Raw genomic sequence first — 144,179 nt, 5'->3', positions numbered from 1 at the left:
AGTGGAGACTAACCCACTTAGGTCACTTCCAATATTTCACAGCAAAATAAATTCAAAAAATGGATGGAGACTGGGCACACGCGTGCACACGTATGAGTAAAAGCTAACACAGGCCTGCCATAGGCAGGGATGTAGAGTAAGGATGGATGTGAGTGATGCAGAGAACTCTGCCACTGACCAGTTCAGAACTTTAGAAATTAACCAGCCATACGAAGAAGAAAAAAAATTGTCTATCCAGGAGAAACTACTAAATCTTGGCAAGACAGAGAGTTATACCGGATTTTAACTTGGCCTTTTTCCAGCCTGACCCGCCCCTGGCTCGTTGGCACCAAAAGCCAGGAGCCCTGCAGCAAACGGACAGGAATGGCCATTTCTGTGGCCCTGGTAAAAGCCCCATCCCAAGAGCACAATACATTTTTTATTTCTAACTTCCAGTCCTCGGGAAAATTGTTGTTCCCAGGGTGCTGTGGCCATTTGATTAGACTCAGAGTTCAACTCGGCAGAGAGAAAAAGTCTGCCCCCTCTCCCTACCCCGCCTCCCTCCCCCCTCCCCCCACCACAGGGACTAACTAAAACAATAACCATTTTCTGGCAACATCATAGGCACTCAGGCTGTGGTTTCAGTGGGGGCAAACAAAAGCTTGGCTGGTAATTTAAAAGTCAGTCCCAGAGAATTAGAACCCGTTAAAAAAAAACCAAAACTTTCACAGCCAAAAGCTTTTTAGAAGAAAGGGTTTCCTGAGCCCCAGGCTGGCCAGAAAGAGGACCAGGTGCTGGGGCCTCTGCAGTCCAAACCGCCCGCAGCAGGGCTGGTGGGCCAGAGGGCATGTGCACAGTTGTTGCAGTGGAGAATTAGAAAAGTTACCATGTATTCCTGAGGACCTAAGGCTACGCAAGCACAAGGCTTTGTGCATGCCTAAGAGAGAACCAGGGAAGGAGAAGGTTCCAGGGACTGACTTCCAGCTGAATTCAAAGGCCTGGGCAGACAGGTAGTAAAAGGCTGTCTTACAAACTGCCGGACGCCCGAAGGTGAGCCTTCTCACACTCACCCCCTTAGCAAGGGGTGAGAGACACAGAGGCAAGGCATTTAAGGGGACTGGGGAGGCTAACCTGAGGCAGGCTTCTTCTTGACCTTCATCCATTAAACTCGCATCCCTCTATGTATGACAAGACAACAGCAACAATGTGGAAAATGATCCTTGCTGCAAGGGACTGAGCACACTTACTCGTATGTGGGTCTGGCCTGGGACCACCCGTACAGGCTGTGCACGTCGTAGTGCCGCACCCGGGAGCCGTCGGGCAGGACCTGCTCGCTCTCCATGCACAGGGTCTTGCTGCTCAGACCACCGTCCCTGGACTCCAAATCTGAGGGGAGATGCCGAGTTATGTTCTGAACAACCTGAGCTGCCCATTCACTGGAAACGCCAATCACCCTGGCATTGCTCTATTTCAATCAATGACTCTGTTAACGGTAACAGCTCCAATTTCAAGAATTGCTTTAGTCTTAAAAAAAAAAAAATCAATGTTCTGTGACCTTATAACTAATGAAGGGTAAGGACAGGGGATGGAGCTGGTAAAGGCACACTCCTTTGGTGTCATGACTGTGTCTCCCACTAGATGGCAATGTTCTCAAGGGAATAGATCTGGTTTCAATCGAGTTTGTATTGGTGTTGCTAAATCGTTCTGGTTTGCCTGATACACAAATATTAAATCAAGGGAGGAAGGAGGAAAACGAGGAAGGAGGGAGGGAGGGAGGAAAGGAAGCATAGCCGTGACCTAGACATTAAAAAACTTGATTTCCAGATTTCATCTCACAAATTACTGGCACAGTGCTTTTAGGAAGGCGAATGACTTCCTCCCCCATGTCTCTGTAAGGCGAGAGAGCTCAGCTTTCTGAGATGCCTTAGACCTTCAAGGCCTAGGAGTCTGTGTTTCTGTTCGTACCATAAGACAACCAGGGTGCCCACATGTATGTACGGGGGTTATTTACAGTTGTAGCCATCGGTTCATAGTTACCAATGTCATCAGATGTACCCTACATCGCTCAGTTTCTTCCACGCCACATCGAGTCGTTATTTCTACGCTTGATTAGTAATTCACTTGCACTTTATTCAAGGTTATTCTATGTGGGATTTTAGCTCGTGTTGGAGAATGTTTTTCTCACCCCAAAATGAGGCTTCACTTTGACAACAAGGGGAAAGCGTTCAAGGGATTTTGAGCGGGGAGGTCACTTAATGAGGTCATCATTGTACATACATGGCATATAAGGCGGTTTATTAAGAATTTCATCGCGGCAGCCCCCGACAGATCCATCCACAAAGTTCGATGGCTCGTTCATATCCTGAAATGAATCAGCAAGAAAGGTTCTGTGATGTCAGAGCCCGTGTGGCCTTAGCTTGGGGGCACGCTGACCTCCTGGAGACAAAAGTGTCTTATTTAAGCCCTCACACAGCTGCTTGACTCCCTGACCCGGTTTAATCTCAGGCACGGGCCCGAATGGACCCTAAGAATGCATGTTGGTTTAAGCAGCACGTTCAATTCCCAGTTGAGGTTACAGTTTTCAGCTTCTGAGGATTGTTTCCTAGTGGCAGAAAGACCGAGATGAAGCTGGATCTAAGGCCTAAGGAAATCTCCTCTTGATTCAACTCCCCCATCTGTGCTTGGCCCGCTTGGGTGGGCCCGTGCCCTTTTGCACGTGTCTCCTTGGTGCCCATCTGTCCTAAAGCAAGTGACCGGGAAGTCCCTGCGCTGCCGCCGGTGGGCTTGGACTTCTGTCTCTGCATGAGTCACAGGCAGCCCGGGCCAGACCTGAGGGGCTCTGCAGAGCTGGCCTAGACCCCACGCAGGGTTTTGGGTCCCTGAGCAGTGGGGAAGGAAACTGGGATGGAAGTGTAGCGACACTTCCCATCTCTAGAAATGCACAAACAGAAGAGCCTTTGCACATCCGTCCCAGGAAGAGACATCCTGGGAAGCCCTGCTCTTCCGCCCAGCTGACACGTGTAACAAATATCGGAGGCGTCTCCACGAGCACTGTGATAAACGTCTATTTTGTCTAAGATCCGGGCCTTCCTTGCCTGGAGCCCTGCCCCGTGTCACAGGGTGGCTCCCAGGCTCACACATCGCTGCCTTCCGGGTGGGAAGGGCCAATGGGAGGCAGCGGCAAGAGATTGGAGGATGGGAGATTAGAGAAGCCAGGGTATCCGCTGCCTTTTTCTCTGGCAGCCTTGCCAGTGGTGGCACGCCCCTCCACGGTCTCTGACTTCCTCCAGATAATATGTCCCTGCGACTCCCTCCACTTGTTCTGGTGGTCCTGGCAATGAATTCTGTGCTAGCACCCTCTCTTTCATTCCTAGCTCCCTGCTTCGCTAGTCTCGGAATTGCCTCTCCGGGTTTGGAGTGCTGGCGTTTCCAAAGACAAACCACTAAGGATGCACTTACGATCCACAGTCCATCGAACTTCAAGCTCTTTGTCGGCTCCCGGGGGTTGGTGTAGAGCTCTCCTATTTCCCTCTTCCACCAGGCGGCTGTGCTGTTCCGCAGGAAGTCAGGAAAGGCCACGTGGGCTCGGAACCGCTGTAAGAGCAACACAGGCCCTCACACTGGGTCTCAGCCTGTTCAGGGACAGGGGTGCGGGGATGCGAAGGGGCCCAAGCCAGTGCGGTGCGAGGCACGGTGCTGTCCCCAGCAGGGGGAGCCCTAAGCCAGGCCTGCAGCTTCCCCTGCACAGAGTTCACTGCAGGTACTGAGACCAGGGACGGCTGAATTATTTTCCCAGGTTAGACAGTCTTGAGTCCTTTTTAAACATGGGATTCCTTTTATGAATGGACGTTTTCATCGTAAGAACTGGAAAATTAACTGTCTGTGTCTAAACTATGAGACTTCAGAGATTCCAGTACTGCCTTCTTCACGGGTCAAATGAAGGAGACCAGCTGCCCAGCGGAACCACGGGAAGTGAGCCGTGGAGTGGGAGGGTGCTGGATGGCCGAGCCGAAGGGACAGCCGTGCTGGGATAGGAGACGTTGCTCCTTCCGACTGGATTCCACGCTGACAATTCACTGCCCCGCAGTGTGTGCACGCCCTCCCCAGTGAAAATACTCTCGGCTTGGGTTCAGTACTTTTCAAGCAACATTAGATTCAAACAAAACAGCCCATTAAAAGCACGCCTGTGAAGGTATTTCACTTATGATTTCCTCCTATGCATTTCCAGTTTACTTGCTTGTTGAGTATTCCATTTGGCGATATTTTTTTCGGCCAAGAAATTACCAGACGACAAACATACTCACCTTAAAGCTACTTAACCAAACGTCAGCATAAAACTTGTGAGTATTTAAATATTTAGGGCAATGGAGACAAAAAAAAATCTGTTTGTAACAATACCTTAACCTGCGTTTCATGGTCAAGGGACGTATCCACCTGCACATTGGGCAGATCCGGCCAAACCTAGAGAAAAACAGGAAAAACTAACACCTTTCCAAGGCATTACATACAGGCAGAGAAATGTTTCACATGTTACACTCTACTGACATGCATCTCCATAAAAATCCCAGGGATCTTGGCCATTAACTGAATTCTAAGGTTTGGAAGAACAAAGTTCCATTAGGTGAAAATAAGCTGGGTCTCTTGACTCATTCCGTAAGCTACCAAAATTTTACTTTTGAACTTAATGATTGACTAAATCCATTTTAAATAAGTCCTCTGAACAAATCACCTTTCAAACGATTACTCAGTTCTCTGATAAGTTTATCACGGACCTATAACAAAATTCCCTTTTTAAATAACAAATGTAACTAAAGAAACAAGATCGATTTCTATTTACAACCCATGAACTAAGCCTCAATACTTTTAAGCAGCATCATGACTTATTGGGAAACCCAAGTATATGTAGCATTAAAAAAATCCATATTATTGCCCTGGCTGGTGTAGCTCAGTGGACTGAGTGCTACCCTGTGAACCAAAGGGTTGCCAATTCAATTCCCAGTCAGGGCACATGCTTGGGTTGTGGGCCAGGTCCCCAGTAGGGGGTGCATGAGCAGCAACCCCACACTGATGTTTCTCTCCCTCTCTTTCTCCCTTCCCTTCTCTCTAAAAATAAATAAAATCTTTTAAAAAACAAAAATCCACATTATCAATCCATGTCATCTGTAATTAGGGGGACATTAACTATATACATGAATTAATTCATTCAAGAAACATTTATTAAGCACTTCTCTGTGCCAGGCACTGTTCTATGGTCTGTATCTACTTGGATCTAAGTAAGAAACAGTCCTTATTTTTTAAGAGTTCAAAGACAGAACATAAGTACTGTGTTGTATGCTGTACTCTCTGCGGGCAACAACAGAGAAAAGGGAGAAACAGGAAACTAGGCACTGAATGCATCCTAAAGAGGAATGTTTCAGTCGCTCTTGAGTGCACGTACTACTTGGGTATGCTGGGAGAAGGCCACACACAAAAAGGCACAGCGGGCATGGCACACACCAGAGCAAGACAAAGTGTACAATGTCACTACAGAGCGGAATGTGAATCTTGGCTAAGGACCACTATCACCTGGAATCAGGGAGTTCACCTAAAACCCTGTTGCTCTACACCAGGCAATAAGGATGAGGACCAGGGCCCTGAAAATGAAATTAAAGGAGGTGAAAGAAGGAGGATAATACACAAGAGTTAGTGATTTACTTAAATATGAAGGCTGATAAGCATCATAGGTCAAAGGTGAGTACAAGTCTTGAGTGCACGGGTGACTGGGACACAGAGTTCAGGACCGCTCCCAAAGAGATCCTTTATGTGTGTTAAATGACCCACTGACCTACGTGAGAGGTGGGATACCATAATATTTCCAGGCAACAAAATAAAACTCACTGATATGTTAGAGACGGGACCTATGACCTTGGTCTTATTAATGTCTATTAAGCTAATCAGCATTGGACAGATTTCTACTCACTCAATTTATAAGTCACCCAATATACTTTACCAGGATTTATTAAGAGCATCTTTTCATTAGGACATTGTGATGCTGATTAATTATGGGCATCTCCTGCCAGTCCTCACCTTCCCCCAGACAATGTCACTGCTGTTTGGCCACTTGATGAACACATTGCCTTCCTGGCCTCTGGTGAATGGGAGATACTGGGTCTCGTTGCCAGAAATGGCTGGGTCCTGCAATAAAGGGGTTAAACACAGAAAACATGAGAAAGGATTTCCAAGGAAAACGCTCTCCAAAACTTTAACAATTCACAGTACAGAGAGAGATGGTGTACTTCAATACAAACAAACAAACAACTCAGCCCATGGATAATATGCTTTATGTCTACTGGGTGGCTGAGAAGTAAAAGAATACATTGATGTTTCGCTATAAAATTCCCAGGGGAAAAAGGATGCCAGTGTTCGTAAACAAGTCCTAGAGATAAGCCAGGTGAAGAAGACAGTATCTTCAAACAGAGAAAGGCAACATGCTGTGTTGCGACAGTGTCCCAGTGTCACAGCAACGCTCCTTACGACAATGGAACTTCTTTCTTCTATCCTGCATCAGACTTGCGCATCTTCCCCTTTAACCCCATCCCTCCCCTGCCCAGTTCCTTTCTATAAGTATCCTGTTTCACGATGGTCCCATAAATCATCACGACCCAAAATTAGATCATTAATGTTTATTTATTGGCTGTATCCCACCAATAAAGTATAATCCCTCTAAGAAAAAGGACATGGTCTTCTTCATTCATTTAGATCACACACACACACATACTCCTTTTAGAACAATGATTTTCAAAGACCCTGTGCTTAATAAACACTTGAATGGATGAATGAATGAATGAATGAATGAACGAACAGAAGTCGTCAACTAATGCTCTAATGTATGGAAGCTAGAAGGGAGGACCATTTGTGGGTAACTACTTCTGTGTTTGACTTCCAATGTAAACTATTAAGTTGGTCTTCTGGATCTCTACTAGGTTGTTTGTGAGTTTCATTAAGGAGACATAAGTCCCCTGCACTTCACCACGTCTGGGTGATAATGACAGTTAGGTTTTTGAAACCCCTCCAGTAAAGATGAGACTAAGATTCAGTTATTCCAAGGCACAGCCTGAAACAGTGAGACTTTTTTTTTTTTTTTGCTATATTTGGTGTTTTAGCCCACAGTTCTAGCTCTACCAAGAGTAAGGAGAACTCAGTCACGAAAAATAAAGATTGTAAGTATTATTTTCTTAAAAGCCCTCTTTGTTCTTTTCTCCTTTGTTTATTTGCTCTTTTCAAACTTAAGAAAAGAATTATAGATCCACAGGAAGTTGTCCTAGACTCTTCACCTCGTCTCCCCCAATGGAACTATTTTCAAACCACGGACACAGGAGCAGAAATGAGGCCTCATCTTCGCAAGCACCTACCAGAATGAGGATGAACCTCATGCCGTTTTGCTTCATTCGCTCCATCAGGGGACCAAGGTTTTGAAAGCTGCTGCTGAGGGTGAAGTCCAGCTTCCGGTCCATGTAATCTATGTCTGCATGTTGAACATCCTACAGGAAGGGGCGAGCAGGGTGTTTGGGGTCCCGCAGTAGTATCCCTCAGGGCAGCCAACTGCTCCACCAGGCTCCCGCTCTGCTGCTTGTGGACCCCAGCCCAGGGCCCCCCGAATGCATCTCCTGCCTCCACCAGAGGGGCGTTCAGTTCAGCTGGTTACAATGGCTGCCTGATTCCCGCGTACAGATCGCCTGTCCCCATTCCTCCTCCTCCTTCTGCCCCTCTTCCCCGAGCGGAACTCTCTCCCCTTTCCTTCCCTCAATTTGTCTTTTCCGTTCTTCAAATCTCAAACTTAGTGAGCCTTCCAAAAAAAAAGATGCTAGTTAAATGTCCAAAGAAAGCAGGACTCTGCTGAAATACAGATAAGGTTGTATATCTGTTTTCTCTTTCCCCTCCACTGCGTCTGACTGAATTTATTCACATTTAAGAACTATGTGACTTTATAGCACCCTAAAGTAGACCGATAGTATACTCTTCCTACCATCCCCATTTGTCTGCATGGTCTTTGAGAGGAGAACCTTGTCTTCCCTTTTCTCAACCCAGCACGAACCAACCTAGGTTTCTGCAAATGAAATGTACCCGGTTCAGGATTGTCAAATGATGGCTAAAGTGGTTAACACCATATTTTGCTGTGTATAATGCACACTTTTTGCCCAAATTTTTGAGGGAAAAATGAGGATGCACATTATACATGGGCATAATAACCCCGTGTACAATGTGCACAAAAACACGGGGATGCATTAATGCATTATACACAGCAACATATGGTACTGGTTGAAGAAAGAGATATGCCTTTTCTTTCGCCTGAAGGTTATAATCATCTGTATGGTCTTATGACTCTAAGTGAAACTTGTCTGAGGGAACAGAGACTTGGGCATAAGCCAAAGCTTAGAAAAGAATGAACCAATATATATTATTAACATTGGTTGCCTTGGTGAGAGAGACCTATGGATTTCTTTCATCTTCTAATTTGCCTATCTTTTCCAATTGATGTTTAATAAGTATCTTATATAGTAGTATATAAAAAGGAAAAAAAATAAGCTTGGGTGAATGTTTCCAGCTACCCTTGATGGGAACACTGGAACACTTTATGTTCATCTTCTAATCATTGACTGTCCTCCAGATCTCAGGAGGAGAGTTAAGAGCAGAGAAAGAGAATGTGGGGTGTGAACTCGATCATTACAAGAGAGGAAAGAACGTGCTGTTTCTGCAATTCTGCTTGTCGGCAGCGACTGACTGCACTTCTCGGGGATTCCCTAGTGGCCAGGTTGTCACTACAGGATTCACATACGTGAGTATTTGCGTTTAAGTCAGAGGGAAGGCTTGATTTTAACTACTTTCTTTCATATTGTCACTTTGTACCCATCCTCTCCAAAAATAGTCACAGTATAGTCTAAAATTGTCATAATCTTGACATGATTCCCACTTAGAAGTCCCCAGAGTCATGGCTTAAGACCACCTATGGCTTCTGTAGGATATTTCTGGCAAGAGGCAGTAAGTAACAATATCCTCCACTAACTTCTGGAGGACTCCTGCCCTTCAGTTTTGAAACCTTGGTTTAAAAGGGTGGCATGAAATAACTTTAAAAAGCAATGTTTCCACAGAGGATGAGCTCCACGGCTACATTTCCCCTGTACTGAGGTAGTCATCAGGGATTTCTATGAAGATATTTTCAATCCATAGTAAGCCACAGGTTCCCATAACTAATTAAACCACAGGCTGGCGGGGTGGGGGGGGTGCTTCATACATAGGGGATCTGGGCCTCCACCATCGCGTCATACAAACTGGAGATTTCAGCATCACTCTGGTATCCATAGCGACTCAGCTGGAATCCCAAGGCCCAGTACGGAATCATTGCCGGCCGACCAATCAACTAGAAGAAAAAAGAAAAATGGATCTAGGTAGGTTTCTCAGGGAAGGAAAGATGGTTGGCTTATGCTTGAAGGAACTTGAGCACGTCTGCTGAGTATTGTCTGATTTAAGCGACCCATTCAAGGAAAATAAGAAAGTCAAATAAATGGGGCACAACCACGGGGAAGCAGGACGATGGGAAGCCTCCCTATATGTTAGAGCTGCTGCTCTAGGTAACCTGAGACTTCAGTGCTAATTGCTGATTTGTAGCAAAGAATTAAGAGACGTATAGGATATAAATGAGCTTTTATGGGCCCTTAACACTAAAACCCTACTCTCAGAAAAGACAGTAATGATGTACTAGCGACACCCAAAATTGGCCTTTCCCAGTGCTACGAACGTGGCAATACCCGATAAGCATCGGATGGTGTGTTAATGAATAGGATGACTTCTGACCTCCGTGTATTGCTGGGTGACGAGCTCAGGGGTTGGCCCCAAAACCACATAAAAATCCAAAATCCCTCCCGTGGTGCGGTACGTCAGGGCAGGCGTGGGCTGGACTGTCACATCTGTTAAAAAAAAAAAAAAACAAAAACAGGTGAGGTGCATCGTTGGAACTATAAATGACCCAGACAGGAAACCTGCCCTAATATTTGCTATTTTCACTCTCCACCTTTCACGCCCAGCTCCTCTAGAAAGTCTTCTCCCATGCAGTGGGATCCGAGAAGGATTTTCAGGTGCCCCAAATATAATCTCAGTCTCAACATTTTATAACCCTCCACGAAAGGGAATTAACGTGTCACAGTAAAATAAGGTCATACACAACTAGGGACCCTGTGTAGTCAGAAGTTTACTTCTAATACTGGGGCTAGAGATCTTAATAAATCTCTTTCATTCATGAAGAAATGAATGAATGAATGAATGAAAGGTCAGGTAATGTGTCCCATTTCCTTCCTTGGCCCCAGATGTCCTTATTTCTATTGATATCCCAGATCCCAATGAAGTGGACACGGGAAGGAGCCTCTGGCTTACCCATGGCGTTGCTGTTGAGCAGAAGCACTCCGTGGGCACTGCCGCTGTTCTCCAGGACCATGTAGTAAGGGTGGACGCCATAGGAATTCTTCTTGTACTGGGAGAATCATGGGGAAAGTAGATGAGAAACAACAAGGGAAAAGCCAAAAAAACTCATTCCATCTTATAACCCAAACAGCCAGCCCCTCTACCCAACACTGAAGATTTAGAACAATGTCAGACCCTTCATGAAGCCTTCCTTGACCCTCCCTTCCACCCCAAGCAACAGGCCAAGTGCCATCCCCCCCACGCCCTCCTTGTTCATTCTCACACAGTTCTATTATCACACTGACTACATGGCCACCGCTACTTCTGCGTCTTACTCATGAGCCTATAAGCCCTTGGAGAACAAAGACACTGTTTTGTGACATAAGACGGTGACTTATGAAACAAGACTGTCTTATTCTGTGTGTGCCTGGCACATAGAGCATAGTAACTAAAAGTTTATAAAGTAAAATTCGTAGTACACATAAAATACATGTGTGTATATATCACACATATATATGTGTATATATATATTCTAAAAGACTAAATGGCATTTATGAACAGAAGAGCATTATATAACATGTGGCCTATTTCATTTGACAGCACAAGTTATCGACATAAGCTGAAGTTGGTGAATAGGGTACCGTGTATGAAGTAAAATAGATTGGCAGAGTGCCCTGGTCAGGTGGCTCAGTTGGTTGGCAGTTTGTCCCATACACTAAAAGGTTGTGGGTTCAATTCCTGGTCACGGTCCATGCCTAGGTTATAGGTTCAGTCCCCAGCTGGGGTGCATACGGGAGGCAACTGATTGATGTTCTCTCTCACATCGATGTTTCTCTCTCTCCCTCCCTCTCTCTAAAATCAGTAAACATATTCTCGGGTGTGGATTAGTAATAATAATAAATAAATGTACACAGGGAGAAACTGATCGATAATCTCCCTCTTCTGTGCTTACCCCTGGTGGCTTGTCTCGAGCGAACATCCCCCACGTGTTCCAGCTAATGTTTCTTCTGAAAGCTGTGTGCTCAGTCTCTCCAAAGCCATAGATGTTCTCAGAGGGGAGGCGAGTAGAAATGGAAAGGAACTTGTCGTTGAAGGTGAAGCCGGGGAGCTGGGAGTCCCAACTGCAACACAAAGGCGCACCTTCGAGCTGAGCTGCTCACAGGCCAGAGCCAACGGGGAACACGATCGGGATGTCTGGCTGATCCCGAAGCTCACTGAATGACTGCACACCTGGACCCAGGTTCAAACACTGTGAGCGGACCCAGGCCTTATGAATGGCCATGGCTCCCTACCAAAGTTCTGTGTTTGCATTTTTATTCTGTGGTTTGCAAGACTGACAACTCGTTTTCTGATTTATGGACTCTTGAGAGTCTCCCTCAGCTCTGTATTTCTAGTTCTCATTGCCTGGCATAGCAGCTCGAATCAGTGAATAATGTCCAAGCAAATGTTCCAATAGAAAAGTGGGAAACACAGGCTGTTTGGGATTGGCCAAAGCGCTTCTTACCAAAGACATCAACAGACAGAAAGTCAGACACATGGTCAAAGAGAGCCGGAGGCTGTCCACACGTCCCCATACAGGGGACAGTTTCTATTGGGGTGGAGAGCTTCGGCCCCAGGCAAAACCTAGACCTTGGGTTCATGCCATTCAGCAGCAGGACTGGGGTGAGAGGTGACAATTCCTTTCACACTCAATGTTGTGAAAAAGCTGTAAGTCTACATTGTCAATAGAAGCAAAGACCATAAGACACCATTTCTCTCTCCTCACTGACCCTTGCCCTTCTCTCCTGACTCTTCTGTTAGTATTTCTTTATGGGGCAAACAAAATGTTGTGTTCTACTTAACAAGAACAATGAGTAGGATGTGTATTTTTCTTTTTCTGAAATCAAGCATCGCTTAGTACTTTTAAACCTATGATTGATTAATTTTTCTTGTTGAATTAAGGACTAAGAGAAAATGAAATCCCCGTCAAAGTAGGGGGAAACAAAGCCCCGGCTGTTGGCGTAGCTCAGTGGATTGAGCACGGGCTGTGAACCAAAGTGTCACAGGTTCGATTCCCAGTCAGGGTACATGCCTGGGTTGCAGGCCATGGCCCCCAGCAACCGCACATTGATGTCTCTCTCTCTCTCTCTCTCTCCCTCCCTCCCTTCCTTAAAAATAAGTATATAAAATCTTTTTTAAAAAGTAGGGGGAAATAGATATTCTCTCTGTAGAAAACCAAACACACACATAGTCTCGAAGGTCAACATTTCACTTGCATTAATTAGAACCACCATAATTAGATCTGGAATCACTCGAATTAGAACCAAATAAACAGTGCTTACATCACAGTTCCGGAGCCTTTTCGTCGAATCTGGATCCCGAAAGGATTGGTTTGAATCTCGACGTCATACAGACGGTTCTCGGGGGAGCCAACAGGAGAGGAAGGGATGTTCAGAGGCACTGGGACCTCGTACCTTTTATTAGTGGGGTCATAGATCTGACGAGGAGAGAGGAGGACACTTGCTGATGGAATCTCACCCCCAAGGGCCCTCACGCCCGCTCAGACAATTCAGTTCCCCTCGGGAGGCCCCAACTGCCCCAAAGCGAACAGACAGACGTGGGGCCTGCCCACCCACTGTCCCCAGCGCAGAGCCTGAACTGCAAAAATGTCTCAGTGGCATGTGTTCAGAGCCAGGTGGGGCACATCCTTTAAAGAGTTTGTCATTTAAGGGTACAGAATCTCACAGACAGGATGGTGTGTGTTTATGAGTGCGACCTGTGGACAGGTATGTGCATGGAACTGTGTGTGTGAGCACATGTGTGTATGGCAGAAATCAGAGGACTGAGCTGTCATATAAATGCTGAGCTATTCTTACTAGTTGAGCTTCCAGATGTGGCTCAGCTTTTCCCTTCTGAAGACTGCTCCTCTGTACCTACCACTCACTTCTACCCACCTCACAGGACTGCCGTGCGGGCCAAGTGAGAGAGGGCCACGTGTTATACAAGGTCGGGTAGTGTCACCGTCACGCCATCATGAGCGATCACCCTTTTTCTCAAACCAGTATTAGCCCACCTGTTACACCTAGGACACATTTTGTTGGAAGCCTTGCTTCTCCAAATTCTGGTTCTCAGACCAAAAGCAGCAACACTATCTGGGAGCCTGTTAGCAATGCAGAAACTAGGGCCCCGCCCCCAGACTTTCTGAGTCAGAATTTCCATTTTCACAAGATCCCTACGGTGATTCCTCCCACGTTAAAATGTGAAAAGCAGCGTCTAGAGCAAGCTGTCCGGGGCGGTATCCACTACCCACGTGGGGCCCTTAAGCCCTTGAAATGTGCTAGTCTGAACGGAGACTCACTGTTAATGCAAAATCCACACCAGATTGTGAAGACTTACTATGTTTATAAGATTCAAAAGTATCTTAATAATTGCATTTGGATTCCATGATGAAAACATTTTAGCACATTGGTTGAATCAAATGCTATTACAATCAATTTCACCTGAATTTTTTCAAATATGTGCTTAAATACACGGTTATTGGAAAACACACGTGCCTCCCACTGAATTTCCACTTGAGCAGAGCGGTGCCTCTCCACGTGTGGTTCCTTAACGTGCGTGCAGCATCTGCCTCACTTGGGAACTTGTCAGAAATGCAAATTCATGGGCAGGAAACCCTGGGCAGGAGGCCTAGCAATCCACGTTTGAACAGGACCTGTGGGTGATTCTGATGCATGTTAAGCCAAAGCATCAGCTGCAGGAGAGGCAACTGTAACGTGGGAAGTGTGTTGATGCCACTCGTATGAGTTTATCACAAAGCAGGCACATTTTTCTCTGGGCTGAGGAGGGATTCTTGGGGGATCTTTCTGATGTAGAGGACCCATCGCTGCAGGAAACTGACAACCCTAGTGGCGCCAAGGCCACACACAGCCTGGCCCTACTACCTCCTACCATCCTGACCTTTCTTGACCTTTCTTGACCTTTATTGACCTCTCCGGGCCTCGGTGATCTCTAAAATGAGGGATCTGGACAAAAAGATGTTTCAATGACTTCCACCCATAGGAGCACCCTGTGGAGGACCAGAATGTGCAACACGGGGAGTTACCTTGAACTGCAGCATGCTTTCTGTGTGGTAGGTCACGCTGAGCTTAAGGAAGCTGATCTTTGCAGAGAGAGGGTCAGAGGTCGCGGCTGCTGCGGGCAGAGGGAGCGCGCCCCGTGGTGATGGTGGCGGTGCTGCTGCTCGTGGGGACTCAGAGGCCGTCAGATGCGTAAGGTCCATGCCGATGCCGGTGGGCAAATACTGAATGTTACTGGCAGCATAATTAGGGATAGTGTCATAGAAACAGGTGGGCACGCCAGGAACGGTGGTGGGCTGGAACGAGAGGAGGGGTCTCCCAGTTGGCCTTGAACACCACACTCTGGGGCTCTAATTACTGAAGAAGTTAGGTAGCCCAGACTAAGTCCATGCCGCCACGCCATTGTTATGGGTTGAACTGCATTCCCCCCACAAGATGTTAAGTCCTGACACCTTGTGCCTTATGCGGATGTCTACAGGGTCTTTGCAGATGGCCTAGTTCAACGAGATCACTAGGGGGGGCCTACTCGGGTATAACTAGTGTCCGTATTAAGTAGGGAGATTCGGACACAGAGACAAACATGCACCCGGGGAAAGGACACCACGTAAAGATGAAGGCAGAGATTGCGGTGAAGTTTTTATGAACCAAGGAACACCTCAGATCGCCAGGAAACCTTGAGAACCTAGGAGAGAGGCCTGGAACAGACTGTCCCTCACAGCCCTCGAAAGCAGCCAACCCTGCCAACCCCCTGACTTTGAACTCGTAGCTCTCAACACACTGATGTGATATATTTCTGTAGTTTTCAGTCACCCAGTTTATGGAACCTCGTTATGGCAACTCTAGCAAATGAATGCATCCATTTAACACACACACACGCGTGCACACACACACACCCCTCCTGTAACACATGAGCAGTGAAGGGTCAGCAGGAAGCCTGCCCTGGAGTCTGGGGTCCTACGGCAGGTTCTGCCCCCAGCCTCCCAAAGCGACCCTGCTTTGCTGTGGGATGGTTGCCCCCACCGTGACCTTGAGGAAGTCATTTATTTCCTCTGGCTTTCATTCCCTCCATTTTTCAAGTGGAGAGGAAGGCTCATACCTTACCTTACCTTCCTGCTCGGACTCTAATGGATGGAAAAAAATCACTCCAAATACTCAATGCACGGTGTGTTATTCTTATTCTTATTATGTTAAAAATAAAAGTGGGGGTTAAAATAAGTCAGCTGGAGGAAAGAGAGAGCCAACTCTCTGAGGCAAACACTGACTGCCTCTCGCTCAGAGTTCACCGAGAAGGCACCCGTCGGCACAGTGTTGAAGGATGACTCCCGTTCTACCCAACAATGCTTGGAAGTGTTTTCTAGCTGCCCGACTACTCGTGTGGCAGTTCCGACAAACTTCCCCCCCACCGCTGGGGTGATCTGCCCTCACCCTTACCTCCCAAAGGCACCCCCGCTGGCTGCACTTCTCCTCAGAGGCGGCGGGCTCCTCGGGGTAGCAGTTGAACTTCTCCAGGTCGCTGACCGGAAGCCTCCACTGAATGGAGAACTCCTGTCCCAGCACCAGTCCCTTGAGATCAGTGATCTTCACCACCTGTGGAGGGAGAAAGGAGGCCATGGTGACACATGAGGAGAGGGAGAGACACCTGGATGACGTCCTTCCCTGATGGCCTGGACGTCAGGATGGGGTGGGGGAGCTAGCTGTTCCTGCAATACTACTTCCCCACGGGAGAGTTGGCATATTACTGTTTCTCCTCTGGGGCTTTTCACATCGCTGCAGGGAAAGGCACTCGGCTCATTGGCTCATTCCGATGGTTCTCACCTCCTGGAGCAGCCAATGGGAAGGCCTTCGACTTCATTAACGGGTACAGATTGTGGGCAGGGCCATCATTGTTAGGCAATGGCCTTCTAGGAGTGGTGCACACACCTTTTTATCATGATGGCAGTTACGGCAATAGCTAAACTAAGTTTTATCGAGCATGCGTATGGGCCAGACATGGCGATGACTACTTCGCATGCATTCTCTCCATTAGTGCTGCAGCAATCCCGTACTTCAAATTGGCTAGCTGCAATTTGGCTATCTCCATACGGCTCTCTCTGATTTGTAAAACAGAAAGCTGAGGTTTGCAGAGGGTTAATGCTTTGCCCAAGATCTCACAGCTCAAGGATGGCAGAGCTTAGATTGGAATCCCATTCAGCCTAACTGTAGAAGCCCGGCGCCTATCCTTTGCCACAGGTGTTGTCTAAATGGAAGGGGCTGCCCTAAGAAATGGTGCATTTCCCACACTTGATGTACTCAGCTAACAATGGGAATCTTTTGTCCGAGATTATCATGTAAGAGGATCATTCAATAGGGACAAAACCGGACTACCCCTTGTGTTTTATTTAACTCCCCTTTTCTTCAATGATACAATTACTGCTTAAAACACTAAGGAAAACTATCAGCTGTGTCTCAAAGAGGGCCTTTAATTGAAATGAGAGGGCAGATGGGTAAATACCCTCTAGAACTGGGCTGATGCATTGTATCATGCAGTTTGAGCCTTGGCTGGGTAGCTTAGTAGGTTAGAGCATTGTCCCGATACATCAAGGTTGCGGGTTCAATCCTTGGTCAGGGCACAGACAAGAATCAACCAACAAATGCAGAGATAATTGGAACAACAAATTGGTGGAACACCAAACCAATGTCTCTTTCTCTCTCCTTACTCTCTCTCAAATCAATAAAAAATAAAGTAAAAATTAATATAGTCTGAATACTGTATCACACTGTATGACAGGTGGGGTCCGCAGCCCAGCTTTAAATTGGCCCAGAGAAGAACTGCCTTCTTTCGGGGTCCCACTGACACAGAGTGCAGGGGCCCTGCTCAGCAGGCACACGTTTCTCCCTCTGCGTCCTGCCTGTGTGCGGTAGATTTCCCAGCATGCTAGTCGACTCTGTGCCCGCCCGACCTCCACAGAGCAAGGGAGAGCTGCCTGTCAGAATCTGAGTCCAGGGCCTTCTGCAAGGGCCCCACAGGATGGGGGGACGGGACAATCACCCACCTTCGTTGATGTGTTGTAGCTGACATTTGCAATGGGGGTGGAAGCGCCCATAAGGAGAGTAAAGTCAGCAGGTTGCTTGTCCATTCCCAAGATGGTGATATCTGTAAACATGAGGTTGTCGGTGTCCTTATATTTATTAGTCGTGATCTTTGCCTGTAGACGGTTCTGAAAAAAAAAAGTCAGTTTAGAAAACAAGGGACTCTAACTGTGCCCAAATGCCACTTCATATCTTTCTTCCTGAGACTGAAGTCACGCCCTTTATCGCTGAGGTTCTACACGGTGCCATGGGGTCATCCCAGGGAGCTAACTCGTTAACCCAGACTCCTGGTGGTCCTCAGTCTTTTAGTAACAGTTTGTGCTTGCCCTGCCTCACTGGTTATTTATTGATTCTCCTCTTCAGAAAACAGGTTCCTGACATCGTGGGATTTTCAAGCAGATAAGATGGATACTAGCAAAGCAAACAAAAACACTCGAGCACGTGGGAAACCCACGGCACACGAAGGTATGGACATGCACATACACACGAAATAGTGCCCAAATAATTTCTCTTTTTATTTCAATGATAAGGTGGATAAGAAGTAACTATATAAATGCGTACGATGTGCCAGGCACTGGGTGAAGCATTTGACATGTGTTACCCCATTCAATTCTCACGGCAAACTATGAGGTTAGAGCTATATTGATCTCTATTTTTCAGATGAGGAGACTGAGGCCCAGAGAAATTAGATAACTTATTCAGAGAACCATAGTTCAAACATGAGCAAGTTGAGCCATGATGAAGAAGGTATAGCTGAAGACGAAAGAAAAGAAAGGGGGTCACTTTGATGTTTAACAAGACTAGGCATGCCCTGACTAGCCTGCCTCAGTTGGTTGAGCGTCACCCCACAAAATGAAAGGTCGCCAGTTCAAGTCCCAGTCAGGGTGCATGGCTGGGTTGTGGGCCAGGTCCCTGACTGGGGCGTGTGCGAGAGACAACTGATGTTCCTCTCTCACAGCGATGATTCTCTTCCTCTTTTCCCCCCTCCCTTCACCTCTCTCCAAAATAAATAAATAAATATAAAATCTTTTAAAAATAAAATAAAAAATAAAAAGACTTGGCATCCCACAACTGGTTTCTGCAAAGGTGCAAAAGCAATGGAGCGGAGAAAGAAGAGCCTTTTAACAGATGGGATGGGGCAGCCGGATGAACATAGGGAAGAACTTAAACCTCAACCTAAATTTCACACCTCATATAAAAATTACATGTAGAATTACACATGTTGTGTAATTACATAACTCAAAATAGATCGTGGACTTAAGTGTGAAAAGGTCAAACTATGCACTTTTTAGGTAAAAATAAGAGAAAATATTCAAGCTCTAGGGGTAGGAGGAGTTCTTATTCTGGACACCAAAAAGTTTGATCCACACACACACACAAAAAGGATAAATCAGGCCCATTAAATTTAAAAATGTTTGCTCTATGAAAAACTTCATTACAATGATGAAAAGAGACATTTACAGACTGAAAGAAAATATTTACAAACCGTAAACCCAACAAAGGACCGGTTTCTAAAATATTAAAAAACACTCTCAAAACTAAAACAGAAAAATAAGGCAGATAATCCAGTTAGAAAATGGGCAAAAGAGCGGGATAGACAGTTTGCCTAGGAGAACATACGAATGGCAAGTGGGCACCTGAAGAGATGGCCAACACCCTCAGGCAACAGAGAAGGAGAAACTGGGACCCCGGTGAGCTGTCGGCACACCCTTACAAGAAGGGCTAAAATAACCTTTGAAAATCATGACGTCAGATGCTGGTTAGGATGCGTGGAAACTGCATCACTCATACATTGGTGGTGTGAATGGACAACGGTCCCGCCACTCTGGAAAAGTTTGTCACTGTCTTATAAAACTAAACATGCCCTGACTATAGAACCCAGTGTTGGCACTCCCGGACTTTTACACCAGAGAAATGAAAACCTATGTTCGCACAAAAACCTGTCCACAACATTCGCAGCGGCTTCTTCGGAACAGGCCCTGAGAGAAACAGCCCAGATGCTCTCTCTACCGAGTGAGCTGGCTCAACCAAAGCTGGGCAGCTATGACTCGGACGCTACTCACCATGGAAAGGACCCTGTAGACACAACAACGTGGATGACTATTGAGGGAATTACACTGAATGAAAAAAGCCCATCCCCAAGACTATGTGCTGTATGATTCCATTTCGAGAACGTTCTTGAAAGGACAAAATTATAGAAATGACAGACAGAACAGTGGTTGCCAGGGGCTAAGGAGGGGGGAGGGGAGGAGGCAATAGGTGTGGCTTCGGAAGGGTGGCTGAGGGACCCCTGGGGTGATGGAAATGCCCTCCATCCTGGGAGCATCCTTGTTCTGAAACTAAACAGTAGCTTTCTAAGATGCTACCGTTGGGGAGACTGGGAGAGGAGTAAAAGAGATCTGTCTGTATTGCTTCTTACAACAACACGGGGCTCTACAGGCATCTCAAAATAAAAAGTAAAATAGGAAAAAAATACAATATAAATTTAAAAGAAAAGAAATAAGGGAGAGATCCCCATCAAAGAAATCTCTGCCCTCGAACAATCAGACTTCCGAGAAACCCACACGAGAATGCTCCCGTCCTCTGGTGGGCTGACTGCCTTTCTTCCTCTTAGTCCCCCCCGGGAAACAGACGATGCAAATGATGTTCTCCCAGCCTCTCAAAACCGCCACGTCATACCTGTGCCCAAGGCCAAGTTTAGGGGCGGGAAAGGAAGGTCGTCATGGAAGGACCTCAAACAGGCACTGCACGGCTCCCCACTCCCACCCACACCCCCCCCACCACACACACTTGCAGCCCCACCCCCTGCCGAATAAGGGCACATCTTGGAAGCCACGACTCATCATATACAACTCAGAGTCAAGGAAATTTTTCCAGGAAAAAAAAAACACACTTCTTCACCAAAGTCACACTGAATTCTTACAGACACATCTCCAACACAGATTAAAAACTCCCATTTGAACCTTCACCCTTTCCGGGGCCGTTGGAATCAGACACTGTCCCTGTGCCCCATGGCTAAGCTTCTGTAGCAAACCCAGAACTCAAAAGCAGTCACAGAAAAGAAGGTACCCTGCATGTTCCTCAAAAGCAGTACTTACGGAGGTGACAGAAAACTCGTAGAGAGTGTAATTATTTCCAGTTACAGCATCTGAAAGAGAGAGAGCGGGGGAGACCCTGTTACAGGGGAAGAAGAGGCGTTTCTCTTCTGCGGGAGTGCCTTTGCCACGGATCGCTCTTAGCCACCGTTACCCGTTTTTGTCAAACCTCCACAAAGGCTTCCCAGCGCCTTCAGCCACAGCAAGTGCTCCACCTCCGAGCTCCCGTGGCACTATGAGGGACTATCTCGCTGGCATTGAAAACATTTGACTCACATTGTAGTTAGTCTCATGCAGGGTGTATCTATCCTGCTGCAGCAGGAGATCCCCAAGTGCAATGTCTATGTTTTATTGACCTCTATATCCCCTGCATACAGTGCAATGATAAACAGTCAATAAATATTAATAAATGCTAATTTTGTGCAGGGTTGGATTTTCATATAATCATAGACCATAGGCTTATGTGAGGTGCTCACGTGGAAATCCTACCGTGGAAAAACATACTACACAAATGAGATCCTTCCTCTTAATAGTAACCAAAGAAGTAGTTTGCAAAACTACTAGCAAAATGTATTATTAGGTATTAATAATGGTACCCAGAGGAGAGACTAATTAAATCCAATAATGTCTGTTGCTTGGATAGAGTCAATCACATGCATGTGGACCACCTGACGTCTACTTTAATGCATTGCGCTTGGCCAACCAGGCCTCAGCATGAACTGGCTGTGAGCTGCAGAAGTAAGCAGCGATGACAACAGCGTCGGCGCCGCACTGGGCAGCCTGCAGTGACTGCTCTCACGGAGCACCGCAGCGACGGCGTGCAGGGAAGTCTACCTGCAGATTCCCCGTCATCCCAGTACAGCTGTCCCTTTGCTTCTCGCTTGTGGTCCAAGGCGATAATGAGCCCCAGGGAATTCTTCCGACTGGAAAAGAGCAGGTCTCAGTTTCAGAGAAGGAAGATGAGATAAGAAGTGGGGTCAACCAGCCCCCTTCGTGCCCCACAGGCAGGTCATCCCAGAGTCTCTCCCAGACACTGTGTGGTCACTGACCTTGTATGGAGACAAGGGGGTGGGGCGTGGGCGGACAGCAGAGGTTAGCAGGGAATGAGCATAAGAAGCAGAGTTGAAGGGGAGGGCTCCCGTTGAAAACTGGATTTGCAATAACACTAACCACCAAGGGAGCTCCATTAGGGGCTTGCCATGTGTCAGGAACTCCTCTAACTGTCTTATACACATTAAACTATGTGTGTTATTCCATTTGATCCTTATAATTACTCTAAAAGTAAAACTATCATCATCCCCAGTTTACGAGTGATAAGCGGAAATACAGAGAGTAAGTGGCCATCGTAACACATCTGGTATGTTGTAGAATTGGGGCTTAAACCCCCAAAATTTCGGACTTTTGACCTTGAAGCGATGTTGACTTTGGCTCCTATTTAACTTGCATTCTCTCATGTCTAAGGGAATCTCTTTGAGGGCAATTTTCGACCATAAAGAAATCCTCCTGAGCGATCATTTGACTCTTCTTGTAATCCGATTCAATCCATAAGGGAAAGACTACGGACGTGCAAAGGAACAGAGGCTACGTTTACCGCCACTGAGTGAATTCTAAGAAGCTAATGTTGGGTCAACCCTGAAAGGAGGGGAGGAGGATCCCTGACTGGGGATGTCCTCCCTGGGTTCATCCATACTTAGTCCCGGTATTCACCTTTCCCACAATGCCCTGTGTCTTGGAGCTTGAGAGCAGTCCCGCCTTGGAAGAGTGAGGAGCTTACCTGGCCTCGGTGGTTGTGCTTGGCTGCTGGGTGGGGAATATGCAGCCCCCTCGAAGGTGAAGTCCTATCTTCTCAGCGGGCAGCAGCATCTGCACCCATTGCTTCCTCCACTGGGTGGCCACTCCCTAGCCAGCAAAGGAAAACTGGGCCGATCATTGGCTGTTTGGGCTAGAAGGCACCTTGGAGAGCTTATTGCTTAGCTGCCTCATTTTAAATAAGAGAAAACCAGACACCGCCCACCCCTCTGCCCCCGCCAAAGGGAAGTGACTTGTCCAAGGCATACAGGTGGGAAGTAGACAGCAAAGCTGAGACTCCCACCCACCTCACTTCTTTGTGTGACCCCACGCTGTGATTCTACCAGGGCTTTCGTTCCGTGAGCTATCCCCGCCTACGTCCAAATGGCTAGTCCTGACAGCTGCACAGTGGCCAGGTGGACATAATGAAAATTCCCATCAACCTACCCCAGTTGTGCAAATTATTTCACCGTACCCTTGGAAAGGCCTTCCACAGGGAAGAGTACCCACAACCAACTACATGTAAAACCTTGTAGTATCATCCTTCCCCAAGCCCCAAACACAGATGCTGCCTTAACACGGTCCTCTGCTAGAGCCGGGTCTCTGGGCCAAGTGCGCCACCTCACTTACTGTCTCATAGTCGTACCAGATGGCATCTGGTATGTATGCTTTCACCTGGTCCACACCCTAGGGAAACAACAGTGATGAGCGACATTAGCGTGCCCCTTTACAGTTGACACACACCTCCCCGTGTGGCTCCACGTGCCCCTCTGAACAGCCCTCCCACTCGACCAGTAAAAGTGCAGACGCCCAGTGAGGCTGGGCCGTACCAGCAATTAGGTTTGTTTTGCTTCCTGGCTCCTGAACTTCCTAAGAGATGCAGGGGAAGCCCATTCACTGAGTTACTTGTGTAATCTGACAGGTGGGAGGAGACTGGACTAGTCGGGCACCCAGGAGAGCCTTCCAGCAGGACCACTCACTGGCCAACTGGGCCGGCTATGAGACGGTGTGGCGAAGGCACCAGCTCCTAGGGCCTTTGGCACGGGAAACTTGGTGATCTTTCATGGCACAAACTGATCGGCAGACTACTGATCCCGCCCCTCTCTCCCCCACTTCCCCCACCCACAGCTGCCCCGGATCACACCATGAAGTCCACAGGAACTCCTTCCTGACCCCAATATCACATCCTCTCTGGTCAAAGGGAAACACAGGCAGATGGCCATCCCAAGGCATTTGAGGGCCCTGTCGGCATCAGTATGCTTAAAGACATGGGCTTGAATGCAATCTCGCAAAAATGGAAATTGTTTTTCTTGGTCAGGCAGTAGGAACAAGAGTTACTATTTTTCTAATTTCCAAACTTCCAGAATCTTTCTCTCCTTTATATTCATATTTATGTTTAAATGCAGCCAAAGACACTCAGGCTCCAGCTTACTCAGCTACAGAGAGCCATGAGGACAAGTGTGAGGTGCCACCCCACTGTTCAGATTACAGACATACTTCATGTAAAACCGGTGTGATGAGGAGTCCGGGCCCCCATAAGAACTGCTCGTGCACCTCCCACGTAGCTGGGTCCTGGTAGAACCTGGAACACAGAGAAGGCAGGTGAAGTCCCCAGTCCTGGCGGGCAGCTCCTTGTAGGGCAATGAGGTTCTCATGAACCTTATTAGCACCAGCGAGGGAAGGAGAATTACGATCTGAAAGGATGTCTTCTTGGGTCAGGAAACTCACTCGTGGACCAGGGGCCTGGCTACAGTCTCGCCCAGGGTGTGCGCGCGGTAGAAGAGGGTGTAGAGATAGGGCAGCAGGGTGTAGCGGACATTCAGATAGTGCCTGGAGGATTTCAACAGCAGGGAGTCTTCTCCAAAGGCCGCCGGATCCTGGTCCTAGAAGGAACCGTAAGCAGTTACTAGACATCTCCACCATATTGTAGAAGTCCCCTTTGATGAGAAGCTTTCTCATATGAAAGGAGTTACGTTGTCGAACTTGAAGATGTCAAAGCATTTCCAGAACTGAAAGGAGCTGGGTCCTGCCCCTTCGTTTTATAGATGAGAAAAGCACATCAGAGGTTAAACTGCGAGTTAAGTGGCAGGGTTTACACTGGACGGAGGTCTTCCGACACTGGTCTGTGGGGGCTTCAGGGCGACAGAGGAGCCTACGGAGGTTGCCAAGGAGATAAAGGGCCTAGCGTGGGCTCTGCCCCTCGGGGCTGCTCCCATGGGTCTCAGATATCGAGGTTTCTCATCCTACGTCATTTGGCAAATAATGAGAATACAGTCATCCTACTACTAAGAGAGAATTTGAAACCCGTTGCCTTAAGCCACATATTGCCTAACCACCACGATCTGGAATCCATCTCTTCTTTCCCTGCTCTTTTATGAATCTGAAACTTTGTTTATTGATCTTTTAAACTTTATTTTCATTAAAGTTGATAAAGAATCTATTAGTTTCAGGTGTATAATGTAGTGGTTCAACATTTATGTACCTCACAAAGTGACCACCAAAGTTAGTCTAGGAGCCGTCCGTCATCACATAGTTATTTTCTTATGGGTTCTATTCCCTATACTGTACATTATATGCCATAACTTATTTCATTTATTTTATTTGTTATTGTTGATAGTGTTACAGATGTCTCCCCTTCCCCACCCCACCCCCACCAGGCCTTCACCATGTTGTCGTCTGTGTCCGTGGGCTATGCATCTATGATCTTTATAATTTATGTCTGGTTTTTCCAGCAAAATTTGTTTTACTTCCTCTGTCCCAAAGATAGTGACCTCTATTTGTTCTTCAACACACAAAGTGCAGAGCAATCATGAAGAGAGTTTTTGGCAGATTTCAACTAGGAGGAATGAAACAACCCTTCACAAAGGAAATCTAATTGTCTCAGGACCCAGAAACATAAATTTCCCCTCATGTTGTTCACTTTCCTTGTACTTTGAAAGTTGTGCATATGTTTCGACCTGTCATCCTGTACTGCGGAATGGGGACTGAATTTTAGAAACAATTATCTGAATTTATCCCCTTCTTTTGTTTCTTAAGTTGCCCATTTCCCTCTCCAAATAGAACTACTCCATGAGACCACTCAACGCCCCAGTGTAGGGTTCAGTGAAAACCCTGAGGCCAAACGCCGAAGGAAATACCACTCCACATCACCCTACCTCACCCTGGCCTCCAACTGGGAAAGCCTAGAGCCACACTGTGCCCCAGGGCAACCGCAAGCCACGTGGGGCTGCCGAACACCTGAGCTGTTGTTAGTAAGATTGAGGAACTGGACTTTTAATTAGATTTCATTGTACTTATTTTAAATATAAACCTAAAAACTGAATCAATGTAAAAAATTTTTTTCCAGTGAAATGCAACTTTATTGTGCTGGTGGGATTACCTTTCCCTCCACCTGCTGAAAGTACAGCACCCAAACTGAGATGTATTACAAGTGCAAAATGCACACTGACTTTTGAAGGCTTAGTATACAAGGAAAAGGATATAAAATGGCTCATTATTAATATTTTGTATAAAACAGGCATTGAAATGATGTTCAGGATGGATTGAGTTATATAAAATAAATTAAAAATAATTGCTCCTGCTTCTAAACTTCCATGTGTGGTTCCCGTCGGCACTGTGTGGTCAGCACTAGTTGAGGGGGACGAAAACCCGCCCTGCGCCCGGGCAGCATGAGTGACCACTCGCTCTTACCGACGGAAGTCCTTCAGGCCACCTCTTCAGGAAGAGCACCTGCCCTCCCTGCTCCCAGCCACCTGCTTAGAAGTCAGGAAGAGTCCATCTCTCTCTAGACCACAAGTGGCTGGGAACAGCCCAGGGGGAAAATCCTTTGAAGATCTGATACAAATTTCTCCCAGGTCAGAGATAAAGTCAAGAACTGCAGCTAAAATGATTATCAGTGAGTTACTCCAGTGAGCCTATTAGGAGCTAAACTACTCAATGAGAAGATTTCTACATTAAAAGAAAGGGCCTCCCACCCAACTTGCTCCTACCATCACCATAAACATCTCCTTAAGAGGGACCTTGAACCCATTTCTATACGCTTACCAAAATCATAAAAAAAAATGTCATTTGGGGTAGAAAAGGAGAAAGGTGGGATATGTCATGAGAAGTAGTGGGAAGTGGTCTCTCACACCATTCACAGAAAGACAAAATGTTGCAACAAGGGAAAAAAATGTTCAGATCACAGGCCTGCCCCTTTCGAAATCCTTTCTCCTTGCTCCCCTGTATCTAGGAGTGGCTTGCCTTGTGCTGACTGAAGTATCAGCGAACTCCGATTGACCCACCGTATACAGGAGGTAATACAAGTGTGACAGCAGCACTGTAGGAACTCCAGCCACCCTCCTCACCTTTGTTGGTGAGTTTCCAGCAATAACGCATACATACCGTCACCCCCATACCATGATTTTTAGGTCTATCACTCCAAATTTATCTATTTTGCTGCTGCAATTAGGGCCAACCCAGAGGATATTCTTCAACCTCTCTTTGACGACAAATAGATTAGATAACCCAAGAAGTGTCCGTCACTTCTCGTGGGGACCTTACCTTGAAGCCAGGCCCGTTGTGATTCCTCGAGAGTGGATAAAATGCTCCAAGCTGCATCCATCTTCTGCAGAGCTCCTCCGTGACATTTTTTGTATAACCACAGATATTGGCGCCTACCTGGAGAATGAGCACACACACATGAGCACAGTGGTCAGAGAGAAAGGAGAAAGCATTGATTGTACACCTGCGAGATAAGGAAAAAGGGAATCTCTTATTCCCATCATGCCGTGTGTCAAGGGGTCTCAGGCTTTCAGGGCTAATCCCCCAGCCCAAAGGGAAATAAAACAAGAGTGCCACCGTGGACCAGCTGAAGAGAGGAAGACGGACTGTTGAACCAAGGGCTCATCCCCAATATTCGGTTCCCAATTTCACTAATGCTCTGATAATAGAATTTTCCTGTGATACTAACACATTTCACTCATGGAGGTGTCTTCCTAATTTCAGAGATTCCATGGACAACAACCCAGTGGTAAAACGCTACTATCCAATCCTCAGAAAGCGACTCACACCATAGAACACAAATGGACTTTTGCAATGCATCTCACGGGGAGACATATGCTCCCTGGTTTTCAGACACTTCGAAGATGGGTACTGGGAAGAATGTCCAAGGATAAAGGGTGAAAGCTCCAAGGTGACACTCACCAGGGGGATGCCAAACAGGTTGAACTCAAGGATACTAGGGATGGACCATCGGAGATCATCCCAGGTGGCTGCATTGTCCCCCAACCAATGAGCAGCAAACTTGCCAGATCCGGCAAAAGTAGAGCGGGATAAGATGAAGTTCCTCTTTTGAGGGGAGACATTATTCAGGGCCCTGAAAAAGAGCACAGCCGACTGAATGAATGGGAGGCGAGCTGTGAGTGTCTGGGGCTTACCCGTTGCCGAAGAACGGCAGCAGAGGTTTCCGATCACACTGAGAAAAGACGGCAGGGCATCATGAAGGCGAGCAGATGAAAGTAGCCTCTCTAAGAGCTTCTATCTCACTCCTAGATCAGGGTTCAGACCTCAGATGAGGGAGTACAAGCACCCCCAAGGGCTCTCTCTGGGCTCGCGTCCCCCTGATTATGTTTTCTGCATCTTGGATCTGTTGTGATCTTGCCCTGTTGGTCCACAATACATTGGAACCATGGGTTCTTGACCCTCACGTTCTCCGCTAGAAAAAAATTTCCCAGCGTCACTGGGTTCCGTGCCTTGCTGCCCGTTCATAATCCCGTTCAGCTCAGCACCAGCTAAGGTCAGAACCCTGTACCTGCCGCTTGCCCGAGAGGAGATTTTGTGTGCCCCCTGGCATCCTCAGAAGCTTCAGAACTCATTATTAGCAATTCCCCACATCAGGAGATCTTAATCTGCACAAACTAATATCCATTCAAACACGTAAGTCTCAGAAGATGGCATATGATCCTCTTAATGAAGTTAAAAGCAACTAAACTATAAACTATTTTCACTGTATTACATATAAAAGATTACCCATCCAATAAAACTCTATAGAAAGTGGAGCAAAGGAATTAAAGGTGAGGAACTCAGAAAGGATGGGGTGGGGCTGGGATAACACAGTGACATGTAGGCGGTTTTCTAGCTTTTATTTGGAATGCTTTTTCAAAGAGGCCTCTCCTTGCCCTCTCCTTTCCTAAACGGTCCACACTTTCTTTTAATGTTTTGAAATGGAGCGGTATTACAACTAGAGGAGAGTGATGGCTGAGCCACAGTCACGTCTAGCTCTTCGCAGGCAGGCTCTTCTGTCTTTCCTTCCAGCACACGGTCTGAGACCAGGGCACCGGCGGGCCCTGGGCCGTTCCTGGCGGTACTCTCCCAGCCACCAAGGCTTTCCGTCTTTGCATCCCTGAGGATGCTGTGGGGAGTCATACACGCAGGACAAGGGATCGTGGGGAAAGGGGGGTAATTCGGAAGTAGAAGACTCATTTAAGAAAATGAAGTGCCCCGTCCTGACATTTTAATGAGCAAACTATCAGGGCACAATGGAGAGGGCTCGCTCTCCCACTTCCGTCCTCATTTCTCCTTCATTGGGACTAACGATGCTTTGCCTTTATCGCCGCTGGCGAGGGGGTTTATGGCACCCTGCAAACCACCCATCATAAAGGGAACACATTCAGGTGGCGTAAAGTGAAACTGAAACAGGAATGAAGCTATCTGAGTTTAGGGTTGATTTGGTCAGGCCATGTTGGTAACACGCATTAGATGACGGCCTGCTTTTTATTTTGGCTTAGAGGGAAACTTCTGCCCAGACATCCCCAAGCCTCTGTTTTGCATCCCTCAGGGTTGGTCTAGTTATGCTCAGGCCTTGATCTCTGAGAGGAACTGGGTTCCTTCTGCTTTTAGGCCACAGGACAGTGCATTTCATTGTCACGGTAGGCCAGTAGCCACTGTCCCCAAGCTTTACTTCCCACTAAGGCAGAGCCACATCTTCATCAGATTTATGATTTAAAGTCTCCTGGTGGCCAGGCCCCACTGAATGAGACTCTTGTCTGCTTTTTCACCAGCTCTACCTGATGCCCAGGTGCCAAGTGCCATTTACCTCCACTGTTCTCTGGGAACTTCGACCTTTTAACCATTAACCAAAGCTATTAGGACTTATTAACCAGCCCCATTATGATTTTATAGCACTTTTATCACATGGAGGCTCTAGCAATAAAGCACTTTGAATCTTCCCTTCCTGCCACGCACCCTCCCTTACCCCTTCCTTCGCACCCTGGCCATTTACCCACTCTCTGCCCACCTTCCCATCTCAGGGAGAAGCATCTGTGAGTCTACATAGGTCAGAACAAGAAGGGATGTGGGGACCATCAACCCAACACTCTCACTCCGAAGATGAGGGAACTGTCTGATCCATCAGGAAAGGTCAAATGAGGGGAAAAAAAGTCAGAAAAGAGAAGATGAAATCAGATATGTGTCTCTCTTCATGGAGCAGTTCGTGTATTGAAATAAAAACATCTGCATTTACTGGGCAAGGATGCTCTCTCACCTGGACGAGCCAGCAACATAGTTAAGTCCCGAGGACAAGATGGTGCAGGAAAACAAAAGAGGCCCAGTCTCTGCTTCTAAGTCACCCGGTCCCGCTGGGCCTGTCCTGCCCTTCTTCCCTTTCTCAGGCCAGGCCTTTATTCAATGGCCGTGCCTGTAGGACACACCCAATTCCTCAGGCTAAGCACACACGGGGTGACTGCGCCCTCAAAGAATTTACAGTGCAGCAAGGAAGAAAAGTGAATAAAAATTATAATACAGATGTTTGGACTTTAGGCATAGTGCAATATGAACAAAGGTAGCCCAAGATAAAGGCAGAGGGAGGAGATAATCTTTCCCTAGGACTGTCAGGTAGGTTTGCAGAATTAACACTCGAGGTGAGGCTTTAAAGATAAGTGCGTGTTTGCAAAATGGATGGGGCGGGGAAGGGCATCCCGTGCAGACAGAGCACACAGGCAAAGACATGGCAGAACAAAATAGTTTTCTATTCAGGAGCAGTAAGCAGTTATGTTTACCACAGCATAAAATATGAGGAGGAGCAGAGATGGAAGAAAAATACTAAGAAAGCGTTTTTTTATGAAGTACCTTACAGGTTTGGCTAGGGTGGCTGCCTTTTATTGTATGGAAGATACCAAGGCTAAGGTGATTTTTCAGTGGGGAGAGAAGTGAGCAGATTTTCATTGGGGAGAGTGATGGGCAGACGTGTGATTCCGAAAGACCACCTGAGCAGTGGGAGAGAGTGGTGCTTAGGAAACTTTCACACACATTCAATGCCCCTGGAGATCCTGCTAAAACTCAGATTCTCATTTCCACGGTCTAAGGTGAGGGCCAAGATGCTGCATTCCTGATATGTTTCCAGGTGATGCCAGTGTGGTCCTGGACCGCACTTTGAATAGCAACAGAAGAGGACAGATGAGTAGGAGATAAAGCTAAAGTCAGGGAAGGAAGACTAGTAGTCGTGGAGCTCATGTGAGCTTCGTGTGAGTGTTGACGATGGAAAGAAGTGTAGGGGAGAGGAGACAGTTATAGAAATGTTTTATACTCAAAAGGATTGAAGACTGATTGTAAAAGAGGGTGTGATGGAAAGAAATAGCTCAAGGATGACACCAAGTTTCTCTCTTGGGGGTCTGGGAGGTAGGGATGGTGTAGCCACCAACCAAGATGGGTAGTTTAATCGTTTCAAAAATGATTAGCCAGTCTGTGGAGGTTGGGCAGAAACAGGTACCAGGGGAAGGTGCACGGCATGGGAGGGACAAGACAACAACCAAGTAGAGAAGATCAGAAGGCTGCTGTGGGTATCTGGGTCTGGAAGGCAGGGAGAGACCTACGCTATAATGTTACGGAATCATAGACTTTAAAATTATCAAAATAAATTCCAGTAAAAACTGAAAAGAAATAAATTACCTTTGCATTGACAGAGAATGAAAAAAAAGAGTCTAGGGGTGGACCCCTACAGCTTATCGACAGTGAGAGAGAAGATAAAAAAGACCCAGAGGTTGAAGAGGAACAGAGGTCCTGAGGGATGCTGGGAGCAGGGCCAGTGAGTCAAGCGAGAGCGGTGTGCCGGAACCAAGGGAACCGAGTTTCAAAGGAGTGGTCAGTGACGCCGTGTGCCCTAGAGAAGTCAAGTGAAAGGACTGAGAAAAGTTCTAGAAGGACATCAAAGTCTCCCTGTCCCTATTCCCCACCACAGAGTTCTAGAAACACCAAAAGGAAATAAGAAGAGAAAAACCAAGACGTTCTTTCCTAAGTCACTCCATCTGTTTTGCACATTCAAATTAAAATCTTCTTAAGCTTGGCCCTGAATTTCTTCTCTCCTCGGTGTAATGCTTATATTTTACCACCTTCCAAGGAAGGCACTTGGTGGGGGTTTTGCAGGGAGCTAGTCCTCCATTTACAAAGTCATTAGCAAAAAGTTCATGTGACAAGGTCTGAAAAGGACTGAATCCTTTGCAGGAAGCATCTGTCCCTTTGTTCGACTTTCATACTGAGTGGTGGTGCTGGTGGTGGTGGTGGTGTTGGTGCTGGTGATGGTGCTGGTGGTACTGGTGGTAGTAGTGATGGTGGTGCTGGTGGTGGTGCTGGTGGTGGTGATGGTGGTACTGGTGGTAGTAGTGATGGTGGTGGTGGTTATAGTGATGATGGTGGTAGCGGTGGTGCTGGTGATGGTGTTAGTGGTACTGGTGGTAGTAGTGATGGTGGTGCTGGTGGTGCTGCTGGTGGTGGTGATGGTAGTGCTGGGGTGGTGGTGATGTGTGCGTGTTGGGGCTGAGGGGAAAATCAAGAGGGAGTCTGGAGCAGGCAGCAGGGAAGGAAGCCAGGAGGGTGTGGTATAACATTGCTGTATAAATATAGGCCACTCAGGTAAACTTGAATTTCATGTAAACAATGAATAGTCTTTATGTCCATTGCAAGCTTAACTGGGTGTGCTATATTTTCATTTGCTAAATCAGGAAACCCTAGTGTGATGACCACAGCATGTGCAGTAATAGAACCCAAGCAAGCGCTGGCTTCCAGGTAGGGGTTCTAAATACCTCGCACATAGTTGCCTGCTAGTATCAAGTCCTCAGTCACAAGCCAATCAAAAATAATCCTGTGCAGAAACCAAGGGAATATATGAGAAGCCCTCTTAAGCAGCCTGTAAGATCTGAGTTTCTAGATTCTTATAACCCCAGAATATATTTGAAAGATATGCTTCAAGATGACAAGAGAAACCCTCCACCTCCCAGCTCCCCACGTCTGGACCGAGGCGGGAACCGAGTGCTTACGCGTCGGTGGCTCTCGCCATGGAGTAGCCGTACAAGCTGTGGACGTCATAGTGGAGGCCCCAGTGAAACTCAGCATCCATGCAGAGGGTCCTTGCGAACAGCAAGCGGTCCAGCACTCCTGTGGGGAAATATCCGTCAGCCAGCCCCCTCCCCGTCAGCAAACTCGCACAAAGTAACCGCCCTGCGTGCTTCCTGGCGCCTGTACCTTCCCCACCAACCTCCACCTGACAAAACCCTTTCCAGATCTTAAATCCTATCCTAAATGCCCTTCCTACCTGGGGCATACACTGAGCCCCTTGGGGAGATAGATCATTAAAATCAATTTGCATTCTCTTCAGCTCACAGAGAGTGGTGCTGAGTGGCGGCGACCCAGAACAAGCTCAGAGCAACGGAACGTTGATTTGAGATAAAACATAAATGAAGCGCACACATCCAACTACACCGACTTAATCAAGGAGAGCTGAGTGCACAAAGAACAGATATGAGGGCAGTGAAAAGGGAGCATATTCATCCCAATGTTTCAAGCATTCTCACCTCAGCCACACTTTTTAAAAAAATCTGAGATATGACACTAGGGTGGTTTCATGAATAAGAACTTAGATGCCACCTTTGGAAACAGCATTGTTACAGCATTTTCCCTTTCTCATGCCTAAAACGCCCAACATTTTCTGTCCCGAGGCCTGCAGTCTCATTCTTCTCCTTCTCCTTCCAGACCAATACCTGGGGGGGCCCGCACCTCCCCTCCTTCAGGAAGCCTTCCTGTTCGTAGAACCTCAGCCTGGGCACAGTGCCAGTGGGAGGTGGAGCCAGGAATGACCGGGGTTGAGTTTTCCCGCCAGCCCAACAGAATCAGGGTTTGAAGTGACGAATCACGTTTAACGATAAGTTATAAAGGCAGTTACATTTCTGGCATGGCAAAATTCGTGGCTTGAGTTTCACAGTCACTTCCATTATAAGACGGGGCACTAAAACTGTCCCAGGGGCAAAGGTCACACATCTAAATCGTTTTCAAGCTAAAGCGAACGTTCTCTTCCTGAAAGGTTAAAAGCAGACCAGAGGCAGAGCAGCTCGTCCCGTGCAGGCAGACAGAAGGCTGGGAGGCAGGGAGCGGGTGCTTCCCAGGAGCAGACAGAAGGTGGGTGAGATTGCTGTGTTCTGCAGGGAAACCATGACAAGAACAACTTAGTTTGGGCTAAGTGGAAGATTCAGAGGCTAAAGGAGAAACATGATAAACTAATCCACGGTGAAAAAAAAAATCAGGGAACAAAGAATGAACAGAGAGGAATAAAGAATGAGCAGGGGAAGGAAACAGCAGACTTTGCAAGAAGTTCAACGGTTTGAAGTCAAGATTCTCCAAAAAAAGTTCTTCACCCCTTCAGTGCCCTAACGGGGCAAAGGGACAGCTAAACTTTGCTCCGAGGGTACGGGTGGAGAAACCAGAACAAACTGGAACAAACTGACCAGATGCTCCCCAAGCCTGTGTCTTCTTCCTGGGAGTATAACATTATATCCACATTTTTGCTTGAAGTTTAGTAGAGACTATCTGATTGGATTCCGATTGGATTCCAAGGGCAAGCGTGAGCAAAAAAATGTGAGCAAATTGAACTCACCGCACTTCCAGGCCTTTCCATAAAGTTCCCACTACCCTTCTCTTTCTCCTTTCCCCAGGACGCTGCAAACAAAAGGCTCCAGGAAAGGAGAAGCGGGCAATGGAAGTGAACTAGATTGCTGAGTCACTGCGTGGATGGGAGTACCTCCCACAGTGGAGTATTATACGGGCAAAAAATAAACTTGTAGTGTGTACTCCACTGAGATGTTGGAGTGCATTTGTTTCCACAAAGAATATATTATTGCACGCATGCACACACACACACACATTCTTTCAAAATCAGGGCCTGGAAAATGGACTTGGACTAGAAATGAGACTCAAAATAAGAACTAGCAGGAACCCTTGACAAGGCTGTTGGTAATGAGCTAAACAAATACACACACAAATTACAGATTTACTCCAATGGAAGGTGATGTGTGCTCCCAGTATTCTGACACTGTCATGAAGTTTAAGCTTGAACCACATTTTAAAGGGGTTTAGAGGCAGTGAACAGGGTGGGAGCATGTAGAACTCGAGACAGGAGGCACCGCCACGGGAGATACGACCTCCACCACACTCCTGCCCTTGGACTATGACTGTGAAAAGGCAAGCAGAGAACAAACAAGGCAGCAAGGTCCCCAGGAAGGGGTGCTCAGGGGGCTTCGGTGGGGGCAGTCCCTTAAACTGAGAAGGAAAACTGCTCCCGGCCACACTGAGTTCCACCGAGGTGGTTTTAGACGTCTCGTGCCTGCATCGTAGCCAACGGGCAAAAACTTACGAGGAGTGAAGGGAGGGAAGTTCAACTGGTTGTCTTCACAGCTACGGTCAGAAGCTGGGAGCAAGTTAGAGACTTCGTCCAGTTCCTTCAAAGACACAAAACACACAGAGGGGAAGGGTCACCGATAAACAGGCAGTTGTTCGGGAATGTTTACTGAACTAGAAGCTGGATAGCTGGGGTCTCTTAGTAACAGATTTGGGGATCGTAAGTAATCTTCTGACATTTTTTTGACCTCTGTTTCATCTTTTGTAAAAGGCAAGTAATATGATCAGAAGAGAAACCAGAGTATATCATCCTTTGGATTAGGTTATATCTAAGGTATCTTTCCACTCTAAATGATACCAGGTACATTTAACCTTTACACATTGATTGCAGTCGGTTAATGAAGAAATACTATCTCACAGGCTAATTCTTACAGGCTATGATTTTATAGTTACTGATATGGCTTCAGCATTGTTTTAAAGAACCTAAGATAGGGTAGTATTCTATTTTATAATTTTCCCTTTTATTCTGCTTAATGCAGTGCAAGAAGAAGATACAATTGAGATCAAATCCATTTCTTTAAAGAAGGTTAAAAGTAGCCGATGCATAAACCTGCTAACAGAGAAATTTTTCAAATTTCAGACTCTTCCTCACTCCCTGTTTGCTAAAAATTAAAAGGTACCCACTAAATTCTTCTCTAATGATTTAATTTAAATTTTAATGAACCATTGCTACTAATAATAGTAGTTGTAATTTCTAGTAAAATAGTATTTTTTTAAAGCTAAAAGAGTCAATGAAGCAAAAAGCTGCAGCCATGAGAAAGCAAAAGACTTTCTCCAAAAGAACTTAACCAGCTGGTAGCAGACTGAGAATTAAAATCCAGAGTTTTGAGGATCTAATTTATTGCATATAAACCCAGCATTAAGTAAAAGGATTTTAATATCACTATGAGAAGTAAATGATTTTATTATAGATTATACTCAAAGTTCATCTCAAAATTTGAAAGATCCGTCTCCAAAATAAGTTTAATCCTGGAATAGCGACTTACAATCCACACTCCATCAAACTTCAGAGATGTATGAAATTTTCTGAACTCTTCTATCCACCACGGAGGACAAGCTGGATTCGTATAATCAGGAAAGACTGTCCATCCGGGATATCCCTGAAGGGCAAAGAAGGCCGGGCAGTTTGTTGGACGGGTCACTCATGCATGCGCTGCTGGCTACTGACTCCTCTGCTGGAAGCCCCATGTAGCTCACCATCACAGATCACAACGGGTGACCCTCCTCCCTAAGCTAAATGTTACAATAGATGCAAGGAACCAAAGCAAGAAAAGAAAAAAGGAAAAACAACTTATTATATAGATGAGAAGCCATCAAATGTCTTTTTTCTATGACTAAAAAAAAAAAAAGCAAAATTTCATCATGTCAGGCCAATTGAGAGAACTGTTTAAAATACTAGAAAGTCTAACTAGGTAATATTTTAGAAAAGAATGATTGAATTTGTTTAATATGTTGCTAACTGAAGATCATCTAAAACTCGCTTTGAATAATGCTGTTTATAAATAATATGTTGGTTTGAGGCATATAAACAATGTTTTTTTTAAATGTTTAAATGAATCTTGTGCTTCTTAGGTTAAATACTTCATATTCTAACTTCTCATCCTAACTGTTTCTATCAAAGATTGGTTTTTAACATTTTCCACAAATGGCACAAAGATATGATCATAGCCAAATTGCTGAAAATTCTGAATTAACAGGATACAAGCTTTTGTGCATACATTGTTACTTATTTTCCCAACCAATTTGTAGGTTGTCATTGAGGGACAACATAATGTTCAGACGGTATAATGAGTATCTATCTATCTATCTATCTCCTGGTTCTTTGTTTTAGGCGATGGGGCACCATGTAATAGACACAGGTAACTTTGAACCTCAGGGAACAGGGGGTGTGACAAAGTAATCACCTACAGCAACACGGTACCTGGAGCAGGCCCTGGAGCGTTCATTTTCACCAAATTCCTTTATCATTAACCCACATCACCTCTGGCACTACTACCTGTGCCAACATCTTAGATCAAATGATTCCTGTTATGTGTTCATAATTGGAGGTAGCTATCTATTATAATTAAATTATTTTAATTATATGCGAATTTCTAATGATATGCCATTCAAATAAGAATATGACTGAAAAGACTCACAGGTCTGGATAATCTACTTTTCAGATAAACAAAACAATTTTTACATGACCATGGCCTGACTTTGTACTTGCATGTGAAATCAGTCTACCTGGGACTTTAGAAATTCACATCAAACAAAACAGTAAAAGCAAATAATTGGTTTGGAGAAGGAAGGAAAGTTCTCTACTATTTCATGAAAAGCTAAAACCAATGAGAAAGAAACTCAACAGAAATAAGTATATTGCATACAAAGTCGATGGTAAGAACTAAGTGGGCAGTTAGGTAAGGGGTCACTGATAACCCTGAAAAGACAAGTTTTGCCAAGTTAACTGCCCAGGAGCAACAAGAAGTACAGCCACGTGAACTTCTAGGTGAAGTACCGGTGTTAGTAAATCTCCCATCATCCAGTCCTCGAGGGCTGACCCCACACGTAACTGGCAGAGAAGGCTGACTACATGATTTGATTTAAAATATTTTCAAAAGCTCAACTGCCCCTGAAAATCGGTTCCGAAGCAGCCAACTTAAATGCCTACATCACTACCTCAGAATGAAAGCTCCGTAAGTCTCATGTAAACTAAAAATACATGCGCTAAGATAGGTTTCACATGAGCCTCTCAGCATCTTGCTCCATTACCACAGTTGAATTTATTGTCATGGGAAAGAAATAGAAATTGTGAGGCAAGAGGACTTTAAGAATAAATAACACTTTCTTCTAATCACATATTGCTTCTCAGCTCTCAGTATTATTAGAAGGTCAGGGGCAAGCATTCTAGAGACTAGATCTTAATCATTCTAGGAAGGAAGAAGGAAGGAAGGAAGGAAGGAAGGAAGAGAGAGAGGGAGAAGGAGGAAGGGAGGGAGAAGGAGGAAGGGAGGGAGAAGGAGGAAGGGAGGGAGAAGGAAGGAAGGAAGGAAGGGAGGGAGGGAGGGGGAGGGAAAGAAAGAGAGGGAGAAGGGAGGGAGAGAGAAAGAAAGAAAAAAGAAAAGGAAGGGAAGACAGAGGAAGGAAGGAAGGAAGGGAGGGAGGGAGGGAGGAAAATCTGTGATGTGATAGAAGGGCCATGGTGATGAGGGCAATCATATTGCAATAGTGAAATGTATCTAATCAACATGGTGGGCACGTTCAATGTACACAATGTTGTATGTCAAATATATTTCAATTAAAAAATAAATAAATCCTTAAGAATTTTAATCATTCTACTATTACATCAACTGGTTAAAAATAATAATAACAGAAACCTCTACAGCCATGACAGGTAACTGGCCTTCCTTCCACCCCTTGTCCTACCAAAAGCACAAACTTCCCCAAATGACTGTCATTTACTCTGATTTTTTTTGAGAAATTACCTGCCCAAGGACAAAGCCGTTGTCCCCCAAGACCCACACTCTCTTTTTGGTTCCGTTTATAAAGGTAGAGTAGTCAGAATCATTCGAGATGCCAGGATTCTAGAAAACAAACAATAAAATATTGTTTTTATCACTTTTTTGCATTTTAAAGGAAAAACTAGACCACCAAATAGGTGTTTCAACATACCATGATAATGACATATTTCAGTCCAAGTTTGTGTAGGTTCTCGGCAAAACCTGGGAGACCAGGGAAAGTCTTGTCATCGACAGTGAAGTCCTTCTTTCCGTCCATGTAGTCTATGTCCGAGTACTGGACGTCCTGGAAGACAGTGCTGGCCAGTTAGCACCCCGGCAACAAGACCACACTGATATTGCCACTCGGGTTCTTGGCCATTAAAATGGAAGCCCTATTTCCTCCATGATCCTGGAACTTGCAGGACTTGGCTACTTCCTAGGGGTCCATAAGCCCTCCTTGAAGGACACAGATGCTCTTAAGTTGTCTCTGGGCCTTGACAGATGCCTGTCATAAGGTATTGGGAGGAACATGATAGTGGGACTGCGGGTTGCTTGCCCCTGTGATTTGAGGGCTTAGATGCTCATAATAAAACAGGTGCTCTTTCAATGTTTGCTTGAGTGAGCCCACAAGTAATGTTATAACCATGCACTAACTTAGACCCTAGACGTCGTCAAGCTAGACTATAACGTCAGAGGAGGAAACAGGCTTCTGTTATAAAACTCCTAGGGTAATAATTAACAAAGACAAATGACCAAGGGATAGAGCTTTAATGAACCACACTCTCGTACACACATTATTTTTGTGTTCATGTACCAAGCTGTGGGGAGCAGATGTTATTCTCAGTGAGAAGTTTGAAATGCGAAGGGGTTAAGTGACATCTCCCAAGGTCACATGCCGGAGTGGGTAGGGGTTCAGTTGGGACTTTGGTGATAGACCCTCTGATTCCATGTCCTCTTTAGTTCCAATGAGACACTACTTCAAAGACTTACGAACGTCTTTGAAGTAAGCGTTCCTTCTGCAGTCGTGCCTTAGAGACTCTAGCTTACAAGCCTGAGGGAAAATGTGGCCTGTGGCCTGTTGCTAATGCAGCACCATCTGTCCTAATACTGGGCAGTCATGTAGGACCCAGGGGCCCCCCACAGCCATATGGTGCGAAAGATCCAATCTGTGGAAGAAAAGCTCATTTGTTTCGGAATCAGCAAGACCTCAGGCAAGCTGTCCCCATCAGAGGTCTGAGGGGAGGCTGACTCCACCCCCACATGTAGCTGCAGGACTTTTGGTGGATCCTGGTTGTGCCATTTGACTAGCCTCAGTGACCCCAGGGAAGCTATTTCCCATGCACCATCTCCATTTTTCCATTTACAAAATGCCAGTCAGGGCAGGTCAACCACGAAGGCGAGAGCATTTTAGAAAACAGTGAAGATGTGGCAAGATCTTGCCTGATTCCTCCTGGAATTGGGGGTTTGCAGATAGCAGACCCGGGAGAAGTAAAACAAAATACATAATCATTCTTCCTTAACAACAAAACAGCACAGTGAGCAGGTTTTCTCATGGGGAAAATTTCACCTCATTGCTGCTCCGAAAGGGGACTGAACACCCCTGAGACCAGGCCAAAGTCATTGCCAGCTGCTGCATCTTCCTTGAGATACCAGCCAAACGTCTGTCTGCCTCCCAGTTCCCAAGGTCAAGCCCCACAGAGATTGCTTTGGTAACTTCATTAACCATATGTTATGCATCTCCAGGGGGGAGCTTTGCAAATATTATACACTTAATAATGATCTTTTTTTTTTTATTTACTAGTGGACATTGGACATCATAAATACTTTACAACCACAGAGCTTTCAAAATTAGTCTGCCGGACCCGGAAGGAGCACCCAAGGTCGCTATGAGAAACTCGCTTGCCGTCATCATCATCATAATCAGCAATCATTAACCATGTCACCCAGGAGCTGCTTTCTCTTCTAGAACAGCTGCTCCCTCTGACGGGGGTCATCCTCTGTGCTGCACGCTTCATGTGCACAGAACAAGGCACTCCTCACAACCCGCCCACCAGAGGAAGTGTTAGATTTTCACTTTATAAAGAGGGAAACTAAGACCCAGAGGCGGTCATTAACTGGCCCAACACTGCACAGAACTAGAAGAGGAAAAGCTGCAATTCAAAATCGTATCCATCTGACTCCATAACTGTGTTCTTTCCATGATGACGTAGGTTTAGTTTGCAAATTTATGAGAGGAGGTCTATCTATCTATCTATCCCTCCATCTACCCATGCATCCATCTACCCATCTATCTAGTATATTTTAACTAATAAATTGAATTAGGTACAAAAAAAATAAGAGATACAAAATGCATAAGAGAAGTTCCAACTTACATATGGGATCCCAGCTTTCCAAGTTCGGTTTACAACTTCTTCCAAACCCTGGATGTTACCATAACCCCTGCGACTAAGCTGGAACCCAAGATTCCAATAGGAAGGCAAGAATGGTCGTCCAACAAGCTAGAAAGGTAAAGGAGCGTCTAAGCATTTGGAATAAACACTGTTTGTAGCACCATGTCTGACACAGACAGCCCTCACTCCATTTCACTTTCTGTTAAGCTCCCAGATCTAAAATAGCAGAGCCCAGAGTAATCGCTGAGGATAACCAGCAAAATTCCATAGCTCCCATCTTTCTTTATGAAGTACTATGTGCACTCCCAGAGCCAGCTGCTACATCGGTGAACGATGGGGTTTGCATCACATGCTTGAATAACAGTATCAGCTGAGGCAGGAAGAAGAGACATTTATTCACACAATAAATATTTTCTCATTGTTGGTGATTCGACAGGAATCACCAAGGAGGGTGATTCCTCCCTGAGGGAGGGACCTCCAAGGAGGCCCTTGGGATACGGTGGCATAAAGCTAACACTTCTGCTCACACAGAGCTTCAAGGAAAGAAACACACATCCAAGAGGATTTCAGGTAGTCATGTGTGCCAACGAATAAGGACGGATAGGACTCGGCATGGGATGGTGAAAGAATGCTGCGGTATGTTTGCAACCCAAGTCCGCAGGTCGCTCAAGCCCACGTTCTGAGAAGATCCCAGACAGAGTCCTGTCCTGTACTGTTCCGTGAGCACCCCTCTCCCCCCACAGGACCGTCCCCTCAGCGCTGTGCTTTCTTTCATGCCTCTGCATTCCCGTAGTTTCCTTGTGCCTCATTAATGGCATCTCTTATAAGGTGTTGCCAGTGATAATTATCTCAGGCTGCCATATTTCTCCTAATGGACTAGAAATTGGCTGGCACCTGGACTATATTTCATATACCTTTATGCATCATCTTGAACAAATCACTACCTTTTTTGGTACGTGAGTTTTTCCGTCTGCAAAGTAGAAAGTTTGGCCAAATGATGTCTCAAGTTCCTTCCTGTCTCACAGTTTGAGTCCAAAAGAAATAGCACAGTTCCTTTTACATAGTTTCTTTTCACCAAATTTTTATTAATTGAGTGAGTGGATCAACTTTGCTGAGGTGTGGCCTCAGATCTTTGGAATGACCGATCATATAATGGATGGATTGTGTGTTTCTGGAAAACAGCATAGCATCTGCCTGGTTTTGCATTTCTCAAGCCTTTTTGCACAGTGACTCCTTTGTATGCAGAAGGCACTCAATAAATGTGCATCAGAATAAACATACAATGAATGAAAGATTCACAACCCCAACATTTGTAATCCATGATTTACCCCCAAATTTTATTTATCTTGGGCTGTAACAGCAACCAGTAATGACTGTCTAACTGCAAAGCCTCACCTCCAGGTACTCCTGCACCACTTGCTCCGGGGTGTCTCCCAGGAACACATAGAAGTCCAGAATGCCCCCAATGGTGCGGTAGGTGACTGCGGGAGCAGGCTGGAGGGTGACCTCTGAAAGGGGTAAAATAAGAGCTATTAGTATTTCATGGTTGCACATATGTTCTTCTCCAGAATTTAAATACCTGAGCTACCCCCAACAGTCTCGGCCTTATTTTGAAAATCACAGCTGTTCCTTTATATGATTGCTGAAGTTTATCAAAATATTAAATGAACACAACACCAACGAGGAATTAATTGACGTTTTTAAGAAAAAGAACAAATTTCCTGGCTGGTGTAGCTCAGTGGGTTGAGTGCGGGCTGTGAACCAAAGCATCACAGGTTTGATTCCCAGTCAGGGCATATACCTGGGTTGCAGGCCATGGCCCTGAGCAACCGCACATTGATGTTTCTCTCTCTCTTTTTCTCCCTCCCTTCCCTCTCTAAAAATAAATAAATAAAATCTTTTAAAAAAGAACATATTAAAAAAAGAGAAAAAGAACAAATTCAATGAATAATTTGGCCATATTAAAAATACAAATGTCTGGGAGGTGCTAGTGATGTAATCTAACAATGTTTTAAAACCTTCCTGGATGATTTTACCTATAATTAAAAAGAAAAATACAACCTTGTTAGAGCACCGTTAGCCCAGAAGCTGGAGGGGGGAGGTTCTGGAGTGGGGAAGGGCTGGGCTACGTGGAGAACAGCATGGTTTGCACGTTGAGCTCTACAGGCACCTCTGGAACATTTTTATCAATGAACCCTACCTACAATCTACAAAGTACCACGGGAAGCATCACAGGAAAGGAGAGCCCTGAAGCAGTTTTCAATAAAAGTAGCTTTCAGCATGAGCTGGGTTTGCAGGCAGATTAACCACTTTCTGTTTCTAGTTTCCTTAGGACAACAGTGGGTCCAATACGCTTTCCGGTAAACACTGATCTCACCGTGCAAATCAGTTTCATAGAGGCAGCTCCCCAAACCCCCAAACATATTCCTGCCAAGATAAAGAGATGCTCCCTACCCATGGCATTACTGTTCATCAGAAACACCCCAAAAGAGGAGCCGCTGGTGTCTTCAAGGCACAAGAAGAACGTGTGAGCGCCATACAGGTTAATCAAGCCCTGTCAACAAAAACGGGAAGAAATAATAGCATCGGTCTCAAATGTTTTTATTCACCCCAGAGCCACACGGAAAGCCACACACAGCACACACTGGGTGGACACTGGATGTAGTTAGCATCGTACAAAGAAGGTGTGAAAATGGCGGCATCAGTGTGTGCACGATCCAATGGGATAGTGACAGGAAACGAAATGCTGATACGTGCGACACCCTGAGTGCATTTCACGAGCGCTGTGTGCAGTGGCAGAAACAGACACGAAGGATCCTCCTATACGGCCTCGCTTCCCTTACATACAATGACCAGAGGAGTCAGATGGACAGACACAGAGAGCAGGTTAGTGACTGTCCGAGGCCGGAGTCGGCACGGGGTTGAACACAGCGGTTCAGTGTCAGAGGGTAGAGGGATCCCGCTGGGGAGACGAACGCCTTCTAAACCTGGGTTATGGTGATGACCGCACAGCTCAGAGAGGCGCTGAAATCATCACACTGTGTGCCTAAGTGAGTTTATGGTACGTGTTATACCTCAATCAAGTTATTGTGGAAAAATTGGAGAACATTTGCAATGACATGGAATAAAATGTTAGTAGAAGGCCATGGTATTATGAGAAATGTTGTGTTTCTTCTTTATGCCTAACTGTATTTTCTACTTTTTCTATAATAAATATATGGTGCCTAGATAGTTATAAAGTTTAAAATTTTAAAAAATGAAGACAAAAGCCCTGGCTGGTGTAGCTCAGTGGATTGAGCGCGGGCTGCGAACCAAAGCATCACAGGTTCGATTCCCAGTCAGGGCACATGCCTGGGTTGCAGGCCATGACCCCCAGCAACCGCACATTGATGTTTCTCTCTCTCTCTCTCTCCCTCCCTTCCCTCTCTAAAAATAAATAAATAAATAAAATCTTTAAAAAAAAATGAAGACAACACAGTGAACCTGTCACAGGGCCCTGATGAGGGCCCTGATATAAAAGGAGATAGTGTGCATAATTGTAAGTGATGTGAGAATAGAAGATATGAGATTATAACATACAGAAAGCTTTTTGGAAGCTCCCTGTGGGATGTCGCAAAATCAGTCCTTGGTATACAGGGCAGTAGTACCGATTATGCTAAATTGCAGGAGAGGTGAAAAAGAATCAGCGTGATATGTAAAGTAGAGAAGATCAGAAGAACTATGCAAAATTAGGCCAGATTTAAAATTATAGCCAGGAAAAGTTTCGGTATCAGCACCTGGCTGGATTACAGACTAAATTTAAAATGCGAAGAAGAAAGAAGGAAAGGTAGGAGAGAAGGAAGGGGAAGGAAGGGAGGGAAGGAGGAAGGAGGAGGAAGGCAAACCAGCTATGATATAGTCATTAAATAATATTTTATTTAAACATGAAATTTTTTTTATATTGTTGTATTAGTATTGTGAGTTTATACACCTCAAGAAGAACAAACACTCTCCAACATCTAAATTGGGCAAAGTGGCAAACAGACGCCCCTCTGTAGGTCGCTTTCCTCTGTAGCTTACCTCACCTGTGGGTTACTTTCTGAAAAGGGAGAAGGCCCTCCTCACTGCGAGCAGTCGGGAGGAGGGGCCCTCACCTGGGTGGGGGCGGCGTCGCGGGTGAAGATGGGCCAGGTCTGCCAGGCCATGCTGTGGCGGTACTGCTGGTGCACGTGCTCGCCCAGCCCGTACACGTTGGCGCTGGGCAGTCGGAAGGACAGCTGCAGGTACTGCTGGGCGAACAGGAGGGGCCCGATGTCCGTGTTCAACCTGGGCGGTGGAGAAAGGGCGAGAGTTACCTCTGGCTCTCTCTGCTTCCGTCCTCTGCCCTTCGAGAGCGGTGGCTTCAGGTCTTACCACCCACTCTCATGCTTTTGAAGAAGGCCTTCCTAGGGTGCCTCTGACTCCTTCCTTCTGGAGGAGCACAGCACTGGAGAGGTGAGACTAGAAACTCAGGGGGGATGAACACACATGACCTTACATTTTCCGTGCATCCACTTTATGTCTACACTGCGCTGGGTGCTTTACAGGCATGACCTCGGGACACATAGCCACAGTGACGTCCTGACGCCCTTTCTGTGCACAAGGAAGCCCGAGACTGAGGAGGTGAGGTGCTGCACCTCGGCACACAGCAGGCAGGTGAGCCGCGAGGACCAGCATCTGAATGCAGCTTTGCTGATATAGATGCTTGTAATTCCTCCAGCGCAACTGGTGACTTAAGCTCAGGCGAGCATTAGGTGCTTGATGGTAAGTTTCTCAGGAAATCATAATTTGGAATGATGCACAGTGAAGCTGAGTTCCAGTGTGAGTGGTGGTTATCCAAAATAATAAAATTCCCTATTTCATAACCTACGTGAACACAAGAATATTTATAAAACTCGGCAAAGCAGCGCACTGCACGCTAGGCTTTTGTGGGTCTGTAATCACAACGAATTAACAGTATCAATGACTGGTCCTAAAAGCGTTGACATTTTTCTGCGCTTCAGGCATTTCCCCAAGGACGATCAGCCGACCGCCCGCCCACAGGAAGTGGGAATGACCGACTCTGGGACTGTATATGCAAAGACATGCAAGAGTCTGAACAGCTCACAAGACTTTGTTGTTGCTCGTCCTCATTATTTTGACGCTGAAGGGTGTGTCAGTGACCTCGATGTGATAGCTCAAGTTGGCGGCACCAGCCGTGCCATTAAACGGCTTAATGTTTTCATGGGGGACTTCATAGCGCATGTTATTGGGATCCGTGATCTGTCAGGAAAAACAAACAAAGGGACAGCTCCAGATAAGACCATTTCCTTGTAGAGCTACAGAACATTCTCATCCCCACAGGGCCCCCAATGCGAATAGCTTCTCATTCTTGACCCCTCGTTTCCTGATTTGCGAGGAGAAACCCCCCAATCGCGTGTCCCTCATCAAATAAAAATTAGCCTGCCCGTCAAATCCGGAGATCGGTGCAGAGAGGAACGGAGGAACGCTCTGCCTCCACACATCAGCTCAGGCATAAAGGAGAATCCGCTGCACCCAGTGAGCGGGCCCTCTTTCTCCAGAGACACAGGCAGCGAGAACTACCAAACCAACCTTAAAACGGAGACGGCGGGATGTCTGATATTCAGCTGTGAAGAGGGCATCGACGACATCATTTCCAAAGAGAGATGGGGACGGTGTCCTTTGCAAACTGGCAGTAAGCCCTGGGGTGAGGGAGCAGAGAGAGCAAGAGAGAAGCATTTAGCCTTTATTTTGCTGCTAACCTACCTGGTCATAAGGAGCTGCGCAGGCGGGGACACAGTGCCCACCTGTGCTTTCCTGTTTCTTGCCGCCGTCACTGACTTCGTAGCCCCAGTTCCTGGGGAAGAAGCACCTGGGGACATTGGGGTCCGCTGTCGGCTTCCAGCAGCACTTATATCGCCACCGGCAGTCTTCCTGTGACAATGCACGGAGTTAGCATTGCGTGAAATGAAAGAAGAAAAGTATTGTACATCTATTTACTATATGTGTATGTATTTATGACCACTTTTTTCCCCAGGGAGAATTTAAGATGGCTCATAATTCTCCCAGTCACTTATCCATGCCTCTTTTATTTATACATGTATCTAGCCATCCAATATGCTTGAATTACCTACCAGACAAGGAACTAAGAATATAGATAAAGAAGATACAGTTCTCACGTTGAGCACACGTACCCACTAGGAGTACATTCAACAGTCTGAGGAGATCAGTGCTCCAGCAGATTGTGCCCAGGGGCTGAGGGAACACACCAGGCCTTGTACCCAGCCTAGCGGGCTGCCAGTGGGGTGGGGAGGGCTTCCAGGGAGGTGAAAGGCAAGTTCATTCCTAATGCATGAGAAAAGGTTAAACAGGGGGACAGTGCAGCAATAGTCCAAGCACACTCAGGAAAGCCAAAAGTTCATTGTGCCAAGAACAGTGAGCAAGAGCAATGAGGCTGGAGGTGCACAGTATTCCCACCAGGGGTGAGCTGGGCGCGGGCCAAGCAGTTTGGACTTTCTCATGAGGAAGGGTCACAGAAATGGCTAACCACACAGCTGGAAGAAACGCATTTCTAAAAAGGAAGCAAAGGAAAATAAGAGAGACTTAAGATAGAGCTAGGACAGAGGGTAACATTCAAAATGTCACAATGTCAAAAATAAATCACATGTGGCTTCTCCAAATGGTTTGATGATGGATTTTTAAAATTACCATCCTTTGGTGAGAGGTATTTTCTAAAGGCCCTACCACTTTCAGGTGCACTTATCTAAAAATTGTTTTGTTATAATGAATGAAATAAATGGCAAACTGAATCAAAATGTTGAAATAAACACAGACACCCACCTCTTCACCCAACTAAATGTACATGAGGTTGACAGAAGGGCCAGTAAGAAAATAATATTTAAGTTCATTATAAAATAGCAAAATATGCATATGGCAGACCAGAATGTTATGAAACACAGACACTAGATCTTATCAACTCCAGGGCGGGGGGGTGGGGAATGTACTCATAGCCTGAAGCACAAAGTACTTCCCAGATAAGGTCAAGTTAAAGGAGTTCATCATCACCAAGCCACTATTATATGAAATGTTAAAGGGACTTATCTAAGAAAAAAGATCAAAAATATGAACAGTAAAGTGACAACAAACTCGTGACTACCAACAAAGGAACCTAAAAGAAAAAAAAAACAACAAAAAAACTAAGCAAACAACCGGAACAGGAACAGAATCAGAGAAATGGAGATCCCATGGAGGGTTATCAGTGGGGAGGGGGAGGGGAGGAATAGTGGGGGGAAGGTACAGGGAAGAAGAAGCATAATTAGCAGGCATAAAATGGGGAGAGATAAAAAATGGCATAGGAAACAGAGCACTCAAAGAACTTATGTGTACAACCCATGGACATGAACCAGGGAATGCTGGAGGGCTAGAGGGGCAGGGCGGAGAGGGAGAAAGGAGGAAAAATTAGGAAAACTGTAATAGCATAATCAATTAAAAAAATACTTAAAAAAAGAAGAGGAAACGCAGTGCTCTAGGCCAGGTCAGCGTGGAGGTTAAAACAGGAAGTGAGCACCTGCTCTGTTACAGGTAGTCATCTAAGGTCACGTGACACGGAGCTGTCCGCAAGCCTCGCAAATGAGACAGACTCCACCGTTACCTCAATAGACCTTGTTTCCACTACTGATGTGACATGCCACTTTTGTTATAAACTAAATTTAAGTGCACACGCATGAGAATGTGAAGAGGCACTTTGAGATGTTCTATTACATTCCAGGGGCACAGGTATCAATTCCTGTTGCAATGCCACACTGATCATTACTACAGTGTGGGGACATATTTGGCTCTTAGTTTGGCAGATCAATGAATCTAAAGGAAAAGATCAAAGAAATATGAATTTTTCTTACCAAATCCTATTTTGACAAAAAAGAAGATGAACATAGTTAGAAATAAAAATGGGGAACAACAGCAGATACATAAGACTTTTTAACCCAAATAATAATGATGAGACAACTATTTGTATACATATTTGCCAATGCATGGGAAAATGCACTCTGAATCTGTAAAGAGTAAAATATTAAAGAATGAAAATGAGAAGAGATAGAAAACCTTCAATGGACCAGTAGCCATGGGAAACTATAAAAAGTCATCAAAGATATTTCCCCAAACAATGGTATCTTGTCCAGATAATTTGGGAAATAGAATATTCTCATATTATATGTCTACGCCTTTTAAGGACAGAGGAAAAGGTGGAAACTTTCCTGACTCATTTTATTAAACCAGAATAATTCTAACCACCAACTAGACAAGGAAAGTCCAAATAGACAATTAAGCAAAACAGTTTCACTTAAAAACATGCTGTATAAAATTTTAATTAAATGTTAGATTGAAGTCATTAGTGCATTAAAAAATTAATGCATAATAGCCAAGTAAGGATTATCAAGAGAAAGCTGGAATGGTTCAAAATTAAGAAATCTTTTAATGCAATTTATAACATTGATAAGAGAAAATCATATGATCTTCTAAACAGAAGCAAACTATTTTAAAAATACAATAATGTAGTAAATTTAAATGTCCTAAATTTAAAAAGCAAATTATAAAATAGTACAGGGTCTGGCACAAATAACAACCCTTTTTTACTACAAAATCTTTTAGTACAAAATCATAAGCATGTAATTTGGTAAAATAACAATATCACACTCAAGCATACCAGATGGCATTTTGGGTGAAATGTTCGAATTAAAACTATAAATTATTGCCCTGGCTGGCGTAGCTCAGTGGATTGAGCGCGGGCTGGGAACCAAAGTGTCCCAGGTTCGATTCCCAGCCAGGGTACATTCCTGGGTTGCAGGCCATAACCCCCAGCAACCGCACATTGATGTTTCTCTTTCTCTCTATCTCCCTCCCTTCCCTCTCTAAAAAATAAATAAATAAAATATTTTAAAAAACAACAACTATAAATTATTACACCCATAGTGTTACCCTACCAGGCAGGCATTACTTCTGCCAGACCCTGTACATACAGTAGAATCAAATCTACATAAATGCAAAACATGTGAGTAAATGCAAAAACATAGAAAGCCAAGAGAAAAGTACACACCAAGCTATCGACTGGTTCTGGGGAGTGAGTTTGGAGGTAGAAAAGAAACTTTATGAATAGGACTTTCCTGCTCTCTCTGTACATAACTACAATACCTGAATCTTTCTTGTTAAGAGAATGTGTCCATATAGACATTGTGATAAAAAAAAAAGCATATGTCACAACACTACCCCTTTGGAAAAGGTAGAGCGCTGACAAGTATGTCAGATGCCAATGCCTGATGTCATGGCTCTGAAAAACCACAACAGGAATACAACTTAAATCAATGTCCCGGGCCTCTTATAAACAAAGCAATCACATTATAACTATAAAGTCTCCTTAAATGTATCCCTTTGCTCTCTGTATATGTAAATTATATTCAGAAAACAAAAGGCCAAGGGCTCCATGGAGAAGGAGTTTGGGGGTGCAGGTAGCCTCTGGAGAACCGGACTTCCTATGTCCGAGACACTTCCGCTACCTCTGAAACTGAGGTCTGCCAAGTTCAAAAGGTCAGTTTCATTGTCATAAATTGTTCTGAAGTCTACAGACCTCTGTAGAAGTCGGTCAGACAAGAGATCCAGTACATTCAGGTTAACACTATCATTTTTGCATGTACTCTTCCCTAACATCCCTATTTCGGTTTTAAGCCATTATCAGTACCCCAGAAATCAAAGGTCAAACTTTTAAGAGATATGCAAGGTGGGGCAACAGTAGCTTTACAGCCCTGGCTGGTGTGGCTCAGTGAATTGAGCCCTGGCCTGTGAACTGAAGGGTCACTGGTTGGATTCCTGCTCAAGGCCCATTCCTGGGCTGTGGGCCAGGTCCCCACTTGGGGGTGTGCAAGAGGCAACGGGTTGATGTTTCTTGCACATCAATGTTTCTCTCCCTTTCTCCCCCACCTTTTTCCCCCTCCCTTCCCCTCTCTCTAAAAAATAAATTAAAAATCTTTAAAAAAAAACTAGGTTTACAGTTGTAAGCATGCAAAACACAGGTTATTCTTTGTATTATTATTATTTACTTATTAATTATTGTATCATTTTCCATGCAAGACAGAAAAGCTTCCATGTAAAGCTACTTTTGCTTCACCCTACGTATTTCCTTCTTCTTTTTTCATGTTCAATGCCATCACAATAACGCAGTCTAGCACCACTTAGAAAACATGATGGATTGTATTCACAATAGGAACTATGCAGATGAAATAGCTAGGAAAAAGCTTCATAATATATATGTAATATAGTGCATATTAAGAAAAACATAAAACTTAGTTGAGCAATATATATATATGAGTTAAACTGGAGAGACTTTTTATGTTTTAAAATGGGAAGATTCAAAATTATGAAAATGTCAATACTGTCTAACTTTAACCTAAAATTTAATGCAGTACTTGTTAATATCCCAATAGGATATTATGGGATATAGAATATAAAATATGAAGTAAAGGAATAAAATCTCAGTGTATACAACCTTTCTTACAAAGCTTTTAATCAAAACTAGCAGGATTCAAATAACTGATTTTCTTGTAAAAGTTACTCAGGGGGAAAAATCTGGTTTTTAGCCCATGTCCATTGGGGTCTCCTGCCAATAATGTGATTCCAGAAGGCTCTTGTTCCAACACGCCACTGAGTCCGCCAAGCGACTCGGCCGCCAGACTGTGCTTGATGGCCTCTAGTCTCAGGGGATACAAGGCCCAGGCCACAAAAACCCGTCCAAGGCTGCCCTCGCCCTTGCACTCATGACCCATTTAAGCGCACTGGGAACCTCCCCCGACTCTGGACTTTAGACCCCCAGGGCCGACAGTCCCGTGAGCTCCCCCTCCCCTTCCCTCCACCCTGCCCCCCCCCAACTTCCACAGCGCTGCTGTTTATTTCAACAAGGCAAGGGCGAATGAACTCCGAACACATCGGAGGCGCACAGCCCACCGCACCACCACCCTCCCCCACTGCACACACTCATTTCTCATAAATAAAACCCAGGCGGCCAGCAGGAGGGAGCCCCCTTCTCTGACCTCTGTCGCCGTCTGACCAGGGGCGCAGTCTATCCTGTCGGATTCGGGGATCGCTGGGCACTGTGGGATGAAGGAAGTATCTGCAGAGGAATTAAAGCGCAACGTTAAACTTCCGCGGCGTAATCACAGTTGCGGGAAGGAAGCAGGCGGTGACAAGGCCGGCGGTGGCCGGTTCTCCGGTTGGTAGTCACTACCAGCTGGTACCTACGTCTGGATACATTCTCCAGGGGTTAAACACATCTGCTTTCCATTTGGTTGGGTTTTGTTGAGATGGAATTTACATGCCATGAAACTCACCTCTTTCAAGTGTACGATTCCATGTTTTTTTTCAAATTTTACAAAATTGTGTAACCAATCACTACAACCCAATGCCAGGCATTTTCATTAGCCCCCAGAGAAATCATACACCCCATTTAGTGGTCATGCCCTTCCCCTCTCCTCCCAGTCCCTGGAAAACACGAATCCGTTTTCTGTCTCCATGGATTTGCCTATTCTGAACATTTCATACCGACGAAATCATAAAGTAGATAATCTTTGGTGTCTAGCTTCTTTCTTTTGGCATAATGTTTTCAAGGTTCATCCATGTTACAGCATAAAACAGTACTTCATTTCTTCTCATGGCTGAACCATGTTCCATTGTATGGACATCACGATTTTTAAGCCTGTTCATCAGCTGATGTACATGTGGGTGGTTTCCACTTCTTGGTTATTATATCCAATTCTTCTGTGAACATTCACATACAAGTTTTTGTGTGGACATATATTTTAAATTCTCTTGGTTGTATACCTGGAAATGGGATTGCTAAGGAATATAGTTGCTAAGGAATATAAACTCTACCTTTAGCTTTTGGAGGGACTGCCAGTCTCATTTCCAAAGGGGATGCACCAGGTTATAGTCCCATGAGCGGTGTACGAGTCTTCCAATTTCTCTCCATCTTCAACAACACTTGCTGTTGGCTGTGCTTTTATGAGGGTAGGAAGGGTATTTCATTTTGACTTGCATTCCTCAAAACACCAGTGATGTTGAATATTTGCTGATCTTCTCTGAAGAAATGTCTGTTTAAATCCTTTGTTCATTTTAAAAAATGGGTCCTTTTTGAACTGTAAGGTTTCCTTACATAGTCCAAATACTAGACCATTGTCAGACATGTCATTTGCAAATATTTCTCCTATTCAGTGAGTTGTCCTTATACTTCCTCGATAGTGTCCTTTGAAGCACAACATTTTTCCATTTTGAAGTTCAAGTTGCCTCTTTAAGCTTCAGTTGCTAGGTTTCAGGTGCCACGTCTAAGAAACTGTGGCCTAACACAAAGTCACAAATATTTATTTATACCTATGTTTTCTTAGAGTTTTTTATTTGGGGCTGTTAAATTTCAACCTTTGGTCCATTTGAGTTAATTTTCATGTATGATGTCAGGTAGGGATCCAACATTATTTTTTTACCCATGACTATCCAGTTGCTCCACAGTTCTTTGTTGTTTTTTTCCACTCACTTTCAACAATCTATGAGGTGAACTGGGAAGATATTATTGCCCCATGTGAAATAAAGACTTTCACTGAACATGCTATCCTTCCTTTGGCCTCTGTCACATTTGCAAACCCCGCCCCCCTTCCATGGAACAACATCAGAAGTGGGGTCAGGTTCAGTGGGCCCTGCGAGCATCCCAAACCCAGATTCCATCTGAAGTTTGAAGCAATAGTTACCATGGGCATAACAGATGCCCTTGAATACCTCTGGTTTTTATTTAAAGAAGACTTTGAAACAGCTCTACTACCTTTATGGCTCTGTACTTATTTGTATATATATATATTTAAATAAAAAATTGTTTTAAAGCTGGATTAAAGACTTAAACGTAAGACCCCTGCAACTGCAAAACTCCTAGAAAAAAAAGTTGAGGAAATATTTCCTGAGATTTGTCCTGGCAATTATTTCATGGATATGACACCATGAGCACAGGCAACAAAAGCAAAAACAGACAAATGGGACCACACCAAACCTAAAAGCTTCTGCACACCAAAAACCAACCAACCGACCAACCAACTAACCATCAACAGAATGAAAAGGCAGCCTAAGGAATGGGGGAAAACATTTGCAAACCATGTGTCTGAAAGGGGGCAATTTCTAAAAGACATAAGGAACTCCTACAACTCTATCAAAAATAAAACAAACAAAAATGAATAACCTGATTTTAAAAAAATGAGTTAAAGACTTGAGTTGACGTTTCTCTAAAAAAGACATACCAGTGGCCCACAGGTATGGGAAAAGATGCTCCATGTCACTAAGCATCAGGGGAATGTAAACCAAAGCCATAATGAGAGATCAGCTCATTTGTTAGGATGGCTCTTATAACACAAACAATCAAAAGAAAACAAGAATCGGTGAGGATGTGGAGAAATTGGAACGATTGTATACTGATGGTGCAAATGATGCAAATTGGTGCAGCCACTATGGAAATCATTAATGGAAGTGCCTCAAAAATTAAAAATCCAGGTACTACATAATCCAGCAATCCTATTTCTGGGTATTCATCCAAAAGAATTAAAATCAATACCTAGAAGATCTACTAGCATTTCCATATCACAGCAGCACTACTCACAATAGCCAGGTGTGAACACTCCCCAATGTCCACTGATGGATGAAGGGGTAAAGAGAGTATGGTATATACGTGGAATATTACTACATGAAATGGAATATTGCCTAGCCTTAAAAAAGAACAAAATCTGGTCATTCACTGCAATTTGAAGTGAAATAAGCCAGGCACAGAAGACAAATACTGTATGATTCCACCTATATGTTGTATCAAAAATAAGCCAAAGTTACAGAAGCAGAGAATAGTAGCTGCCAGGGGCTGGGAGAAGGGAGAAATGGGTCATTGCTAATTAATACATATAAAATTTCAGCTGTGCAAACAGAATAAATTCTATAGGGCTGATGTACAAAATTGTGCCTATAGATAACAACAGTGTACTAGACACTGGAAAACATATTAAGAGGCTAAATTTCATTTACGTGTTCTTACCATGACAAAAAAATTAAATAAAAGCTCCTTTTCAAGTCATGGAAACATATCTTTACAAAACACACCAGAAGCAGGCCACTGTGCAAAACAATTAAAATTGGAACTATCCTACATGAATTAGAGTGTGGTTTAGAATGAATGAGGTGTGCAGATCCAACTTTATGCTGAATAAAAGAAACTACTTATTCATCTACACTGGATAGTGATCTCAGGGGACTTGATACCCAAAATAAGTTTTACAGGGAAAAAGTAGCAATAGGCCCAAAATGGCTTGCATCCATGGGTTTCAAATCATCTTGCAAAGTCATAATTGTCCCTAGAAAGTCTTTAGTTTGCTGTGGAGAGTGGTGAAGAGATGGAGCAGGTGGAGTTCCGCTATCAGTATAACATCTCTTTATCGTGTGCTTCATCTGCCTTTATACAGTGAGCTTTATCGAGCAGAACAACCTCAAATTTCATCTTGAGAATAGATTTTTGTGCTGCATATTTAAAGCATAGCATGTATTACAGATTTTTTTCTTATTTCATCTATAACGTGTGTTTGGAGGAGGAGACGTTCTGTTTGATGCTTCTGTGAAAGACGAAAAACAGTTTCAAAGGTCTCTATGAAGAAATCATAGCTATTCCGATCAGAATATGGGCTGGCGGGCAGTTGGAGCTGATAAATGTAGGTCGAGTGTATCAGTCCTAAACTTTCCTAAACTTTCCTGTAACCTAATCTGCTTTCCCACAGTGTAATGGGATTGGGCACTGCTACCTCACCTGTTATTGAAGGCTCTATTACTTCTTGACACTAGGTTGAAAAACAGGCATTTCATGAACTTCCTTGTGCATCTTGTTAAAATTGCTTCGAATGGGACACGTGACACCCTGCATATCACTAGCACTCGAGGTTTAGTTGCAGAAAAAGAACACATCTTCGGGGGATTGGCTTAAATTAGTGAAGGATGTGAACTGAAAACAATGCAATATGGCGGCGTGCTGGAGAGCAAAGGAATTTGAAAGATTTCTTTGGCGTCCAGAAGGGACTTCCTTGACCGGTTTTCCCAACCCGGCAGCCACGGCATCGCCCTTACCTGATGGCTTCTCCAGCACCAGAAAGAGCAAGAAGACATCCACGGCCAACACGATCAGGAAGAAGATGAACAGGATGACTTCCAGCACACTGAGCTTCCTCGCCATCTGGAGGGACACAGGAAACAGGATGAAAGCAAACCACAAAGTCCCCTCAATGGAAAAGAATAGATACCGAACCTGATTAGACTGGGAACTCCTGCCCTGGCCCGGTGGCTCTGTGGGCTGGAGTGTCCTCCCAGGCACCAAAAGGCTGCAGTTTCCGTTTCTGGTCAGGGCACATACCTAGGTTGTGGGTTTGATTCCCAGTCACGGCGTGTACGGTAGGCAACCCATCAATGTTTCTCTATCTCATGGATCTCTCTCTCTCTCTCTCTCTCTCTCTGATTTTTTAAACTTCACTTCTCCTTTATATTTCCATTTCTGTGCCGCCCTGCTTGCCTCAAACCCAGCCCAAGGCCATGACCATTTCTCCAAGTATTTTCATATACATATCAGTTTCACTTGCTAATTGAGGCAGCCTTTAGGTTAATGTGTAACGAGCCAAGAAAAGAAGCACCTTAATTGTAAAATGAGGTGAGAAGCAAGAATCTACAAATAATTTTCTAAGGGGGAGGTGAGGTGAGGTTTGGGGTTGGGGATTGAAGTTGGAGTGCATAACTATTCCTTCTCATTGGCCTAAATCTATCTACTAGGTGTCTCTCCTCTAGTTTAAATTATTCTAAGGTTTATTCTAATCCTGATAAGATAGATATCATCTTATTATTTTCCCAAGAAATCCCCATATCAAAGTTGATCAGGCATGTGTGAAAGTTGACATGAGTTCAGCCATTTGAAAATGGAGCCAGAAAAGCCCTTCCAGAGAAATCACCTTGCACATCTTGCCCTTGACCCTTTGAAATGTTGGGAATGGGCAAAATAACCTTTGGGCTGGGTCATAGCAACATTGTTTCACAAAACATTGTTTGCAAGCTAACAAGAAAGCAGACATCCTGACCTCAAGGACCGATAATATTATAGACTCTCTTAGGATTCGTAACCAGCCATGAATGCTCAGGAGTAACTCAGCTGTTAGCAACAGTAGGAAGTCCTTTTCTCTGTTCATGTGATAATCTCCCTCCCTGTTCCCATAAACCCCCTCGTCCTCACCCTGAAACTGGGACACAGTATGGGCTTCTGCCTGAATCTGTGTTCCCGAGTTGCTGCTTCTCACTTCGGCTCCTTATTTTTAGGCTAACGCAGGCCATCGAGATTCCCATTGTATAAATTAATGCCGGGAAGTCTGTCTAACCACAGTTAGCAGTAGCGCCGAGGCACAGCGGCCCTGCTCCTTACACCAGTCCTCGAATACTCTCTCCACAAGGTCGCCTCGACCGCAGGGCTGGAAGATCTGGAGGCTGAACCACCAAAGGTGGAATTTCAGAAGGTGAAGGCAGTCTGAGGCCCGCCCCCACCTGCTCACAACGCCTAGTTTAGTCTCTTAAACCTACAGTGCGTGACTCAACAACACAGCAAACCCACTGGCCATAGGTGAGACTCCTTTGCTCCTCTCCATGGGGAGGCCCTCCTTTCCAGCCGCTGCAGACCAGGAGCAGGCACCTCTGCCACAGCTGCTTAGCCCTCCTGGGGCAGCCGGGGCAGCACCTGAGGCTGAGGCTGGGGACACTCCGGGGACACTCCCAGGCATTGTTCCTGTCGTGGGAACTATTGTCACCCAGGAAGCAGGTAGGAGTGGAGATTCCTCACGGTAGAAATTCTTCCTTACTTAGAAACCCTCCCCGCTCAAAGCCACTTTTCTGTATCAAACAAAACTTCAGAATAATAAAAATCCAGGTTATTATGAAAAACCTTAATCACTACATAGCCATTTCCCTCTCTGCCTGGAGAGACGTGTTTACCTAACTCTCAACCCCTGCCGCTGTCAGCCTGCTGTCAGAAGGATCCCATCTGATTCCTCCTTCCTCGGTTTCTCCCAGTGAGAGAGAGACATCACACTTTGGACCTTCCCCCTCTGTCCCCCAAACACACACACACACCTGTCTCCAGGCAGCCCGTGACCCCACGCACTAGCTCTTCCCTCTCCTCATTGTGTATATAAAGGGCAGGAAACACCAGGACCGGAGGGAAGGTACGGGTTGTCCAGCTCGCTTCGCAGAGAAGGAGTCGGGGACGTTTTCCAAGAGCACAGGGACACGGCTTGTGCCAAGCACCACCTGGGTGGGGAAACACACTCACCTCATAACCGTATCTTCTTATTTGCTGTGACTGTCCCTCGGTGGTTCTTCGGGAGCACTGAGCAAAGGTGGCCGGGCTGACAGAGCCAGCTCCTGCCAGGATTGATTTATTGCCCTGTAGAGCTGACGGCAATTGGAGGTGAGGAACGCATTTCCCTAGGGACCATAAAAGGCCCTCACTTTCCTCGCTGATACGGAGGAGACTTCATTTGTTAACGAAAGAGGAAGCTGGAGTTTTAATCTAACAGTTATGCCTCCTGCGCATTTCTGTTCATATCCAATTTCTTTGCTTGGCATGCAGCATTATTCTTGCTTGCCTCACCACGTAGCCTAAGGAGCTCGAGAGCTAAGGTCTTGCGTACGCATCTTCTTCACGGTTGTGTCTCCCAGGCTTGGCACTTTGCCCAGCATCCATAGCTACTTTAAAACATATAGCAATGTGTTGGATAAGTGAAAGAAGAAACAGCTCTTGGCTCAACACACTGTTCCTTCCTCCATGTTTGTCTCCCAAGGTTCTCTTGGGAGAACTCAGCCCTTCATCCGTTGAAATAAGCCTCCCCACCAATCATTCTGAAAAACTGAAAAACCATTAAAACAGAAATGATATAACCTTAACGTGGGAAGACACCTCTACTGGAAACTTCTCGTGCCCTTTGATCAGCGCCGTAAAAACAAAAGAAGGCTCTAATATTTGAGGAACTTCCCACTTGGAGAATCCTACCTTCCCAGGGAAGAGGCTGGAAATTCTCTTTCCTGGGCTGCCTTTTAGTCAAGGTCAAGGCCAATGGCCTGTGCTTGGCTGATGAGATGTGCCTGTGACCCAGAAGACAGTGGAGAAATGGAGGAGGTGCCCTGTGGAACTTAGGACGGTAAAGAGACTGTTTCAGAAACCGCAGGGCAGACAGGGCACCTACTGGCACCCCACCCTCAGTACTGGGGGGCAGGGTGTGCGAGCTGCTGGACGTGCGCTAAGGGCAGAGCAGGGAACCCCACCTCAGGGTAACTGGGTTACTGTCCCCAGCCCCCTAGCCTACAGACCTGACACTCTAGCCCTCCTGGAGTTTCAATGAGTCTCTAACAACTGTTAAATTCTTCAGTTCTCCTTAAGCTAGGTAAGAAAAAGAGTAGTTTTGAAAAAATGGAAATATATTCACATGCCATGACATTCAACTCAACCTTTTCAACTGCATACATAGTTCAGGGGCTTTTAGTATATTTGCCACGTCGTGCGGCCGTCACCGCCATCGACCTCCACAGCATTTTCATCATCTCCAGAAGAAGACATACCTTCAGGGGCGGTCCCCCCCCATTCTCCTCTCCCCCATCCCTGTGACCACTGATCTCCTTCTGTCTTTATCAACCTGCCTATTCTGAACATTTATGTAAACGGAATCCCATCATGTGTGGCCATTTGTGTCTGGCTTCTTTCACTTGGCATAATGCTTTCCAAGTTCAATGTTGTTGCAGGTCTCAGGCATTGGCAGGGATCAGCGCTTTATTCCTTTTTACGGCTGGATGCTATTCATTACATACAGCACATTATGTTTATCTACTCATTACTGTGTCCATTTGGGTCGTTTCCACTTTGTGGCGATTATGAGTCACACTGCTATGAACATGGATGTACAGGGTTTATTCGTGTAGACATATATCATCAGGTTTTGGGGGAGACAGACCTAGAAGTGGGGTTTCTGGGTTACATGGTAACTCTATTTTTAATAAACTTTTCAAAGAACTGGAGGACTGTTTTCCAAAGTAGTGGCAACAGTTTGCATTCCCATCAACAATCGATGAGGGCGTATAGTATATACAGGGTTCCACACAGTCTGTATATGCAGGCACGCCACCGTCTGATGGGGTCTAAGATCCGTAAGTGATACGGTACCCATGGTAGCCCACGTTTGCTCGAAACGCTCAGTGTGTGGTGGGGACACACACACAGACACACACCAGGCAAACCTGGTTTCTGCCTTTAAGAACTCCCCACCTTATCTTCCTGCCCGTACAAAAGAGCCTTTGTTAGAGGAAAAATGCACTGGGCAAAAGATCAAGGAAGGAGATTTATTATTACATAAGATCTTCCTATTCTTTGGGTGATACTTCCCCCTTGGCGCCCCACACCCCATGCGGTCATTTGTGACAGTGTTCCCAGGACGGTGCTCACCAGCAAGCCCAGCAGTAACCTGATTTTTAGAGTGCACGCAATAACCGACTTTGTCATGCCTTCTTGCTAACGGGCACCTGGAAGGTAACTGGTCACATGCTTGTGTGGACCAATGAAAAGGGAGCAGAGGTATTTTGGAGGTAAGAGACAACAAGCATGTGAGCCAATAACCTTCTACTGATTATTGGTCAGGAAGGCATGGTGGCCTTAGCTCTCAGCAGAACTCCTACAGTGACCAAAGCAAGCAGGCGGTTGCACTCCTCGGGTCAGAAACCTACACTACGCATGCCCCTTCACTCTCAGCGCGCCATCCTGCAAGGCTCGCGCCGAACTCTCGGTGACGTTGCCGCAGTGGGCAAAAGAGAATGTCGGTGACACTTGAACAATATCTGCCAAGGCCAACACAATCTTGTTTCTGTAGGGACCTATGATAATTAATGTTATAATGATGCTTTTAAGAAGGGATAAAATCTTCCTCTTTAAGTGAAAAACTTTGGGATTGTTTTGTTTTGTTTTGGCATGCCTATGAAGAGATAAAATGAAATTCCATGATCTGGAGAAAAGGAAGTATGTCAAAAAGACCCCCACCTGTCCCCTAAGAGCTGGCCAGGGGTTGTAAGGGCAGGTCCACGCTGCAGGGGGCGCTCTGGGGTAGCGACAGGTGGGCGTGGCTCCCTGCGCAGTGGCTCTCCAAGTGCACTCTGGGAAGTCCCTGAGACCCATTCAGGGGGTTTGTGAAGTAAAACCATTTTCATCAAGACACCAGGAAGGTATTTGCCTTTCTTACTCGCTTTCTCTCAGGAGTGTACAGTGCAGTTTTCTAGAGGTTACGTAACATGCGCTAGCACAGAGGACTGAACGGGAAAGCAGATACGAGAATTCAGCTTTTTCCATTAGGCCAGATTTCAAAGAGATCCGCAAAAACGTCAAGTAATACAATGATGCCGACTAATTATTTTGGTTTTGGAAAACATAGATATTCTATTATTTTAATGTTTTTAACTTTATTTTATTGCTGGCACTATTACAGATGTCCCCATTTTCCCTCCCTTGGCCCCCAGCCCCCTTCCCTCTGACCATCCCCACCCTGTTGTCTGCATCTGTGGGTTATGCATATGTCGTCTTGGGCCGCTCCCTTCATCTTCTTTTAATATTTAACAAGAGAAATATCAACATATGCAACACCAGAAACAAAAGCCCTCGGATTCCTCAATAATTTTTTTAGTGTGAAACAGTCCTAGGGCCAAAATGATTGAGGACCGCTAACGTGGTGTATTAATTTTCAAACTTTTTACATATGTATTCTATATGTTAAGTATATGGGAATATGTGTGTGTGTGTATAGTATATGGGTGTGTGTGTATACGTATATATATATATAATTCTTTACTCAAATATAAGTCCAGTATATAGAGAAGTGAATGACTGAAGCCAGGGTGGGGGGCTCCGAACCCCGAGGTCCTCCCCCTCCCTCTCCCAGGGGGCAGCGGAACACCCTGAGGCTCTGCACAGCACCGTGGTTCAGAAATCACAGCTTTAGTCTGACGCCAGCACTTTGCAGAGGAGGAAACATAATCCCAGAGAGACAAAGGACTGAAATCAAATCTCCTAACCCTACAGATTGCTTCCGAGTTCTTCTCACTCAGACAGAACCAGCATAAAATGCCCTGACCGTGCACTTGACACCGGAGGGGACGCGATGCAAGCCTGTCGTCAGAGTGGGGCAGCTCTCCTCCAGAGAGAGACTCAGGGAACCACAGAGCCAACCGCCCCAGGGATTGTCTTTCCTGGAGCTGCTGGGAAAAAACTTCCCAATTCTACACTAAACGTCTTCCTGTCCATCAAAAAAACTGTCATGGCTAACAAATGAAAGTCTGTTACATTACTATACACTAATAATAAGTTCTCAGAAAGACAGATTAAGAAAACAACCTCATTTACAATTACATTAAAAAATACTTAGGAATAAATTTAACCAAGGAAGCAAAAACCTGTATATTGAGAACTACAGAACATTAACATCAAAAATTGAAGACGACACAAATAAATGGAAACATATTTCGTACTCATGGATTGGATGAATAAATATTGTCAAAATGTCCATACTACCCAAAATTCCAGACATTTTTCACCAAAATGTCCTAAAATTTACATAAAAGATCCTAAATAGCCAAAGCGATCTTTGGAAAGAAAAACAGAAGCAGATGCATCACATCTCTAAATTCCGAACTATATTACAAAGCTATGGTTCATAAAAACAGTGTGGCACTGGCATAAAAGCAGACACATAGGCTGATGGAACAAAGCTGAGAGCGTATAATTAAACCCACATATATATGGTTAATTAATTTATGGCAATGGAGACAAGAATATACAAAGGAGAAAGAACAGTCTCTTCAATAAATATTGTTAGGAAAATTGAATGGCCACATATAAAAGAGTAAAACTGGACCACTGTCTTATCCAATAGACAAAAGTTAACTCAAAGTGGATTAAAGACTTGAAAGAACCATGATACCCGAAACCATCAAACTCCTAGAAGAAAGCATAGATGGTAGATTCCTTGACATAGATCTTGCCAATGGTTTCTTTAATCTGACACCAAATGCAAAAGCAACAAAAACAAAAATAAATAAGCGGGACCACATCAAACTAAAAAGCTTCTGCAGAGCAAAGGAAAGCATCAGTGAAATGAAAAGGCAACCTACTACAATGAGAAAAATATTTGCAAATTGTGTATCTCATAAGAAGCTAACATCCAAAACATACAACTCAATAGCAAAAAATAAATTAAAAAAAATGGGATGAAGATATAATAATTATACATTTTTCCAAACTAGACATACAGATGACCGACACGTACATGAAACCATGTGCTACATCATTAATCATCAGGAAAATGCAAATCAGAACAACAATGAGATATCACCTCACACTTACTAGAATGACTATTATCAAAAATTCTAGGAATAACAAGTGTTGGTGAGAGTGCAGAGAAAAGTGAACCCTTGTGCACTGTTGGGTAGGAATGTAAATTAGTGCAGCAGCTATGGAAAGCAGTAAGTTAGTTCCTCAAAAAGTTAAAAATAGATCCATCATATGATCCAGCAATTGCACTTCTGGGTATTGATCTGAAAAAAACAAAACACTAGTGAAAAAGACACATGCATCCCTATGTTCATTGCAGCATCATTTACAATAGTATGTATACATGCTAATGTGTATGTGTGTGTATATATATGTATATATGTGTGTGTGTGTGTATATATGTGTGTGTGTGTGTGCTATTATACATTATATTATATATAATAATATATCATTATGTTATATATTATAATGTTATGTGTTATATAATTATATATTATACATAATAGCATATATACATATATGTGTATGTATATATATGGGATAAACCTTCAAGTAATTATTGAATTCTATTTTAGTATGAAGTAAAATATCAGGATCTCTTACTCTGAAGTAAGCTCCTAATTTTACCGTGCAAGTCAGGCATAAGCCAAAAACACAATCCTCCGTGAGTTTTTTCCAAAAAAGGAACTGGTGGACAGACTTCGCAAGCAGGTGCGGGAAGAGGATGGAGGCCCGCCAGGGGCCACCGAGGCCGTAAGGTGGGAGCAGCAGGAGGAAGCTACCCCGCCCTCTGGTCATGGAGACAGAGGAGACGGTACTGCTTACACCCAGGAGCAGGAACGGGAACTAGGGGGGCCTCTGCAGGGGCCGTGACAAGGAGATGCGGAGCTGATGGAAATCAAACTCATGACAGTAAAAACAAACAAAATAAACATCTCCCATATTACCATACTGAACTTTTGAAATATGTGGGCATGCGTATTTTAAAGGAACAGGATTCCTTTAAAATAGTGTGCATTTTACTTCATGCAGGAAGAACAGATCCTAGCAGGAGGTGCAGAGACCCTCAGGGCTCCTTGACCCTGCCGACGTTGCCAGCCTCCCGTGCCTCACCCAGGAGCTTGGCAATCCGGACTCTCCGGTCGGAAGCTCTCTCCTTGAGCATTCTGCGGCCAGAGCCAACCTCCACCAGGTCCTCAACAGTAACCTAAACTACTCTCAAGTATGAAGGAAACAACGCTTCCCTCCTGTGGCCTTCCTGGCCGGATTAGAGGAGAGCTAATGGTTTCCCACGTGTCGGAACAAGGGACTCCCAGGGTCACCTGTCCGCATCGCACACTAGTTGTGTACTTAGCTGGATCTCTCACCCACAAGTCCCTTACTCTGATCATTAGACCACGACACCCACTTAACTAGAGTGTATTCTGCAGCCTTCTGCAGTCCCTGACCCAGGAATCTACAAGCAGAATGTGGCTTCCTGGTGTTAAAAAAAAAAGGCATAGGGATAGAAACACATTCATGTCTAACATACTCATTTTCAAGTCATACTAACTCAAAGTAATGACCCCTATTGAACATGAATACATAGTTTCTTTACCCCGAAGTTTAAACATTTAGCATTTTAACCAGTAATGTCGCAAGTTCTGTTTTGCCAGAGTTGATATTTTCCCACGTATCGCAACTGCTAGGATGATTAAAACAACTACAACATCCAAGTCCCCTGTTCCACAAACCTAAATCCTGTAAAAAGCCCAAGGCAGAAGGAAGAGGGCGAGTCCTCCTGAGGCTAAGGGCTCCGTTGGAGGGTCAGCCTGCAGGAACCCTGATGCCGAGGAGAACAAGATCAAGTCACAGGGGTTTGCTGAACAAGACACTGCCTTGATCTGCAGGGGCACGACCCACGGCCAAAACATCACAAGATTCAAACTCCCTGGTAAATACGTTGGTTTTATTTCGCTCTGGCATAGCACTTGCATGCACAGGTGTAAACTGGGCTTATGGACATTGGGCACAGTGTGGAGAAGTGAGGTTTACACGTTTCGAAGCACACCACTGCGAACGTAAGCTCTTTTTTGCATTCAAACTCCTTCCTTCATATGAATACGCCTGCTTAAACGTCATCCTCAGCCCCACTTCCATATGCTAAGAGTTTCTTTCCCCTAACCCTTCTTGCTTTCAAGTGATTTGGCTGTTCCTTTCTCCTCCTGCTGGGGCTACTCTTCCCAATATCTCCTCATCATCTTATTCATCATGATCACTTTCACCACCATCTGTTCACACTCATCTTCCCTGCTTAATTTCCCTTGTGTTTGGTTTTTTTCCCCCTTTATAGCCTGTTCTCAAAACAATGCTCCCCTCTCCCTAGAAGCAGCCAGCGGGCATTCTTTCTGCATACTGTCTGGGAGTGCCAGCTCCAGGGCCTGGAACTGGCCTGGCAAGCTTCTCCTTGTGTAGTTAGTAGGAGAGCAGGACCTAGTCCCTGGACACACACACACACACACATACACACACACCACTAAGGGCACAGTTAATCTTCAGCAAGTGTGTGAAGAACAGTAGATACTGCACTGATGACACGGAGACATTAAGGTCGCCCACTGATGTTCCACACCTCCCTACTGCCTGTCCCACGGGGCTAAGGCACAGACAAAACATGCAGTGAAATGAGCAAAAGACTGTACCCAGACTGGGCACCAACCAATTAGCAACGCACAGTAGTTGTACAAACATGAAGTATAAGGAGTTTCAAAGTCATTCACGGGATCTTGCTCTTAAAATTCACGGAGTGCTTTTCCACGTCAGTGAAATGAACTGATGGAGGCTGATATTTCTGCTGGTCACGTCGATATTTAACACCTGTTGGGAACCAAAGGACAGCACTGGGCGTCAGATGATTGAAGCTTCTGCAGACAAATCAGACACGAGCCGATGGTCTACGTAACACTGTGTGTGACACTTTCACAGGTGCAGCCTAGCTCCCAGAGTGCTCTCGGATTTTCAAGTGAGGGGGACTTTCATTCCTTGTGCCACAAAGACCACTCAGCCCTGGCTGGTGTGGCTCAGCGGATTGACCACCGGCCTGCAAACTGAAAGGTTGCTGGTTTGATTCCCAGTCAGGGTACATGCCTGGATTGCGGGCCAGGTCCCTGGTTGGGAGCATGTGAGAAGCAACCAACTGATGCATCTCTTGCACACTGATGTTTCTCACTTTCTCCCTCCCTTCTCCTCTCTCTAAAGGTATATAAATAAAATCTTAAAAAAGAGAAAGACCATTCCATAATGCAATATGCAGTCACTGTAGAGACACAACCCCACTGACGAACTGGAGAAAATGCCCTGATTTCCATTCATTCAGAGCATTGGTTTCCCTCACACTCCCTTTACTTCCTCCCGTTGCTGGTCCCTCACGAGCCCCCATGAGCATCAGTGAGAGGCCAGCATTCTGCTCCTTTTCTAGGCAAATCCTTCCTGTTAAGTTTCCGCGCATGTGCAGTCCACAAGTGGGTCAGCCACAAATATGGGTCAAGTCCTTTAGGAGCTCTGGTAAACTTGGGGAAGTCGGTTGACAAGAAAACCACAAACAGGAGGAGACAGATAAAAAATGCAAAACAGAAGGAAAACTTTTCTTTCAGGCCTTGTAATCAGGGAGGATTAGGAAAGAAAAAGTGTTCACAGAAAAGCAAGGGGCAAGCACAGAAGAAAGGATCCCACTGGCCACGAGGAGAGATGTTAGAAGCGCACTAACCCCCGGGCGCAGAGTTTTCACATATCTAACCCTCACAAAGTCAGAAGCGCTGTGAGCGCAGAGGCACTCACGGCAATTGTTACTGCCTGGGCGGACATGGCCGCCTTTGCCATAGTACTGGTGTTAAGAATGGATGAACGGCAAACCTCCTAAGGATTATTTTGGGAAGGAATATGAACCCTGGCCAATAGTAAGATCAAGAAAGTGCTAGGATGGCCCTGGCTGGGTGGCTCAGTTGGTTAGAGCATCGTCCCATACACCGAAAGGTCACAGGTTCGATTCCCAGTCAGTGCACATAAATAATTAGGTTGTGGGTTCAGTCCCTGGTTGGGGTACATACAGGAGGCGGCTGATCAGTGCTTTTGTCTCTCCCTTCCTCTCTCTCTAAAATCAGTAAATATAGCCTCAGGTGAGGATTTTTAAAAAAGTGCTAGGATGAAAACATGTAAACATGCTAGCGCCTTGGGAGGAAAATCTCACAGACAATACTGGAAAATTTTTATGAAATTCTGCATCACCAGCACCTCAGAGAGTGCACAGGAAATGCCTTCCACCCACTAGTGCCACCTAGCCTTTTAAACAGTAATACATAAAATAATAAGAGACTTAAATAATACAATAATTTAAATATTTAAATAATAAAAGAAAGCCGTGGGACACAGATTGGTTAAGGTATTTCTAATATTTCTCCATGTTCAGGGTCTCCTTCTAAAAGACCGAGGTGGCATCATCAATTTCCCGGGTGTCTCTGCCCAACACTTTCCCCGGTGTGACCACTTAACATATTAGAGTGATAAAAACCTGTGTCTCAGGAAGATTGACGAAAACTCCCTATAAGTTCAAAATAGAATTTTCAGTGATGGGAAAGTACCAGATCATAGGTGAGTCCTACTTTCTTTTGTCTCTGTGGCACAGGAAACAATGGGCTAACTTTGGACTAGTGGTATCTTACCATCGATAAAATATGGTAGTTCAAGCTATGAGGGAGGTGAATCTCCGTGGCAGAGAGGCGAGGGAATAAAACGCAGTTTTACATAGCTTTGCAGGCAAGAAGACATGTGCAGAAAGTAAGGATCCAGACCGGCAAACCCAAATGAGGAGAAAGCCTGATTTCCCCTCCACCGCCGTGCTACCCGCTGTGGGCACACTAAAAACGCAGGGACTGGGGACAGGCTTTGCAGGAGAGGGCGTCACCAGACAGGAGGCAGACGGGCATGGCACAATGCACCTCGGGGCTGGACAACGCCATGCAGACTTTTTGCCGGTCACACACCTGTGTTGCAGAGTTGTAGCTGAAGCTGGGTGTTATCTCCATGCCTGTCACCGAGAGGCTGACGTTGGTAATGGCGGCACTGCCCACTCCCCAGATCTCGAAGTAGCCCAGCTTCAGAGGGTTTGTGTCACTGAGGTACTTGTTGAAATACACGAGTCTCCCCAGCGTATTCTGTTAAATTGAAAATAAAAGAAACCAGAAAAAAAAAAACAACAGCAACATTGCTTCAAAATTTTCCCCCACTTCTTTTTAGGCACAGACATAGATCATGAAGAAAGACAACCGTCTTGTGTCCTTGCAGTGGGGACCACGATTCTGGGACTTATGTCCTGTTGCCAACGATCATCCACATTTTTATTGGCTCCAAAGCACCTGCGAGGTCTCTAGAATTGCCCCGAGCGCTAAGGAGACAGAGAGCCTCCGCTCTCAGGAACCTTACATTCCACACGTGAGATCAGAAAATGCAGACCATTCCAAGGCAACTTAAGAACAAGGGCTAGGAAACATCGAAAGAGGGTGGCCCTCTCGGCCTTGGTGAACCGGAATCAGTTGCTGATGAAACATAAATGGGTCTGATCAGAGGAGACTTCCTGGGAACGCACTAACTCTACCCGAAACCTAGAGGACAGGAAGGATGCCGACCAGCAAGGCGGGCAGTGAAGGACTTCGAGGTGGTGCTTTCTGCCCTCGTGATACCCAGCGCCCTTCTAAGCCAGCAGAACTCTAGTCCCCTTTGGTAGTATCGGTCGCACTCACCTGTCTGGCAGAAAAGCGGGCCAGGTAATAGATTCCGTTTTCATAGGTATCTGCAAGCAAGCAATAAGGTCAACGTGATCTGGAGTTATGCTCTGAAATTCTCATCGCCTCCCTCTCTTGGCTGAGAAAATAGGGATTGTTTCTGTTTTCTATTTTTATTCTTTCTTTACAGATTTCCATCTTGTGATTTAAGATCTCTTTATGGAGATGAGTCAGGCTCTGCCCCTTACCTCCACTTACACAGCATGTGTGCAATGAGTGGGTGCGGACACAGCTGTCTGGCAGAGTCACCCCACAAAGTGGAGTTTCCCAACACCACCCTTTCATCCACTTCTCCGCCTTGTCGTCTTCCACTCCCAACCTCTTCCCAGGTGCCTGAGAACTTCCAGATCCCAAACTTATGTGAACACACGTGCCGGTCCAACATGTCACAAACACCAAGACTGGTGCCTTGGTCAGTTTGTCTTAAGAGATATCACACACAATTTCCTAAATGCAATCTGCAGGTTTTTTAGCATCCATTTATGCCCCAGGTGCGGGGAGAATAAAGAGCTCAGTGTGTTCAGTACAAGTGGACTTACCAGAGCCTTGTTGCAGGAATCCCCACCCTCCTCCCTCCCCTGTGGCATGCTCACTTGTCCCCATGTGCTCCCCTCTTTCTACTTGGCTGGCCACTCATTTGACCAGAGGGTATGGGCTACACTTTAGAATTGTGCTGCCTGACATAGCCACTAGCAAAATGTAGCTATTTATATTACAGTTAAGTAAAATTTAAAACTCAGTTCATAAGCCCTGGCTGGTGTAGCTCAGTGGATTGAGCGCAGGCTGTGAACCAAAGTGTCGCAGGTTCGATTCCCAGTCAGGGTACATGCCTGGGTTGCAGGCCATGGCCCCCAGCAACCCCACATTGATGTTTCTCTCTCTCTCTCTCTATCTCCCTCCCTTCTCTCTCTAAAAAATAAATAAATAAAATCTTAAAAAAAAAAAACCTCAGTTCATCAATTGAGCATGGGCTGCGAACCAAAGTGTCGCAGGTTTGATTCCCAGCCAGGGCACATGCCTGGGTTGCAGCCCTCGGCCCCCAGCAACCGCACATTGATGTTTCTCTCTCTCTCTTTCTCCCTCCCTCTCTAAAAATAAATAAATAAAAATCTTTTAAAAAAAGACTTTGTTTTAAAAAAAAACTCAGTTCATCAGATGCACTTGTCACATTTCAAGTGCTCAGTAGCCACCTACGCCTAGCGGCTACCGCACTGGACCACCGACATGCAGAAGAGTCCATCATGGCAGGAAGTTGGGTCAGACGGCGTGGGCCGTGAAATGGCTTATGATGCCGGAGCCGTCCTCCCGCGAGGTCACCAGTTCCTGCAAACTCCTAATGGAGAAGGCCCCCCAGCAAACAGCACAGCTGATAGAAGCATCATCTCTCTTACTGGGGCAATAGACCATGCAACCAGGGAATGTGCCCTTGAACATAAACCATACGGAAGTATATTTCTATTGGTTACAAAGAAATTTTCGCCATGGCTCCCATTTGGCCGTCTTCCACGATGGATCCGGACAGTGGAGGATGGTGGGAGATTCAGAGCTAAGCTTCATGTGCGTGCAGCATAAGGACCAAGTACACTATGTATTACTCGCCTCAAAGTAACGGCTTTCTTTAAAAAATGCAAAGTTGCTTTAATATAAAAGGGGAAAACAGGCTTGTAGGCTGTCCAGGAACCCGGTCAATGGCACCAACGCGAATCCAAGGCAGCCCTTACTCACCAATGCTCTGCCCATCGTCCCAGAAGAGCCAGCCTTCGGCGGTCCCGTTATCATCCAGGGCCACCTTGAAGCCCAGGAACTGCTGGCGGCTGCAGTGAAGCGGGGGAGAGGCCTTAGCGCCAATCCACACCACGGTCTCAAACCAAGGGTTTTCGGGGCACACAGGGGGGAGTCCCTCATGCTGTAAAGACTGAGCGCTAGGTTTTAAGAGACTCATGCCCCACTTCCAGTCCTGTCTCCATGAGCTCTGTGACTCCCTGCCGGGAGGGAATCAACTAACGAGTGAGGTGAGGGGAGTCTTCCCTTAAGGTTCTCCCAGCCCTACCAGAAACTACTGCCCCCCTCGGTGGGTTCCTCCCCTTCCCCACTGGGGGGGAAAGTCCTGATGCTGTGATCTTCCTTCTCTCGCTCGGGACCCACCTTCTGAAAAACGTGTACCTGTACAGTTATAAATGTCCTAAGCCCTTCAGTTTTTAACTCAGTTTTGGGACTCGAATGTGTAGGGTTCTAAGAATTTCAGTGCGACCTCAAAAAGACATAAATTTTAGTCCCTGTTCGACTGCCTACTAACGGTGTGACTCCAAGCTCATCACTGGCTGCTCCCCAGGTCTCGGAGAAGCCTGCGCATCTATCATGTGGCGATGATAATATACTTACACCATAGGGCTTGTTTTCTGGCTTTGCTTAAGGAAAATAGAAATTTCCACAGTCTTTCAGTTCTCGACACAGAGCAAGTAGTCATTTGATGTTAGCTGTTATTTATTACAGCTAGAATTTTACATCTGCATATGAGGAGCCTCGGCCTCAGGCATCGGCTGCTTTATGGCTCATGCAGTTTTTCAGCAACAAATCAGTGGAGAGCCCGCCTCCTCAAACTAGGCTGAATCGTGGTGCTCCCGTCTGATTTCAATCACCACTGATCCGGGGGTGTGCAACCCGTGGCCCAGGGTGACTGTGAATGCGGCCCAATCCAAAATCGTAAATTTACTGAAAACATTATGAGATGTATTTGTGATTACATGTCACAGTGTATTTAATGTGCAGCCCAAGACAACTTGTCTTCTTCTGGTGTGGCCCAGAGATGCCAAAAGGTTGCACACCCCTGGATTATTAGACCCAGCATCTCATCCACTCCGCTCTAAGACAGCTGTTTATAATTGTTCAGAGAGCGTAGTCTAAAAAAGGGTAAAAAACAAACAAGCAAACCAACCAACCAACAAAGGCGTTTAGTACAACTGCATTTGGGCCCGAGCGTGGCTCACAGATTGGGGGGCTGCGCCGGGACCTGAGCTCCCTGGCGTGGGAGGGGGGAGCCAGTCCCGTCACTCACCTCAGGTGGGTGTTCAGCGCAGGCTCTTGCCAGGGCAGGATGTAGCCGCCCCGGACGTGGAGATTAATGTGGTCAAGCGGGGCCGACAAGGGCTTCCACTCTCCCCTTGCTCCAATGTCCACGCCCTGTGGGCCAGAGGGAGGTGACACATGGTGAGGGAGAGAACACCAGACTCAGCGCCTCTACCAGACAGACGTCTGTCCGGTCCACTCTTCCCAACCGGCTGCCTGTTCACCATCCGTCCACACGTACCCGTTATTACATTTCCCACGGTCACCCGGCTCCCGTGTGGAATCCTGTGCTGCTGCCACGACATCGTATCACGGTCCCCTGCCTTTTGTGGCTTCCACAGTGCCTACCACGGGAGGTCACAGCGTGGGGCTCACTCCCCCCTCACCCCATCCCTGTTTCCGTGGCCCAGGCCACAGCTGGAGGAGGCTGAACGGTCCTTTCGCCCACTCCTTGTTGGCTCCGGACACACCCCCACAAGGGCGTGTCTGCACTGCCCTCTCACTGTCCCCCTTCGTCTTCACTTCCCCTTCGCTGTCTCCACGCCCCCATGCCCCACACCCACCACCTGAGCTCACACGCTTGGCGCATCTCACAGAAAAGACGAAAGTGAGCTGACTCAGTTTATAAATCTTTATCTTCCACTCACTGTGTCGTCTTTCACATTTAAATCCTGATCTCGCCTCCCGTGGGACAGGGAGAAGTGCTCTCTGACCTCACCATAGCCCTGAGCCCCTGAGAAGCCATCCTTCCGCAGTCACTCAAGCTTCCCAACCTCAGTGCGGTGAACAGCCGGGGCCACATAATTCCTCGTCATGCTTTTTGGATGTTTATCGGTGTCTCCCCATGCCCCTGCCACACGTGACAACCAAAAACGTCTCTGGGTATTGGCAAATGTCTCCCCATAGTCAAAATTCTCCCATTGGAGGGACCACTTCTTTACAGGTAAGGAGCAAAGCTCCCAGAACACCCCTTTCCTTTGGCTCCTGGCGCCCGTTTTACACAGACACAACCTGTATGGAAGCACAGGGAAGGCGGTGGAAGGAGCCGTGCGACTGACGACACATTCGCTGGGGCGGGCCTGTCTTGGGACTCCGCAGTCTCCAGGACTCAGTAAAAACTCCAGCCCGTGGCTCTGGGAATCTTCCGTTTACTCGCGGATGTCACAGGAGAATGGGATGACATGCTCCCAAATGACACTTCACGCCACTATCTTACGAATACTGCACATTTCCTCCACTGACTGCCTTATCTTCAACTGAAACTCAACACAGGTACAGTCGTCAGCATTATCTCAGGGGTATTTCCATTCTCCTGCACATTCATGGCTGAATAGGATATGCTTTTTATCTCACGATCTCGTTTCTAACGCCTAATAAGTCACAAGTTGTACTTTCCCTTAACTAGTTTCTGACCAGGATAGCCTAGCTCATTTCTGATAAAACACCCATAAAGATAGGACTGCGGGATGAAAGACAAAAGCAGCACTCTTTAAGTAAGAAAAGACGCGCTAATGTGACTCAGCACAAGGAGTTTCCATCAACCACAGTCGCTGATTACGATCGAGAAGCACTGTTTTGGGAAACCCAGCCTAGATCCTGCGCTGTGAACAACCCAAAAAACGGCCACAGAGAAAACAGGAAAAACTTTGATCCATACACACTGTCTGCCTTCCCTCTTCCAAATAAAGTCCGCAGACTACAGTGCCCAACAGGACAGGAGGGAGAGGGGAGGGGGCAGACACGCTGCATAGTGTGCTCAATCCCATAGGCTTGGCTGGGCCAGGGCAGAACGCTCCAGAGACCTATAAACTGACTGTGCAGCTTATCAGAGGACCCGAGAGTCAGAGCGGATGGAGGCCCAGCTTTCGTCCCATCCAGCCCCTCACGTTAAATGGAGCCCTTCGCCCTGTCCCGCATGGAGGTGCCTGACACTTCATAAAACAAGTGGGGCCCACAGGCCGAGCAGTGAGGGACGGCTTGTTGCTTCCGGTAGTCAGAGCACAAGAGGGACAGTGCGGGGACAGGAGTTCCGGCCACCAAGGCAGCTATGATATGAGGAGTCAGGATCCCTGAGAAATGGGAACCAGTGAGATAGGAGTCTTATTTACATTGCTTCCCCCATTCTTTGCCCAGGTTCCACTGGACAAGCCGCAAGCAACTTGTGCAAAAGTGGTGACGAGAAAGCTAAGTAGGGCGTTCTTATTTTTTTTTCCTCCTTCCCAACTATGCCTCTTGGTTCTGCCTTCTTGGCAATTTCCTAGATTGAATTTATGATTTCTTTTTAAACAAAATTTTAAATTTCTGCATTATGCCTTTAATTTCCAAGGATTATTTTATGAGTATACCTGTATACGGCCTGACTTATTATTGTAAGTATAACATCAGTTTATCATTCTGAGAATATGAATTCTCTAGTGACCTTTTCAATAGCATAGGTTCAGAAGAGGATCCAAATCGTAAGTATATGGTGCAATAAAATTTTACCAAGTGAACACACCCACGAAACCACTACCTAGCTCAAGGAAGGAGTGGTACCAGAATTCCAGAAGGCTCTCCCATTCCCCTTCCTAATAAGCACCCATACCAAAGGTAGCTACGATTCTGATTTTTATCACTTGCCCCTATTTTTGAGATTACATTTGATAAAGGGAATTCTACTTCTTTACCCTCTTGTATAGGGCAATTTGTGTTCAATATTATGTTTATCACTTTCATTTATGTAGCAATAGTTCATTATTTTCATTGCCCTATGGCATTCAATTTGAAAAATGGAATGTAATTTATTTGTCCATTTTACTGTAGATAGACATTTGGTTTATTTCTAGTTTTTTGCTATTTTATACATAATGCTGCTATGAAACATTCTTGGACATTTCTTTGGGTGAAAATATACACATTCTAGGAACAAATATGTAACACTTATCATTTCTTCTGAGATACATGTATATATTAATGTAATATATAATATATAATACTATAGTGAAAAATTATATATACTTATATATATATTACACATGATTAATATAAGTCCTAGTGCAAGTATGCTTTATTTTCTGGATTGTGTTATGTCTTTGGGGAGAATATCTGAAAATAACAATCAAAAATACTTCTGAAAAGGATGAGGGACACTGGTCTATCACACATTAAATCATACTAGAAGGATACAATCATTAAAAATGTTCCATACCAACAGAATAACGATTAATAAATTCACATCAAAAATAGAAAAGAGAGAATTCTTTCAGAAAAATTCTAGCATATACAAGAACAGTATATATTATAACAAAGGTACATGATAATAAAGGTTAGCAAACAAAAATATTGGAAAAATTGACAATTTGAGAGGGAAAAATGTATATCTTATTCACTAAATGAATTCACTAAATGAATCCTACGGACTTAAAACACTAATTTGATTATATAAAAGTGAAAATCTCTATCTAAAGTCATAATCAATTGAAAAGCAAATGTCAAAGTACAAATATGGCAAAGTGCTATTAACTTAAATATGTAAATATACTTTAAAATCAGTGGGAACAGCTTAAATATCTTCATAAGAAAATAGCAAAGGGATAAAAAGGTCGCAGAAGTATAAATGGCCTGTCAAAGATAATTGCAAATCAAATCGACAATGAACATTAGAAATTACATTGCCTGTAAGAGTCATACAAAGACGAGCATAAAAATGTAAAAAAAGAAAATTTAATAGTCAACACTGTCAAAGAGTTAGAGAGATGAACATTCTCATCAAGTGCAAATGGGAATGCAAATTGTTTCTGGAATTTTGCCAGCTTAAATTAAGAGTTCTTGTATTAAGCATCTTCTCGGGCTCGAAATGCCCGTAACCACTGGGCGATGGGAGCACATGCTAGGGCATGCTCTCCTGAATGCAAGAGATGGAAATCTAGACTAACTCCATGTTGGGCTGTATGGAAGGGACAGAAACGCAGGCTAACTGCAGGAACAGTGAGGATATGAGTTGCACATCACCTCCTGCCCCACAGGAGCCCACAGCAACCCGCGTGACCACAGAGAAACCTGGCTTGGGAACAAGATCTGCTTGAACCCTGTGCCGCAGGGGGAGAGCCTGTCTCCATCCTTGTTTACCAGGTCCAGGCATTTTCCGTGCTTTTGCCAGCATCTGTGAAATAACCCTCCTCTTCCTCTCTTAAAATGTTAAATGAGGTTAGAGCATTTTTATCGGTGCTTCTGTCCATTGTCATTAGGATTAGGTACAAAATGTTAAGTCACAGTAGTTTTTTCACCTAATCCCACTGCGACCCCTTGGCGGAAGGGGGCCGGAGCACGCTCTGCCTCTAGTCCTCCCGCTGCCTCCTTTCTGTGCTGTTTTCAGCCCCCTGCCCCGTTCTCCTCGGGAAAGCCAGGAGGGGAGGCCTGGTTAAGGGAGAGGACACCTTCCCTGGGCCTCTTCCTCAAGAATCCAGCCCTAACCTGGAGACCACCATGACGCTAAGTGGAATATTATGTCAGACAGGAAAAGGCAAGAACCATGTGATCTCACTCCTCTGTTGAGCACAAAACAGCACATAATCAACAAACAAACCAGACGAACAGAAAGTCACAGACACAGATAACAGCATGGCGATTATGAGACAGCGGGGCGGGGGTCAGTAAAGGGGAAGGGGGTCAACCGTATACACGGTGACGGGAGAAGATACTTGCCCTTGGGTGGTGGGTATACAACGCAACGCACAGTTGTAGAAGTGTACACTTGGAGCCCATACAATTTTCTCCACCAGGATCACCCCAATGCATTTAATCATTGAAAACCAGTGCCCTGAAGCTGCTTCGGAAGACCCTATTTTCCCAGGTGAGTTTCGGGTGCAGACTAGGGTGGAAACGTTCCATCACCGAGAATGCTGTGCTCAGCGGGCACTTCTCCGTGCGCTCGCCTTGCCCCGGCACAAGGGTGGGGCCCGAGCTCCGCACACTTCACTCAGGGCCTGAGACCTCTCTCCCCCAGGGAATTAGGTCGAACAGCGCCTCCCTGAGCGTCTCCGCTGTAGAAGGAGATTAGAGACACAGAGAGAGGAAGAGGCCTCTATCCTTAGACCTTGTAGTCTAGCAGGGGAGAATTAAACAAAAACTACAGAGTCCAGCACTTCCTAGTGTTACCATTGCACGCCACTACGAAGAGTGCTGGCATAAGGAAAGACAAACACTAACACATAACGAACACGCGTGGAAGCCAGGCAGTAAGGGAGACGCTTTGTGTGTTATTCACAATTCTATGAGGGAAGTGGTTTTCCGGACTCGGAGGTGAGTAAACAGAGGCTGCAAGGTTAAAGGTGATCCGTCAAGATCGACATCAGGTGGGCCACAGAGCCACGGTGGGAGCGGAGGTCTGCCAGAGCCCAACACCTGGGCACACGCCTGCTTTCCCGGGTCGTGTAAACAATCGGAGACACTTACCGTGTAGTAGTCATACCAGCGGGCGCTGGGGAAGTACGCAGTGACGTTTCTGGCGTTCTAAAATTAAACACAAACAAGTCACGGACAGTGGGCTCAGCAATCTAAGGGACAGTGACCCTCTCCACAACCTTTGACCCACAGGCTTCACCACCGTAGGGGTCAGGTCTGTGCGGGAAGCCTTCCTCCGTCCCTGCTTCAGACAAGGGGAGACTGGCCTGCCCCAAACCGTGCCTTCTGTAAAGTCCTTCAGGGTCCGGGGCTTTGGGGAGAAATCATCATTTGCTTATAGACTTAGCCCACACACCCTCTCGAAAAACAAGGAGGCTGGGTCTGGGGCAGAAGAAAATGTGGTAGGTTTTCCCGTGCCAGTCCTTCGGAGATTGTAATTAGTGCAGTAAGTTTTGGAGAAGATGCCATTAACTGCGGTTTTCATCAGAAGGCTAGTCATCAACAGAAAAAGCGAGGGGATGGCTTTTGCCGCCAGACCTCCTGTAGAGGAAGGGCGGGGCTGGCCCTCCGCAACGGGACTATACACCTTGTCCCAGGCAGCCTTGTGCACAGCTCTGTGTTAACGGAGCCCCAGGACTGCACCAAATCTCTGCAGTACTGCGCCCACCTGACCCACACTCCTTATTTCAGTTAACGCAGAAATGCTTACATCTCCAAATACATCGCAAGGTGTTTCCCTTCTCGGCTGCCTACAAATCAGAATGTGTTGGAATGATTTTAAAGATGAGGGAGCTGAGGGCCAGAATGCCTAAGTGATGGGCTTAGGCTCAGAGGGAGAGGAAGGGACAGAGGCAGGATAAGGCGCCATCGGACCCCTGCCGGTCAGGCCTCTACTCCTGGCCCCACTCGCCAGCCAGGCTTCATAACCAGGACCCCTGCTCAGCAGAGGCCTCGTACTCACCGGCTCCAGGACAGGGCTGACCAGGAAGGCGGGGCCCAGCAGGAACTGCCTGTCTATATCCCAGGTCACCTGGTCTGACACAAACCTGCAAAGCAAAGCAAGGGACCACCATCAGGACTCCAACGGGGCCCCGGGCCAAGGCCTTGAAGAAACTCCCCAAGTTCAGACCCAAGTCAGAAACCCAGCTTCTCTAACTTCAATTACTGTCTCTCCCTCGATCAGATATGCATTCATCCTCTACACGTCTACATGTCATGTTCTTCGAACTCCAGACATGATTGGATTTAGACATGTTCTCGCCTATGAACACCTCCAAGTTTCTTAACCATGGCACATCCTAAATGCAGGAAAGGCCTTCGTCCCTCAAACCCGCCCTTGGAACGCCTTGTGGCCTGAGCTCCTATAAGAGATGGGTAGGTCCTTACGTGCCCGGTTTAGCTGGACACTCACTCATGGAGAAGAGGCCGCACGACCGTGCTGCCCTCCGAGTGGGCCTGGTGCATCAGGGTGTAGAGGTACGGCAAGAGGGTGTATCTGGTCTGCAGGACGCTTTTGGAGATGTTCACAAATGCATCATCCCAGGACACAGGGTCTTGCCTCTACAGGAGGAAAAAAGTTGTAGAGCTCACTGTAGGGGAGCTGAGGCCACATTATTGCAAATGAAAATCACATACAGTTAAATCAAAGAGGATTATAGATGAGACTCAGAGAGTATTCTTTACAGGCTGGAAAGGTCACTGAAGCCCTCCCAAGACAGCTGATAAAATTTTCCAGTAAGACATTTTTTGGGGATCTGTTAGATACAACACAGCCTAAATGAAAAGAATACTCTAAAGAACACTGAAGAAGATGGTTCACTGAAATATGAGGATCTTTTCAGGAACCTATTAGCCATTTGTGTGTCTTCTTCCAAAAAATGTCCATTCTGTTCCAGTGTCCACTTTTTAATCAGCTTGTTTGGGTTTTCCTGTGGTTGAGGTGTATGAGAGCATGACATACATTGGATATTAACCTGTCTTCAGAAATACGGTTTGCAAATATTTTCTCACATTCCCTAGGCTGTCTTTTCATTTTTTTATTGTTTCTTTGGCTATGCAACAGTTTTTAAGTTGGATGTCATCCCACTTATTTATTTTTGTTTTGTTGCTTGTGCCTTTGGTGTCCTAGCAAAAAATAAATAAAAATCATTTTTAAGACCCATGCCAAGAAACTTTTCCCCTCTGTTTTCTTCTGAGAGTTTCATGGTTTCAGGATTTATGATTAAGTCATTAATCCCTTCTGTGTTAATTTTGTGAATGATAAGATGGGGGACCGATTTCATTTTTCTACCTGTTTTCCCAACACCATTTATTGAAGAGACTTTTATTACTGAGTATTCTTGGCTCCCTTGTCAAATATCAGCGGACTGATTATGCAAGATTTTATTTCTGGGCTTTCAATCTGTTCCATTGATTGATATTTCTATTTTTATGCCAATATGATATTGTTTGGATGACTATAGCTTTGTGATATAGTTTGATATCAGGAAGCATGATGCCTCCAGATTTGTTCTTCTTCAGGATTGCTTTGGCTATTAGCAGTCATTTTCATTCCGCAATACTTTTAGGACTTTTTTCCTATATCTGTGAAAAATTCCATTGGAATTTTGCTAGGGATTTTATTGAATATATAGATGGTTTGGGGTAGTACAGACATTTTAGGAATATTAATTATTCTGATCCATGGACATGGGATCTTTCTATTTGTTTGTGTCTTCTTCAACTTCTTTCATTAATATCTTATAGCTTTCTTTTTTTAAAGATTTTATTTATTTATTTTTTAGAGAGGGAAGGGAGGGAGAAAGAGAGAAAAAACATCAATTTGCAGTTGCTGGGGGCCATGGCCTGCAACAGGCATGTACCTTAACTGGGAATCAAATCTGCGACATTTTGGTTCACAGCCCGAGTTCAGTCCACAGAGCTACACCAGCCAGGGCTAATATCTTACAGCTTTCAGTACACAGATCTTTCACTTCCTTGGTCAAATTTATTACTAGGCATTTCATTGTTTTTTGATGCTATCACGAATGAGAACGTTGTCTTTATTTCTTTCCATGTATTTCATTGTTGGTGCATAGAAATGAAACTTATTTCTGCATGTGGATTTTGTGTCTTGCAACTTTACTGAATTGGTTGATTAGTTTTAATAGTTGTTTGGTAACATATTTAGGTTGTTCTCTATATAAGACCATACAAACTATAAGGAGAGATAATTTACTTCTTCCTTTCTAACTTGAATGCCTTTTATTGCTTTTCTCATCTGATTGCTCTGGCCAGAATTTCCGGTACTATGTTGAATAGGAGTAGTGAAGGTGGGAACCCTTGTCCGGTCCGTGGTCTTACTGAAAAAGCCTCAGACTTGCACCATTGAGTATGATGTAAGCTGTGGGCTTGTGTTATAAGGCCTTCCTTATGTTGAAGTACATTCCTTCTATACCCAAGTCGTTGAGAGTTTTTATCACAAAAGGATGTTGTATTTTGTCAAATGTTTTGTCTGCACCTATTGAGACAATCAAATGATTTTTATCTTTCATTCTGTTAATGTAGTATACCACATTCATTGATTTGTGTATGTTGGACCATCCTTCCATTTCAGGGTTAAACCCCACTTGATCTTGTTGTGCAACTCTTTCAATGTCCTGTTGAATTTGGCGTGCTAATATTCTGTTGAGAGTTTCTGGATCTATATTCACCAGGAATATTGACCTATAGTTTTCTCCTACTGCGGTGTCCTTACCTGGCTTTAGTATCAAGGTAATTCTGGTCCTGTAAAACGTGCTTGGGAGTGTTCAATCCTCTTCAATTTTTTGGCAGAGTTTGAAAAAGACTAGCATTAGTTCTCCTTCAAATGTTTGATAGAATTCTCCAGGGAAGCCATCTGGCTTTCCTTTGCTGGGGAAAAAATTTATTACTAATTTGGTTTCCTTACTCATTATTGGTCTTTTCCAATTTTCTGTTTCTTCATGGTTCAGTCTTGATAGGCTGCATGTTTCTAGGAATTTATACACTTCTTCTAGGTTGTCCAAATTGTTGACATATAATTAATTATTTATAGTAGTCTCTTATGATCCCTGGTATTTCTTTGGTATCAGTTGTAATGTCTCCTTTTTTCATTTACAATTTTATTTATTTGAGACTTCTCTTTTTTTTTCCTTAGAAAGTCCAGCTAATGGTTTGTCAACTTAGTTTCTTTTCAAAGAAACAGCTCTTAGTTTTGTTGTTCTTTTCTTTTGCTTTTCTGGTCTCTATTTCACTTATTTCTGTTCTAATTATTGTTATTTCCTTTCTTCTGCTAACTTGGTCCTTCTTTTTATACTTACTTGTATAAAGGTAGGCTGTTTACTTGAAATCTTTTTTGTTTCTTAATGTAGGAGTTTATTACTATGAACGTACTTCTTAGAACAGCATTGCTACATCCCGTAAGTGTTAGTATATGTTTTTCCATTTTCATTTGTTTCAAAATATGTTTTCAACTTATCTCTTGATTTCTCTTTTGACCCACTGGTTGTGTAATTCATACATATTTGCCAATTTCCCAGTTTTCCTTCTGTTACTGATTTCTAGTTTCCAAAGAAGACATGCAAATGGCCAATAGGTACATGAAAAGATGCCAAACATCACTAATAATCAGGAAAACGCAGATCAAAACCACAATGAACTAGCACCTCACACCTGTTAAAAATGGCTATTACCAAAAAGACAAAAGAAAACAAATGATGGTGAGAATGTACAGAAAAGAGAACTCTTGGGCACTAATGCTGGAAATTTAAATTGGTACAGCCACTGTGGAAAAGAGTATGGAGGTTCCTTAAAAAATTAAAGACAGAACAACCCTATGATCCCACTATTCCACTACGGGTACATATTCAAAGGCATTGAAACATGTCTCTAGAAGAGACATCTGCACTCCCAAGTTCAATGCAGCACTATTCAAGGTAGCCAAGACATGGAAACAACCTAAGTGTCCACGGACGGGTGAGTGGATAAAGAAGGCACGGTATGTGCACAACAGAATACTACTCAGCCACGAGAAAGAAGGAGATCCTGCTATTTGCAGCCGCATGGACGATCTTCATGGCACTATGCTGAGTGAAATAAGTCAAACGCAGAAAGACAGCTACTGCGTGATAATACTTATCTAAAGCAGAGTAACCTAAAAGGGAATCTTAAAAAGTAGAATTTGTAGAAACAGAGAGTAGAATGGAGGTAATCAGAGGCAGGATGTTGGGGGAAACAGGGAGATGTCGAAGGATTAAAACTTCCAGTTATAAAATAAATACAGGATGGGGCAAAAGTGGGTTTATGGTCATTCACATGGAAAACAACACAGTAATTAATAAATAATACTACAAGAATAAACCCTGTTTTGTGTACTCACAACTGAAAACCTCCTTTTGCCCCACCCTACATGTTCCAGGGATGTAATATACAGTATGGTGAAAATAGTTAACAATACTCTATTGTATATTCAGAAGTTCCTAAAAGAGTAGATATTAAATTAAATGTCCTTGTTACAAAAAAGAAATGGTAATTATCTGAGGCTGACAAAGCTGTTAACTGATCCAACAGTGGTAAATCACTTTGCCACTGTTGAGATGATTTTTTTTCATACTCTTAATATATGAGTATCAAAAACAAAAAAAGGGAAAGAAACATGAATGTTTAACAGTTTTAAAGATGTCCCTGGGGAATATGGCCAGCTCCAAACTGGAGACCATGTGCCTAGTGACACCCTCGTCCTACCCTCGTCCCGATGGTGTTGTGGTTCCGGGAAAAGGGGTAGAAGGCTCCCAGCTGCATCCAGCGAACGCACATCTCATATTCGGCGTCATTAAAGAACCCACAGATGTCTGCTCCTGTCTGAGACAAGACGGAATCAAATAAGCCTGTTGGTGACTTCTGAAAGACGTCACCCTCTTCTTGGGCGTTGGGAGGGACCCAAAGGGCACTTACATAGGATATGCCAAAGAGGCTGAACTCCATCATGCCTGCAATGAGAGCCACAGAGGTGTCAGACACGCCACGCCAGGCCCGCTTCCCCCAACTCTCAGAGCACCGTGCAGCGGGCTCCCACCTCCCCTCCCTGCCAGCATGGGCCCCAGGGTGGGGGGGAGCTGCACACCGATGATGGATTTATACAGCTGGTCCCACGCGGCCGTGTTGTCTCCCAGCCAGTGTCCTGCCCAGCGGCCGGACGAGGGGAACGTGGAGCGGGTGATGATGACCCCTCGCTGTCCTGTCACCTCCTGCACAGCTCTGGTTGGAGGGGCACAGGGAGGTGACTGAGATCAGAACAGGAGAAGAAAGGCCACAGAGCATCTCCTGCTAGAACCTCTGACTCTAGGGCGCGGTGACTCAATGCCTCCCGATGCTAGAGGGAGTGTGGAAAGGCGAGCTACAGCGAGGTCCCCCCGCCCGCCCGCAGTGACGGAGGGAACAGTAACAGTTACACCTTCAGAGGGTGTCCAGTGCTTTACAAAGAACTTCACCTCGTCCTAAACTCACTGCATCACTTACAACAAGAAGAAACCACCAAATCTTACTACTTAAACATTTAGCACTTAGTTTTATATATTTGGGAAGGAAGAAGATGAATTCCTTTTTAAGGCTTTCCTTGGGATAATTCTTATTACTCATGGACCGAGCCCACAAAATGGGACAATGCCAATTCAGCAGGCCACCATTTGGCTACCCAGCAAGAATGACCAGAAAAAGAAATCCCCAAAGAGATAAGTGACTTCTGAAATAAAAGAGCTACCCAGCCCTCTACATCCTCTTTTCTTCTTATAACTCACGCTGTTACAGTGTCAGCTGCACTGTGTGACAATGGCCTCGGTCATCTCCTCTAGGGCTCTGGGACTCTCACTGGGCAGTCCAGCCCTTATGTAAATCTGTCCTGGTAACTACCAGGGCCTGGCTCCCTGCTCGTGAGCGTTTGTCTAATAAGCAAGAATTGCTCCGTGGTTGTAACTAAAGTCTTTTCAACCCCGCGGGGAGAGGGAATGAGAGGAGACACAGGGCTGCTTCGTCAGTCGCTGGCTGTCCCTGCGGGCTGTGCCAGTCGGCAGAGACGACCACTCACTCATATGTGGGTCTGGTCTGGGACCACCCGTACAGGCTGTGCACATCGTAGTGCCGCACCCGGGAGCCGTCGGGCAGGACCTGCTCGCTCTCCATGCACAGGGTCTTGCTGCTCAGACCCCGGTCCCTGGACTCCAAATCTGCGGAGAAAGTTTAGCGAGTGGTGGGAAAGCCACCCCTGGCCCCGTTTGTCCCTGACCTCACTTCAAGGGGTCGAACTCGATATCTGCACGGGTCCCTCTCCTTCCCGGAGGCACGGGAACATGCATCTCCAACATCGAGTCCTCTGGAGGGCTCTCCGGGAGAAGGCCAAGGGCACGGGCTACGTGACGGGCCCCAGCCTAGGCTTCCAACATGGTAGTTACGTCACGTCATCCTTAACTCTATGGGGAAGACAACACTGTGCTCTCACAGTTTAAAAAACTGAGATTTGGAAACATCGAGGACTCTATCGAAGGTCATACAGCTCACAGGGCGAATAATCCCTAGGCCCAACATACGAACACAAGGATAACGCCAAAGCCCATCGACTCCGTGGCAAGGGGAGACCGCTACTTTGTACCCACTGGTGGCACAGCACCTCCATGTGGAGGGGTTAACATGAGCCTGAAGAAGTCAGGGAGGTAGCGCTCGAATCCTTTGGAGACATAACCCCTGTTAAGTGTTTTCTGAACAAGTTCAAAAAACTCACTCAATGGGGCCAGTGGTTTGCACACGCCCAGCTGGGTAAAGCACTTGAAGTGTGTTTGTCATGCCCTTCCCCTGCCCGCCTCCAAAACCCCCAAAGCACCACTGCAGATGTGCCCTGAGCAGTGAGGTTAAGCCCCTGGACACTGGGCTCCTGATGGACACAGGGGTCACTCCTGTGGCCGGGGATCCTTACATGGCATATAGGGAGGGTGGTTCAGGGTGGTGTCCTTGCAGCCCGGAGGCACTGCCCCATTCACAAAGCTGGATGGTTCATTCATGTCCTAGAAACACCAAACACAGATGTATCTCACTGTTTAACATAGTTACCGGCTGCCAATCAGAGAGAAGGAATCATGAATAAACCAGTCACCACCCAGTCATCCAATCCAGCTGAGAATGGACTAGAAAGATCAATTAAGCCCTACACAATGACTGGTTAGAGGATTTTTTTTTTTTTAAATTCTCCTTCAGCATTGTGAAGGGAGTTTCAGTTCCAGGAAATTTCTAGTAATCACCGTGGGGTTCTACAGCAGAACTGGTGGCAGGGTACAAAGTCTGAGCACTATTGGGCCGGTCGCCTCCAATGGGAGGAGCCACAGTCTGATAGGTCCAAAGTCCCCCTGGGATGATTGTAACCCTCTCAGTGAAAGGTCAGCGATACAGACACTTGGACACATGGAGAGAGTCACACCCCTGCTCACATGTACACAGACACAACACTCACAATCCACATGCCATCAAACTTCAGACTCTTGTCGGGATCCCGTGGGTTGGAGTATAGTTCTTGCATCTCCCTCTTCCACCAGGCGGCGGTTGAATTCCGGAAAAAGTCTGGGAAGGCCACGTAAGCTCGGTATTGCTGTAAAAATTGATAATTTATTTGTCACAAATATACTAGGCAGCAAACAGGCCTTTACTGAGAATTTAATTCATGCATAGCCTTCAGTTACCTATGGTGATACATAATGTGAACAGAGCCTAAGTAATGTTCTTCCTTATTTCAAATACAGCAGTGCAGGAGTGGGGGGAATTAGCACAAATCAGGCACCTCCTTCGCATTTGGAAAGCATCCAGAGACCGACTTCCTCTCCACATCAAGGCGAACAGTAGCAGTGAGGACAAGGACCACCTGACCTCACTATCTCAAGTCCTAGATACCCAACCCTCTGCTTCCACCTACAGTCCCCCAAGCTTGCCTCAGAGACAGAGTGTCAGCCGGGGAGGCCCACCGGCAGCCTGAAAGGGGCAGATGCCAGATGTCCTGTCAACACGCTGGAGAGGAGCTTCCCGTTCATTCTCTCGTGTCTCGTTCCCACGAGGGAAAGGGGTGAGAAGCAAGGTTGAATCTGTGTGTCAAGTAAGCTGGGAGGACGCGAGGAGGTTGCAACTGCCCCTTCCCTTTAATTTCCTCAAATGATAAAAGGCATGTCTTTATTAAAATAAAGCCTGAAAAGAAGAGCCAAGCAAGGTATAACTCCTTAATATAATGAGAGATGTTTGAGAGCAAGGACCCTGTTGCATTATCCTCTGATGGATCTCTGTATTCCCCCACAGTGCTCAGCTTAGGACCCGACACAAAATAAACAGTAATTGTGAACTCACACCACTCAGCAGCAGCAAATACTCATCAATGTCTATACAAGCCGTGTTGCTTGTTACAAAACCTTATGGTTCTTCATATGTCTCTGTAAATGGGTTCTCTGTGTTCACCAGTGCATTTTAAGAGCTAAAAATCTCAGTAATGCTGGTGGTAAGGGGAGGGAGCAACAGCAAGAAGGCCTGGCTGCGGGAACCTCCGGCTCTTATACACAATAGACAAAAGGAAAGTAGGAACCCGGATGTTTAGATAAAAGGCAAAAAAAGAACCCAAAGAAAAAGACAGAAGCAGATCAGCAGATGGGGATTTGTTGCACAGAGAAGTGGGCAGGGAGGGAGCTACTCTGCTGAGAATCTTGTGAGAGGGAGGCAGGCCAGGGCCGCCTTTCTGTTACAAAACCAAAGTGGACACATGGAACCAGAAGAAGAGAGTGTTGCACCGGAAGCACAGACCTCCAGCTCGGGCAGGCTGGAAAACTTGGAGTGCGGGAGGGTGATGGAGGATTGGAATAAAGATTAATAGCAGCCATGCCTGAAGTCATTTTTTAATAAAATAAACTGATTAAAAGACAGACCTTCCCGGCAACCCTGACGTCCCCCCACATCCACCAAGGCCCTTTACCTCCACTTGGCTGTCCCAGTCCAGAGAGCTGTTTATGACGACGTCAGGGAAATCGGGCCAGACCTGCAGAGAGGAGAATGCTCAAAAGTGGTGCAGCGGGTAATTCCTGTCTCACACAGCACGTCCTGAGGGACAGACGGCACCATGGGAGTCCACACTGTGATTTTCATGCAGGACCAATCTAGACAGAAGCACATCTCATGATGACACACACGTTGACAGACAGCAACTGATGAAACGAGAACTGCCGACCCCAGGGCCCCAGCGGAAAAGGTCAAACGACAGCAGGCACAAACACACCAACAGTGACCCGTCCCCAGGCTGCACTGGCGCTGAGATCAGACCTTTCCCCAGACGATGTCTCCGCCGTTGGGAGCCCTGATGAAGACGTCATCCTCCACACCCCGTGTGAAGGCGGGGTAGGGCTTTGTCTCGTTTCCAGAAATGGCTGGGTCCTAAAACCAAAGCACAGATCAGCAAGAAAACCAAACCAGGAGACAGAAAAAAAAATTAGAAAAACTCCTCAAAAGGCAGGCAACCAACCCCCTGCCCCCTGAACTGTGGAGCTTCTGTGAATCCCGGAAAACATCCTTTGCTTTTCGACCCTCAACTCCTCTAGTCGGAACGTGGCAGGAAACACAGTTACACATAAAGCCTTCTCCACCAAAGCTCAGCCGCCCCCCCAAGCAGACCCCTCACACCCACACTGACCAGAATGAGGATGACCCGCATCCCGTCGGCCTTCATGCGAGAGATCAGAGCTGGGAACCCAGTGAAGCTGGGGCTGAGGGTGAAGTCCAGCTGCCGCTCCATGTAGTCGATGTCCGAGTACTGCACGTCCTGGGGGCACACGAAGGGACTGAGTGGCTGCTGGTTATAAAGTCCACGTTCCACATGTGAGTGACCTGCCGCTAACCCAACCGGTAGTGAATTTCAGACGCAGCTTTCTGATTCTTTCAAATCCCAGTCCTGTCGCTTGTTAGGCACTAGGTCCAGGGACATCTACCGAACTTTCTAATTTTCCTTTGTAAGACACAAAAATCTAAATTAGCAAAACATCAGATGACAATGCTTATCTGGGCAGGGCTGTTTTGAGGGCAAATGTAAACAGTGGGTGAGGAAGTGGCCAATAGAAGGAGTGACTGTGGTTACTCCCTGCAAGTAGCTGCCCTGCTATCAGTGGTTCAAGTTCAGAGAAAATAACATAACGTAAATTACCCACTATGAACACCACACGGATGGTGAATCTACCAAAAATAAAACAAAACCTCTCATTGCTTTGGAATAGCCAATCCCAGGGGTTGATAAACACAGATTTCTTATTAAGAATGAAATATTGCATGCTGCACTTTCTTTTTGTAGAAACAATGGCAAAGAGTAAGAAATAAATAGAATGAAATTAAATACAGAGTTGACAGAGTAGGTTGACAGTGGTTCGTATGGAAAATAATGCAATAATTAATAAATAACAGTACAAGAATAAGCTGTGTTTCACGTACTCACGACTGTAAACCTACTTTTGCCCATCTAGTATGTAAGAGGTTCGCGGGATCAATTCTCTGATTATTAGACCCCCCTAGTCCTCAGGTGGAAGGGTTCTCCTCCACACGAATATTTCTGGAAGCCAGTTCCAAGACCCCTACCTACAGCCCGGATGAGCACAAAGCTGGGGGAACACGGAGAAGTGTCAGAACTGAGATCCTAACTACACACACATGGTCTGGCAGAACTTGGGTTGATTTTTTAAAAACATAAACCATACCACTATTTGGGGGATCCTTTCGTTCTTATGAAACCAAGGATGTTTTAGACAGAATATTTTGAAGAATTGTAGCAGAAATGGAAGCATGAACAAGCAGAAGGAGCCCTGGAGCTGGCCCTCTGTCCTCCTCCTTTTACAGATCACTGTGACTTTAAGGTGGGGGCCATGCCCCCAACTTGTATTACTGGGCTGGGGTGAGGCTCAGTGTGGCACTGCATGAGAAAGCACTTTGTCACTTTATGGAACCCTGTAGAAATCAGACAAATGAATCCAGATAGAGAGATGGCTGGGCTGGGCTGTGAGGACCCAGAGCGAGTACCCCACGGACTGAGAACGTACGTAGGGGATCCGGGCAGCCACCATCTCATCGTACAAGCTGGCGATCTCGGAGTCATTCCGGTACCCGTAGCGGCACAGCTGGAACCCCAAGGCCCAGTATGGAACCATCACCGGCCGACCAATCAACTGGAAAACAGACAGAAAACATTAGTGCTTAAAAAGGAGAACCTGGCTTGAAGTCATACACAAAGTAATAAGAATGCTTTTCCAGTGCTCCAAGTTAGACAACCAACAAATCCAAATCTGGAGAGGGACTGAGAAGATGCATAGCCACTGGGAGAGCTTGGAGACAGCTCCTTGCTAGACTTGGCCTCCCTCCCCAGGAACTTTGGAAAAGCTGAGTTTACTCTGACACCCGGAGGCAGTCCAGCGTACTGGGTCAGAACACAGAATCCAGAGGCAATGTGCTTGGGTCCCAACACCTGCTGGCTGTGTGACCCTGGGCAAATGTTAAGTTACTTCTCACACGTCAGCTTCCTCACTTGTAAAGTGATATATGTATGTAAAGTATGATATATGGTATGTATATAAAGTGCTCTGCATTAAGTATTATATTAGTGATATACAGTAAATTTTATATATATATATATGTTTGTTTCTGTTGCCAAAACAACTGTTATGACCACCATCAACACCACCACCACCACTACACCACCATCACCACCAGCACTTCCACCAATACCACCACTATATTATCACCATTACCACCAACAACAACCACATCATCACAACACCACCAACCATCATCGCAACCACCGTCACCACCATTATACCACCAACACCACCATCACTACAACCACCACCTCCACCATTACTACCACTACACTACCATCGCCATCACCACCAACAACCACATCGTCACATCACCACCAACCATCATCACCACCACCACCATGGCCACCTCCACAGCCAGCACGGGCACCTTAATTCTGCTTCTCTGCAATGCTTTGAGAGGCTATGGATTTACTGATTATTAGGATGCATATATTGTTCCTTATTTTATAATGTACCTGTATCCCAGTAAGGCCAATGATCCAGTTATTATCCGAGGACTATACTAATGAATGCAGGGTTTGAAACACAAAATACACTGTTTAAATGCTTGGTAACCAATTGAATTCCTCTTACCTCCGTGTACTGCTGGGTGACGAGCTCAGGAGTTGGCCCCAAGAACACGTAAAAGTCCAGAATCCCTCCCGTGGTGCGGTACGTCAGGGCTGGCAGGGGCTGGAATGTCACATCTGCAAATGTAGAAAACACCAATCAAGCTGCAAACCTTCGATGTGGGGAGCTGCCCCTAAAAGGCATAACTTCTCCCTCTTCCTATGCCTCCATATTGCAAGAAAGTATTTTGTACTAGACCGACACGGAATTGAAGAAATTAAGTGAACAGCTACAGCATCCCATTTCTGGATTTCTTTCCCTTTGGTATTCTTTAATATCTTATTATATGTTTTGTCATTCTTTTAAATTGGTATAACTTTTATTTCAGAATCGTTTATGACACATAAGTTGCAAAAAGCATGCCAAGTATCCCCTTGTAGGCATTACCCAGTTTCCCGCAATGACAGAATCTTCCGTAACCACTGGACACTGTCCAAACAGGAAACTGACACGCATATACTACTGTCACCTCAGGTACAGACCTTATTCAGATTTCACCATTTTTTATACCCATGCTTTCTCCTCCGCCTCCTGATTTTCCAACCACTTTCCAATATCCTATGCAAATGCTCTTCACATCCTTATACCCACACAGAGTCCTCTGACCCATAACTTCATCACTAGTTCAGTTTACATAGAAAGCTCCCACTGGCTGATCTCCAGGACATTTGGACCTTGCTTGGTTTTGCCATCCTTTCTTACAAGATTTTTTTCTTATCCTCACCTGAAGACATTTTTTTTTCATTGCTTTCCAAGAGAAAGTGAAAGACAGAGAAAGATCAACTGGTGTCCTCTCACAGATCCCCTGACTGGAGATCAAACCTGCAACCCAGGTATGTGCCCTGATTGGGAATTGAACCCATGACCCCTCGGTCTACAGAACGACACTCCAATCAACTGACCCATTCCAGCCAGGGACCTTTTTACATGATTTTTGCCAAAAAAAAGAGTTTAGTTCATTCTTTTTAATACATGTTACCGAACTGAAATAAACAGAAAGACGAAATAGAAAGTCTACATAAAAAACACTGCTCACATAATAATGATTGTGACCTCAGGCTACAGCTGGGTCAAACACATTCTAAAGTTTCTCAAGAATGATTGGTTCACAGAAATCAGGGGAGAGGCTGGCATCATCCTACCCATGGCGTTGCTGTTGAGCAGAAGCACTCCGTGGGCACTGCCATCCTTCTCCAGGCCCATGTAGTAGGGGTGGACACCATAGGAATTCTTCTTGTACTGGATGAGTCATGACAAGAAGTGGTGAGAGGTTAAAAGTCACTGTGGCCTTAAAAGACACTCAAACAAAAACTAATTAGTAAGATGTGTCTAATCCTCCCTGTGAGATAAATTAAATGCATAAGAAATGAGGAGCCTGAGAACTGGCCCACTGATCTAGAAGCAGAACATGACCACCGAGGTGGGCCTGGGAGAATGAACCTCGAAGTGTACACAGTGTGTGGGTGGAGAGAGGCAGACCCCCAGACCCCCACCTTACCCCCGGGGGCTGGTCTCGGGAGAACATCCCCCATGTGTGCCAGTTCAAGTTTCTCCGATAGGCGGTGTGCTCGTTTTCTCCAAAGCCATAGATATACTGGGAGGGAAGGCGGGTGGAGATGCGGATGAACATGTCGTTGAAGGTGAAGCCGAGGAGCCGAGAGTTCCAGCTGCAATGCAGAAAGAGTAGCTTTGGGAAAGAAATGGGCTGTTCTACCAGTTTCAAGCAGCTGATTTTTCAAGGACAAGTTAATTCTTGATTCCCTCGTCCCCCACCCAGAACCCTGCTGATCTCCCAAACCGAACAGAAAGTCTACTTAATTAAATAATCAGAGATGCCTTTGCTAAAAGCCTGAGAGCCAGCTTTGTTCCTTATGTCCCTGCATCACTGCCTCCCCTCAGTTCCCTGCCAGAGTGCCCAGCTCATCACACGCTCCCCCTGATTGCTTCCGCTCCGTAACAACCCCAGCTCCTGCACAGCCCATTTGCTATGAAGCGTTCAGGGTGAGATTTTTCCAAGTACTCACGGCATGTCAGGCCCCTTTTATAATTCTTCAGTGGTTTCCATTACAGCATCCTATGCAGTCTTCAAGGCCATACCTGACCTGAAAACCTCCTAAACCCCGGCTTCATCTCCCATCACTCACCTCCCTGCTCACTACGCTGCACCAAACCATATTGGCCATTTCGCCCCCTCATGTGCCAAGTTTGCTCCCATTTCACACTGTGCACTCTCTAGCTCCTGTGTCTAAAGAGTTCTTCCCCAGCCCTCAGACTTCCACATGGGTGCTGCCTCCTCCTCACCTGGGTCCTATTTTCAGTGCCACCTCATGACAGATCTACTCTGACCACAGTATCCGAAGCAGTGACCTTCCGTCACTGTCAATCACCCCGCTCTTTCCCTTCTTAGCACTTGTTACGACCCATGTTTATATTTTAACTTATCACGATCCTCATTTATATTTCCACTTAAATTGCTTTTGTTGTTGACTTCTTATTTTTTGTCATGAAAAGCAAGGTCTGTCATCTATAATCACATAGTAGGGACAAGACACTCCCATAAACATGTGTTGACTGAACCCCTAAGTGCTTGTGACTGCCTCTAATTACTCCCAGGGGACCGAAGCTGTCTCAGAAGAACAGACCCAAAGGAAATAACTTATTCATGAATCTACAAATGGACGGCAATGTCCAAGGACCATGCGCGGAGCAGTTCCCAATCAGACGAGAAGCCATTTACATTTCGGTGAGTGTACTCTTCCGGCGAATTCCAATCCCAAATGGGTTCTTCCTAATGACGACGTCATAGAGTCGACTCTCAGGGGTGCTGGATGGAACTGTGGGTACGTTGAGAGGGACCGGAACTTCATAGCGATTGTTGTTGGGGTCATAAATCTAGGGACAGAGGAGACTGATTTTAGGTGAGCCGAGTACTCTCAGAGCCTCGTCCTTGGCAGAAGAACCCTGGTGACCTTGACAAAGAGTCTGAATGCTGTATTTCTTTGTCTTCTTTAAACTCACGAGACTTTGGATTTAATTAACATATCAAGGAACAATGTCAGATTTAACATTTGAGTCTGTCATACCTCATTTTTAAGGCCTCTATTACAATAACACATGCGCTTTGACATTGGTTCTATCCTTGAAAATCGGTCTAGAATCAGTGTGGTATTTTATGAATATATTACTTTATGTGTAGGTGTAGTGAGTCTATGTGAATACCTGAAAACTCTTCAGAATTCAAAAAAAAAAAACAACCTCCCCTCAAAAACCATAAACTGTACTTGATTAAAAAATATCAGACAAATACCATATGATCTCACCTTTAACAGGAACCTAAACAACAAAACAAAGAAACAAGCAAAATAGAACCAAAGACACTGAAATAGAGGACAGGCTGACAATGACCAGAGGGGAGAGGGGAGGGAATTTCAGGGGAGAATGGGAAGGATTTACAGAAACAAATTTAAAGGACATATGGACAAAAACTAGGGGGAGGGTGGTAATGGGAGGGAAGTGGGGAGGGGTGGGTGGGTTGGAGTGGGAGTAAAAGGGAGAAAACTGTACCTGAACAATGATTTAAAAAACATTGTTTTAAATTTTAATCAATAAAATAAGGCCAAGGAAAAAAAATAAAAATAAAAATATCAGATGTCCTTGCTAAAAATGGGATCTCAATTGAGCCACTGTGTGTCTACTGTATTCCCGCCTACACTATACTGGAAACCAGGGACAGCTGAACGGCCTCGGCCACATAGCTGTTCCTGTGAAGTTCGCACGCTGGTGGGGGGTGAACGAGAGGCACCCACAGTACTCGAGCGACAGCAGCTCACATAGAGCCACGTAGCAGTGTGGAGACACGGTGGGGAAGAAATCCTATCCCTGTTTCAGGGACACTGAGACGGTTTCATGGGGAAAACACAGGCTGAGTCTTAAAAGCTTCGCGGCCAGTAACCAAGCACATAAAGGGGAGCGAGTCATTCCCGGTAGAGAAATGAATGCAAAGGCATTGAGTATGAAAGCAGGGGCAGAAAGAGGCAAATGTGTTGGAGAGAGCTACTGTTGTGTGATCAGCAGACAGAGTGGTGAAGAGGCAAAGCTGGAAACCTAAGCAAGGTCACTGGTTTCCAACCCAGTAGGTGCCTGTGGGAAGCCGCCAGCGCCATGGTGAAGATGGAGACAGAAACGAGCGTCATCCGTACATTAGAAGATGTACAAGGACTCGTGGTCCGGGCTGGTGTGAGGTTGTGAAGAACCTTTCGGTGGCAAAGCCTGATGTCTTTCATTTATTCTCTCAACGAACAGCCGAGTGCTAACTCTCTACCGGGCTCTGCGCTGGGTTTCAGAAACCCAAAGATAAAAGGACAAATTCCTGTCTTCCAGAAACACGCAATTTAATAGAGATACACCCATAAAGCAGTCCATCCTTAGGTCCTCACATGTTACAAATCACAGAAAAGAGAGCTCACTACCTTGCCGTGGCTGTTTCACAGAGATCCCAGATTCGAGGTCCCAAACTGAACTCATGGTCCTGTTTCGCCCAAGCCCAAACCTTTCCAGGGCTCCCATTCCAGTTAGTCACCATTGCCCACGCAGAGGTACAGGCTAGAAACATAGCAATCGTCCCCAGGGCTTCCCTCTCGTCGTCACCTACTTGCCATCGTCACCAGATCCTGTGGCAGTATCTGCTCCGTCTCTGGAAGGCATCCACTGCTCCCCATCTCCTTCCTGCACCTTGACTGAGCTCAAGCCCTCATCTGGACCCCCTAACCGGTAGTCTCCTGACCCGTCTCTCCTCTTCGCTCTGATCCAGACTTTCCTCACAGCACACACACCAGTGCGCCAGTTAGAGCAGGTCTCCCGACTCCATCACCAGGTACTCACCGCTCTTAGGATGACGATCTAGTACGTTGTAGCATGGCCGACTTAGGAGAGCAACCTTATTGCAGAGTCCGGGACCCTTGACGAGCAAAAGGTGACAGCACTGGAGAGTGCCTGGCCAGTACTGGGTGCACAGACAGTACGTACGTACCTTAAACTGCAGCATGTTGTTACTGTGGTAGGTGATGCTCAGCCGGAGGGAGTCCACGGGGGTTGAGGGGAAAGCACTGGCATAAAGAGGAGACTTTAAGGAGAGGACAGCTGTGGCCCCGTGCGTGTCATACTGAATGTCATCGACAGAGTAGAGCTCATCGGTGAAGTAGCAAAAAGGGACTCCAGGAGAAGTGGATGGCTGGGAAGGAAAGTCAAAGTCAGCTCAGCCTGCGGCCCCAGGATGATCACATATAAAGGGGCTGGAAAAGGCAATTTACAGGGAGGCAAAGCCAGACCATCACTCACCTCCCTATAACCTCACTGGTTGAGATACAAGTTTAAATTCTTGGTCTCTGGGCAAAATATTTGTAAATTAACAATAACAACAACAAAATCTCACCCCTGTCCCTAGCTGTCCTTCACACCCAGGGAAAAACTCAGGTTCCTTTGGAAGCCCTTTCTTCCTGTGGATTCTAAGTAATAGCACAGGTTCTGGTTCTACGCTCGTGGAACTGCAGGCTAAGGGTGGAGCCTTGGAACGCAGGATAACAGCATCAGCACGGTTACCTCCCAGGCACAGCCACGGGCAGTGCAGCTCCCTGGAGAAGCCCCATTCTCATCGGGGTAACAGTCTATTTTTTCTGCATCCGGGAACTTCAGGTCCCATTCCACAGTGTATGCTTCTCCCAGGGCAAGATCCAGTCCCCTGATAAGGGCAACCTGTAGGAACGGGGAGGCACCAAGGAAATGAACCCTCAGGACAGAGGCCTTCAGAGACCTGAAACTTCTTTTAGGAAAGGAATAGAAATCAGACCAAACTTAACAATCCAAGTAACATATCTGGAGACTGGGGCAGGGACCCGCCCACGGCAACAGGGCGAATGTCGCAGCTCTACGTGAATCTTGCATATAACATTTTTTAAAAGATTTTATTTCTTATTTTTAGAGAGGGAAGGGAGGGCGATAGAGAGAGAGGAACATCAATGTGCGGTTGCTGGGGGTCATGGCCTGCAACCCAGGCATGTACCCTGGCTGGGAATCGAACCTGCAACACTTTGGTTCGCAGCCCATGCTCAATCCACTGAGCTACGCCAGCCAGGGCTGCATATAACATTTTAAAAAACAATTTGAGCAAATAAAGTGTTCTGTAGTCTTTCTTTCCTTCCCCGACTCCTCCTCCTCTCCCTTGTGTTGTCAGGAAGGCTGTCTGCTGGCCTCCCCGGCCAGCGTGGGGCACACAAGCACGGATGTCATCCCGAACCGAGTTTATCTCCCTGCCCTCCACTCCCCAAACCAGCGCCCCCCTCTGTCCGGACTGATGGCAAGAACAAAGCAATAACACTACGATGGCTTGGGTTCCCGTTTCCATTCTGCTGTGGAAACCTAGACAAATTATTTCAATTCTTGGGGTCCCAGCATCATCAACTGAAAAACTGGTGAGCTGGCAAAATCGTTTCCTTCTGCCTCTAACATCCCAGCCTCTTCGTGTGTCCAAGCCCAAAGACCTAAAGCTCGAAAACTTCTTTCTGTTCCACTCGTTGATTCAACTATTTAATATTTTTATGTATTTTTAGGGTTGTCTCTTCTTCAATTAGCAATTTCCTTAGAAAAATTCACATTTGTCTAGAGTTACAAAACTGCATTCTAAGGATTGTCACCCTTCTTCCAGCCTCTTCCCGGTCCAAGCCCATCTTGCACTTCCCTGCACGACGAATCCCGCCCCGCTCCACAAGGACACTCTCACAATGGCCCAGCCTTGGTCTGAGGAGCGATATGAGACCCTTTGAAGATTAGATCATGTCCTCCTCATTTCGATGCTAAGACCTTCCGAAGTCTGACCATAAGGTATGCGTCCAAATGGATCTGCTTCCAAAGGTGAATCCTACCTATTCTAGATTAATGCAAGCTCATCTCTTGCTAAAATAAGCCTATGCTTAGAGTGGCTCTTTCTGATTTCTCAGCCTTGAAGGCTGTATCCAAGCAAATGCCTTTTTCTCGGGAAATGGTGCCCATCTGTGGAATACACTGCTAGTTGCCTGCCCTACATGAATGTTCCATTCTTACCCACCACTTCAGTTTAGAATACTCAAGTTCCCACTTCTGAATGAAATTTTTAAGTCATGTAACACAGCTGTGGCCATTAATAGGTAAGTGCAAGTCTCCTGGACATTTCTCAAGTGTTTCTTTCTTGATTTAAGGGCCAGCTTGCTTCTTTCCTGCATCCTCTTCCCCCCACCCCACTATACTAATAACAAGGCCGCAGTGACTGGCATTAAGCAGGGGCCACTCCCAAACACAAAAGAAGAAAGACAAAACCTCAGCCCAGACAACCCTGAGCTGCTGAACCAATGCCAGCACCTGACCTCTTTCTGACCTCTTATTGCACAAGAGGAAAAAAAAAATCCCAATTTGTTTAAAACACCATTTGGCTGAGTTTCCTGTCATTTGCAGCCAAATGACTCTCTACCTGATGCATGCCTTTCAAAGTCCAGCTCCAGCCCTGCATTCTCCAAGGGCTTCGCCCAACCACTCCATTAAGCTTTGAACCTGAAATTAGCACAGTGTGAGCTAACACTTCCTGTGTGTTGATTTGGGTTGGCTGTCCTCTTCCCAATAGTTTCACATGTATAAATCGTGTCTCCCCAACACCCAAACTGAAACAGTTCAAGTGTCCCTTTGGTCTTATATTAACCAATGTATTTAACAAACACTTATTCTGTTTTTTCTCATATCTGCATCTATCAAATGGCTTGCACTTTGCTGTACTCATAAACAAAAACATATAATTTACTTGTAACCTTATAAGGGATGCATCCTCATTGGATGCTGTCAGGACAAAATGTCAAATGTCACTGACATATCATCATAGCAGAAGACAATCTCCTTATTTCCTCCAAATCCGGAGGGTCCCCCAGAAACCGTGCTGCCCCCGCAGCTACCTGTCCATGACCACACCTGTGGGGAGGCGCACCTGGGGAGCGGGGCCCTGGGAATGCTCATGTGTCCGAAGAACGCGTGATGACCTGTTCACAGGCATCAGGTCTTGTCACAACTGATGAAAATTATTTTCTTGTTATCATCTAACCAACTAAGTAGCCATTCATTAGCTAGGCTGGTCAAATTCTTTGGCTTAAAGTATCTCCTAAAAATGTACGGGTTGGAATGAGAATCCATACATCTCAATACAGTAAAAAAAAAAAAAAACAAAAAACACCTCACTTCAATATTTTCCTTAATGGGAATCCCATGCCCCATCTTGACCTTTCTCACATCAGCCAGCACCTTTCAGATCTACATTTCCTCTCCTCCTGTCCCTTCACTCCTAACTGCTCTCTTCCTCTGTCTCAGTCAGAGAGGACGGAAGACTGGAGGAAGGAGGATGAAAAGCCCATTTTACGTTACCCCAGGTCCTCGGCAGCTCCCTCCCTCACCCCAGTTCTGGCCCACTCCTCACTTTCTCCCCTCTCCTAACCCTCTGAGTTCCCCCGCCCCCAGGCCTGAGCGTGCGCTGGTCCCTCAGCACCCACGCAACCCTGGTAAGAAGGGACACCGTGAGCTATGAAGAACTGGTGAACATTCTCAACCAAGCGGATCTTTACCTGGAGGTTAGAATCGTAAGTGACGTTCGGAGAAACCTGACTTGGGACACCATTGTGCTTCACCCTGATGTTGTTAGGTTCCTGGGTCCCAAGGATTTTAATCTCTTCAAATGCTAAATTATTGGGGTCTTTGTAGGTTGACTGCAAAACCTTCACTTCCAAGCGGTTCTGCAAAACAATTGAGCACAAGGGTCTCATTGGAAAACGCAGATTCTCAAGTCATTCAAATATTCCATCCTAGACCACATACCCAACACTGCTTTGAATGCTTCTTGGCTTGTCTCCACTAATGTGTGCTTAATCAGTAGAAACTGATTTTGTTACTCCCCAGGCAGAAAGAGAGACAGACAGACAGATTGAGAAAGAGAGAGAGAGAGAGGGATTTTTAAAAACAGCATTTGAAAAACTGACTGCTTTCTTCCTCCATGTCATAGCCTCCCCTGTACTAACGTGGATGATTCAGTCATTGGAAGAATGTGCTCATCTATACCGTAAATGCATGTGAAGCTACAAGTATAACAACACACATACACAAACACATGTGAGCCTCACGGTCAGACAAAAGCCCACACCTAAGACTCACAAACACATTCTACTCACCTGGGTGACGGAAAACTCGCATAAGAGGTAAGCCTTATTGGCCACCGTATCTGAAAGTGAGACAAAGACGAGTCAGACCCCGGTCCACCTGGCACAGGAGGACAGCTTGCGCCCTGGCTGTCACTGAAGCTGCCTCTTGAGAGTGACAAGATTATATATAGACAGAGCCTCCCAGGCCACGCCGCCACTGCTTCCCCTTTCCCTTTCCCCTTTAATCCTGAGAAGGTTCCTTTCCAAGCGATCCCGAGGCATGTACCTCAAGGGAGTGCATTTCCTAAGCTCGAGCCACAGGAGCAGTTAGTATATCGGAGGGAGAAAAATGGGCCACGAGGCAAGAGATGGACCCTTAGCCACACTCTCGCTGCCTCGTTGGACACGCTCTCCATGTCACTGACATCGGCCCATCGGTGTGTGGGGGAAGATGTGTACACTGACCAGCAGGGACACTCCTGAAAATGTCTCTTTCACTGTGGGAGGCGGGGGTGGGTAGGGCAAGGGAGAGTTATGGGGGAAACATGGGGACCACTGAATGATTCGTTTTGAAAGTTTAAAAAAGAAAAAAAAGGAAAACATCTCTTTCAGATGCCCAATGACTATGAAATGAGAGCCTATGAATACTGCTGGCCAATGGGGAAATTCTAAGAGATAGAAATATATTTTTCTTCCATCAGGGCTCCATCTGCCACTAGCCACCAAGAGTGCTACTAAAAACAAAACCCTGTTCCCTGGTGACTAATATGGCCACCGTGCTTGGTGAGATTCCCCCGCAGCCCAGTGACTGGCAGGAGTAACTCAGAGACGTGGCTTCAGAAAAGGTGACCTGGTCGCAACAGCGCTCACCTTTCGTTTCCCCATCATCCCAGAACAGTTCGCCCTTGGCTTCTTTGTTGTCATCCAGGGCGATGATGAGACCAAGAGGGTTCTTTCGACTGCGGGAGAAAGGATTCACGTGAGAGACAAGGACTTAAAACACAAAGAACTGGGCCAAAGGGGCTCAGAGTGATTCTCTCAGATGTGTCATGGGAAAGAGTCCTAGCAGCGGATGGCTCTGCTTTTCTTCAGGCACAAGGGCAAAATCGACAGGTGCATCTTTGTCTAGGACCAGTAATGTCACAGGAGGTAAAAGCACCCCCAAACATTGGCAATACATGCTTACATAGGAGGCAGGAATGTAAGCACCAGAATCGCTGCAGTAGCTGCAATAACAGCCGCCAGCTCTAATTGAGAACACAGACTATGAGAAGACAGAGAAGTCCTAGACAATAAGGTTCAAACTCACCATTTTAGAGACAATATATAAGGAAGTATAAACTGCAGTTGGGGGACTTTTCCCTGCCAAAGAACCATTTTATTGAGCACGGGCTGTGAACCAAAGTGTCGCAGGTTCGACTCCCAGTCAGGGTACATTCCTGGGTTGCAGGCCATGACCCCCAGCAACCGCACATTGATGTTTCTCTCTCTCTCTCTTTCTCCCTCCCTTCCCTCTCTAAAAATAAATAAATAAAATCTTAAAAAAAAAGAAAGCCCTTTAAAAAAAAGAACTGTTTTGACTCAGAAAGCAATAAAATACAACAAGATCTATCTCTACAGTTGTACCTTTCCTAATTTTATTATTCACTATTATTAGTTTGTTTTGAGAGATAAAATATTCTAATTTTCTGCTTTATAATTACAAATAGGATACACAAACTCTACTGGAAAAGCCAGTGAAATAAGAGGGACATAGAGAAAGAGGGGGAACAGCAATGTCAGCTGGAATCTTCCCTGGATCGGTTCCCCTCTGGTCTCCCCCCACTTTCCCGCCCCTGCTGCAGCGCTCACTGACCCCACGGCCTGGGTTGGTCTCCGTCACAGTTCAGCCTTCCACCGCGCCCTACTGTGCGAGTCAGTCCCACTACCAGCAGAATCACCTGCTCTCATCTAATGTCTATGTGTGTGATGAGTGGTTTGTTTGTTTTTTTAATGTGCTAGAGAGTCTAAGAGGTGCAAAGACAAACAGATCACACTCCATGGATGACCTTCAATATTGTAAGAAAGATTAAACACATTCACCAAACAATCAAAGCAAAAAAGCAAAGAGTGACCCAAAAGTTAAAATAGTTATGGGAGGCCAGAAGGACACTTCTGGCACCATGGTGGACTAGCTGGCCTGGAGGACCCACCCATTCAAACACTACTTGGTCCCAGATAAAATACAACATGTGATCCCCAGAGGGAGTGAATGTGACCCCAACTTGACAGCAGCCCTAGCTCGCAACCGAAGAGAGCACAGGTCATCTCCGGGAAAACGAGACTCACGTTGGGATCCCTAAGATCACCACATTTGAAACACAAAAACCGCTAAACACACAAAAGGGTAAGCCCGCATGAAAGTTGGCAAAAACAAAGGACTATTGACTTAGATTCCACCAAGGACTTTAAATAATAGAATTGTCAGGTACAAAGTATAAAATAACTATGGTTGACATATGTAACAATACTAAGGAGGAAAGAAAAAAAATCAACAGCAAAAAAAGCATGAGCTATGACCAGGAGTCAGAAGTAGCAGCACTCCCTCCGATAAGCTGCAGATGAAACCTGAGCTCCATTGGAAGGATTATTAAGAACACACCAGACAAAGAATGTTGCATCTTGAGAATGGTATGCTAAGTGAAATCAGTCTGACAGAAAAAGTCAAGAAGCATGTGATTTCACGCATATCTGAGATAGAGAACGGAAAACAACAAGTGAACAAACAAGAGAAACAAACAAACACTCACAGACGCAGACAGCGGAGGGATGGTTACCGGAGGGGAGGGGCAATGGGAGGGGTTGTAGACGGTAAAGAGGGTCCAACATGCGGTGATGAAAGGAGATCTGACTGGGAGGTGAGCACACAGTACAAGGGACAGATGATGTGCCATAGAATTGTGCACTTGAAACCTATATAATTGTATTACCCAATGTCACCCCCATAAATTTAATATTTAAAAAAAATACCAGGCAAAGAATGTTGGAAAGGGCAGTGTCTGCTTCAGCCCAAATGCAATAAAAGACAAGGGTATGTTGGGGGAATAGCAAGATTTTTGGCTTGGTGGCCTACCGGTGTGTCCAGAGACACAATTATTAAATACCTTCGAACCGGATCATGACTGGCCCTGAATGTCCCACTAATGAAAGACTTTGCTCTAAGCAGGGGACCAACAAGCTGAGATCTTCATTTGGGAAAGATAATTTTGGTATCAGTATGCAAAACAGCACAAAGCTGAACACTTAGAGACAAAGAAACCAGTCAGTATTAGATGTACGAGTATTTTCCATCAGTATCATAAAAAGTCTAAAGTTGAAAAATGAAGGTAATAAGGGAGGTTCTGAAGAAAAGACAGGTTTCTCACCTCCAAGGAACTTTCAGTGTACTAAAAACAAATAAGCTAATACTTATAGAAGCTCAGATATAAATGTGCACCTCATCAATATAGATGGAGTCTATAATTTTAGAATCAAAGAATCATAAAAGAAGTATCAGTGATGAGAGTGATCCAAAGTACATAAGAAGTCATTTTTGGCCCCATTTTTCATCACAAGAAATAAATGGCTCAGGTAAGAAAGCAAAGGGAAATCGAGATGACAGGGAAACAGAAAGTGGACGCCGCCCCCCTCCCCCCACTCCCCAGTCCCTGGACATGGAGTGAGTGAGTCTGGCCGAGGCAGGTAAGGTGATCCACACACTCCATTTGCCTGGAATTGAGAGGTTTCCCTAGTCGTGAGACATTCAGTGCTCAAATTAAATTGGTCCTGGGAAAACTAGGACTGTGGACCACCCTAGAACTAGTGTGTTTTGAGGAGAAATTCAGAGGGGTTTAGGAACAGCAGCGTTTAAGGTGTTTCCAAATCCATCTGAATGCAGCTCTAAATCAGTTTACTCAGAAGAGGCGGAGAGGCAGAGGGTAAGGACCAATCACACACACACCCCCCTCCAGGGCGTCTTATTCCCACCCTCCACGTGATGCACCAGCATCTTCTGCGTGCGGAGCAGAGGGGAGCAGCTGGGAGCAGCCGGGTTAGCTCCCTGCTCAAGGAAACGCCCAGCCTTGCTGTACCTGGCCACAGTGGTCGTGGCTGGCTGCTGGGTGGGGAAGATGTAGCCTCCTCTAAGGTGAAGTCCAATTTTGTCTCCAGGAAGTCCCATTTCCACTTTCTGGTTCCTCCATGGCACTTGGCCTCCCTGACGCGTGAAGACAGATCAAACACGTTGGCATGACAGGACATTCACCCCCAGCTCTCGTCCACCCCCTGTGCTGAGTTTACCGATGGCTCTCTCCTTTACCGCCCAGCTCAGTGACGGTCTAGCCGCACAATCAAACAAGAGAAGGGAAAAGAACAACAGTTCTTGCTGCTCTTCAGTTGGGTTTGGGGGAACGTGTAGGCCACGCTGAGGCTATGGGGCATACATGAACTGATGGTTCCAACCCATGACCAAGCTCCAACTGCCCATTGGCCCCTCCAGTGTTTGCCACTGAGGCATTCTACTTGAGTCTTTGTCTTATTGACTCAAATAAAGTACATGGAAGTCTGCCTGTCAGCGTTCATCATGACTGACGTCAAGTGACTCAGGCTCCCTTCACCGACTCGGCTGACGTGACAGAGGACACTACGGAAACACTGAGGTCGTGGGTGGACGCTTCTCTCTTGTCTACACGGCCACGGCCATGGTCTCGAGGAGTTCTTGAGGAAGAGTCAGTGCTACTTACAGTCTCATAATCGTACCAGACGGCATTGGGCATATAGGCCACCACTTTCTCAGCTCCCTGAAATGAAAACAAAACAGCGATCTTCATTGCCCAACCGCCGAAAGGAATAAAGCCAACATCCTAGCAGTCTTCAGCATATGGACACTGAGGGTGCATGAACGGCCTTTCTTGGCCCTGTTACCAAATCATGCCTTTCTTATGATAGGAATAATAGAGGCGAAGACACAGCAACCAAAAAAAAAAAAATCCTAAATGGAACCACATTTGGAACAATGATAATATCAAAACATGTCATGGTGAAAATTCCAGCGTTGCCTTGATTCTCTCTTTCATACATCACAACAGTCCCCAGTGAGAGGGACTCTCGTTATCTCACCTTCCGGCTGAGGAACTAGCATGATGACTTGTGCCCGGGCACATCGGTACCAAGTGGCTCAGGCCACAATCACACCCTGACCGGCCTGACCGTAGGGTGACACTGGGTCACCGCTCTGTTCTGCCTCTGCATCACGGAGCATGTAATGGTCTGCTCTGAGAAGCTGACAACGCATAGGACCTTTCCCAAACCCACAGTCGCCACTGCGGGCCTCTACACTGGTTGGGAACTCGTTCAAGGGAAAAAGACCAAGATTACATTTTTTTCTAGAGAAAAAAAGTGTGTTCAGTATCTGATATCCACCGTCCCCAATCCGCCCCCCCCCCCCACACTGTCTTCAAGGCTGACTCAGCCACAGAGGTTGGAAGTGGGTTTGGAATAAAGAGAAGAGAAATGGTTTAGGAAGAGGGTAGCGGGGACAGGGCAGAGACCACCCATGTGTCTCTCTGGGACACTTGCCTGGTCCAGAACCGGAGTGATGAGGAGGCCGGGCCCCCACAGAAACTGTTTGTGCACATCCCAAGTGTCTCTGTCCTGGTAGAACCTGGAGATTGGAGAGACGTCCTCTGAGGTCTGGGCTGGTGCTTCCTGGAAGCTCTGGGGCAAAGCCCCCACGTTATCCTGTGACACCTACTCAACTGCCACCTCCCCACTCGTGCCGAGAGATCTGCTTGCCTCAGCCCCCGCGCCCTCCTCGTCTTCCCCAGTAGGTACACTAGACAGGTCCGAGGCCGAGCTCTGCCTGCCGTATCTCCCTTTTTAGAAACAATAAGTAAAGTAGCTAATACATTTTAAACATTTAGCTATCAGGAGGGAACTGGATCTGATCACGAAAAACAGTAGATCATTAATAATTTTACTCGGTTAGGTTACCTGCCTTTTCAAGGAGAATGCCACGAGATGGCAAAACCCACAATAGTGACTGTGTAACGGAGCAGGCGTGTGCCCGAGGGTTTCAAATGTCAGACACATAAGGACATTAACCGTATTTTGACAAGGAAAGCCTCTGACGTCCAAAGCGCCTTCCAAAAGAGCCCCAGTTCAAGCCATCAGATCCTTTAGATGAAAATTAAAGAAACTAAGGATAAGAGAACTAAAGTGACTTGTCTCAGATAAAGAGTTAGCTGTTGATAGAACAAAGTAGATACCCCAGATCCGTGAGGTTTAGTCTGGTTTCCTTGCCGAAAGGGAACAGGCTGTAATATTTAAAATACCCCTGGAGTCGCATGCAGGCAACAGCAGCCTTGCAAATACCAGCTGGGTTTCCAGATATATTTTGCTTCAATTTTCACTCTTCCGTTTGATGACATAGTCAATGCCACCCAGATACATTAACCAAAGTCCTCTGGGTGAGGGGCACTTACTCATGCAGAAGGGGCCTGGCCACGGTGTCCCCCTGGCTGTGAGCCCGGTAGAAGAGGGTGTAGAGGTAGGGCAGCAGAGTGTAGCGGATGGTGAGGTAGTGCCGGGAGGAATTCAACAGCAGGGAGTCAGCTCCAAAGGAGGCAGGATCCTGGGCCTGGAAGGAAAGAAGCTGCAGCTGAGATGCGGTTGTGAGCAGCAGAAGTGCGTGGAGAACTCTAGGCTCCATTGGCCACAACCGGGAGTTTCCGTCCGGGAAGACGTGGGGCCCGGGCTGCAAACGTGTCCTCTGATCGGTACGCGTGGCCACAGGGAGAGCATTCCACCAAGGAAGTGGCCTTCCTGCGCCTTGCAACTCAGCCCCCTTCACGCACTCTTCAGGGGTGCCCTCTTGGGGGATTGCCCAGTAAATCGTTCTGAAGCATTTCGTCACTTGATTCTCATTGCAAAATGCGCAGCACGGATAGAAAGTGTACAGAGGTTGGATGGAAACCTCCACAGACTGGCCGCCTCCCTGGCTGCAGCAGTCGACACAGCAGCGGCTGTGTCACAGGGCATTCGGATGGCGCGGCTGAGGATCCGGTTGTTTGCCAGCAGTGGTGCCCCTTAGCCCAAGTGAAGCCCCGGGAAGGGAGGAGGATGGCTCAACACTGCCCCCAGAGGCCAATAGGTCCGGTCCTAACGCAGGCGCAGTTTATTTTGATCCTGCCTCCCCGGAGACTTACCCTGTAGCCTTGGCCATTGTGATTCCTGGAAAATGGGTAGAATGCCCCCAGCTGCATCCACCGCCGGCAGAGCTCCTCAGGGGCGTCCAGTGCAAAGCCACATATGTCAGCGCCCACCTGGGAGGACACGCAGACAGCTCAGGAGCACACCCCCCCTTGCTTCTACCAGGGACCTCCCACCCGCTCTTCGCTAACCTCTGACTGGGAAGGCTCACATGGTGTGATCGAATTAGCTTACATCCTGTGCCCGCTCCTGAGTGCCAGGGGACTCCCAGTAACTCACCTAGCCCTCCCGTGCCTCAGTTTCCTCGCTCTGTTTAGGTAGGCACCCATTACCTACAGAGGGTTTTACTAAATGAAATAATGTCAGTAAAATGCTTGACACTCAATAGCTTTTTGATGACTGGTTACTAGAAGTACTGCCGATACTATTAGTTTGACCACACCACGGTCAGAATTAATTTCCCAAAGCCTCAATCTGATGCTGTCGCTCACGTATTCAAAACTGCCAGGGTCTCCTCGCAGCTGATCCTATTAGCCCCCCCAAAACCTGGCCCCAACCCACCTTTCAGCGTCACTCCCCACTCCAGTTTCACACACCCGCCTGCACAGACCCATCGGTCCCCCCTTTTTACTGCTTTGGCTCATATTTATTTCTCAATATTAAAATGACCTCCCCCCACGAGTCAGAATAAACGACGTACCCACTTTTCAAGGTTAAACTCAAGTGCTGTCTTTTCCATGAAGTTCCTGTTGACTCCCTCCCCTGACCCGCTTTGTCCCTTGTCATCTTATCGGAGCTAATAAGTCCCTGTCACAGGATCTCCCTTAGCAGCTGACACGTGTCCCTGCCGACACGCTTGCCCTCATTTGTCATAATTGTGTGTTTCTTTATATGCCTCCTCTTGCTAAATTATAAACTCTTTGGGGAAAGAGAAGAGTTTCTGTTACTATACTTACGGTTTTCTCCACCCTCACCAAGCATACCTAACTCAGGACACATAGTAGGAGCTCAACAAGTACATATGTTGAATTGAACTACAAGATGAGACAGCCACTGTTAGGGTGCTGGTAATGCTATGTGTCCTCCTCTGGGTGCTGTATACATGGATGTGTTCAGTGTGTGAGATTCATCCACTGTATACTTAAGCATATGGACACTTTTTTGTGTGTATGTTATACTTTAATAGAAAAAAATGTTCCAGTGATAACCCCTCAAGGTCAAACTTTCTATCTTTGTAAGGCAATAGAGGAAGAATGTCGTGGTATCAGAGCCACACTGATGTAGCTGAAACCCATGCTCTCAAGACATGAAGTCCCTGGGCCCCAGAGAGTAGGCAAGGGGAGCCTTGACTTGAAAACTTTCTAGAACAAGGCTTTCTGGGACTGGGGTCCATAAGAGACCTTGGGATGGGGACTCACCATTGGGATCCCAAAAAGGTTGAACTCGAGCATGCCAGGGATGGACCACTGAAGGTCATTCCAGGTGGCCGTGTTGTCTCCCAGCCAATGGGCTGCAAACTTGCCAGATCCCGCAAAGGTGGAACGGGTTAGGATGAAGCTTCTCTTACTAGGGAACACAGCCTTGACAGCCCTAGAGAAGGAGAGAGAGGCCTGGGAGTCCACGTGCGACCTTAAGTGTGTCTCAGCCTACCAACGTCCACCAGGGACCTTGGAAGTCAACAACCGCCCCCATCCCCCCCCTCTAGTTCTCCGTCCATGGGGTAGGGTTGCTGATGGGGGCAGGCTGCACCAGTAAGTGTATTTATGTTTTCTTTTACTTTAAGTTTTTTTTATGTACATCAATAACTCCATAATCTTCAAGACTTATCAGATTGAGAAGGCTAGTACCTAGAGGTATACAATTTTTAAGGAACAAAGGTGAAGTTTAAATTTACATAGCTGTATATATACAGGGTGGGCAAAAGTAGGTTTACAGTTGTGAGTACACAAAACACAGTTTACTCTTGTATTACTACTTATTCATTATTGTATTATTTCCAAAGAAACAACTGTAGCGCTACTTTTGCTCCATCTGTGCCTTGGTCTTTCCTGGGGTGTGATATTTTAGACATATATACAAAAATGAACTTATGAATCCCCTCTTGGAACTTACATTGTTTTTTAGTAAAATCCCTTTGGTCACAATTTCATAATAACAAAAGACACTTAAAAATTATATGCTTATGTGGGAATTTTTAAGTAAATATAAATAATACATTATCTATATTTTTTAAGTAAGAAGTCTATTATATGCAACAACTTTCAAGAAGGCTGAAACGATACCATGACTTTGCTAATGAATGAACGTGGTTCGGGTCTGACCACCTTTGGTCACAGCTGCAGTAACTACAATAAATTCCCGATGCCTTCTCCCCACTACAGAGTTCGAGTCCATGCACAAGGCCGGCACAGCTCTGTAGGAGGATGCTGGGCTGGCAGCTGAAGCCCCAAAGCACATGAAGGTGGAATTACTTTGTCAGTACAGTGTGGCAAAGAAGAAGATACACGGGCCTAGGACTCTTGCAGAAATGAGCTTAAGTTCTGCTTTTACTATTTATTAGTTGTTTGACCTTCATCAATGACATCTCTTTCTTTCTTCCATCCTTCCATTTATTTATTTACTCATTCATTCTTCCATTTCATACATTCCATAAATATTTTTGGACTCCTTCTTTCCGTGGTGCTACGTAGTTTCTTCATCATTCGGTAATGATAACCATACCCCTCTTTATGAAATTCTTACAAGTAACACACTGGCGCCTCACATCCAGCTAGATCAGCCATTCGCCATGCAGTAAGTCCCTAGCAACAGCGGCCTTACTCTGCTGTGGCGATGGCCATGGAGTAGCCGTACAGGTTGTGGACATCGTACTGCTTGCCCCAGTGCTGCGCTGCATCCATGCAGAGGGTCTTGCAGAACAGGTACCCGTCCAGGATTCCTGGGAAAAAGCAGGATCAGCCCTGAAGGTGCACGTCCCCTGCTCTGTGACCGTCACAGACCCTGAGGGGTCTGCTCCCCAGGCAAGCCTTTATTGGGGCCACCCTGTGAATGATCACATGGCTTCCTTACTGCCAGAGGGCTCTAGATTTGGGGCAGTTTCTCTGATGTACAAAGAAATCGTGCCAGCCCACCACATTCCCCCTTCCCGGTGCTCCTGTGACTAGAGGCAGGCATTTGGAAGCAAGGGGATCCAGACAGATTTGAGATTCAGTCTGAATTCTTCAAACTCAGCAAAGTTAACGGGTTCAAAGGTATCAATACTGGATGAAAGTAAAAATTAATTTCTCACCCCTTCTCTCCACTAACCCAATATTATAAAGGGCGATTGCCCAATCTCTCTTCCACGCGTGGATTCTTTTCTGCCCCGATTGCACCACGCTGGTTCAGAACCAAAATGACCTTTGGCTGTTGACTATTGCAAAGGGTTCTTAAGGGCTTATTGACTTCTGGCCTATTGATCTTTCTAATCCATACTGCATATTAATGCCAGGTGAATACTTCCAAACCATTTGTCTATCACATTTCCCTTTTATGAAAACGTAAAAGGATTCTCTCATAAGAAGAATAAAGTGTGAGCTGCTTCACCTCTCATCCAAGTCCTTCAACTCTGGTTCTGACCCAGGTGCTCCAATTCCCTATTTCCCACCAGACTGGAAGTCATCATAAAAGGCTATAGTTCTAGCAGCTCATTCCTTTCTGGATGAAGATACAGTTGGCCAGAGAGCCTCTAGCTCTAGTTCTGTAGCCTACAGTAACTGCTGTGATTTCAGGGCCACACCCTGAGGGGCAGTGCTGTTCCAAACACAATGAGAGCTCTTTTGCATCATATTCACTGACTTTGAACCTGACCTCCTAAGCCACGGCTTCTGGCTTCCTTTAGCCTATGGTTCAGGTCCGTTCTTCACACTCTTGATATCGCCAGACCTGACCCTCGTCTAAAGACCAAGCCTCATTACCTGGTCTTTGTCCGGTAAATCCTGATGTGCGGGGGAGACTCCAGAGCCACACAGACTAACCACTAGCCACTGGCTTCTGCAGCACAGCTTCTCTAGAACTTTCTCTAGAAACAGCTCGGACTGTACGTAGCAGGAATAGATCGCTCCCTTTGAACTGATTCCTCATTTAGGAAAGCATGGAGTGTTTTGATTTTCTTTCTTAGTTTTCTTTATATATTACCCACATTCTCCTTTCCATACGTGCCCTTATATACAAACTCCCGTGCCGAGTTGCTCATACATGTCCTTATGAATTTAAAATACCGAATGTGCATTGCCACTTTAGTCAGACTAACCAGCAAGACTTACTGGGAGTGAATGGGGGGTAATTTAGATTGCTTGTCGAACATCCTGAAACTGAACCATCGACGAAGTTGGAGACCTCATTCATATCCTGCATGACCGAGAGCAAAAGTTATTAATAAACGATAACAAGTCAGCTTATGTTATACTAATGGTGTCTTTTTTGAGGAATCAGAAAAAATGATCCCGGATGTTTTTCAGAGGTTCTTAGGTACATGGATAGAAACAGAAATTCCTCTCTTTTCTATACATTGAAGATTTCATGAAGACAGTTCTTAAAAATCCCTTCAAAACTTAGATGTTTGTAATCACTGACAGTGAAAAATTTCCAACACGTTAGCTGAAAAACGATTTCACTTATATGATTCAATATAGGTCAACTTACATGTTCTCTGTATATCCAAATACACCTATGAACATACACACACAAACACACACACACACACACACAAACATGTATGTAAGCAGAGAGAGTGAGCGAGCAAGAGTGTGCCAATGGCTGTGCACACGAGGGCCTGGAAGATACATAGCAAAGCATGCCTTTGGGTGACATCATTTTAGAAGACTTTGCTTTCATCTTTTTAGCTCTCTATATGGTTTGCATTGTCTATATTTCTCTTATAAACAGAGAAAAAGTTCAATTTTAGAGGTCCCTCAATTTGGCTAAACATCTGCTGCTTTGCATTTGTTTTCATTTGGCAATATGTGAGATATTTGCCCTGCCTGTAGTCACAGCACCTGGGTACTCTGACTCTGACTAGTGTGCCCAGTATCTCCAAAGGGAAGGGCTTTGAATGGGTAATTGAACACTTTGTGCACTTGTGACAATATAAGGAGTATATGACCTGTGAGTACTTCTGTTTCAATTCATTCATTTGTGAAAGGAGTGTTAGAGGGGGCAGGGGGCGGGGAGGGGGCTGGGTACTGATTACTTCCGGTTCTAATAATCTCATTTTGATTCTAAGCTACCTGTTTTGGTATGACTATTCGAATAGGAAAAGAGGGAATTTGGACATTGAGTAGTTAAAAATCGTGACCACAAAAGAAATACACAACTTGAACAGACAATGAAGGCATTGAACTTGTTGAAGATTTTGCTTACCTTGGTTCAGTCATCAGTTTAAATGGAGACAGCAGCCACAAAATCAAGAGAAGGCTGAGATGCAGAGGGCGGCAATGGAAGAGTTAGGAAAGACTATCATGAGCAAGAATGAGTGTCATTAGAGACCAAGGCGAAGCTCATTCACATGCGCATGGGTGCAATTACTATGTCTGGTTGAGAAAGTGGGCGGTAGAGAAGGCGGACACCTTGGACCAGCAGAAAGACAAACAAGGGGGTTGTAGAGCACAGGAAGCCTGGAACATCGCTGGAGGCAAAAATGACAGAACTGAAGCTGTCCTATTTCAGACACATCATGAGAATCCAGGGTTCTTTAGAAAAGACAAGAATGCTGGGAAAAACAGAAGGCAGCAGGAAAATAGGAAGCCAAGTAGGAGATGGATGGACTCCATGAAACACCACAGACATGAGTCTCAGGGGTGGAGCAGGGCTGCTGAGGCCAGGACATGAGGCCATCGGTCATTTACAGGGTCTCCAGGGTTCAGAGCGGACTCGATGGCACGTGACTCACACCAAACAGGGAACACTCTCTTATTGCCACACTTGCTTTCCTCTCCTTCCACTCCCCCTCTGCTCCACGACCCAGCGATATGGATACACACAGTCTGAATGTCAGTCCCCTAATAATCTAAACACTGACAACTCACAATCCAGATTCCATCAAACTCCACTTGGTTGTGGAAAAGCTCAAATTCCTTTGCCCACCAGACAGTGCACTCGGGGTTGGTGTAATCAGGAAACACAGTTTTTCCAGGCCAGACCTGAGGGAGAAGAAGGAAAAACACTCAGATTGAATAACGTGAACACAGAGTAAAAGAGAGGACTTTGAAAAACAATCCTGATATGACCATGGCAACAGAGGTGCCCGAGCACAGGTCCCTGTCAGGAACAGGAAGCACTATGAGTACCCAAAATAAGGGTCAGGAGGGGTCCATCACTTGAGGAAAAACTAATTTTAAGAACTGGTTATGTCCTTGCTAACCCTCAACTCTGGTTCACCATTCCCTCCCACTTCCTCTACTCCGAGTTCTAGGAGTGGTGCGTTGAGGGGGAGGCTGCGTCAGTTTCAGCTGGTCGGTCACACATCATGGGCTCTAACCACCAGTGACTTCTCTCTTTCCCACCCACTCCTCTCAGACACTGCGTACTCGGGTCGGTGGTGGGCTGGAGTGAACCAGCAGATAACAGCTTCATGGAAGACAAGGACAAAGGAAAGTTTGAGAAAGAAACAGTCAGACTTCTTTACTGTCAAATACTATGGAGACACTGAGTAAGAAAAGGAAAGAAAGAGCTCCATGGGATTTGCCAGTTAGGCGCAGCGTCAGTAAAGCGATGGGTGGCGGGGAGAAAGTAGACCGCAGTCAGGTGACGAGTGAATGGTGTGGGGTGAGGAAGTGGATGTTCCATTCGGGAGCTGTTGTGCAAAGGGGCTTGACTGTGCAGGGAACGTAGGAGCCAGCTGGGATGGCTGGTAAGTGTTGGGGGATGAAAGGACAGGGAAGGTGTAGCCCCAGGATAGATACAGCACCTGAAAAGGTGAAACAGAACCATCACACACACACACACACACACACACACACACACACACAGCCACAGCCCCTCCTTCAGCCCTCAGTTTCCCCATAAGTTACCTCCCCAATGAGTGGAGTCACTCCGTCTGAGGCATTGACCCATATCTTCATAGCTGAGCCCCTGTCATAGGGGCCGTAGGGTTTGCTGGAGGAAGAGTTGTTGGAGATGGCTGGATCCTGAGAAGGGGAAAAACACAATGAAGGACCGGTCTTTAAGCTAGAGGCACTATAAGGAGATTGGGAACTGGGGGCCAAGGGAACGGAGCTGGGTGTAATGACAAGGAAGAGCAGCCCCCGGGCTGGAGGGGACATGAGGATGGCACATACCACGATGATGACCAGTTTCTGTCCATTCCTGTGCAACTCCTGAGCAAACTCCGGAAAGCCTCTGAACTCCACTGGGTTGTAAGTGAAGTCCTTCCTCCCATCCATGTAATCGATATCAGCGTGCTGGACATCCTGAAAGAACGCACAGGTGCACACCTGAGTGCCCAGGAACTTCCTGTCACGTGAGTCGGCCCCGCTATTAGTGTTCCTATTCAGGGTACCCAGTGACCCTGTGCTGGGCTCTCAACAGGGCTCTTAATCAGTCCCTGGCACCTAAGGGCTCCTTCTTCCAGTGTTAATTTCAAAACAAAGGACCCATTATTTCTCTAAGACCTGGCCCTGCCCATGAATCAAATTCGCTGCCCCACCCTACCTTGTGGCTTGGCCTTTGGCATTCAAAACCAATCTAACAAACAGACCATAACAATGACAACCAATCACAGCGGATACCAAAAACATAGCCGTTCCCCTAATTCTACCCCATCCCCAGGATGAAGGGAAGAAAGGGCTGTCTTCCCCCTCGTGTCATCACCCTGCATTCTGTAGGGCTGCTCCTCTACTTCAAGTCGTCTTTGGTGATTACTCTTTCCTAACTGAACCTGTGCGAACAGAGTGGAGCCCAGAATGAAGCTGACTCTTGCTCTAGAACCCACGTACCTGCCTCCGGTGAGCTGGGATGGGAGAGAAGAGGGTTACTCCTGAGACTACTGGGTTTTTCTGTTTGCATCGCTTGTAAAAACCTCACTCCACAGTACACAATAGACACATTCAAATTTAAGCACTTAAACATAAACATATTTCATGACATGTATGTCCTGTATCTTTTAGCTCACTTAAATTAGGAAAAGTCTTGAAAATGACATGTATTATGTAAACAAAGTGCATTATATGAAGTATAGTTAATACAGTAAGCATAAAAATTTTTACCAATAAAAAATGTGATAAGAAAAAATATAGACGAAAACAGGTTATCTCCTAACCCCATAATTGTTGCCTCCTAGTACTATTTCCTACTAAAAGGAACAAGTTCCTTGAAGGATGGCAGACCTATCCAAAAAAAGTCTACCATTCTAAATGCATAAAAATCTCTTTTTAAAGATTTTATTTATTCATGTTTTTTTTTTTAGACAGAGGGAAAGGAAAGGAGAAAGAGAGGGAGAGAAACATCAATGTGTGGCTGGCTCTCACGTGCCCCCTACTGGGGACCTGTCCCACAATCCAGGCACCTGCCCTGACTGGGAATAGAACCAGCAACCGTTTGGTTTGCAGGCCGGCACTCCATCCACTGAGCCACACCAGCCAGGGCTAAATACTTAAAAATCTTTACAGTACATTAAAAAAAACTCAGGGGGAGAAAGTATAAACCATTAGTCTTATTCCCCAAGGGAACACTTATTTAGGAAGATTTTTTAAAGCCTTGCTTACATAGGGGAGCTGTGCCGCTCGGTTTCTCTGCACGACCTCCTTCATGTTGTCCAGGGTGCCGTAGTCATAGCGACTGAGATGGAATCCAAGTGTCCAGTAGGCGGGCAGGGCTGGCCGGCCAACGAGCTGAAAGAAGTATTTGAAATAAAAGTTAGCAAATGCCCCATTTTTAACAAAACCTTTACTAAGCTTTGGTTTAGTGGTGCAAAACACTCCATTTTCCAACACCCTTTTTCTTTGATGTCAGGCTATGTTAGTCTATTTTCCTGGTCCCTGCACCCATCATTGAGGGTAGGGTCAATTTGTAATAACAGATTTACAATAGCTACTTATAACAGCAGATTTTCATGAGTCACACTTGCCTATCAAACGTGCTTCCCTTTGTGCTATTGAGGATTTCCTCACCTCCAGGTACTCCTGCACCACTTGCTCCGGGGTGTCTCCCAGGAACACATAGAAGTCCAGAATGCCCCCGACGGTGCGGTAGGTGATGGCTGGTGTGGGCTGGAGGGTGACCTCTTGACAGATTCAAAAGGAAGAAAATAAAAATTAGGATTTATCCCAGAGTCATAATCACAAAGCTCTAGACCAGAGGCTGACAGTCATCCGAACACGGATAAAGTGACCCTCGGATTTTGCACACACAGGGACAGGCTCCGGTCACCAACGTCCACCCTCCCGGCACACAGGAGTCCACGCCTTGGTTCCGTGACCGATTTTGATCACCGGTGACCGGAGGGTCTCAGCCCCTGCGTCAGGCCCCGGGCTGCCGTGAGAAAAGCAGCCAGTTTCATGAAGGTGTCCAGAACAAGCCATTATAGCGTAACATTTATTTTAGGCTGAAGACATTCAAGTTTCTGAAATCTCTTATCAACCTAAAAGCAGAGCCTCTTTAAGTACTTAGCTGCCGTAAACCCCCTCCCCTGGAGGGACCCTAATCTTTTCTGAGACAAGGAATTAGCACCACATCCAAGCAGACACTGTCACACGAGGATCATACCTCCCAATGGTTCTCCCCAGGGCTCATTTGCTTCCCCATAAGTGCCTTTCACCCCTCCCACCTCCCCTAAGAAGCCATTTATTTGTTTCATCATCGTGCTTTCCTCCCCCTCCCTTTTACCTATTAGGATGCTATATGGAAGCCCCAGATTTAACCACCTCTTTCAGGTGCCCTTCCCTGAGCATTCTTGTGTGTATGTGTGTTACGTGTGTAAATAAACTGTCTTTCCTCCTGCTAAGCTGTCCTTTGTCCATTTGATTCACAGCCCATCAAACACTGAACTTAAGTGGGTGGAGGACAAAGATGTTTTCTTTGACATTCACAACTACATAATGCACTGTGTCTACCCTGCACTCCACCGTTATTGCAGGAATATGACCCAACTGGACACAAGGGGGTGGTAGCCTCAATAAAACTCACATCATGCAAGAGCCGATGAACTGAAAACACAGTCAGAGAGGATGATACAAACTCAGAATCCCTCTAAGCCCCAATCGCAGCTCTCAGAAGTGAGGTCTCCCCAGGCTCTTGGTTTGCACCGAGGGATAAAAAGTCCTCCAAGACCTTACAGGCAAGAAGGGGCTGGAAAGAAATATTCCAAGTCATGAAAGACAAGGACCTACATCCCAGATTGCTCTATCAAGCAAAGCTCTCATTTAGAATGGAAGAGAAGATAAAGTGCTTTTCAGATAAGGTCAAATTAAAGGAGTTCATCATCACCAAGCCCTTACTTTATGAAATGCTAAAGGGACTTATCTAAGAAAAGAAGATAAAGAAAAGACATGTATAGTAAAAGGACAGCAAACTCACAATTATTAACAACCACACCTAAAGCAAAACCAAAAGAAACTAAGTAAACAACTAGAATAGGAACAGAACCACAGAAATAGAGGGCACAAGGGGGGGCTAGCAGTAGGGGTGGGAGGAGGAGAGAGGGGGAAAAGGTATAGAGAATAAGTAGCATAGAATGTAGGTTGAAAATAGATTGGGGGAGGGCAAGAATAGTACGGGAAATGTAGAAGCTAAAGAACTTATAAGTATTACATATGGACATGGACTAAAGGGGGGGAAGGTGGGTGGGAGAGGGGGCACAGGGGGGAGGGGAGTGAAGGGGGAAATGGGACAACTGTAATAGCATAATCAATAAAATATATTAAAAAAAAAAAAAAAAAGTCCTCCAAGTCTACTGAAATGTACTCCGTGGCCACAAAAACAACTCACACAGAGCGCCTCGGATCCCGAGACCTATCCCATTTTGTGGTTCCTTTCATGGACCTGAAACTGTGCAATCCTTACGTTATCTTAATCTCCTCTTAGACTACTAGGTATCTCAGAATCACCTACCATTCTATTAGGTGTGTTAGAACCACTTTAGATCATCTAAGGTGATTCTCAAATAATCCGCAGTGAAGAGTCAGATCATAGTTTTTAAATTTGTAATTCTTTGCAAACTGGTACTTCTGTAAAGTGACATGAAAATGAACCACTAGGAGCCCTGGCTGGCATAGCTCAGTGGATTGAGCACGGGCTGTGAACCAAAGTGTCACAGGTTCGATTCCCAGTCAGGGCATATGTCTGGGTTGCAGGCCATGACCCCCAGCAACCACACATTGATGTTTCTCTCTCTCTCTCGTTCTCTCTCTTTCTCCCTCCTTTTCCTCTCTAAAAAATAAATAAAATCTTAAAAAAAAAAAAGAAAATGAACCACTAGGAAAAGGTCTGTGTGTGCACTTGGATGCTACAATAATGCTTACTCTCAATTTCTGCACTCGTCTTACTGCAGAACTGAAATGGCTTGTGACCCATCTGTGGGCCATGCTCTGAGGGTCATGGATCTGGTCCACTGATACTCAGGTGAGAAGAAGATGGGGATCAGTATGCTAGGCCCACTATGGACCCTGGAAAATTCTGATACATCTCTTCCTCGCTTGTGGTGATTGATTCATTGCCACCAGGATCTGTTGTTGCCGGTGCAGGTAGGAAAAGAGCAGCTGAGAATCCCTGATCTAGTTTAAAACCTCCAAAGATGAGGAAGCTAGCCAATTGCTAGACCCCTATGATGTCACACTGTTTGGTCCTAAACAGTCTGACCTTGCTCTGCATGACCCTTGCCACTCCACTTGACCCTGCTCCTCTCGGAGGGTCTGATATGACACTGCTCAGTTGTAAATCCCTGGTTAGGCCTGGCTACTGCCCTAATCGGGCCCAGAGCAATGGGCTGGTTCCCACCAGGGCTTACATCAACCCTCTCCTGGATGGACATCGAAGGAAGGAGAAGAATAAACTGGTAGAGACTGCCCCTGAGTAGGTTACAGGAAAAGGTTTGCTGTCTTAACTCTGTGACAGAAAATATTCCAGCAGAGGAAACGCATCCAGGAGAAACACAAGCTAGGGGAGAAGCCCTACTCGTGGCTAACACAGGTCAACACACAAGGCCTTATTCTATGGCTCAGCCTTTCCTAAAGGTCTCCATCCCTTCTACCACCGTGCTGCAAGAGACGGACTGAAGACCCCTCTGATGCATTATTTTCATGAATATCCTTTTAGCCCTTTACCCATGGCATTGCTGTTCATCAGAAACACTCCGAAGGAAAATCCGTTAGCATCTTCAAGGCACAGGAAGAATGTCTGGGCACCATACAGGTTAGTTCCATCCTGCAGAAACATAAGGAAAACCCACAGATTCACAATGCAGAAAGCTAAACTCCGCTTGGCCAGAAGTGACTGAGGAAATCAGTGCTGATCGTGTGAGTGAGTAACTGACATGAAACTCATGGTCCGAGAAGATGCAGCTGCGCTTTGAAAACCTAAGTTGGGTATTTGGTTGATGTCCCCATTAGTGAACCAGTGTTCCCTGATTAAACGAGCCGGCTGTGACCGCTGAACTAGAAAGGATGGGAGAGCCCATGATTATCTGTTAGGATGTGGGAGAACAAGAATTGTGAAACAACAGCTCTAAAAAGCTCTCCTCTCAATGAGGCTTCTCTTATCTGACCTACCCCATCTGCAAAAGCTCTGTCAGGCCTTGGTGTGAATCAGGCCCCTCCCTACCGTGCAGCTCGATGGAGCTCCCCTCGAGATGTCTGCCCTTCTAGTCTTCACAACAGGAGAGTTTAGAACCTGAGCTGGTCTCCTAGACTTCAGAATCACACAGTAGTTCCCAAGCCGGGCTGCGTCCCAGCCCAATGACAACGGGATCCCCAGCGATGGAAGGAGGTATGGATGGTTTGTTACGTTTCCCCAGGTGATTCCAGCGTGTGGTTGTGATGGTGAATCACCGCTCTTGAACAGCAGCTCTCAAAATGTGGTGTGTGTACAAATCATATAAGTTAAATGTGGATTCAAACCCAGTAGATGGAAGAGGCAGGTGAGAGCTCACGTTTCTCACACAGTGGGGCCCACACTGGATACTTCGAGTGGCCAGGACCTGGGCTCCTCATTAAAGACCCATCGCCAGCCATCCCCCGATAAGCTGCTCTGACTCAACAGCTTTTCTGTTTTTCTGATGGGCGTACGTACAGTGCGGAGCATGGTTTCAAGTTCAAAAGGCCAGCGATCAGATCTTATCTCTGTGACTGACAAACTTTTTTTTTTACATTGAGGGGGTTATTTGGGTTTTCTGAGCCTCAGTTTCCTCATCGGTTAAATGGAGTAAATTATACTTTTTTTCAGAGTTCTTTTGGTAAATAGTAATAATGTATAGAGAATAGTCAGTAAATTACTCCAAAGATCTCTTTTTCATCCAGCCACTGGTTCCGCTTAGTCAGGAAACCTGCAGAGTACGACCTGCACTGCGGAGCCTAGAAAAGACCCCTGCCCCGAATTAGCAGTCCAAGCAAAACAAAACAGAAGAGCAACAGAAAAAAAGAAATCAACAGCAACGGCAACCATAAAACTCCTCTTTCACTGCCTTCAACATCCTTCACACTAACAGTGATTGATCCAGTGTTTTAGTTGACATTTTACCCTATTTTGCTGACAAACCTGGCCAGGAGCCGGTGATCAGTAAAGGTCAACCTGAAATGTGCAGATCATAACGGACAGATTGTGCAGAGTCCGTATCAGTAATGTTCTCTCCGGAACGCGTTAGTCCAGAAGGAAGATGCAATGAAAAGTAGTTGACACTAACTGAGCACTTTCTATGTGGCAGACACGCATCCAGAGACTCTATAAGCACCAAGTCATTCAATTCCCATCGCGGCCCTAGGGGGCGGGTACCTTGCCCCCATTTCAGAGAGGAAAAACTGAAGACACACAGAGGTAGGTTGCCCAGACCCATAGAGCTGGGGACTGGCAGTGCCAGCATTCAGACCCAGGAGGCCTCCCCCAGCATCTTACTGTTAACTGTTACACTGTGCTGCTGGGAGTGACCTTCAAGAATGAGGCTGCCATGTTCAGTGCAGACGGGCCATGCCGAAAGCTTACCCCATTGGGAATGGTGTCCCTGGCGAAGATGGGCCAGGTCTTCCAGTTCATATCGTGGCGGTACTGCCGGTGCACGTGTTCCCCCAGCCCATACACGTTGGCGCTCGGCAGCCGGGTGGAGAACTGCAGGAACTGGTCGGCAAACAGGAGGGGCCCGATGCTCGAGTCCAACCTGGACACCGACAGAAATCACAGCGACGGGTGGGCGAGCGGGGTGGAGAGAGCACAGCTGCTTAGAAGAGTGGTCTCTCTGTGTCGATGCCCCAACACCCCCACTTAACTGGCCCCACTTGTCCTCCTGTGTGTTTTTCCATGGATGCCAAGAGATCAGGACTCCTTGAGGGCAGATGCCATAAGGCACATTTCTTAGGTCTGTCCCACAGACACCCCATCACATGACCTGAATGCTGCTCTTAATTATAGTAGGTGTTCTGTGAACAGTTGCTGGTGCATGAACATATTTAAGTAAATGGGAGGAAAACGGCATGGGGGAATGGCACGGCTCAGCGCCTGGCTTATAATAAGGGCATAGTAATAGCATAAAAAGGGGTGGAGGGAAGAGGAAGGCAAGCCGAAAAAGAAGTATATGCATTAGGAGGTGGAGAGTCTGGTCTCCCACGGGGTGCTGGCAACCTTCAAGCATGGTGTTGGTACGTCCCCTCCCTCGGGCTGGCGGAGCTCCCCCCCTTCCGACCCTGTCCCCCAGGTGGGTTTTCCAAACGTACAGAACACGATTGTTGCTTCTCCTGATCACTTTGATGCTGAACGGCTGTTGTGAGACCTTGACTTCATAGGCCAGGGGAGAAGCAGCGTTTCCCTTGAAGGCCTGGACATGTTCATGGGGCACTTCGTACCGGGCGTTGTTCTGGTCAGTGAACTGTCCAGGGAGATGAAGGAAAAGAAACCCAAGGTGACAATGTCTGTTTTCCCAAAGCAGAAGCCTCACTACCCACACGGGTGCTTCCCAATATCTGGGTTCAAGGTCCCGGATCTCGGGTCCAAAGGGCACTCTGTCTAAGGTGCATGCACACATTACATTGTCAAGTTCAGACATGGAACACTTGGGCATTCGTTAGTCTTTAGGTAGAAATATGCACCCAAGTCTGCAGAGATGGACTCTAGAATTTTCCAAGAAGTGATCATGTTTTCCTTCCCTACTACATTTCACATGGTATTGAGGGCAAATAAATGAAAGCCAAAGCTCGCCAGTGAGCTCTGTAATATATATCAGAAGTCATCACACTGGGGGAGGAGTGAGATGCCTTCGACACACAGGTGTGACGTAAGAATAATGGCAGAAGAAACATATACTGCTACTAGCAAAATTTTCTCTTTTCTATTAACTGCAGTCATCGGGTAGGAAGTGAGAACCTCTCAAAAAAGATTTTTTAAAAAATAAACCAACTGCAACCTTAAAGTGGAAACGATTAGGCGTCTGATATTCCGCTGTGAGAAGGACATTGTTGACATCTTTTCCAAACAGGGACGGCGAAGGCAACCTTTGCAACTGGGCTCTGAATCCTAAAACAGAGAGGGAAAAAGAGTGACTCGGCTAGCTGGGTGCATTCACAAAAGATGAAAGAAGGGAAGGGAAGGACACAGACCCCACCACGCAGTCACACAGTCTTGGGCCAGAATCCGAAGCCACACACTGTCATGACCTCATCCAGAAGCCATGCCTCTCTTGTACAGAGTGTGCCTGGAAACCTCCCCCAGAAGGCCTACCTCTCATTCTACCAGCCCATCAGGAACTCTGTTAGTCACATGCCCTTCACACTCTCAGCCCTCAATGTGTATATACACTGTATTCCGTCCCGTTTATTTTCACATTACATTACAGGTGATATACACACTGATGCCATCTCCCCGGTTAGGTAAGCCAGGTGAGAGTGGAGACCTTCGAAGAGCCCAACAGGCCAAGAGCTTCCAGATGAGAGTATGTCTCTTTCTTTATGCTAAGAGCCTCCCCAAAGTATACAGTCGCCCTCTGTGATCCCCTGAATGGTCATTAGTATGTTCTGCATTTTAGGGTGGGAGGGGAAAGAGGGGATGTTTAGTCCGTGCACACTGACATTGGTTAACTTTGCTGAAAGGTCGTAAAACTTGGAATTGTTTTCCCATCATTAGAACCACATTATATTAGCGTTGTAAGTAGTTTCAGATTCCTGAGTCCAAACCCCTCTCTTTAAAAGTTAGAACCTTGGAAACCAAAGAAGCCACGATGTTCGCACAAGGTTACAAAGGTACAGAAGGGGAGGGCCAGGAGTCGAGTATGTCTCTGAAGGCCCCAGACCCAAGGACTTTTCCTTGACGCCAAAATAAATTCCAGTCCACCTCCCGTCACATGCCTGAGTGAGGCCGTGCAGAGGGGCACAGCTACCTTTGCTGTCGCTCAGGCTCTCCCCCGGAGCAAGCAGAGCTGATCTCTGGGGCATCAGGAGCTCCTGCCCCTGCCCCTGCCCCTTGCCCACCCCCACCCCCGACTCTGCCCCAGCCCGGCTCACCTGCGTCTGTGTCTGCCACGCTGCCCACCAGCTCGTAGCCATGGCTCTTCGAGTAGTAGCACCAGGGCACGCTTATGGCTCCCTGAGGCCTCCAGCAGCAGCCACGCAGCTCGCACGTGGCCTGCAGTGAGAGATTTAGTCAACGTGACCCCATGTGCGACAAGAGCTCTACCACTTATCATTTGAGCGTGTAATACCATTAACTTCATTTTACAAATAAAGGGACTGTCATTTAGAGAAACTGTTATGTCCCAGTTAATGCAGAACTTGTACTCGGAACAAGTTCTTCTGGCAAATGTCCTTCCTTCTTACTGTTATTACATCACAATATAGGGGTCATACACAGTCCATATCTCTCGATATAGTAACACTGAGAAATTTAAGTATTCTAAACTGCAATATAGTTATATCACCAGTAACCCAAAATTACAATGGGAGCTTCACCTATATAGGTTTTGGCTTTAAAAAGAAAACAGCTCTGCAATCAGATTTTTCAGAAGCTTCACAATCGATTTGCTCTGACATTTGCTTTGACTTTTAATGTGTATATTGCCATATGTAGCTATACATATACATGGCACATATACACATATGACATATATAATATATGACATCTATTTAGTTATTTATTTAGTGTCTCCTCCCAAGGTAGCAAGTAATTGTTCCTTGAAAGCCAATAGCTTCTAATTCTTCTCTGAGAAAGGGGCCTCCTCATACCACAGTTAATGACTGAGCCAAGTGGAGACTAAAATGAAGACAATCCATTCTCACCTCCACTAATTCGGGAGAAGCAACCAGGTTAAATACAGAAAAGGACAAAGCAACCTCTCCTCTGGCATGTGGCTAGACTGAGTGACCGCAGAATGTAGCAAAAATAACGTAGTAGATCGGACCACAGGAAGACGGCGCCCGCCGGCTAGCCAGCTCTCCTCGGCTCGCTCAGCTGGAGGCTCGCCCTGCGAGAAGCGGCACGTGCAGGGCAAGGAGCTGAGGTCCCCACGCCACCGGTCCGTGACAAGCTGAATCCTGCCATCAGTCACATGAATAAGCTGGAAAAGGATCGTCCACAATCGTAGTGAACGCCATGATTCTGTCTTCTGAAAGACTTCCAGCCCAAAGCACCCAGCTAGACAAAGGCCAGACTTCTGACCATAGAAACTGGGAGAAAACGATGTTCGTTGTGGTAGCCATTAAGTTTTTGATAGCATATCTGGCAGCACTAGATCACGAGTACATCCTGTCGGAGTATTTTAGAGATGAGGCAGCTGAGGCCCGAGGTGAAGGTTCGCACAGGTGCGGTGGCCTACCAAAGGTTCAATGCTGTGGACAAGGCGGGGACCAAGCCTCGTTCTCCCGTGCCCGTTTCCTTTTGTCTGAAGTATCTGCCGCACACATTTTCAGGAGGATATGGCTTAGGGCTATGAACAATTGGATTTAATCACATGCTAATTTTTAAGCTAATCGCCAAAATTAAGGATGGAAAGACTCCGTCCATCTGTGGTTTATACTGCTGTGAGGTCAGGTGTCACTGTGAACTCAACTTCAACCAGCAGTTTTTGCTTTTTGCTTTACAAACACACTCAGATGAAAGCTCAGTATCACAGGAAGAAAGTAGGTGCTGAAAAGGGTGCTAAACAGACATTTCCATATGCTCCCCAGAGCTTCACAATCTCTACATGGAACTGGAAAAGGGCAAAGGGCAAAGGGCAAAGATCAAAGAGGGGCCAAAGCAGGAAGAAAAGGGAGCAGTGTGCGCTGGCCGCTGGAATCCGCAGTCTCCGCAGTGCGGCTGAGCCGCTGCAAGGAGACGTGGGAAGGGAAGCCAAGCACGTCACACGTAGGCAAGAGCGTGAACACTGTGCGAAACCCAGGAAGCGCTGGTAGAGAGGAGCTCAAAAACACGACGGCCTGAACTGACGGAAGGCACGCCAAAAGAAGGAGTCCCAACACACAGAAATGCCCCTTTCGGTTGGATATGAGAACTAGAGTTTAAGAGACAATTTAAAATTTAAGGTAAGAAAACATGTATAGGACAGTGGGCAGGTAGAGAGAAGATTAAAACAAAATGAAAAACACGAAGTGAGACCCTAGGAAAAAATTGTCATGTCAATTATCTTGTTCTAAACACTTAATTTTAAAGATAAAGATAGCCCGATTGCATTCAAATAAACAAATTCAGCTGGAGTTGCTTAAAGGGCACACCAAACATTGAAGCTCACCAAAGAGCCGAGAGTAAAAGTGGGTAAATCAGATAGATGAGAAGAAGGCTAAGAAAAGGCCAGTATAACTATAGCCATATCAGAGAAATCAGCTTCAAGTAAAAATTCATTATTAAGGGACATTGAGTCACTATGTGATGATAAAAGGTTCAATTTACCAGGAAGCTTGGTATGCAACTAATAATAAAGACTCAAAATATTTACAGAAAAAATTTTAAACAATGATAAGGTAAAATTGAAAAAGATAGTATACATAATAAAATATTTGTAAAGCACTCCCTTAGTAATTGATAAAGTAGACAAAGAGTAAAGATATTTTGCTTTTTACATAATGGAGATACAGGCCCTTGTGCCGACACAAAGAGAAGGACTGAATTAAACTCTGGGTGGAAACCAGATCCTGAAGATGCTATTTAAGACCTGATCAAGCTCCACACCACCCACGTCCTGGTCTCCTTGAACCCCAGTGCTCCCTAACACTTACAAGAGCGAAGAAACAATGAAGTATTTTACACCAAAGTCAGACATGAAAAAAAAAGTAGGGCCCAGTCTTATCCATGAACACAAATGCAAAAGCCTAAAAGAAAAAGGACACACAGCTTTTTCAGAAATCAGCAACACATTTGACAATGACAGGGTAGTATTCTTTCCAGAGATACAAGGATCTTTTAATATTAATCACGGTGTGATTCAGCACAGTAACTCATTAAAGGAAGTACAACGTATAATCGTTCAAGTTCATCAGCTGTTCATGATAAAATGCTTCAGCAAACTGGGAGTAAACAGTACCTTCCTTAGCTGGATAATGGGCATCTACCTACCAAAGGGTGAAACGTTAGAAACATTCCTTTTAAAGGAAGAAAAGGAAGCTGGGTGACCCCGTTTATGGCTTTTTCTAATTAAAAACACATTGGAGGTCCTAACAACACAACAGGGCAAGAAAGAAAGTGTCTCAGTTTGAAATGACGAAACCAAATTATCATTATTTTCAGACAAAATATCTAGGTAGAAATCCAAGAAAATGTATCACAATAAATAGAAAATAAGTTAATTACTATTATATGAGATCCTTGGTTTTCTTCTTAAAGTTGTGACTTTTTCTGAACGCAAGGGGCTAAAGGTCAAGGGTTGCCACTGCTGAGGTGGGGGAGGCATAGGAAGAGCGGGTTTCAGCATGTACACATGTGTGGGAGATGCCGAGTTCAATTTTGATGTGTCAGTGTTGAGGTATCTATTAGACACCCAGGTGCAGATGCTAAATCAAGGTGGGATTCAGGGAAGTGATGTAGGCTGGAGGCATTACCTCTGATACGTCAGCACACAGGGGTTACCATGTATAGATGTGATACTGCGTGAAATCGCCAAAGGACTGAGTGTGGGTAGACAAGAAAATTTGCAACATTTAAGAGGTCATGTGGAAGAAGAGAAATCGTGAAGGGGATCAAAAGGTACAAATTTCCAGTTATAAAATAAATAACTTATAGTTATTTATATATAGGGATGTAACATAGAGCATGGTGACGATAGTTAATAATTATGTACTGCTTATTTGAAAGTAGATCTTAAAAGTACTCATCACAGTAAAAACAGAATTTTGTAACTAGGTGTGGTGATGGATGTTAACTGGACTTACTGTGGTGGTCATTTTGCAATACATGCAAATATTAAATCATTACTTTGTACACCTGAATATAATATAATGTTCTATGTCAACTATACCTCAGTTTTAAAAAAAGGGGGCGGGGAGAGGAACTGGCGAAGGAGACTGAGAAAAGAAGTGGCTGGCGTCCAATGAAGAAAGACAGTGGGAGCTGAGAATTCCTCCTGTTCAGGTTTAAGCTGCCCACACTTTCGCTCTTTCTGGGTCAGCCGTCTTGCCTGAAGGGATGGCACTCATAAATCATGTTTCTGTAGAGTGACAGCTAATGCTGGTGACTGACTCAGGCCCACTCTCCTGGGACCTGTCTTAGACAACACAATGAAGTGTTTGAACTTGACCCAACACACAGGCATGCATGCTGCAGGCACTCAAGCTGGGTGGAACTGAACACAAGTAAGACAGTCAAGACAGCAGTTTCCATGTGGCACAGAGTGGGACAGAGGGGGATCCACGCAACTCAGAGGAGACGCTGGGAGGCCCCTGGAATAATCCAAGCATGAGGTTATTTATGTGGAAACGAAGTGCTTGTTCTGGAAAATAGTGTTAAGGAATGTGTTGTAAAGCCCATGAAATCCTGGTCCAAGGCATCAAGGAGGGAGCCAGGCACAAGTTCTGCCTTTTCTGCCTCAGAGACTGGAAGCATCGTAGAACTACTGCCAGAAACCGCAGAGTGGAGGAGGGAGACCAGATTTAGTGAGGAGGTGATGACTTCAGCGTCCCCCAGTGTTTTTAGGAGGTCTCATAATAAAACACCGAAGAACATGACAGAGGCGGTAACGACACCTGAAGTTTACCAGCAGCCAGGAACAAGATGGGTATCGTAAGAGAGGGAAGAGACTTGGGGTGCATTGCACCCATAGGTGGGCTTCTGAGCAAGCAGTTCCCTAACTCGCAAGGACAGGGGCAAGTGAAGGGGGGTGGGCCAACTGGCTGCGAACCCAGTGCGGCAAACATCCTGTGTGGGTACAGCACGTCTGGTCCACAGTCCCCATTCCTGCCAACAAAGCAGCACACGCCAGTTCCTCTACCGTCAAGCTCCAGCGCCCCGGACGGTCTCTCACGTGACCTTCTCTCTCACTCGCCTCACACCGTGGCCACGTGGGGCCACTGGTATGTCCTACGTGTGCCTCACAGTGTCCTCTTCTGTCACTCAATTTACATCATCTCTCCTATCTTGAAATCACTCTCCATTTCTCCCACCTCTGTCAGAGCCGTGCTTATCTTCAATTGCAGGCTGTGACCTTGTCCTTGACAGTAATCTCCTCTGTTTTCTGATCTCTACAGTACTTCTTCCAGGTCTTATGAATTTTTGTTTTACATCCCAGTCATTTACTTACTTAGTTTGTCTCCTCTATTAGAATCTATGACGAGAAATATATATATAGTTTATAGTTTATTAAACTATATATGTTTTATTTAACTATAAACTATATACTTTATTATACTTTAAAGTGTGTATATATATATTTTTTTATTTGAACCCATAATCCAAAATGCTAAACTTTGTGGCATTTGGCCCCTATATGGAAATGCTTTTGTTTTTCTTTCCCCCTTGTATTCTCCTTTATCCTTTATTTCTAAGTCTTTCATTCTCTTCTCTTCTCATGACATGATTTCATTCATCCTTAAATGGCTGCTCCCAGCTGCTGTGGACAAAAACCAGCCTCCTGTCCATGATTCCCAAGGTTTTCCAAACTCCAGTCCACCTTTTCTGTTCAGCCTCATCTCTTCCTACTGCAAGCAGGCAAGTCTCTACACTAACCCAAGAGAAGGTCAGGGTGGGATGTCAGACGAGGGAAGGAGCCAAACACCGCAGGAGTCTCGGCAAGGTCACGGGACCAGCTGGGATGACTCCCCCCTTCGCAGGCTCGTGCCCCTCTGCGCCCTAGCAGCTGGCCCGGGCACTGCTCTATCTGGTCCTGGGGATGTCCTGATCATTAACTACCAATCCAGTTGCATCTCTCTGTTGCCTTCAAAACCATCTCTGATTAGTTTTGTCCCCTCACTCTGCTCCAATCTGTACTTTGTAGGCATTTTCTCTACCCCCAGCTCCTCATCTGGCTCTGGCTGCCTTCTCGACCCTAACTCCAGCTTCCGCCAGGCCTTCCCCCATCTCATCCATGTACGCCATTTCAGCCAATACCGAAGGCTCAGGTTAAAACAATTTCCACTTTCCACAGCCCCCACCTCTGTGACTTTGTCCACGTTATGGGCTGAATCGTGTCCCCAAGAAAGATCCGTTGAAATCCTAACCCTCAGTACCTCAGAATGGGGTCTTATTTGGAAATAGGTTCATTGCAAATGTAGTTAATGTGAGATCATACTGGAGTAGGGTGGGCTCGTAACCCAACATGGCCAGTGTCCTTAAACACGGGAGATTTGGATGTACAGAGATTGCGGGAGAGAACGCTGTGTGAACGTGAAGGCAGAGACAGGAGTGAGGCGGCTGTAAGCCAAGGAATGTCACCACCCGACACAGGCATCAGAAGCCAGGAGACAGTCAAGGACCAGATTCTTTCTCAGGTCCCCCCGAAGGACCAGCCCTGCCCACACATTTTGATTTGGGACACGTAGCCTCTAGAAGGGTGAGAGGAAAACAAAAAAATGTAAACTGTCTTTTGGTATTAGGACCCCTAGACGGGCCAGCGCATCAACCCTGAGCGCATTGCAGATGGCCCCAGCCCGGGAGCAACAGGACGGCCTCGGACTCACACGCGAGAGCGCCACGTGCCCAGGCATCACCTGCGGCAGCACCCTTCCTGTGTCCGACCCAGCGCTGCCACTTCGTGTCACGGACTTCACCCCGAAGGCTGCATTTTGTTTTCATATCATTTCATGTCATTCTTGAGGTGAGAAGGGGCTGATATGGTAGGTACGGTGTGTTTTATGATCATAATATCCAGCTGGACTTCGGCTGGTGATCAAGAAACACTGCCCTAAAGTAAATACCCAGATGGCAGCACTACCTTTAATCTCGTATTTATTACCTTCTTCTTTCAAAGCATGGCTCTTGCAACTTTTTCCTTATTTTGAATGTGTTACGCATGTGTATGACTTTTTATTGTTGATCCTAGATAACCTCGTGGAACTGTGGCAGGAGAAACGCAGAGAAAGGGCGAGAAAGAGGCAGTAGCAGAGCCAGAGAGAACCAGTGACCAAGCACTACTGCCCCATGAAAGACAAAACCAGTATAGCGTGAGTTCCAAGTCTGGCATGGGAGATATACACTAAAAAAAAATTACTCATTGTTTATCTGAAATTTAAATTTAACCAGGCAGCCTGTACATTTATTTGCTGAATCTATCAACCCAAAAGAATCTCCCAGCTCTTCCTCTCCCAAAGCTGTACTATAGCATACAAGCATGGATACGGGATGAATTTGCCTGAGCCACCAAGAGCTGCAATGCAAACAATTCTCTGGGAGTTATAAACAGAAATAGAAAAAAAACACAAAAAAAGACTCTCTTATAGTATAAATTCTTAAAGGAAAACAAGACCTATGACACAAACCTTTGTGGGCAACTGGTCAGGGATGCAGTTTATCCGCTGCAGGTCATGTACCTCTGGGCACTGCGCAGGGTCAGGAGTACTCGTCCCCGCACCTGGGACGACTCCAAAAGCAAATACGAAATGACCGTTACACAGACAACATCACATCCAAGATCCCTGTAGTTCTCAATACCTCCAGTTAAATGAACTCCACTACTGGCTGGCCTGCGCTCTGATGTCCTTGAAATGCATCCACTTTCTAAAGCCTCACTTTGTTCTCGCTGACTGCATGTACCTCCACGCATACCTGCACCATCCCCTTCCACCACCAAGGCCCTGCCCTAGGAGACAGTGCCGTAAGAACAGGGAGCCTGCTGTGGCTGGTGGGGCTCAATCCACTGGCTAGCTACACCGCCCAGGGCTAATTGTTATTGTTTTAAAGAACCAAAGTTTGGCCTAAAATACATGAATGAATTATATGCTTATCTGACTGCCTTCCGTATAAGGGTATTGTCCATCATTATTGTTAACGAAAGTAGAGTTAGTCAATAAAATGTGGCAAATATGTCTCCTGTCCATGGTGGGACCCTGCACTGTGCGAAGTGGGAAGTGAAAGTGTCGGAACTGGCAGGGACGCCCTACTGAGCTGCCCCAGTTTAGTGAGATGCTCCCCAACACCTGCACACCACACACGCACGTCCACACGCGCTCACACCAAAGAACACGGAGCACCCCTCCCCCGCCACCTGTGGGGATTGTGCCCTAGTAGGAGCAGCCTGTGGAGGGAGTACCCGGGGTCCCGAGTACCTTCGGGCCCCAAGCACTCTCTGGCCGAAAGCACGAAGACAGGGATGATGACGATGAACACGAGGAGCAGGAGGGCGCTGAGCATGAGCTCCAACGTGGTGAAGCTCTTCAACTTCGCCAATGCCATCTGTGAAAGCAGAAAGTGCCGCTAGATGTGAAAGCCATTTTAAATGTCCTGTACTTGTTCAATATATAGCTAGTCAGGTTTTCAATGGAAAAGCTCAAATGTATACCTAAGCAGCTGAATGACAAATCCCAGGTACCCATCATTTAGAATAAAAAATTACCAACTCATAGCCAATCCTGCCTTTAGTCCTACTTACTTCTCTCCCTAACCTTGCGTTATGTTAACCAAATCCCAGGTTTTGTATGTTTTAATTCAAAAATGTTGAAGTGTATTTATAAAATAAGAAATGTCACAGAAGACAAGCAAAATATCATCCCATCTAAGTCATTTTAAAAATAATCCCTTAATCATCAAGTATCTAGCCAATGTTGACATTTTCATCATTGTCTGATAAGTTTTTTTTTTATAGTTTGTTCAACTCTCATAAATATGCAAGTAAGATTCATATATTGTAATTATTTTTTAATCAATAGCGTTTGGTCCGTAGATTTCCCCACTATTTAGATTTTATCGATTGTATCCCAGTGCATGCTAATATGTTTCTCTATAAATTAATTATTAGATCTAGAGTTTTGACCAGATAGAGGCTTGAATTTTTAGCAAGAATGCTGCACAGGTAGCATAGTGTCTTCCAGCAGGAGGCACATTAACCAGCCGAGTCTCCCTTCTTTCTGTTAACAGCCATTGGTGAGCATTGCTGAGATCAGCTATTTGATTAGGAGTTACGAAACAGTGGTGCGGTAATTCTATCCTTCTTTATTTACCGGAAGAACTGTTCCTATAAAAAGACAGTCCCCCTCACCTATTACTCGGATCATAAAGGTACAGTTCATATAGGAAAGGGAGGATAAATGTGTGTCTCTTTCGTGACCGCTTTTCAAAATTAGGAGCTGTCTCCTGAGCATCCTCCAAAGGACACCGGTGCGATGATCTGTCCGAGATCTTCATGAACTCACAGGCTTAAATACATGGCATCCATATCATTCATTCTTTGATGTTATTATTAGTAGTAGTGCTCGTGCCTCATCTCTATCCAGCAGGAGTGTCTTCGAGGCAGCTCCTGGTAGCCTTTGGTAGTTTCCTCGCCTTCTGCTATAATCCGGGGACCTCAGCTCACGTTGCACGTTTCCTGCCCTGAGTCCCAAACCAAACAACTCTAAGGAGCCGCTGCTCTTTCCAGTGGGATGAGGTTTAGAAACCATAATTTGGAGGACACCTAGACAGACTTCTAGAACAGAAGGTACCTATGGGTCATCTTGACCTGTGGCTTACCTTTGCAGTCCTTAAGGATTTTCAACCTCAAAAACATACAAAAAAGGCACATTTACCTATGTTAGACTTGTTATGGATTTTGGCTAGGGCGTTGGATACTTTGTCAAGAAGTTCACATTAGATGTCCAGCACCTACTCCCTGGCCCAGCCTACTTCGTCGGTATCTCTGGGCCTGGATATCTGATTATTTTTTAAGCTCTAGACATGACTTTGATATGGAACCATCTCTCAGAAACAGTGAACCTGTTGTAGGTTGACAGGTTGTAATAAGCATGTTTTATTAGGTAAAAATATTAAAACATGGTATCCACAAAGCTGAAAAATAGAAGTGGAACTAATGGATTCATCACCCCCCTTCGTTTCACAGATAAGTAAAGTGAGATATACCGGTGACGTGCTCAGAGTCTCCTAGTCTGCGGCCAGAGCCCGGATTGTCCAGGTGAAAATAGTTTTCTTTGGCTACGATGTCTGTCTGTTTGGCACAGGTACCCATTCAGTAGGTGGGCACCTTATGAATGGAACGCTCTGGAACCTACTGCTACAACCTCGGCCTTCAACAACTTTCCTCAGCCTGCTCCTGTCACCTTCTTCCAGCCTGCTCTTACTGTCCTCACGAGTCGTGTCTGTCCTTACCTCCTCCACCCGATCGGACTCAAGGTATCGCTTTCCCACCTGTGAAGGGCTTGGTACAAGTCAACGGACTACTCTAAGCTGCCTTGGAGTTGACTGTCCTCCTTCTGGATACGTCGGACTTTCAGGACCTCCAACACAGAACCTTCCTCGGGGACAGTGTTCTCCCTCTCGGAGCCCGACGCAGCATGTGCGGTTCCCCGGTTCAGCGCTTCTGCCAGGCTAACTCCAGTATTCCCACGATGCCTCGGGAACCCCGGGTGCTCGGGAAGCACAGCACACTGAAATCAAGTGCATAAAGCTCGCCTGCTTGGGAGGCTCGATGTAGCCCATATCTAAGTCAAAAATTGTGTCTTAAATAAAGATCCATGGAGTTCAAAATCTAAAAACAGTGCCTTTGTATTCAAAGATCCACCCTACATTGGACTTTGAAGTATCTTCTGACTACTGAGGAAGGATTCTGCAAAGTCACGCACACTCATTCAGTCCCTCCGTGATATGAGACATTATTGAGAAACCTGTGCCCAGAGATCACCTGGACTGCTCAGGCAGGTGGACACCGATATCATCTGTCCAGGCATGGAGCCTAGAAACATAGCAAATGTTTGAGTAATGACATAGACTACCCCATTCCTAAGGATTTCTGAGTGTTGTGACTTACACAGACACAGGACTTGAGGACAGGAAGAACTGGCAGCTGTCACAGCAGGGCCCACCAGAGGGTCAGTGTCTCCTGGGCCTCTGTGCCGGCTCCCGCAGTCTCTGACCAGGATGGCACGGGCCACGTTTAAGGCTTTGTCCCTGGGACAGAGTTAACTACCATGCACACCTCGGATGAGAAGCAGGCCTCACATGCAGTCCGCTCCAGAAATCTCCCTCAGCGCCTTCACTGTGGGACCTGGTCCTCTGTTAGGGACGACTCTGGTTCCAGGCTGAGTCGGGGCACTGACCTGCCTCAGTGGCAAGGAGCATAAAGCCTCATCACTCATGTCCGTGCCTCCCACGGTTTCCCCAGATGTCACTGCCGTTACCCCTTCCTTCCTCTGACCCTGCTACTACCGTCATTCCTTAAAGAGTCTGTTCTTCGCAGGCCAACACTCTGTATTAACTAACGTTAACCGAAACACATCCCTTGGTCACTCGTACCAATTCCAACAGCATCTTGGAAAGGGAAACCTTGCCGTCTGGTGCCATTGGCTTGGCTAAGACCCGAGAAGCCCGGGACAGTCCCCGTTAACTAGGAGAGCAATACTACGCACTGACTGCATTCTATGCTCGCAACAACACTGAGATGTGAGGAGAGCCGGGCTCATCTTTCCATTGTGCAGATGCAAGGACGGGGTCACTTTAATGGCACTCCTCCGGCCAGTGGGACAATTAGTAGCCCTGACTTCCACCTCAGGGATTCTCCTGGTGACCTCAGGTTAAGCAAGGGCACAGCTGTCTTTCACGTTTTGTGTGGGAATACGTATCTATGGACACAAACATAACCCTTATCCCGGAGCACGAGAAACTGTGTGGAGCCAGAGTATAATGCAGAAACGTGCCACTCAGCAGGGGATGCGGCCAACAGCAAGTCGCAATTGATACAGAAGTCGGAATGGAGGGAGAGACTTCTCTTAGTGCCACGTAAGAGCTTATACAGAAGAAGTGAAGAAATCCATTGTAAAGTTGGGCGGGGTGATGGACTGATTTCTAAAATGAGTTTCACTGATGTAGCCAACTTCTTATACCCCCCTTAGATTGTCTGTAGAATCAGATGCAGGTAAAAGCGTAAAGGAAAAAGGGGGAGAGAACAGAGAAGTAGCAGAATCATCCACGTGAATGGGGCCGTTGGTCTTGAGGCCTGCCGAGCTTGCACTGGCTTCGTTACCTGTGATACCCAAGGGTGTCGTCTACAGTCTCTTAATAAAAAGAAGCTAAGGCTTTTTGGGGGGTGGGAGGGAGCTTCTGTGTCTCCGATATTTTCCAGACATTCCTAGTCACCTCTAAACCCTGCCATTCAGTCATTCTTCACCTTTATTTTCCAAGACGAAACAGAAGTACAAAACTTGTCTGCAATCCCTGAGAAGCAGCAGAGCTGAAATCCACTCCCCAACTCTGCTCCAGTGGCCAATGGCAGGCTTCCTTTCCCAGCTGCATCAAAGCCCATCCCCTCCCCCACCCCACCAACGTCACCAATCAGAATCCTGCTCCTTCCGTTCAAACTGTGTCTCCTCCAGACTTAACGCTAATTGGCCTTCCCCCTTCTCTTTCTCCCAAGCACTCTATCTGCATCTACACGTATAAAGTATAACATTGAGGAGCATCCATCTCTCCTACTTATTTTTAAGCCACTAAAGGGCAGCGAGCAAGCGAGAGCACCCCACCTCCTACAGTGGCCCCTCTCGGGCTGAGAGCCTGCACTCCTGATTCCTGGCTCTGTGGGCAGCTGGGCAGTGGAGCCAAGGCATAAAGTCTGGTGCCTTCTCCTGCTGCCAGTCGCCTCCTCTGGAAATCCAGGCCCCTTTCGGGCAGCCTGATGTGTTCCTGATGTGAGGGGTGTTGGGGGGAACCCCACATGGCCTCGCCGAATGCCTCCTGGCCTGTGCTGTGAATGAGTGTTTGCTGGTTCGGGAGCGAGACTGAGTGGAAGCACCCCCACAAGATCTGATGTGCCCCAGAGGCGCTGCTGGGCCTCATTCTTCTTTCCTCAGAGGGAAGGGGAAGGGGAGGAGGAGGTGGGAGCAGGGCCAGGACCCTCATCAGTATCTGCGGGAGCACAAGCAAAAATAAAGAAAAAAGAACATTTGGATCTAAAAAATAATGCACATTAGAGGCCCATTGTTCATTTTACAGAAGGATCCAAGTCAATACAAGGATCCGTGGGATTTCAATGCACCCTCACTGCTTCCAGCTCGAGACCACGTTTTCCCAAGGCTTTTCCTCCGATGGCGCGTCTGCCCCCTTAGGTTGACAACAGCCCTCCTCTCTCTCAAACTGTGAGTCCGCAGACTTCAAGCGCTACGCCTGCTTATTCCTCTTTATTTTCCTCCTAAGTACTTAGTAGTTATATCTGCATAATCAATACTTATTGGCTGGTAATATTTTATTCCCCAATTAAATATTTGCAAAATACCTCCATACTTCCTACTGATGGTGCACCATGCAATATTTTAGAGAATAAAATGATGATAGCTGCCTTCAGTGAGCTTGAAGTCCAGTACTGTTATTCCTGTCTACACAATGAAAGCAATGTTTGGTAGAAAGGGTACTCTTCCTGGAGAATCAGAAGATCTGAATTCTACTTCACAGTCCGAAAGTAACTAGCCAGATAACCTTGAGAGATTTACTTAAGGTTTCTGGTTCTCAGTTTCCTCACTTACAAATTAAAGAGGTTGTTCTGGCTGGTGTGGCTCATGGATTGAGCACCCACCTGTGAACCAAAGGGTCGCCAGTTCAAATCCCAGTCAGGGCACATGCCTGGGTTGTGGGCCAGGTCCCCAGTAGGAGGCACATGACAGGCAATCACACACTGATGTTTCTTTCCTTCTCTTTCTCTCTCTCTTCCCCTCTGTCTAAAAATAAATAAATAAAATCTTTAAAAACAAATTAAAGAGGTTGAACTAGGAGATCTATAGAATTCATACCAGCATTTATTAGGTCATTTTTTAATAAATCACACAAGCTTCTTCTTTACTCCTCCATTCCACAAAAGATTCCTGTGCTGCCCTGGCTGGCATAGCTCAGTGGATTGAGCGTGGGCTGCGAACCAAAGCATCGCAGGTTCGATTCCCAGTCAGGGCACATGCCTGGGTTGCAGACCACGACCCCCAGCAACCGCACATTGATGTCTCTCTCTCTCTCTCTCTTTCTCCCTCCCTTCCCTCTCTAAAAATAAATAAATAAAATCTTTAAAAAAAAAGATTCCTGTGCTCAACATTTCATTACCATTTTCCTTCACCATATCCCCACATTCTCCTTCTCAGAACAGCAAGCATGCTAAACACAACATGAGAAGGCTTGAACTTGATCCCTAGCCCTCCCACTACTTGCTGCGATTGCCTAAATAATGTCCTTAATGCTCTAGAGTTACAATTTTCTTATCCATGAACATGGAATTAATAACATCTACTGTTATGTGACCTATCACCACCACATTGTGAGAATCAGACGAAACTACTTTAAATAATAAGCACCACAAACCATTATGTTATTATTTGCCATGGAGAAGACAGGGGACGCTGGGTAAGAAACCGGTCAAAGCCCTCTTCCTGTGGGTGTGGCACCAGCCCGCACCCAGCGCTCGGTGAAGGGCGCGTGCGTATTCCTGGCTGCTGTCCACAGGAGCCTCCTCTGATACAGGCTCCTCTCTGCCAAGTGCTTTACGGCCCCACACGTCAGGTGACTCACGGGTTATCTGGGCCGCAGGGGCAGAAAGCTTGGAAGACACTGGAGGAGCCTGGAGCAGTCCTGCCCATTCAAGGTCCACTTTCCCCAAGACGCATCCACGGACCCTCTCTTCCAGGCGGCCTGCCAATCACGCGATCCTCGCTCAGAAAGCGCATCTTGTCCCTTTGTCCCTCAGGCCTCAATTCCAAACTCCCCAGCTTGGGGATCACAGCTCAGCCTTAGCATCTGACAATTCCTCGGAGCCTCCTTCGCCACCCACTCAGCGCCCACTCAGCGTGTCCTCACACAACCTCCGCTTTCTTCCCTGCCTTCCTCAGTCCTTCGCCCAAAGATTAAATGCAAGAGGCTTTGTTTCCCATGCACTGGATGAGAAATTGCTGTTCGTCAACGTAATCTTCTCTTGCTGTAAAGGAAATGCGGCCGCACCTTCCTCAACAACGAGGATGGCCTCGCTTTTTCTAAAATAAATCCCCCAACTCTAGTCTTTTTTACAGGCCCTTCCGTCACATCCTCATAAGACACCCCGTAATGTCATTCACCCATGCGAAATCCCACAAAGACTAACAACCCTCCATGCCTGGTGGGATTAAATGAAGCAAGAAGGTCAAGAGCGGTCTGATGCTCCCAAGGTCACTTCCCTGCTTCTTTTCCTAACGCCGCTGAAGCAGGTGTAGAGAAAGGCCCAGCAGCCAGGAAGGAACTGAGGCCCTCAGCCAGCGGCCCGGGGAGGGAGGCATCTCAGAAGCAGACCCCCAGCCCCAGGCGAGCCTTCACACGATCGACCGTAGCCAGGCAACACCTCGGCTGCAACCTCCGGCGAGACCTTGACCTAGAACTACCTACCTAAGCTGCTCCGGCACTCGTAAGCCATAGAAACAGGGAGATAATAAGTGATTATTGTTTCAAGCTGTTAAATGGGGGGGGGGGGTAATTTGTTCCTCAGCAGTGGATAATGTACACACAGGGGTAAATGTGACCTTTGAATGATACATCAATTGCATTTAAAAAGGATCTGTTTGCCTCTTATCGAAAGTCCTCATGCATCACATAATCAAAAATAGTCACCTGCTCCATGGTGCAATGATAATGATTTTCTAGCTACAGAGGAGAGACATTTCCTTAGCAGGAAGAGGGGGAAAAGCCCTTATCAGCGTCTTCTGATCAACCTTCCTCCCCAGTTTACAGGAATGCAATTTAGGAAAAATCAAAATCAAGAAAAAGGGCAAAATGCAAATAAACTAGGAGGCAATTTAAATAGCTAGCTTTAATTGTTTTTAGAAGAAAAAAACCATTTTTTTAAAGATTTTATTTATTTATTTTTAGAGAGGGAAAGGAGGGAGAAAGAGGCTGAGAGAGAAACATCAATGTGTGGTTGCTGGGGGTCATGGCCTGCAACCCAGGCATGCACCCTGACTGGGAATCGAACCTGCGACACTTTGGTTTGCAGCCCTTGCTCAATCCACTGAGCTATGCCAGCCAGGGCTGAAAAAAAAAACATTTTTAAAAATGGCTACTTGGAAGTCTGTCATTAATCTTGGAATATTCTATTTCAGATGACAACGGCAAACTGTGCAATTTTAATGACAAAGATCATATTAGCTAATGACAATTGAGTGAATGGACCCCAGCAAGCCACGGCCAGTTCTCAAAAGTCCTGGGCAAAAGTGACTGGGTCGGTCCATTGTCTCCAGCCGCTCAGAAAACAGGAAGGGAAAAGTGTGGGCACATCCGAAGTGCAGAGACCAGAAAGCCAGCTCCGACCCTGCCCAGATGTGAGACCTCAGGAAGCCTTCTTGAGCCCTCTGGGCCTTGGCGTCTCCATCTGCACCATGAAGGGCATCACCTCTAGGGGACAGCTGTGCCCCACTGTGCCCCAGGCACCAGGGCTTACCCTCCTCATCGCATTCAGCGGTTCCCTGCGGAACCAATTTTAAATGAAAATTGTATTCTTCCAAGTCCATTAGTATCCCATGCTCTCGGAGCAGTTTGTAAAGTTCCTTTATCAACCCGTCGAAGCTCATTTGTGAGAGAATGCCAGTGAAAAATCACAGGCGTCCAGTGTAAGTGTGAGCGAAACCCAAAGGCCCCGCCCCACCCTCCCTCCTCCCCCAGAGCCATACACTCACTGACACAGGACACCAGGGGGTCCCTTTAGCTCAGACCCTATGTCAGGAACCCTTGGCAGCCTATTCCAGTGAGACGCATGACTTGACCTTGGCCTCCCTCCCTTTCCCCAAGGATAACTCTTCCTTCCCACCTCAGTGGCCAGTTAGAAGTGCCCACGTGTGTGTCCAGCTGGACTCTGACAGCCAACTGTAGGTATTTATCAGACAGGGACCAGCAATAACCCTCGGCCTTCCACTCCTTCCCTCGGTACTGCCGTTCTGCTTTCACACCTGCCTGCTGGTCCACACGCTGCCTCTTCCACACCACACCCTCCGTCCACCCGAAACCTCCCACAGCCCCCACTGCACACGGCGCGTGCCAGCCACTCCACGTGCCCACCCGCGGGCTTCCCTGCAGCAATCCATCAGCTGACCAGCAAAGGCACGAGAGTCACAGGGGTTGTCAGAGTCTTCTCAATGTCTGAGGGTGATGAATCTTCTAATTACCACTCCTCAATCACAGTTCTACATCCTTTGGGAAGGAAAGTCCCCACATGCTCCAATCTAACTCCCAGACCTCATCTGCCCAGTCAGTCAGAAAGAATCTCCACCGGCCACCTCTCCCCGAGAATTAAATCGTTTATCACTCCACACACAAACACAGGGTGAGCTAGGGCAGGGCTTGCAGATCCCGCCTCGTGCCCGATGGATACACTCGCCACGAGAAAAGAGGTGAGTGAGTTGAATCTAGTTTTACCTGTCTGCGCAATTTGTGCCTTGCTGTGGGTGCCTATTTTTGTCTGTGTTTACAGAATCAGCAGGGAGATCAACACAAGTCCGCGCACACTCGCACGCACACTCGCACACACACTCGCACACACACGCCACAGGGAGCAGAGTCTGCAAACATACCTGGTCGCCGCCCACCGCCGCTCCTGCTCTCGCTGAAGGACCACCTGGCAATAAAGGCAGAGACTCAAGGTCCAGAGAAAGCCACCTCGGCCCGCAACTGGTTACTGGCCGTTCACTTAATGGGTTTCAAATGCAAATGACTGCCCGGCTTTCGTGCCTGGGCTCAGATTTACTAGTTAATTAGTAATCACAGTCTTCCCAGAGGAGAACATCCCTAAGGGCATGGAGCGAACTGCAGCCACCCCGACCCCCTCCGGCCTCTGCGGGCACCAGATGTTTATTCGGCAGGGAGGACGCTCCAGGCGCCTGGAAAAAGAACACAGCCTGACTCCCTTTGTAGAGAGATGATCAAGAGCCGAAAATAAGGGACCCAGTGTCCCAGCAAAGTCCCCTCTCTCTCAGGGACCCCTAGCCTCCCAGGAACCCACTGATGCTTATTTGTATTTGGAGGAAATCATTTTGAAAGTCTTTCAAAGTAGCTTTTTTTCCCCTTGCCTCTGGAAGAGGTGTCTTGAAGCTTTGCTGCGTGCGCAGCCCCCTTGGCAGCCCCGGGGGAGTCTGGAGGAGAGGTCCCCTCCACTCACAGCCCATGCAGTGGAGCCCGGAAGGATCGCCAAGCATTGCCCTTTGTTGTACAGATTAGGAAGCTGGGGCCTGGGGGTTTTGTGGGGTTCGCATGAGTGTGTAGCCTCCATAAGGTGCCAATCTCAAGTCAGGAGACCTGAATTCAAAGGTCGCTTCTGCTGGGGATGCAAAACCAAGTGAACTTCCGTTTCCTCAACTTCAGTGAAGATAAAACCTGTTACCCACCCAGTCACACTGTAAGGGTTAAACAAAACGACGCAAGTAAAAGACTTGGCATCACATAACTGCTCGGTAAGTGTCTGCTGTGATAATAATCATTATGATGTACCTGCCACCGCCGTGACTGGAACCCAGAACCCGGACTCCCAGCCCAAGCCACCGTCAACTACGCCAACGTGTCCTGCTCTCTTAAATCAGAACTCTCCGTGCAGTCGGCGCTCACTGACGTCTCAGCAAGGAAAACCATCAAGCACCTACTTCGTGTAAGGCCTCCTACCACCTGCTGACACCAGTGACACTGCCCGACTATAGCCGCTGGGTTGAAACCGAGACACGATCCAGGCCAGACCCGAGAACGCGGCCCATAATGCCAAGAGTGCGTTGCTGTCCCGGCCTCACGGCCTCACCTGGGCATGAGGGTGTCAGGAAAACACGTCTGTTTGGGAGCCTGGGGGGCCAGGCAAAAGTGAGAACGAACAATGTGGTGATAAACCTCCCTCCCCGTTCCTTACTCTGACCCTTGTGACCCCCCGTGTCTGGGCCACGCATCGGCTCCTGGGCAGCCTCTCAGCCTCTGAGCTCTGAAATACAACAATAGCCACTTCCTCAACACAAGTCAATTCAATGTGTATCTGTTACAGGTGAGCTATAAACAAGGGACTCTCCGAAGAGCAGTAACAGCAACATTTCTGAAATGCTCACTGTGGCCTGTGCATTCAGTGACTCGCACCCATGATTTCATTTCCCACTCATAGCTACACTGTGAGGTAGAGACTGTTATTATCCCAGTTTTATAGAGGAGAAACCCCAGGCACAAAGAGAAGTTTTCCCAAGGTTATGCCATTAAGCCTGAACTTGAACACAAATGTGCGCGATGGCTCGATAGCCTCACAGCCAAGAGAATGGAAGAAGTCAGACTATTGTGATGCAGCAGAAAGACAGCGCTGACAAGGGCCACTGGGGAAGGAGCACACACCATGGGGAGGGACAGGGAAGAACACCATGGGCAGATGGGGATGCAAAAGGAAGGAGGGCGGGAAAGACGTGGTGGGCTGAGGGATGGGCATAAGCAAAGCACAGGGGCAAGGGAGCTCGGTGCCTGGGTAGAAACTGCAGCAAACAGCCCCGGACAGGGATGGCAGTAGTGGGCGGGCCAGGGGCGCTGTGGGAAAAGTACGCAGTTGCATCGTGGAGATTCCAGCCTGTGAGCAAGAAGACTTCTGCAGCCACAGGGGTGCGGAGCTGCTGTGAACGAGAAATAGATTTCTGAGCTCTCTGCCCAGGACTCAAAATACTGGTGTATCTGTCCCTGTGAGTCCCGACCCCTCCAAGCAGAACAAGTGCATGTCAGCAGGGAGTACTGGAAGCTGTGCAACCAACCTGGCCACTGACCTCCAGGGGAGATCACCAACCCTGAGGGCCTCCCGGGCATCCCTGAAGCCCAGAGACCCGGTGAGCCCCACGGTCAGTACTGAGCCAGGACACTCTGAAACGGATTCACCTTGATCTTTACTCTGAAACAGTTGGGTGTAACACTGAAGTCAAGATAAATCATTTCTCAGAGACGGTTTCCCCGTTAAAGCTTCAGATGGCGATCTAGTATCCTCCGTATGGTGCCACAGAAAGAGCACGGGGCTTGGAATCGAACTCGCCTGCACTTTGCTATCCAAGTCCCCACTCACTTGCTGCAGGCCTCGGGCAGTCATT

General features: G+C 46.2%; 2 protein-coding genes across 3 annotated transcripts in view; both read right to left on the bottom strand.

Moving 5' to 3' along the window:
- MGAM2 (maltase-glucoamylase 2 (putative)) overlaps positions 1–59,668 on the bottom strand; it is a 64,194-nt gene extending 4,526 nt beyond the window's left edge. For both annotated transcript variants that reach the window (XR_004899739.1, XM_036010974.1), the window contains exons 1-37: positions 58,411–59,668; positions 56,178–56,283; positions 52,082–52,161; positions 46,814–46,940; positions 46,599–46,708; positions 46,114–46,268; positions 45,122–45,293; positions 43,443–43,542; positions 42,384–42,496; positions 40,971–41,096; positions 38,771–38,902; positions 38,584–38,682; positions 36,106–36,219; positions 35,076–35,160; positions 32,710–32,827; positions 27,605–27,776; positions 26,963–27,079; positions 24,149–24,303; positions 23,918–24,002; positions 23,051–23,107; positions 22,407–22,531; positions 21,467–21,555; positions 20,636–20,685; positions 17,501–17,665; positions 15,900–16,055; positions 14,495–14,764; positions 12,735–12,889; positions 11,366–11,534; positions 10,387–10,483; positions 9,811–9,923; positions 9,251–9,376; positions 7,371–7,499; positions 6,046–6,153; positions 4,378–4,440; positions 3,439–3,573; positions 2,257–2,341; positions 1,227–1,365 (exon numbers count right to left, since the gene is read on the bottom strand). Coding sequence is in view for 1 of the 2 variants with exons in the window: in XM_036010974.1 (XP_035866867.1) it covers positions 1,227–1,365; positions 2,257–2,341; positions 3,439–3,573; positions 4,378–4,440; positions 6,046–6,153; positions 7,371–7,499; positions 9,251–9,376; positions 9,811–9,923; positions 10,387–10,483; positions 11,366–11,534; positions 12,735–12,889; positions 14,495–14,764; positions 15,900–16,055; positions 17,501–17,665; positions 20,636–20,685; positions 21,467–21,555; positions 22,407–22,531; positions 23,051–23,107; positions 23,918–24,002; positions 24,149–24,303; positions 26,963–27,079; positions 27,605–27,776; positions 32,710–32,827; positions 35,076–35,160; positions 36,106–36,219; positions 38,584–38,682; positions 38,771–38,902; positions 40,971–41,096; positions 42,384–42,496; positions 43,443–43,542; positions 45,122–45,293; positions 46,114–46,268; positions 46,599–46,708; positions 46,814–46,940; positions 52,082–52,161; positions 56,178–56,283 (4,397 nt within the window). In the remaining variant the exon portion in view is untranslated. The remainder of the gene's footprint in view (positions 1–1,226; positions 1,366–2,256; positions 2,342–3,438; positions 3,574–4,377; positions 4,441–6,045; positions 6,154–7,370; positions 7,500–9,250; positions 9,377–9,810; positions 9,924–10,386; positions 10,484–11,365; positions 11,535–12,734; positions 12,890–14,494; positions 14,765–15,899; positions 16,056–17,500; positions 17,666–20,635; positions 20,686–21,466; positions 21,556–22,406; positions 22,532–23,050; positions 23,108–23,917; positions 24,003–24,148; positions 24,304–26,962; positions 27,080–27,604; positions 27,777–32,709; positions 32,828–35,075; positions 35,161–36,105; positions 36,220–38,583; positions 38,683–38,770; positions 38,903–40,970; positions 41,097–42,383; positions 42,497–43,442; positions 43,543–45,121; positions 45,294–46,113; positions 46,269–46,598; positions 46,709–46,813; positions 46,941–52,081; positions 52,162–56,177; positions 56,284–58,410) is intronic.
- A 5,703-nt stretch (positions 59,669–65,371) lies between these two features.
- Positions 65,372–141,783, bottom strand: MGAM (maltase-glucoamylase). The gene is made up of 48 exons (XM_036010973.1): positions 141,669–141,783; positions 132,231–132,357; positions 131,445–131,536; positions 124,056–124,176; positions 122,963–123,072; positions 122,277–122,428; positions 121,552–121,723; positions 119,682–119,781; positions 116,532–116,644; positions 116,127–116,252; positions 114,702–114,833; positions 114,435–114,551; positions 113,451–113,564; positions 111,690–111,774; positions 110,206–110,323; positions 108,804–108,975; positions 107,382–107,498; positions 106,659–106,813; positions 105,754–105,838; positions 104,919–104,975; positions 104,268–104,392; positions 101,029–101,117; positions 100,189–100,238; positions 99,589–99,756; positions 96,557–96,709; positions 95,988–96,188; positions 93,696–93,850; positions 92,457–92,625; positions 92,101–92,197; positions 90,923–91,035; positions 89,795–89,920; positions 88,405–88,533; positions 88,038–88,148; positions 87,694–87,756; positions 86,200–86,334; positions 85,669–85,756; positions 84,787–84,925; positions 83,827–83,960; positions 83,658–83,692; positions 83,448–83,564; positions 79,117–79,265; positions 78,667–78,751; positions 77,757–77,813; positions 72,313–72,437; positions 70,983–71,071; positions 69,216–69,265; positions 68,460–68,630; positions 65,372–66,297 (listed from the first exon to the last, which is right to left on the bottom strand). Exons 2-48 carry the CDS (start codon positions 132,355–132,357, stop codon positions 66,220–66,222), a joined length of 5,466 nt encoding a protein of 1,821 aa, XP_035866866.1. The 5' UTR covers positions 141,669–141,783; the 3' UTR covers positions 65,372–66,219.
- Positions 141,784–144,179: the final 2,396 nt, after the last annotated feature.

Source organism: Phyllostomus discolor, chromosome 10, assembly GCF_004126475.2.
Source record: "Phyllostomus discolor isolate MPI-MPIP mPhyDis1 chromosome 10, mPhyDis1.pri.v3, whole genome shotgun sequence".
Taxonomy (NCBI): Eukaryota; Metazoa; Chordata; class Mammalia; order Chiroptera; family Phyllostomidae; genus Phyllostomus; species Phyllostomus discolor.
The sequence above is the reverse complement of the archived record's forward strand: the minus strand, read 5'-3'. Positions and strand labels throughout refer to the sequence as shown.

What these genes read in the sequence shown, in the direction of transcription:
- MGAM (XM_036010973.1), bottom strand. Translation starts at nt 132,357, where the DNA reads ATGGCATTGGCGAAGTTGAAGAGCTTCACCACGTTGGAGCTCATGCTC. An exon ending in GCCAGGCCCCTTCTGCATGA is followed by an intron (nt 105,839 to 106,658) that starts GTAAGTGCCCCT and finishes TCCAATCTCCAG; the next exon opens with GTTCTACCAGGACAGAGACA. An exon ending in AGTTTGATGGCATGTGGATT is followed by an intron (nt 85,757 to 86,199) that starts GTGAGTGTTGTG and finishes TGGTGTTTCTAG; the next exon opens with GACATGAATGAACCATCCAG.